At 37.6% G+C, this 144179-nt stretch overlaps 1 protein-coding gene across 4 annotated transcripts; it reads right to left on the bottom strand.

Moving 5' to 3' along the window:
- Nucleotides 1–5934: 5934 nt before the first annotated feature.
- LOC150076880 (retinol dehydrogenase 12-like) lies at nucleotides 5935–86776 on the bottom strand. 4 transcript variants are annotated; one of them, XM_090385661.1, is made up of 7 exons: nucleotides 86695–86776; nucleotides 54348–54546; nucleotides 46812–47051; nucleotides 46625–46717; nucleotides 38730–38915; nucleotides 25203–25312; nucleotides 5935–6237 (listed from the first exon to the last, which is right to left on the bottom strand). In XM_090385661.1, the coding sequence occupies exons 2-7, from the start codon at nucleotides 54541–54543 to the stop codon at nucleotides 6049–6051; spliced, it is 1014 nt and encodes a 337-aa protein (XP_090241787.1). In that variant the 5' UTR covers nucleotides 54544–54546; nucleotides 86695–86776; the 3' UTR covers nucleotides 5935–6048. The 4 variants fall into 4 exon arrangements, with proteins under 4 accessions (XP_090241787.1, XP_090241788.1, XP_090241785.1 ...); XM_090385662.1 differs by having other exon boundaries at nucleotides 86675–86776; XM_090385659.1 differs by lacking the exon at nucleotides 86695–86776 and adding an exon at nucleotides 86496–86598.
- Between the last annotated feature and the right edge of the window lie 57403 nt (nucleotides 86777–144179).

The following is a 144179-nucleotide window of genomic DNA, read 5'->3' on the forward strand; positions in this document are numbered from 1 at the left end:
AGTGTTTTTTTTTTTTTTTTTTTTTGGCTGATGCTGCATAAGCTTGCTTTCTTGCATCATATGCCTCTACTAATGCTAATATATTTTCAAGGCAGGAAGTGAATTGGATAGCATAGTGTGAGTTCTGTAATGACATAAGGGCCAAATTCATGTCTCAAATAATCGTTACAACTTTCCTTGTTCTCATATTACTGTCTACAAAACTGTCACTTTTCTATTTTTAAGTGATTATCATCACAGCAAGATAATACAAGGAAAGAAGGGGGCGGAACCGAGGTTAGGCATTACGAAGCTGCTCATGGCAAATGAAAATTTGTGGTTACTTTATTGGCAAAATATGTGCAGTGGAAGCAAATCCAAAAGGTTACTTCTTTTGATTAAATTCTTATCTCCTAACTCAAAGATACTCAAAGAACTGCTAGCAGGCCGGGTCTGGTTTAAATAGTGAAAGTTCTTTTTCTTTTATTAATATATTCATAATAAAATATAAATTTAAAAAAAAATATATATACACATGTATTAAGCTTAAATGCTGCATTTTAGTTATTTTTCTGGAGAGATAACAGTGTTTATCTCTTGTTTATCTCAATTATTCCTTACCTGGTGAGTGTAGTTGCAGAAAATTCTCAATGTGACCATTCGACATAAAAGATTGATGATTACTGATATTGGCATAACTCACAAAGAAAGAATTGAAGTGCGTGGAACCTAAATAAAGCAGTATAATACATCTCGAGAAATCGAGCGTGCAGATATTACAGGAAAAATAAGACTACACTGCTTGCATGATAGCCAGTCCTGGCAGAAAACTTGCTTTTTGTCCAAGTTACAGTCATGCTTTCTGTTTTCTTTCCAAAGTTATTGGCCTCAGAGGCAGACTGAGGCCAATAACTTATCAAAAGCCTTTCTAAGATCCAAATATATAATATCAAAGTTATTCCCTGCATCCAGTTCTTTTGTGACTACATCATAGTATCCAATCAAATTGGTCAGACAAGACCTGCCCTTAACAAACCCATGCTGTGTCTGAGCTATAACTGAATTCTTGTCCAGATGATCCTGCAGTGCTTCTTTAACCAGTGCCTCCATTAATTTTCCTGGAACCGAAGTTAAACTAACAGGTCTATAATTACTTGTGTCAGCCTTTGATCCTTCTTTGTGAATTGGGGTTACATTTGCACATCTCCAGTCCATGGGTACCTCCCCTGAGTCCAAAGAAGCTCTCATAATTATGGTTAGGGGTTTGCTTACTTCCTTTGCTGCCTCCTTTAATATAACTGGATAGATCCCATCCACCCCGGGTGCCTTTTTTATGTTTATCCTCAACAATTTCTCCTCCACTTTCCTCTCAGTTATTAGAAAATCATCTAGCTCACTGCCAATGTTTACTTCACCTACGACATTCCCCTTCCTGAATAACTCCTCATGTGTGAATGTAGATGCAAAATACTCGTTTAGATTGTTAGCCACCTGAGCTGGATCCTCAACTGTTGAACCATCAACATCCAGTGGACCAATCTGATTTATCCCTTTCCTTCTTGAGTTTAAATAGGTAAAGAACTCTTTTCTGTTTTTCTTTGCATCCTTTGCCAAGGATTTCTCATAATCTGCCTTTGCCTGCCTAATCTCCTTTGTGACTTGGTTACAGACCAACTTATAGCTATCATAGGCTTCCACGTCACCCATTAATTTGTATGTATCCCATGCATTTTTCTTCTCTGCCATATGTCTCATTAGTTCATCTGACAACCATTTAGGCCTGAACCTTGAACAATATTTCTTGGTTGGTATGTAAAGCCTGGTAGCTTCCAAGATTAGTTCCTTGAATGCTTCCCATTTTGAATTTGCTGTTGGTAACATCATCAGTTGGTCCCACTGTATAGAATTTAAATACTGTCTCAGACCATCATAGTCGCCTTTACGAAAGCAAAAACCCTTCCCTTTACCTCTGATGGTAGTTACCTCCTTGAGTAAATCCCACTTCAGCACACTGTGATCACTGCCACCCAGTGGTTCATTTATCTGCAGATTCCTAATGCATGAAGAATCACTACTGATAATCAGATCAAGAGTATTACTCCCTCTAGTTGCCTCCCGAACATGCTGGTGTAGAAAACAATCATCCAATAAATCCACAAAAGCCTTGCTAGTGTGTGAGTGACCAACCCACAAATTCCAGTCAATATCTGGGAAATTAAAATCCCCCATTATAAGACTCTCTGATTTACTGGCCCATTCTATTTCCCTGTACAGTATCTTATTATACTCATCAGAGTCATTAGGCCTATAGCACACTCCTACTCTCAATTTTGATTTACCTATGCTTATGTCACACCAAACTGACTCAACACTGCACTGTCCAGCGATGTCAACTGGCTTCACTTCCTTGGATTTTATGTGTTTTTTAACTAATAGCACAACCCCTCCTCCCTTCCTATCCTGTCTATCCTTTCTGTAGACGTTGTACTCCCCAAATTCCAGTTCTGCATTCCTTATATCTGTGTGACACCACGTCTCTGATATCCCAACAATATCTGCCTTTGATGTTTTGAGTAACATTTTTGCAGTTTACTCCAAATCTTTTCTAGAGTTGCCATAATTAATGGAGGGATCATCTGTAAAGCTATTAGTTTGGTATAATCAAAATTTATTGAGCGCTATTCATCCAATATTGGAAAACAACTGATGAAATAATGATTACATGTAAAAGTAAACTAGCCTTGGTTTATTTAAAGTAACTTCCTCCCACATCCACACACTGCATGCAATGATCACAAAGCAACTGGAATGACTGGTGGAAGGCAGTGACTGGTATATTGTTCAATGTTCTCGTCACAGCTCTATGAATGGTGTCGATGTCACGAAAATAACAGTTTCAGTGGTACCTTGAGCTTTGGGAACAAAAAGAAGTCGCATGGAGCTAAGTCTGGTGACTACGGTGAGTGAGTGAGACATTATGCAGACTTTTTTGCTAGCCAAAAACTCACAAAAAAATGAGAAAATTGCAATGCAAGAGGAACCAACTGCCGTCTTCTCCATACTGAGGCTGCACACAACAATGGATTCTCTGCAACAAAAGTTTCAAAACATCCGTATAGTAGGCAGTAGAAACACTTTGGCTATTGAGAATAAACTCTTTGTGCAGAATTTCCTTGCTATCGTAGAAAGTGATTAGCATGATTTTGATTTCTGACCTTTCTTGAAGAACTTATTTTTGGCTTTTGGAGAGTTTGCCGACTTCCACTCCACATTTTGTTGCTTTGTTGCGGAGGTGTACTGAAAACACATTTTGTCACCCCATAACAACTGAATTCAGGAAGTTGGAGTTGCTTTCAATGGCCTCAATGAGTTCTTTGCAGCGTTCAACTTACACCTGTTATTGACAGTTAACAAATGTGGACAAACCGTGCACATACCCACCTTCGTTTTCTTCAAATCCTAGGTTATTATTTGTTGAATGGTTTCTTTATTAGTGCACAGATCTTCTGAAATCGTTCGGCACATTGGTCATTGGTAATATTTTCCCACACCTTTTCAATCAGTTCTGGTGTTTGAACTATTTTTGCTGGGTCCTGATATTTGTTGTTTTCCAGCGATTCTCTTCCAAGAATGAAATGTTTATGCCCCTTGAACACACGTGCACGAAACAGACAATTCTCTCCATACACTTACTTCACTATTTGAAATGTCTTGTTTCTGTGGCACTTTTGACAAGTGGAACACAAAACTTGATGACTGCTCTTTGTTCCATTTTCCCTCCACAGCACAGACATAGGAGAGATGCACAGCTCACACCTATGTTCTGAAATGTGGCAATTTCAACTGACTTTGAGTGCAGTGCTTGAGAAACAACCACTCTCTCATTTCATGTTTACTTCTAATAGATGGCAGCAACAGAACTTGTCTCATAACATCAGTATCATTTTTCAACTGCTGCACTGTGTATTCCATACCAAGGGTCCAAGGACAGATCTTTGCATGCAGCCAAAGGTAACAAACAGATCTTAAGTTAGAATGAAATCTGATGGTAACAGTATTGCTTCTTCCAGAAAAATCAGAAAAGTTAGCTGTGTACAATGTGGAATAAATTATAAGGTGAATTTACAAAATAAAGATGACAGAACGGCTCTCCTACTGTAAGGAATCAAAACCATCCTCAAAGTGTATAAAGATGGTTATGGAATATTTGTAGTTAATTATTCAGAACGGAGTAGTAAGGGAAATGGTTTTATCCTTTGGAGGATGCTTCTCCTTCCCAGGGGTACTGTACTGTTTGTTAGAGGAATAACTGTAGCTTGAAAGAGGGCAGTAATTCTATGAGTAGGGAGTCTTTCTAAAAGGTTTGCTTAAATAGGCAAGTAAGGCCATCAATTAGTCCCACCGAACAGAATTTAAAAACTGTCTGAGACTACTGTAGTTATTTTTATGAAAGAAAAATTCCTTCCTTTTACTTTTGGCAATAGTTATATCTTTGAGTAGATCCCACATCAATACACTGTGATCACTGCCACCTAGTGTTTCCTTAATCTGGAGATTCCTAATGCACAGAGTTACTGCTCATAATCAGATAAAGCTTTCTCTTGTGAGAGAAGTCACGCTATTGTGTAAGTAGCAAGTTCTAGTCAATATCCAGAAAGTTAAAATACCATTATAAGATATTCTGATTTGCCAGCCTATTCTGTTTGTCTGCATAGTTGTACATTACATTCATCACAGTCATTTGGTCCATAACACACTCATGGTCTCATTTTTGTTTTCCCGGTGCTTATGTTACACCAAACTGAATCTACATTGCATTGGCCACATTTGTTGACTGGATTCACTGCCTTATATTCCCAGTACTTCTTAACCAAGAGCATAACACTTCCCCCCCCCACGTCCTGTCCTGCCTGTCTTTTCTGTATACCTTGTTTTCACTATATTCAAATTCTGCTTCCCTTATCTCAGAGTGTCATCATGTCTCTAATATCCCTACTTCTATATTTGATGACTCTTCACATTAGAGTACATGCAAGCTGGTGCAGCATAAGCCTCAGGCTTCTTTGCACTATATAGCTAATAATAATAATAATAATACATGTGCCTGTTTTTATTCTTAGTAACCCTAACACAGCCCACATATTTGCTTGACTTATGAGAACCCCTAGTAGACCATGTAATCTCTGGCACTTTGCTTTTCAGGCTGTTGCATGTCCCGATGATAATTAAACATAGGTCTATACATGTTGCTTTTAATCCTGTTTTTTTTTTTTTTTTGTTTGTTTAATATAAATTTCTTGCAAAAATTGAATTACATCACTAAATCAAGGGTGGAGTTGTTCCCTCTCCCTCCAAAAAAGTGGGTTGAATTTTATAATAAACACCTTTGTAGAAACAAAAACATAAAAAATATATAAAAGAAGAAAGCAAACAAAAATTTTAGTAGTTTGCCAATATATTTAAAACACGGCATATTTTAAGGTGATTTTAATCCTCCATCTGCTGTCACTGAACCAAAGTGTTTTGACCTGTTGATATTCTGATCTCTGGCATTTTCCATCTTTCGTATTTAAAACTTTATGTATTTTTATAGATTTTAAAAGAGTGGATATTTTTTATTTTTTTATTTATTTTTTAATTTTTAAAAACTGAAATTAAGTCATTGCCTAAATAAGCAATCAAAAAACATTTACCAATAAGCTTTTTTTACAGGTAAATTTATTTTTATTTAGATAATTAATTTGAGTTTCTGAATGACTAGAAAACAATCAAAATATCAAATGTAATTATGTTAATTAACTCAATTAATCATGATACTAAATGGATGCGATTTTTCTTTGGCAGAAAATTAAGTTAAAAATTTTCTTAAAAAACTCAGAAAATGAACCAACTGAAAGCATCTGTAATAATTAATATGTATATTCCATACACGTGTGTGTATGCAGGTATATAAATGAAAGGTAAATGTTAATTTTCACAGTATGAAATTATTGCTATGAGGTAATTCTATGAAAGCTTTTCCTTAAGCTCACAATTAAAAAAATATATCCTAATTATTTTTTGTTTTTCTTATATTGTTCCTAAAACTTGCTCAATCATTTTGTTGCTTGTATTCCAAAAATTCCTGGCAAGCCGCACCTCACCACAAGGGTATCCAACTTTTTCCTCTTTGCAGTCAGAGAAATATTTGCCATTGATGCCTTGAATAGTTTCAGAAACTGCCACATGGATTGTTGTCTGCGCACCCTGATGTGCATTCTACAGATAAACAGGAAATAATTTAAGTTGTGTTGACAAATCAAGGCTGAAGCTATGATAAAGTTTCATCATGAATGTTACCTCCTTAAGCTAGAAATGAACTTGTCCACAAGGTAACATTGCTCTATTTATTTTTTTAAAACATTTAAATTATTTCATTTAGTTCTTAAAAATAAATCTAATATTAAATCTATACACTGCAACATTTTTATTAAACTGAAATCTAAATCTCATGCTAGGAAATGGTGGAGGCCAGAAGTTTATCAAACTGTAATAGGGAACTAAATGATTCTGTAATAACTGAGAAAGCGGAGGAGAAATTGTTGAAGTTCAATATAAGAAAAGCACTTGGAGTGGATGGGATCTATCCAGTTATATTAAGGGAGGCAGCAAAGGAAGTAAGTAAACCCATAGCCATAATTATGAGAGCATCCTTGGATTCAGGAGAGGTCCCCACAGACTGAAAAATTGCAAATGTATCCCTAATTCACAAAGGAAGATCAAAGGGTGACATAAGTAATTACAGACCTGTTAAGTTAACTTCTGTTCCAGGGAACTCTTGCAAAAATTCTATCATATACTTGGAGCCATATAGCTAATAATAATAATAATTTCAGGAAAGCTTCTGATACTGTTGCACATAAAAAAGGCCGCTGTACAAATTGGAGCAGTAAGGCATTAAGGGAAAGTTGTTGCTATGGATAAAAGGATGGTTGAGTGGGAGAAAACAGAGAGTTAATCAATGGACACTGGTTGTCGTGAACTAATGTTATTAGTGGAGTCCCCCAGGGATTGGTGTTGGGACTACTGTTGTTTTCTATATTTATCAATGATACTGATGAAGGTATAACAGGCTTAATGTCCAATTTTGCAGATGATACAAATGTTGGCTGGGTTGTTAATGACAGTAACAACATTATGCTGCTGCAACAGGATTTGAAAAAAGTTCACAGATGGGCTTAGAGGTGGCAACCGAAGTTTAACATTGGCTTGTTTGTTTGTTTGTTATTTGGTTTTTAGGAGCATTAGCAACTAAGGCCATATTGCTCCGGGATATGCGGTGGTCACTCCCTGACCTTTCCGCATCCTCCGTATTTGGTGGTGACGGGCTCGAACCCCGGTCTAATCAAGAAGCGTGTGCTACGCACTGCTGCTCCTTCCCACCTGGCTACGGAGGCGCCTTAACATTGGCAAATGCAAAGTACTGCATATGGGTAGCAGCAACTCCAGAGTAATGTACCAACTGTGCAGTACTACACTCAGGGTAGTGGAGAATAAAAAAGACATGGGGATAATTGTGCCATTAGATATGAAGTTTTCAGAGCAGTGTAGACAGGCTGCCACAGCAGCTCAGTGTAGACAGGCTGCCACAGCAGCTAATAATAATAATAATTTCAGGAAAGCTTCTGATACTGTTGCACATAAAAAAGGCCGCTGTACAAATTGGAGCAGTAAGGCATTAAGGGAAAGTTGTTGCTATGGATAAAAGGATGGTTGAGTGGGAGAAAACAGAGAGTTAATCAATGGACACTGGTTGTCGTGAACTAATGTTATTAGTGGAGTCCCCCAGGGATTGGTGTTGGGACTACTGTTGTTTTCTATATTTATCAATGATACTGATGAAGGTATAACAGGCTTAATGTCCAATTTTGCAGATGATACAAATGTTGGCTGGGTTGTTAATGACAGTAACAACATTATGCTGCTGCAACAGGATTTGAAAAAAGTTCACAGATGGGCTTAGAGGTGGCAACCGAAGTTTAACATTGGCAAATGCAAAGTACTGCATATGGGTAGCAGCAACTCCAGAGTAATGTACCAACTGTGCAGTACTACACTCAGGGTAGTGGAGAATAAAAAAGACATGGGGATAATTGTGCCATTAGATATGAAGTTTTCAGAGCAGTGTAGACAGGCTGCCACAGCAGCTCATGTGGTCGTGTCAATGATATACAGGAACTTTGCTAGCAGCAGATAAGGAGGTGATTATCCCTTGTGGATAATAAGGCAGTGGTCAGGCCACACCTTGAGTACTGTATATAGGTCTGGAGGCCTAATTTTCAGAAGATGTAGAGCTGCTGGAATGAGTACAGAGAAGGGCTACGAGATTGGTAAGGGGAAAAGGGGTGCTTATACCAAGAAAGGCTTAAGCTTTGCAAATTGCAGAATCTGGAGATTAGGCACCTGCAAGGTGATCAGATTGAGGCTTTGAATGGTTTGAGCAAGCTCAAAACTGACAGCATTCTTTTTCTTGCTCAGATTATGCCCTTGAGGGGACATAAGTTTAAACTGATGAAAGACAGTTGCAGAATAGATGTGCAGAAATTTTCCTTTAGCCAGCGAGTGGCTGATTGCTGGAACAAACTTCTATCTGTCATTGTGGAAGTTGATAGCTTAAATAAATTCAAGAACTGGACAAACATTTGGAGTGAATGGATAGGTTAAATAGGTACAGTCAGTCCTCGTATAACACGTATTTACACTAGACGAATTTGATCATACACAATTTATAAATAGGGGAACGGTATCGTATATAACACAAACCAAATTCACTTATGCATGAGTTGCCTTTGTGTTTACAAGAAATGGCAGTTGAATGCGGAATCACCCCAACTGAATGTAACACGATAGCAATGAAGAGAAGATTCTGAAAATGTATTTATGTTTTTTTATATCAGTGAAGGGGAAAAGCTTATCACCATAATAACGTAAAAACCCACACAATTTCAGCTATCGGTATTATCGCAAATGCAATTAGATTGAGTTTACTACCAGTTTATAACAGATTCCACTAGCAGAAACGCAGCTGGAAATAGTTTTTATTGTTTTATGGTAGTAACCCCCAGAAATGTGCTTTAGTAAAATGTGAGCTAGTGAGGTGCTAGTGCGTGTGTCTGCCTTTACGGTGTTGTTTATTCCGTTGCTACACATGCACAGCTTTGTTTATGTGTATCAAGCGTGCCTCCTCATTTTGTAGTTGTGCTTTATTCCCTAAAAATGAGCAAAATACTTAAAAGGTGTGAAAAGGAAGCGTCCTGGTGAAGACACTACAGATTCAGAGAGAAAAAGAAAAGCACGATTACGGTATCGATAAACAGAGGCAGACTTGGTCAAAAATTCTTACCTGGGAAAATTTGTAGCGGCCTCATACTAGTGTTTATGGCCAAAATCACACCAGCCTCCATCCTCTTCTGGCCTCCGGCCCACCAGAGTTTCCCCGGTAAGGCTTATGGCCAGTCCGCCTCTGTTGATAGAGAAAAAATATGAAAATTTGAAACACTTTGTGCAAAATTAATTAAGACCATGTGATATTGCACATGCTACTGGCCTAAATGAGGCAATGCCGAGAATTAGAAAGAATGCAGAGAAAATAAAAACAACTTTCATAGCAGGAACAACTCAAAGTGTAATTAAAATCCATTAGATTAAGAAACAAAGAATTGGAAGAGATGGAACAGCTGTCATCTGTTTGGATAGAAAATCAAACAAAAAAACAAGTTTGCTTACGATAGAAGCAAAAGCATTAGCAATATTTTATTATGTAATAGTCGTAATAAAATACTTACGTATTTTATTATGATTATTTATTGTGTTTGGTAATGTTTTAGTTACAATGTGTGTTCAATCTTGGGTGGTCAGCACCTAACCCTATTTTTCCCATAGGGCCTGTTATTTATATTGCACGATTTTGCATTGCATGAGGATTTCTAGGAACACAACTATCGTGCTATACGAGTACTGACTGTATTTTTTTTTTTGGTCAATGCTGTATAAGCTTGCTTTCTTGCATTACATGCCACTACTAATGGTAATGCTAATTTGTTCTACAAAACTTAGCAACTGCTTTACACTTAAATCTAATATTTCAAGAACAATCCCTCACCTTCAAATGGAAATGTTTTCCTATCTGCTGTCTAAAAATATGTCAGGTACACATGCAGTGCTGTAGTCATAAAATTAGTAGAAAATATGCTCTATGAATGTTATGTATGCAGAGAGTATACTGTGCTTATTAATCGAATTCCAGAGGTAACCATATACCTTCCACTACAGCCCTGTACACATCCACTCCAGCATATTTTTGGCACTTAAGACTGGAGAACTTGCACATCTTCTTCTTCTTGAAGTAGTGGAAGAAATGTAATACATGGCAGCAAATGTGCTGAGAGGAGCATGTGCTTGTCTATCAAACAGCAACCAATGATAGTGGGAAGTGTTGCATGAACTGAAGAAAGATCGGGACTTGGTTATTCTCCATTCTGGTAAAGGAAGGTGTACTGTAGTTATAGTCAGTAGTGTGTATAGAAGATATTAAAAATGTTGATTAATTAACAGGTCTGTTGACTGATCAATCTGTGTACAAACACAGATAAACAAGTAAGGAATATTTTGCTAAAATGTACAAACAAGTAAGGAATATTTTGCTAAAATGTACAAACAAGTAAGGAATATTTTGCTAAAATGCAAGGAAAGTAAGGTTAATTCTATGTTAAAAAAGTGGTTAAGTAATAATAAGATTTTGGGTTTTTATATTGGAAGCTACATACTTTGAATGTTGTATACATCATTTATGGCCTAGCTATGAGTCATAAAGTGAAGATTCTGCAAAGATACACAGTAGCATTTAGAGGTTCACCTTTGCATGAGCTCTCCAAGTTCCTGGTAAATGAGGCGCCTCCATGGCAAGGTGGGAAGGAGCAGCAGTGTGTAGCACATGCTTCTTGATTAGACCGGGGTTCGAGCCCGTCACCACCAAATACGGAGGATGCGGAAAGGTCAGGGAATGACCACCGCATATCCTGGAGCAATATGGCCTTAGTTGCTAATGCTCCTAAAAACCAAATAACAAACAACAAACAAACCTGGTAAATGTATTAACCCTGTCGGCAGACAACGGTAATACCATTTGGAATAGCCAGGAATTTGTATGGTTTATGTGGAACTAGATTATGGGGAAAATGAAAAATGTCATATGATGTTGTGTCCCTCTTTAGATGTATTCCTATTCAGATTAAGGAAAGTTTCAAATAATGATGAGACATTAGCTAATAGAATAGGGTTGTCAGTAGAATAAACTGAAAAGACCTTAGAGTGGAATTAAAATTGTGTGTATATTATGTAGTCCCCCATCCTATCATATATGGATTGGCGCCTCCGTAGCCAGGTGGGAAGGAGCAGCAGTGCGTAGCACACGCTTCTTGATTAGACCGGGGTTCGAGCCCGTCACCACCAAATACGGAGGATGCGGAAAGGTCAGGGAATGACCACCGCATATCCCGGAGCAATATGGCCTTAGTTGCTAATGCTCCTAAAAACCAAATAACAAACAAACAAACAACAAACATCATATATGGAAACATTTTATGGATGATATTTTTGCAGTAATTCATAATAATTATTATGGTTTGTGAATACTTTATCGGTCAATATTAAGTTTACAATGGAATTGGAAAGAGATAATGTATTTCTTTCTTTCTTTCCTTGAAGGATTAGTAAAGAGCAAGTTCATTACAGTGTTAATACAGCAGTGTATCAGAAACATGTGTATGTGCTTCACAGTTAATGGGTTTTAATACAGCCCATGCTCCCACACATTAAGTGCAGCCCAGGTTCTTGTAGACAGAGCATATATTCATTGTTTGAACAAAAAAAGAGGAAAGAGTTAAATGGAACAGGGTGCCATATTGCTTTGCTCAACTATCCAGTCACTGAATAGCAAAAGAAAGCATATATATTCTGTTTTGTCCTCACATGTCAGAAAGTGTTGCTAGAATTCTTAGATTGTATCAAATTAAATGTGTATAGATTCCAGATAGGAAGTTGGGAATGCGAATATTGTATAATGATGAGTCAGGGCAGGAGGTCCAGAGGACAGGATACAAGAACACAACTATGTGACAGATCAGGCTATGTGTGATCTGCAGTTGCAGAATTAATATCCTGCAAGAGCTGACTCCCAGTGATGTTCAGATTTTAGGGAAGGAGTGTAGATGGCAACATCCCAAATGGTTAGAGGGTATGCTAATTAGAAATACAAGTACACTATGAACAGAGTAGAGGGAACTCCCATACATCCTACATGGGAAAACATAATATTATGACACTGTTGTTTATGGTAGAATGTTAGAAGTAGCATATACGGACAAGGAAGAGGAGGAGTGGGGATGGAGAGAGAGAGAGAGAAGTCGTGTGGCTGATGCTACAGTGGCATAGGGCAAAACAGAGGAGTAGTATTTACAGTTAAGTAAATAAAAGTACATCATACATTGATGACCTTCTTCCATTGATCAGAAATCCTATCCATAGTTTAGCTGATAATAGCAAATTGCATTCCACCGTCCAGTTTGAGAATCCTTGCCCTGCACAAACAGCTTCAACTTCTCTAATATCCACTACCAAATACACAAAATAACAATGGGCCCAGCACCGAACCCTAGGGAACTACACTCATAACATTAGTCCACACAGAGCAGTGTCCATTTATTACCATTCTCTGCCATCTCCCACTCAAACATCCCTTTATCCATTGCAGCAAATTGCCCTTAATGTCATACCGTTGCAATTTGTGCAGCAGTCTTCCATGTGCAACAGTATCAAAAGCATTCCTGAAATCCATATACTTGGATTTCACGATGGGTGCAATCAGAATGATGGGCACACTCTGCTTAGAGTGTGCCCGTCATTGTGTTCATGTTTGCAAACTGAATTTTAATTGTTTTAAACAGCTATTCTAATAAGCAAAAATAGGAGAAATATTATCCACAGGCTATAAAAGTAAAGATATAGAGCACAAATTTACACTTTACTCCCTCCAATTAACAAATTAAATGATGCATTAAAATCAGAAGAATATTTCCCACAAGTTAACAAAACAAAAATAAATTTACACTCACATGCATAGCTTAATTGATACGTACTGTAATATGTACATACTAACTAGTTGATGTCTCTGTTCACTGACATTTGTGGGGAGGGGGGGTTAAAATTTAAAACAGTAAAAAAGATATGCAATCAATAATAATAAAGAACATGCATGCACAAATTGCAATTAACACGATATGTTCAAGTGAGATACGGAGTAACAATTTTACCAAGCTCAAAAGATAGGAACGAAGAGAAGATTCTGAAAATTTGTTTTTTATATGACTGAAGATTTCCATGAAGGGGAAGCACATTCCACCATAATAACAAAATATTCCACAGAATTCCAGTGCCCGATTATAATATTCAAGCAGCATGCCATGCACAGTGGACAGAATTATGGCATAACCAAATGAATAACAAACTTTTCCAGCTGAAACAAGACCCAAAGTTCTGGCACTCGAGCAATCAGACAGTGCGGCGGGAAGAAGTGGTACTCACACGAATGAGAATAGGGCACACCCATCTGACTCACCTCCATCTACTAATGGGCGATGATCCTCCTCAGTGTCCACACTGCTTAGAACATCTAACAGTCAAACACATACTGATTGACTGTCCACAGTATGAACAACATCGAGCTGCAATACTTCAAAATCTGGCTAATCGTCGAGAACTATTGACATTACATCATATCATTGGAGAGGATGCAAATGTTAATGAACTTTTCTGTTTTTTAAAACAAATTGGAGTGTATTATCTTTTATGAATAGGTTTCAGAACTGAAACAAATTTAAACTGGCTTCATTATTAATTATTTTTTAATATTCCACACACACACACACACACACACACACACACACACACACACACACACACACACACACACACACACACACACACACACACACACACACAGAGAATTCCAGCTATCTGTATCATCGCAAATGCAATAAGATCGAGTTTACTACCCATTTTTAATAGATTGCACTAACAGAAAAGACCAATAAACTGGAACTGCTAATTGTTCTTATTGTTTTATGGTAGTGACCTCCAGAAATCTGCCTTAGAAAAATATCATGAAGGCGTTCAAAACTGATTCTTATAACCAAACATAGAAACAGCTTTGTGTTTTGTGCGTATCTGCGAGTTGTATGTAAGTAGAGGAGTGCCTGTATTTCCCAAAAATTAAAATCTAGAGAAATTCAAGTCTAATGTCAACAAGTATCTTCTTTCATCTTCTAAATCTTCAATTCATGCATGGTACAAAGTAATATAGGTTCCAATACTTCTTGTGCTTGGGGTTTCTCATTAAAAAAATTAAAATATAATAACCGAATGCACGCTACTGAAACATTAAATTCCTGTATAAACTCATATAACTTTCCAAGATATGTTCCAGAAGATTTATGAATAATTTGATATTTTAAAAAATGAAACATGAATAATTACAATTAGTGTATGTACCTGGTAAACCAATTCTGTTTGAAAAATTCATTCAAAGAAAGCTGATGAGTTGCCTCTTTTCATCATAAAGAATCTTATAATAAAGAGGAACATCACAAAGGCCTCTGACAGCATTAATGTTTCTTTCAATACTGGAACCAGAATCCTCTATGTCTTCTATTTCCTGTGTCAACATCAAGATCTCTTATCTTGATGATACTCATTCGCATCTTCGGTATCTGCTTTTAGCTTAGGTCTTTCGTCATATCTAAAATTGATATTTTATTGCGTTCTGTGGAAATCTTTATAGTCGTGGACAAACTGTGGCCAAGATTTCTCCAACAACCTTTCATAGTGAATTGCTCTATCTTTCCAGCTTGCATAAGAATTTTTCCAGCACTGACATAAGAAAGTTACACTCCTTCCAAAATTGTATGAGATTGTTGCTTTCCCATCAATAGCAAGAATAGTCTAAGCCATGGTTCTTCTCAAATAACACTGCTTAAAGTTGTAAATGACTCCTTGATCCACAGACCTTTCTTTTTCATCTCATCACTTCCAGCTGCACCTTCACTTTGTTATCTCTTTTCACTAATCTGAACCACATGGTAAAACGCAGTTCTGTAAGTTATTGTAGAAGTCCTTTTATAACTAAAACTATTAAAACTGAAAATGCGTAACCAGAGAAGAAATGTGCTTGAGACCGCTGAAACAAAATCAAAAGTAAAATCAAAACCTTTGTTTTACTTTTTCTTTTAGATTCATAAGACATTAGCATCTAAACTCATGATATTGCCATGGGGGATGTCTTTGTGTGTGCGCGCGATGCAAGGAGTGTAACGAAATCAGGCGACAACTCAGTGTTGTTATGGGCCTATATGAGAGCTTGAAGGACAGCGTGGATGCCCTCGAAGGATCTAGATTGAGGGGCCCATTGAAAAGAGACAACCCCCAAGGCAGAATGTTCTGGTCCCACAGGAACTAGTAGTTGTTGGTGACTATTGTCAGGGAAACGGGGAACATGCTTTGTAAAAAGGATAGGTGGAACAGGACAAGAGTATATCTGCCAGAGGCAAAGGTTGATGACGTTGTAGAGCAGATATCATCTTTAATGGGCACAAAAGGTGATATAGTTGTACACGTTGGCACTAATGATATTAAGAGTATGAGACCGGAAGAATTACTTAACAAGTACAGGTCACTGTTGAAAAAACAGCTGTGAATTAGGGTTGAATTTGAAAGCGTCTGCAATTCTGCCCAGACACGATAGGAGGGATTATATGATGAGAGACTTGTCGATCAATTCGGCGCTGGAAACACTGTGCAAGGCTCAAGGGGTAGAATTTTTTTCTGTCTGGTCTGTACTTGTTAACAGGAGAGACTGCTTCTACAGGGATGGGATACACTTAAATAGAAAGGGTGCAAGAATTTTTTCTGATGCTGTCGAGGCAGTGTTAGGTGGGTCGGAAAACTGCTAGTTGGGGGGGATACAAGGACTAATAGATTAACAGTAGCCACTGGCAGAGGTGAAAGTGATTCTTGCACTGCTTCTATTGGAATGAGCAGCAGCCTGGAAAACAAGATGCAGGATGTTTCAGAGACTGCTGGGAGTCATTGCGGTACAAGTAAACACATGGGTTGTGTTAGGGTAGCTAAGAATAGGAACAAGTGCATGTATACTTGCATGTACACCAATGCTAGGAGTTTTGTAAAACATTTGATGAATTTGAGGTATTGCTCAAAGCATCAAAGGCGGATATTGTTGAGATATCAGAGACGTGGTGTCACACAGATATAAGGAATGCAGAACTGGAATTTGGGGAGTACAACGTCTACAGAAAGGATAGACAGGATAGGAAGGGAGGAGGGGTTATGCTATTAGTTAAGAAACACATAAAATCCAAGGAAGTGAAGCCAATCGACATCGTTGGACAGTGGAGTGTCGAGTCAGTTTGGTGTGACAAAAGCATTAGGATATCAAAATTGAGAGTAGGAGTGTGCTATAGGCCTAATGACTCTGATGAGTATAATAAGAAAATGTACAGGAAAATAGAGTGGGCCAGTAAATTAGAGAGTCTTATAATGGGGGATTTTAATTTCCCAGATATTGACTGGAATTTGTGGGTTGGTCACTCACACACTAGCAAGGCTTTTATGGATTTATTGGATGATTCTACATCAGCATGTTTGGGAGGCAACTAGAGGGAGTAATACTCTTGATCTGATTTTCAGTAGTGATTCTTCGTGCATTAAGGATCTGCAGATAAAGGAACCACTAGGTGGCAGTGTTCACAGTGTGCTGAAGTGGGATTTACTCAAAGAGATAACTACTATCAGGGGGTAAAGGGAAAGGTTTTTGATTTCGTAAAGGTGGTGACTACGGTGGTCTGAGACAGTATTTAAATTCTATATTCTATATGGTGGGACCAACTGATGATGTTACCAACAGCAAATTCAAAATGGGAGGCATTCAAAGAATTAATCTTGGCTTCTACTAGGCTTTACATACCAACTAAGAAATATTGTTCAAGGTTTAGGCCTAAATGGATATCAGATGAACTAATCAGACATGTGGCAGAGAAGAAAAATGTATGTCATACATATAAATTAATGGGTGACATGCAAGCCTATGATAGACATAAGCTGGTCTGTAATGAAATCACAAAGGAGATTAGGCAGGAAAAGGCAAATTATGAGAAATCTTTGGCAAAGGATGCAAAGAAAAACAGCAAAGAATTCTTTACCTATGTAAACTCTAGAAGGAAATGGATGAATCAGATTGGTCCACTGAATATTAATGGTTCAACTGTTGATGATCCTGCTCAGGTGGCTAACAAACTAAATGAGTATTTTGCATCTACATTCACACATGAAGAGTTATTCAGGAAGGGAAATACCAGAGGTGAATTAAACTCTGGCAGTGAGCTAGATGATTTTGTAATAACTGAGAGGAAAGTGGAGGAGAAATTGTTGAATATGAACATAAAAAAAGCACCTGGGCTGGATGGGATCTATCCAGTTATATTAAAGGAGGCAGCAAAGGAAGTAAGCAAACCCTTAGCCATAATTATGAGAGCTTCCTTGAACTCAGGGGAGGTACCTGCGATGTGCAAATATGACCCCAATTCACAAAGGATATGTGAATTGAGGATGTGAATTGGGGATCACAACTACTGGAGATGTGCAAATATGACCCCAATTCACAAAGGAGGATCAAACAGTGACATAAGTAATTATAGACCTGTTAGTTTAACTTCTGTTCCAGGGAAATTAATGGAGGCACTGGTTAAAGAAGCACTGTAGGATCATCTAGACAAGACTTCAGTTATAGCTCGAACACAGAATGGTTTTGTTAAGAGGAAGTCTTGTCTGACCAATTTGATTGGATAATATGATGTGGTTACAAAGGAACTGAATGCAGGGAATAACTTTGATATCATATATTTGGATCTTAGAAAGGCTTTTCATACGGTTGCACATGGAAGACTGCTGCACTGCACAAATTGGAGCAGTGTAGCATAGGAGGCAAATTGCTGCTATGGATAAAGGGATGGTTGAGTGAGAGAAGACAGAAAGTGGTAATTAATGGACACTGCTCATCGTGGACTAATGTTATTAGTGGAGTCCCTCAGGGTTCAGTGTTGGGTCCATTGTTGTTTTCTGTATTTATAAATGATACTGATGATGGTATATCAGGTTTAATGTCCAAGTTTGCAGATGATACGAAGGTTGGCACGGTTTTTAAGGACACAAGTTGAGCAGATGGTTTGAGAGGTGGAAAATGAAGTTTAACATTGACAAATGTAAAGTACTACATATGGGAAGCAGTAACCCCAGAGTAACGTATCAACCCTGTGGTACTACACTGACAGTGGTAGAGAATGAAAAGGACCTGGGGGTAATTGTGCAGGCAGATATGAAGTTTTCTGAGCAGTGCAGACAGTCTGCAAGAGGAACTTATGGTGTCTTGTCAATGATATACAGGAAGTTTTCTAGCAGGGATAAGGAGGTGATTATCCCCTTGTATAAGGCAATGGTCAGGCCACACCTTGAGTACTGTATACAGGTCTGGAGGCCTCATTTTAAGAAGCATGTAGAGCTGTTGGAACGAGTACAGAGAAGGGCAACTAGATTAGTGAATGGAGGAAGGGTTGATCTTATGAAGAAAGGCTTAAGTTTTGCACATTACAGTGTCTGGAGACTAGGCACCTGCGAGGTGACCTGATTGAGGTGTATAAAGTCTTGAATGGTTTGAGCACGCTCAATGCTGATGGGATTCTTCCTCTTGCTCAGAATAATTACCTGAGAGGGCATAAATCTAAATCGAGGAAAAACAGTTGTAGGATAGATGTGCAGAAGTTTGCCTTTAGCAAGCGGGTAGTTGATTGGTGGAACAGACTTTCATCTTTTGTTGTGGAAGTTGATAGCCTAAATAAATTTAAGGCTGAGCTGGACAGGTATTTGGAATGAATGGAGGGGTGAAATGGGAGCAATTTTTTTTTTTTTTTCTTTTGGGTGATGCTGCATGCTTTCTTTTGGCTGATAAGCATGCTTTCTTGTATCATATACCTCTGCTAATGCTGATGCTAATTTCGGCCTAATCCTAGAGCAGTATTTCTTTGTTGGATCAAAAAGTTTAGTAGCTTCCAAAATTACTTCCTTGAATGCTTCCCATTTAGAATTTGCTGTTGGTAACATCATCATTTGGTCCCACTGCATAGAACCTAAAAATTCTCTGAGACCACCGTAGTAACCTTTATGAAAGCAAAAACCCTTCCCTTTATCCCTAACAGGTTAACACCTTTAAATAAATCCCACATCAGTACACTGTGATCACTGCCTCCTAGTGGTTCCTTTATATGTAAAATTTTAATGCATGAATAATCTTTGTTGATAATCAGATCAAGAGTGTTATTCCCTCTTGTTGCCTCTACAGAACACAATCATCCAAGAAATCCACGAAAGCCTTGCTAGTGTGCGAGTGACAAGTCCACAAGTTTCAGTCTATGTGTGGGAAGTTAAAATCTCCCATTATAGATATTCCGATTTACTGGCCCACTCTATTTCTCTGTATAATTGTTCATTGTACTCATCAGAGTCATTAGGCCTATAAGAAACTCCTACTCTCATTTTTGCTTTCCCAGTGTTTACGTCATGTCACACCAAACTTACTCAACATTGCACTGTCCATCTATATCAACTGGATGCGCTTCCTTAGATTTTGTGTTTCTTAACTAACAGCATAATCTCTTCTTCCTTCCTATCCTGTCTATCTTTTCTGTACATATTGTACTCCCCAAATTCTAATTCTGCATCCCTTATATCTGAGTGGCACTACGTCTCTGATATCCGAACAATATCCGCCTTGGATGTCTTAACCAGCAGTTCAAATTCATTAAATTTATTTACTATACTCCTAGCATTGGTGTACATGCACCTGTTCTTGCTCTTAGTTACTCTAACACAGCCCATGTATTTACTTGTTTCATGACTCTGAGCAGTTCCTGAAATCCCCAGAAACTGGCTTTTTTGTCTGCTGCTGATTCCAATAGAAGCAGTGCAAGAATCATTTCCACCTCTGCCTGCAGCTACTGTTAATCTATTAGTCTGTGAAGCTAGCAGTTTTCTGACTCAAACATTGCCTCAATAGCATCAGCAAATATTCTTGCACCCCTTCTATTTAAGTGTACCCCATCCCTGTAGAAGCAATCTCTCCTGTTAACAAGTACAGACCATGCTGAGAAAAATTCTGGAGAGACTGAGCCCTACACAATTTCTCTCCAGGGCTGAATTGATTGATAATGCTTTCATCATATACTCCCTCCTATCATGTCTGGGCAGGATTGCAGATACTTTCAAATTTAACCCTAACTCATGACTGTTTTTCAACATTGATCTGTACCACTGTACTAAAGTATCACTGTATCTGGAAAATACTTCTTACTGCAGGAACTATATAATTTTTTAACAATTCAATATGACTGACTACCCAGCAGCAGTATCACTGAATCTGTTAGGTCAGTTATTCCATGAGAGAAAAGAATCACATGCACACACTGATCCCATATTTCTAGCAGGTTAACATCTTTTTGTAAAGTGAGGTGAAGATTGTCAGTGGCCCAGTAAACACAATTGTGATGACTGAAATGACCATTTAATTTGAACGTCACTTCATCTGACCATGTGATTAACATCCTAAAATTCACCAACTTCACTCTTCTAATGGCACCAACACTCACAAAATTGTGCTTGATCAAAACCATCTTCCTGAATTGTGTGCAGTAGCTGAGGTATAAAAAGCTTGAATTTTACAGAGTGGACAAAAAATGAAAACACCTGTGATAAAGAGGTATGCACTAATATGTCGGGCTACACTTTGCTTTTAAAACAGCTTATGTTCTACATGAAATAGATTCAAATAAATCTTGAACTGTCTTAACAGGAATATCAGATCATTCTTCATGGAGGAAATGAATGTTTCAAGCGCCTTGAGTGATGAAGGTGGAGAAAATCTGCTTCTTACCCTTCTCTCCAAATATGCCCATGGTGGCTCAATAACATTAATAATAAGTCTGGTGATAATAAGTCTACATGAAATAGATTCAAATAAATCTTGAACTGTCTTAACAGGAATATCAGATCATTCTTCATGGAGGAAATGAATGTTTCAAGCGCCTTGAGTGATGAAGGTGGAGAAAATCTGCTTCTTACCCTTCTCTCCAAATATGCCCATGGTGGCTCAATAACATTAATAATAAGTCTGGTGATTGTGCAGACTGTGGGAGATGCATAGCCTCAGTTACATGCTGCTCAAACAAAGGCGCTCTCGCTCTCACTCACTCTCTCTCACACACACACACACACACACACACACACACACACACACACACACACACACACACACACACACACACACACACACACACACACACACACACACCTGGCTGTGTGTGTAATGGAGCATGAAATGTGGGAAACAATGTTTGCCTTATGGGATGAACTTGATCACTTGGAATATCAAGGTAATCAGTAAGCAGGGATTTGCCAGTTCAGGGTTATGAGAGGACCTAAAGAATACAAAGATTTTGCTGCCCAAACTACATTTGGCAGTTGGCAAAAGACAGTCAGGATGATGCAATTCCTTTGGCATTTTCCAAATGTAAACTCTCCCTGATGTTGGAAAAAGTGTGAATGATGATTCGTCTGAAAATATGTCATGTTTCCAATCATTAGGTGTCCAGTTTTTGTGTTTCTTACACCACTGCATCTGCTTTCTGGCATTCCATCAGTAATGAGTGGCTTGGAAATAGAGGCTCTGCCTTAAATGCCATATTTCAGCTTTGTGAAGTTCACATTGAACTATTTTTCTAGAAACTGGATTGATGAGACTCACCTTAAGTTTGCAGTTATTTCTGAGGCAGTAGTTTTATATTTTCGAGCCACAATGAATTATGTTCAATGTCTGGCAATCTCTTTCAGTCAGTTCTGATTTTTTTGCCGCAATTCATCCAATTAGATTTTGTTTTTCCGCACTTGGTGAATGTAGACATCACTTTTGATATATTTGCTCTGGATACATTAAACAATTTGACTTCTTTGGAATCCAGACAGGTCAGTCATTTTCTTTATAATATCATCTATAAATAAACAACAGCTTTTATCATCATTCCTTCACAGTACTACCTGCAAGAAACAAATAAGAAAATAATCACTGCATTTTCATAAATATGTCAAACTGCCATTACAAAAACTACTACTTTCATACTCAACTTTGTATTTCCATACATGAAATACTCCTTGTCCCCATTCTTTGCTCTCTTAGCCAGGAATTTACGATAATCTGGCTTTACAACCTAATCTTTTCTGTGGTACTATTACATATCATTATATAGTTGTTATATGCTTCAGTACTATTTATTGCTCTATAAATTTTTCATGCTATCTTTTTCTATTGTTATCAAACTGGCTAGTTAATTATTTATCCATCTCAGAATCCTTAATATGTATGCATATTGCTTTGTGGCTATAGCTTTAAAGATATACCATAAATCCTAATGTATCTGCACTCTGTGTGCGTCTCCCCCATAAATAGTGGCCACATAGCATCTTAAGTGTCATAATTTACTTTCCTTAAATTAAAACCGACTCCTTTGCTTTTAACAACTGCTAGACCCCTCATTCTCTATTTTCTCCCATAATCCAACTTAGAACTCCATGATCACTTCCTGCTAACGGTTCCTGTACTGTCTGTCCTGCGATGTCATCTGGTACATGGGTAATGATCAGGTCTAGAATATTCCAGCCTTTAGTACTTTTCCTAATGTGTTGATACAAAAAAGTCATCTAATTGATTAAAAATTTTTTTCCTCTGGTGAGTTTCTTTCCACTTGTTCTAATACTTAAACTTTCAAACAGAAAGGCAAGTAAGGCTCCTGGAGTTGATGGCATATACCCAGTAATTTTGAAGGAGGTAGCCAGGGAGTGTATTGAACCAGTGAAGTTAATTATGAGGGAATCTTTGGACTCAGGAGAGATTCCTTTGGATTGGAGAAGTAAGTATGTGTGTGTGTGTGTGTGTGTGTGTGTGTGTGTGTGTGTGTGTGTGTGTGTGTGTGTGTGTGTGTGTTATGGGGGTTTAATGGCACATGAGCTGCTGAGGCTATAGTGCACCTCATTGGAGAAGTGCCACCACATCACCAGTATATAAAAGTGGTTCTAAGAGCAAAGTTGATCACTACAGACCAGTTAGTCTTACTTCAGTGGTAGGTAAAATCTTGGAAGCAATGATTAAGAGTGCAACCCAGAGACATTTACACAGATATGACATTGTGAATAACACACAACATGGTTTTGTTAAGGGAAAATTATGTTTAACTAACTTAGTAAACTATTTTAACACAGTTACTCATGAGCTGAATGTAGGAAACAATTTCAACATAAATTTATTTGGATTCTAGCAAGCCATTTGATTCAGTTCCTTATGAGGAGTTATTGTATAAGCTGGAACATGTTGGGATTACTGGAAAAATTCTAAGATGGATTGCTGGGTTGCTGCAGGGCAGAAGGCTGAGGGTTGTGATTAACGAATATTCTTCGGATCAGTGTAAAGTCAGAAGTGGGGTTCCCCAAAGATTCGTTCTTTGACCACTGTTGTTTCACATTTTCAAAAACAACATCGATGATGGGATAGAAAGCTTGATGTCAAAATTTGCAGACAACATAAAGATTGGCAGAGTAGTTAATGATCAGTACCATGAAGCACTCCTTCAGAATACTTGAACAGGCTGCAAGAATGGTCAGAAAAGTGTATTCTGACCATTCTTGAAACTAATGTTTTAATGCAGAAAAATGCAAAGCCTTACACTTTGGGAATAGCAGCTTCAAAATAAATGATACACTTGATGGGGTTGACTTAAAAACAGTAGAGAAAGAAAGGGATCTGGGAGTTATAATATGGGCAGATATGAAATTTTCTGAGCATTGTAAACAGACAGCCAGGAAAGGCCATAGTGTCCTGTTGATAATTTATTGAACATTATTCTGTAGAGAAATGGAGGTCATAGTCCCACTATATAAGGCAATTTAAGACATTTGGAATACTGTGTTCAACATGGAGACCTCATCTGAAAAGAGACATTGAGCTTCTTGGGTCCAAATGCAGGCAACTTGCTTGTTGCGATCAGCAAAATGGCAACCATATAAGGAAAAGACTTCAAATATGTGGACTACAGAGCTTGTCAACCATGCATCTCAGAGGTGACCTTATAGAGGTTTATAAGGCTCTGAGAGGGATTAGTAAAATGAATGAAGGCAGAATTTTCACTGTTATAGAAAATTGCAGAACTTGGGAGCATAAGAATGTTTTCTTTTATCCAGTGAGTCATTGATTGCCGGAACAGGTTGCTTTCACAGGTAGTTGAGGCTGACAGTTTCAATAAATTAAAATGTCAACTAGATAGTTGCCTATGTGAGAAAGGAGGCAAATAATTTGTATTTTCTTATGTACTCGGTTTTTTTTTTTTTTTTTTGTCAGTGCAGCAAAAGCCTATAGCTTCCTTGCTATATGACTATTACTATTTACTATATCAGGTGTTTCCATTATTTTGTCCACCCCCTGTATGTTCTTTAAGATTCTCAAAATATTCTATTGGCTCAAATCAGGAACAGTCTTGTTAAATTATTTCATCATTGATCATTGTAATTCTAATGTCTTGGATGCTTTCAGACATCCTGATTTTTTTTTTTTTTTTCAACCACAACTCTCCTCATTAACATTGTGAACATTTCCATGTTCTTCAGACTTATCACAGAGGCAGATTATTGTTAGATGCACTGGTGACTTTGTTCCATATTGCACTTCCCACACTTTTTCAATATTTTCATAGTTCCAATACCATATCAGAATACAATTCTTTTCTTCAAATGTCAGTAGATTCTCCATATTCAAAGGATTATCAATTAACCTAAAACAATTAAAATTTATTAAATATTAATTGCTTATTTTAGTTTTAAAATGAACTTTTGATTCAAATGGTTACTCTGTCTACAAAACATAGTTATTTAAAGTGTCTATATGCAATTCTGACTTGCCCTATAATAACATACTGTTTACAAAAAAAGAAAGAAAGAAAAACTAATACACAGAAGTTAGCATTTACCTTGCCAAACAAAAAGAAGAATAGTTTGACTAATTTAGAAAACAGACCATGCTTATTTCGAAGAATTTCAGTCTGCACTAATCCAGGATGAACTGCATTTGCTGTTACTCCTAAGAAAATGAAAAATAAATTATCATTTTATATGAATATATATTTACTTACATAAGTAATAAAAATTTTACCATTTTAATATTTATATTTTTAAACATCAACAGCTATTGGATGTGTGACAAGCATGCGTCCACTGAATTAAGTGAAGAATTTTCTAAAGCTCTTTGATAATTAAGTGTAAAGGTTGAGAATATGATTATGAGTTGATTGCATAGCTACAGGGTGAGCCAAAAGTCAGGACAGATATTAAAAAAATATTACATTCAGAAAGTTAATTTTTTGTTTGATGCTGAAGTAAAGTTTTATGTGAATCATGGCTGAAATCCAAGTAGGTTTCTTGGAAAACAATTTTCAAGTGTGATGATTGTCTGAAAGGAATGGCCTATGGCCCTATGCTTTCCGACTCTCCACCATTTTCAAAACATGTTCTCCATAAAATAATTAAGCATTTTAAGGAGAAAGGGAGTGTTCATAAGCTCCTAGAGGCCAAAAGGAATGTTTGGGTTGAACAGAAGAAATGCTACATGTGTTAAACAAGTTTTAATGCTATATGTGCCAAGTAACCAGTTGTTGTAGGCGACTCTATTGTCAGGGAAACGGGGAACATATTGTGCAAAAAGGATAGATGGAACAGGACCAGGGTATATCTGCCAGGGGCAAAGGTTGATGACGTTGTAGGGCAGATATCATCCTTTAAGGGCACAGAGGGTGATATTGTTGTTCACGTTGGCACTAATGATATTAAGAGTAGGAGACCGGCAGAATTACTTAACAAGTACAAGACAATGCTGAAAAAAAGCTGTGAGTTAGGGTTGAATTTGAAAGTGTCTGCAATTCTGCCCAGACACGATAGGAGGGAGTATATAATGAGAGCCTTGTCAATCAATTCGGCCCTGGAGAGACTGTGCAAGGCTCGAGGGGTAGAATTTTTCTCAGCCTGGTCTGTGCTTGTTTAGAGGAGAGACTGCTTCTACAGGGATGGAATACACTTAAATAGAAAGGGTGCAAGAATATTTGCTGATGCTATCGAGGCAGAGTTAGGTGGGTCGAAAAACTGCTAGTTTGGGGGAATGTTGTTGTTGTTTGGTTTTTAGGAGCATTAGCAACTAAGGCCATATTGCTCTGGGGATATGCAGTGGTCATTCCCTGACCTTTCCGCATCTTCCATATTTGGTGGTCATGGACTTGAACCCTGGTCTAATCAGGAAGCATGTGCTATGCATTGCTGCTCTTGCCCACCTGGCCATGGAGGTGCCGCTTGGGGGGGGGGATACCCGGACTAATAGATTAACAGTAACCGCTGGCTGAGGTAAAAGTGATTCTTGCACTACTTCTATTGAAATGCAATTGAGCAGCAGCCTGGAAAGCAAGGCAATGGGAATTTCCAGGACTGCTGGGAGTCATAGTGGAACAAGTAAATACATGGGCTGTGTTTGGGTAACTAAGAGTAGAAACAGGTGCATGTATACTTGCATGTACATCAATGCTAGGAGTATAGTTAATAAATTCGATGAGCTTGAAGTGCTAGCCAAGACATCAAAGGCAGATATTGTTGGGATATCAGAGACATGGTGTCACACAGACATAAGCAGTGCAGAACTGGAATTTAGGGAATACAATGTGTACAGAAAGGATAGACAGAACAGGAAGGGAGGAGGGGTTATGCTGTTAGTTAAGAAACACATAAAATCTAAGGAAGTGCATCCAGTTGATGTTGGTGGACAATGCAATGTTGAGTCTGTTTGGTGTGACATAAGCACTGGGAAAGGAAAAATGAGAGTAGGTGTGTGTGTGTGTGTGTGTTATAGGCCTAATGAATCTGATGAGTATAATGAGCAATTGTGCAGAGAAATAAGAGTGGGCCAGTAAATTAGAGTGTCTTATAATGGGGGATTTTCATTTCCCGGATACTGACTGGAATTTGTGGGTTGGTCACTTACACACTAGCAAGGCTTTTGTGGATTTATTGGATGATTGTTTCTACAGTAGCAAGTTCAGGAGGCAACTAGAGGGATTAATACTCTTGATCTGATTATCAATAGTGATTCTTCATGCATCAAAATCTGCAGATAAAGGAACCACTAGGTGGCAGTGATCACAGTATGCTGAACTGGGATTTATTCAAAGAGGTAACTACCATCAAGGGTAAAGGGAAGGGTTTTTGCTTTTGTAAAGGGGACTACGGTGGTCTGAGACAGTATTTTATACGATGGAACCAACTGATGATGTTACCAACAGCAAATTTAAAATGGGAAGCATTCAAAGAATTAATCTTGGAAGCTACTAGGCTTTTCATACCAACAAAGAAATATTTTTCAAGATTTAAGCCTAAATGGATGTCAGATGAACTAATTAGACATGTGACAGAGAAGAAAAATGCATGGGATACATATAAATTAACATGTGACACAGAAGCCTATGATAGATATAAGCTGGTCTGTAACCAAGTTACAAAGGAGGTTAGGCAGGCGAAGGCATATTACGAGAAGTCTTTGGCAAAGGATGCAAAGAAAAATAGTAAAGAGTTCTTTACCTATGTAAACTCTAGAAGGAAGGGGATGAATCAGATTGGCCCACTTGATATCGATGGTTCCACTGTTGATGATCCTGCTCAGGTAGCTAAAAAACTAAATGAATATTTTGCATTGACATTGACACATGAGGAGTTATTCAGGGAGGGGAATGCCAGAGGTGTATTCAACTCCGGCAGTAAGCTAGATAATCTTGTAATAACTGAGAGTACAGTGGAGGAGAAATTGTTGAAGATAAACACAAGAAAGGCACCTGGGCTGGATGGAACCAATCCAGTTATATTAAAGGAGGCAGCAAAGGAAGTAGGCAAACCCTTAGCCATAATTATGAGAGTTTCCCTGGACTCAGGGGAGGTACCCATGGACTGGAGATGTGCAAATGTGACCCCAATCCACAAAGGAGGATCAAAGGCTGACACAAGTAATTATAAACCTGTGAATTTAACTTCTGTTCCAGGAAAATTAATGGAGGCGCTGGTTAAAGAAGCACTGCAGGATCATCTAGACAAGACTTCAGTTATAGCTCGGACACAGCATAGGTTTGTTAAGGATAAGTCTTATCTGACTAATTTGATTGGATACTATGATGTAGTCACAAAGGAACTGGATGCAAAGAATAACTTTGTTATCATATATTTGGATCTTAGAAAAGCCTTTGATACTGTTGCACATGGAAGACTGCTGCACAAATTGGAGGCAAATTGTTGCTATGGATAAAGGGATGGTTGAGTGAGAGAAGCAGAGAGTGGTAATCAATGGACACTGCTCTTTGTGGACTAATGCTATTAGCGGAGTCCCTCAGGGTTCAGTATTGTGTCCATTGTTTTCTGTATTTATAAATGATACTGATGATGGTATATCAGGCTTAATGACCAAATTTGCAGACGATCGAAGGTTGGCAGTGTTGTTAATGACACTAATGACAGTACACTGCTGCAACAGGATCTAGAAAAGTTGAGCAGATGGGCTGAGAGGTGGCAAATGAAGTTTAACATTGACAAATGTAAAGTACTACTACGTATGGGAAGCAGTAACTTCCATCTGTCATTGTAGAAGTTGATAGCTTAAATATATTCAAGGCTGAACTTGACAAACATTTGGAGCGAGTGGATGGGTGAAATAGGTTTTTTTTTTTTTTTTTGGCTAATGCTATATAAGCTTGCTTTCTTGCATCAAGTGCCTTTGCTAATGTTAATGCTAAGTAAAATGTTCAAATGAACTAAAAATACCACAAACTTCAGAAAGAATTTAAATTCAGGAAATAAGGCTTAGATTTCAAAAACTGGCATTATGCATTAAACAAGGATAATCCAGAGAGGGGAGATGAATTTTCCAAAAGTTTTCTCCATAATTAAAAAAAATAATGAAATTTTTCCAATGAAACTGTATTGTCTAATGGCGCAATTTTCAAGAATGATAAACATGTTAACTGACACAAGTATCTGTTTACTATGCCACTTAGAACCTTAAAATCCAAACTGAAAAGGAATTAAATTCCATAAATAGTAGCAGCAAATGATGCAAGAAAGCAAGCTTATATAGCATTAGCCAAAAAAAATAAAAATAAATAAATACACAGTTAACTCATCCATACCCTTCAAGAATTTATCTAGTTGTTCCTTGAATTTATTCAAACCATCCACTTCCACCACAACAGATGGAAGCCTAATATAGTTGGAGAAAGACATTACATGGTGGTTTTTCGTGGAATATTGATTTCTATAATGATTACTCTTATACCATGTGAATATTAAGATAGTTTATTTAGCTATTAAGGTTGTTGTTGTTTGGTTTTTAGGAGCATTAGCAACTAAGGCCATATTGCTCCGGGATATACGGTGGTCATTCCATGACCTTTCCGCATTCTCCATATTTGGTGGTGACGGGCTCGAACCCCGGTCTAATCAAGAAGCGTGTGCTACGCACTGCTGCTCCTTCCCACCTGGCTACGGAGGCGCCTATTTTTCTCTATTAACTAAATCACTATATATTAAGGTAATGTTTCGGGAACCTTGCCAGAACCCATTCTCAGACCATATAGGCTGTTGCCAGCCTCCTGCTTGCCAAATGTCTCAATTTTGACTGTACGTTATGCAGTTGGAATTGAAACATTTGGCAAGCAGGATGCTGGGAACAGCCTATGTATGGTCTGAGGATGGATTCCAGCAATGTTCCCAAAATGTCACCTTAATGTATAGTGATTTAGTTAACAGCACTACTTCTATTGAAATGCAATTGAGCAGCAGCCTGGAAATAAATTATCTTAAATTCATGTGGTATAAGTGTGGTCATTATAGAAATCTAGATAGAAGCCTGTTCCAACAATCAACCACCTGCTGGCTGAAGGCAAATTTGCACACATTTATCCTGCAACCATCCTTCCTCAACTTGAATTTATGTATTTGGATTGTTAGCCAGGGTTAGTATAAGAAGCCTATTTTCCCCATGTGACTGCAATATGTCACTCCTGCAGTAGTCAATATAATGTTAAATTTTTTTTTTTTTCGGGGAGGGGGGGAAAATCACAAACCTTTCTCCTCCTGAGATTGACTAACTAAAGCCTTGATTGAAGAAAAGACTTTAGATGATGATGTATCCTGCTAACTAAGCTACCATGGAGGACAACTGTATACATAGGAATAGAGAGCTCATAAATAGCAATTCAGTGTATATCTTCAAAAATGGTGTTCTGGAACAGGTAAGATACCATCACAGATCTTAACAGTTAAGGCAAATGCTAGCCTTGGGTGTTGGATCATCTCCATCTCTACCAACTGGCAACAGGTTAATTTTTCAGCACTTTGATCCATATCCTCAAACATCATTTTGATAAAGATCTTGTAGCACACAATTTAGCTACAGTATATACACTGCTACACTCTGGCTGCTTCTTTTGCACCAGCAACAGAGGCTGTTACATTTTCTCCTCCAACCACAAATAACCTTGCTAGGAAAGTGATGTGCAGTGACCTTCAAGTCATCTGGTAACCACACACACGCACGCACAACTAATTAATTTAGTATTCTAGCAAAATGAAGTAGTAAATTAACTACTAAATAGTGAAGAGAAAGTCACTAGGTAGTCTAATAAAAGATTCTAAACAGAATTTGAAACCTCATTATGGTTGTTGGGCATTGGTTATCTGTAAACCAGAAAACTTTTTCATAGTTGTTGGACACTGGTTATCTGTTAACATTTTCGCTGCTGGCTTTTCCAACAATCTTTTTAACCCAGGATTAAGTCAATCTGGATTAGAAAAGGTTGAGACATTTTTGGACTTGCTTCTCACTACAACCAAACTAATCAGCCTCCAGTGAAGGTTGCTTGACAAAAATATCTAGTTTTTCTTCTGCCAATCGAAAGAAAAAGTTCTGAAAGTAGGGTGGTTTTCCTTTCAAGTGGGTTAAAAATTCAGTGCTACATATTTGGCCCCTCCATAGCCAGGTGGGAAGGAGCAGCAGTGCGTAGCACACACTTCTTGATTAGACCTGGGTTCGAGTCCGTCACCACCAAATACGGAGGATGCGGAAAGGTCAGGGAATGACCACCGCACTGGAGCAATATGGCCTTAGTTGCTAATGCTCCTAAAAACCAAATAACAAAAAAAAGCTACATATTTGCATGAGAAAGCAGTGAATGTGTTAACTAGAAACTTTTTCACAGTTGTTGGAAACTGGTTATATGTTAACTGGAGGCTTTTTTTAATTAAGAATCAATAAATTGTATTTCTGCTTACAAAATGTGGGACTATTTTTTTTTTTTTTTTATAGTAAAACTTAATTAGTTTAGAAAACTAAATTAAGTTTTGCTTCTAGAATTTCTGTCACTATACATTTAGGTGCTGTAATTTTCAGTTTTTTTTTTTTTTTTTTTTTATCAGTGAACCTGCTGAGTATGCAACATGCTTTTAGAAAATCCTCAAGGGTATATGATGCCCCTAGGCCACAATGATTGATGGTGCCCTCTCCCACCGATGTGAAGATTTTAATTTTTTAGAATGATTAATTTTACATTTTATTTACTTACAAAAAGTAAATTATATGCAATATAATTATGTAAATGACACTGGTCAACACTTAAAATGTAATGAAAACAAAAATACCCAATCTTGACTAATTTCATGCTGCTGAACATGAAAATCACTTTAAAATTTGTCAATTGGCTCTTGTTTTTGAATTAGAGTTGGGGTCTCATATTAGCGAGTTACTCTAATATCAAGTATGGCTCTCAGCAAAATGCATGGCAACACTGCAGTTTCAAGTAGCACCACACTCTTACGACATGATCAGCAACTGTCGCCTCACTCTGCATCATGTGATAAGTTGTTGTCGTCTCAAATGCATTTTCAACTCTGTTGCAGTAATACTCAAATATGGCTAGGTACTGAGTGATTTGTTCTCAGTTAATGGTTGTTCTCTGTAAAATTCCTATTTTCACACAGTATTAGTGTCGTTTAAGATTAATGCCCCGTAATTGTGTGAATAGTCCAGATGACTTCTGTTACATATGTAAAGCAGTCACATTAGCTTCAAGCGTCCCTTAACTTGAGTCATAAAAAAAGCCTACTTCTTGTACTTTGGGTGTAAAGTAGGTGCACAGGACAAGAACTGGGCTTCACACATATGCTGCACTACCTGTTCATCAAAACTCAATACGTGGGTGAATTGAAAGGACATTTTTATGCCTTTTGCAGTGCCCATGATATGGAAGGAGCTGACAAATCACGTCACAGACTGTTACTTCTATATGGTGCCTTCTATTAGAAAAGGGATGACAATGATGGTAAAGTGGACAGTGACATACCCAAATATACCATCTGCAATTTGTCCCGTGCCTCAAGGTGAAACACTATCTCTTCCTGAACCACCTGACCATTTTTCTGTACACTTTCACGAAGATGAAGACACTGATGAACATAAACTTGATATACACGAAAAGTAAAGCAGCTATCTACATCAAGGGATCTACCATTTTGTCCAAACCTTTATCCTCCTGAACTACATAAGATCACAGAAAGTGATTTTAATGACTTCATCAGGGATCTCGAACTGCTAAAGAATAAGGCAGAGCTTTTGGCCTCGAGGCTATAACAGTGGAATCTTCTAGATCATTCTGTGAAAGTGACAATATTTCGTACTCAAAATAAAGACTATGATAAATTCTATCAAACAGAATGAGAATTCACTATTTGTAAGGATGCTGATGATCTAATAGCAGCAATGAACATGAGGCACATTCCAGAAGAATGGCGACTATTTATAGATGCTTCTAAGGCCTTATAGCCTTAAGGCTGTGTTATTACACAATGGAAATATGCTGACTTCAATACCTCTTGTATATGCTGTCCACAAAAAAGAAACATACACAAACAAGGAGCACGTCCTCTTAGGTGTACACTATCAAAAGTATGAGTGGCAGATTTAAAGGTAATCGCCATTTTATTAGGACTACAAAATGGTAACACTAAGTATTGTTGCTTTCTCTGCAAGTGAGATAGTCATGCCAAGGATATGCACTACAAGAAGAGGAGTTGGCCTCAACAAAAATCATTAACACCTGGAATGAAGAACATAGCATTTGAACCTCTGGTAGATCCAAATAAAGTTTTGCTTCCACTCCATGTCAAACTGGGGCTTGTGAAAAATTTTGTGAAGGATTTGGAAGTGAACAGTCCTGCATTCCCATTCTTGCAAGAGAAATTCCCAAGACTTAGTACAGAGAAGATTAAGGCAGGCATTTTCAATGGCCCACAAATAAGGCAACTTTTCAAAGATGAACAGTTAGAATGTGTCCTTAGTGATAGCAAGAAATGAGCATGGAAAGCCTTTCGAAATGTTTCGACTGGTTTTCTAGGAAATGTTAAAGCCAGCAACTGCAGGCAGCTTGTGCATGATCGTCTCATTACTTCTTTTGAAAAACTGGGGTGCAACATGTCATTAAAGATGCATTCCTTGCACTCGCACCTGGATTTTTTCTGGCCAAACTGTGGTGCTGTCAGAAACGAACATAATGAGTGCTTCCATCAAGACATTGCAGTGATGGAACAAGATATAAAAACAAATTGGATGCCATCATGTTAGCTGATTATTGTTGGATTGTGAAAAGGGGTGCTCCCAAAGCAGAATACAAGTGAAAGACAAAAAGATCCTGTGTTTGATACAGGTATGTTTATAGCTACATCTTACTGCCATATAAACAAAAATACCTTGTATAAATATAAAAAAACACTTTTTTCAAAAACAAGAACCAGTCTGCAATTTTAAGCACTATTTCTGTGTTTAGCACCCCAAAATCTATAAAGTAAACATATGGGAAGCAGTAATCCCAGAGTAACGTATCAACTCTGTAGTACCACACTGACAGTGGTATAGAATGAAAAGGACCTGGGGGTAATTGTGCAGGCAGATATGAAGTTCTCTGAGCAGTGCAGACGATCTGCAAGAGTAGCTCATGGTGTCTTGTCAATGATATATAGGAATTTTTCTAGCAGGGATAAGGAGGTGATTATTCCCTTGTCAGACCACACCTTGAGTACTGTATACAGGTCTGGAGGCCTCACTTTAAGAAGGATGTAGAGCTGTTGGAATGAGTAAAGAGAAGGACAACAAGATTAGTGAATGGAACAAAGGGATGCTCTTACGAAGAAAGGCTTAAGTTTTGCAAATTACAGTGTCTGGAGACTAGGCACCTGCGAGGTGATTTGATTGAGGTGTATAAAGCCTTGAATGGTTTGTGCATGCTCAATGCTGATGGGATTCTTCCTCTTGCTCAGAATAATCACCTGAGAGGGCATAAATTCAAATTGAGGAAAGACGGTTGTAGGATAGATGTGTGGAAGTTTGCCTTTAGCCAGCAGGTGGTTGATTGCTGGAACAAACTTCCATCTGTCGTTGTAGAAGTTGATAGCATAAATAGATTCAAGGTAGAACTTGCCAAACATTTGGAGCGAGTGGATGGGTGAAATAAGGGGTTTTTTTTTTTTTTTGGCTGATGCTATATAAGCTTGCTTGCTTGCATCATGTGCCTATGCTAAACTTACTTTCATGTCTGTAACAAGAAATAACCCAAAATTTGTTGTTCAGTGCAACAAATGGAAATTAGTTAGAAATTATAATTATGTAAATTAGTACATTATGAATTTAATATTGTTTGTTTTTAACATGTTAACATAAAATACACAAAATTTTTCTTGAGGGCTTCGTGTTTGGGAGGAGGGAGGCATCGGTGCCCCGAGGCCAGTGCCTACTCAGCCTTACCCTAAAGCCAGCCCTGAAACTCCTCATGAAAAATTTGTTCTTTACTTCTGCATTGATGAAGTGGAATCATCTCATTTGATTTTATGAAATATATGGCATGATTACTGCTGAGTGATCAGGCCTAGGAGCATCGGTGCCCCTAGGCCAGTGTCTACTCAGCCTTACCCTAAAGCCAGCCCTGAAAATCCTCATGAAAAATTTGTTCTTTACTTCTGCATTGATGAAGTGGAATCATCTCATTTGATTTTATGAAATATATGGCATGATTACTGCTGAGTGATCAGGCCTAGGAGCATCGGTGCCCCTAGGCCAGTGTCTACTCAGCCTTACCCTAAAGCCAGCCCTGAAAATCCTCATGAAAAATTTGTTCTTTACTTCTGCATTGATGAAGTGGAATCATCTCATTTGATCTTATGAAACATATGGCATGATTACTGCTGAGTGATAAGGTGAAAGTACAAATTCATGCCATGTGTTAGAATCCATGTGATATCACAAAATATAATATTTTTGTACTATTTATCTTGTAAACTCCTCTGATTCTATGTCCTATAATATAAATTTAAAATGTATTTATTTATTTAGCTTTAGCAGTGACAAATAATGCAAGAAAGCAAGCTTATAAAGCATCAGTAAAAAAAAAAAATAAAAAAAAAAATAATAACCCTAAACCTTCCCACATCACCTGACAATTTCCTGCTTGAATTTATTCACACTACCCACTTCCACAACAATAGATGGAAGTTTGTTCCAACAATCAACCACCCAGCTGAAAGTAAACTTTTGCACATCTATGCAGCAACCATCTTTCCTCAATTTTAATTTTGTCCCTTCATGTGTAGTCTAAGCAAGAGGAAGAATGTCATCAGCATTGAGCCTGTTCAATCTGTTCAAAGCCTTAAACACTTTAATTAGATCACCTTGCGGGTGTCAAGTCTCCAGACACTGTAATTTGCAGAAGTGCAGCCTTCTTGGTAGAACCACCCTTTCGTTCCCCTCACCAATCTCATTGCCTTTCTTTGCATCCATTCCAGCAGATCTGCATTCTTCCTAAAATAAGGCCTCTGGACCTGTGTGCAATATTCAAGATGCAGCCTTATCATAACCTTATATAAATGGATAATCACCTCCTTATCCCTGCTAGCAAAATTCCTGTATATCATTAACAAAACCCCATAAACTGTCATGGCAGCCTGACTGTATTGCTCAGAGAACTTCATATTTGACTGTATAATTACCACCCCCAGGTCTTTTTCATTTCCCCTACCCTGAGTGTAGTACCACACAGCTGGTATATTAATCTTGGATTACTGCTACTCATATGCAGTCATTGCATTTTTCAATGTTAAACTTCAACTGCTATTTCCCAGCGCATTTGCCTAATTTTTGTAGATCTTGTTGCAGTAGCTTACCTTGATTACTGTCATTAACCACCCTGCCAACCTTTTATCATCTGCAAATCTAGACATTAAGTCTGATATTCCTTTGTAAATATCATTGATAAATATAAAAAATAACTATGGGCCCAGCACTGAACCTTGAGGGACTCCACTCAATGACATCATTTATTTTTTTGATGACATCATTTATTTTTTGCTGTTTGTTATTAGTTTATTTAATAGACTGTTATGAATACTGCTGTAGCTAATATTCCTCTCAAGTTCTTTTATAAGAATTATCTTTGTTTCTTATATGAAAGTTTTCTGGAATTGTATGTTACTCCTAACTGTACTCTCACTCAACATTTGTTTCAGGAGATGTCAGTTCACATATCGTAACAGCAGGAGTGTTTCTTATGATATTTGAATAAATGCCTTATTCCGAACACCCTTGTATAGATATTACAGATTGGCACAACATGGCCCGTGATGTTATGATATAAAACTACCAATTCACAGTAGAAAAAAAATTCTGTTTACATATAGCAATGAATGCTTTATTTCCTTTAATCTCATCTCATGCTAATATGATGTACAGTGGCAGACAAAAAACTGCATCACTTAAAAAAAGTAATGTTTGTATTGAAACGTATAAGATATTGTTTGATTACAATATCTTATTTTGTTTGTCGCAAAGCAAAGGTATTGCACCAGATAATGTTTCTATTGCATCAGACAGTAATTGCAAAGTATTGTATCAGCTGTGTCTATAAATACAGCATTGGAAGGGTATACATGCTCATTAGTATCCTGTTTTGCAGAAGTGTAAGCATGGCTCCATATGTTCAGTTGACACTAAGAAAAAAAAGTGTAGCTGTTGCTCTGTCCCAGGAAGGGCTTTCTATGCGTGCTATTGCTGATAAAATAGGCTGCCACCAGGCAACCTATTTTATCCCAGGTGCTGTAATTAAAGCGTGAAATGATAGGCATGCAGACCACATTCCGAAAGCTGTCTTTGGAATGTGGTCTGCATGCCTATCGGCCCGAGAAGAAGCCTTTGTTGATCCAACAAACGAGGAAGAAGCGACTTGCTTGAGCTAAAACATCTTTCATAGACAAAAGAACAATGGGACACCGTTATCTTTTCTGATGAATAGAAATTCAACCTGCATGGCTCAGATGAGAAGTGATATGTTAGAAGACAAAAATCAGAGGCATACCATCCTGCCTGCATAAAAACAACTGTAAAGTTCCCAGCTAGTCAAATGGTCTGGGGATGCATAACAAGCAAAGGGGTGGGGCAAATTAAGTTTATTAGTAGAACAGTGAATGCAGAAACCTACACTGCTATCTTGGAGGAGTGCGTGAAACCCATTATTAGGGATCACCACACAGACGTCCAAAACTGCATTTTTCAACAGGACTCAGCACCTTGCCACCCAACAAAATTGGTAAGTTTTATGCTATTTAGATTTAATGATAGGTTTGTTTCCTTGTCTCACAAGGCTTAAAACATACTTACACCAATGTTTTCCCTTGTTTTTCTCCCTTAAGGTGCAGTCATAGCTCAGAAATGCTGGAATTACAATGTTGGACTGGTGCAGCAACAGTACAGATTTGAACCCTATTGAAAATTGCTGATATATAATGTTGTCTAAAATTGCTCAGAAGAAGCCAACAAGTAAGATTCAGCTGCAGGAGAGCACTGTAAGGGTGTGGTACCATGGGCAACTGTATATCCAGAAGTTAACTCTATGCCAGATCGTTGCAAGGCTGTAATTGCAGCTCGAGGAGGAACAATAAAATATTGAGGACTTATTTTGCTGATTTACAGTACATAATACTATTATGCTAACTTGTCATTTCAGTTTGTACATGTAAATGCATTAAAATGTATGTTTGGTTGTCATGATTGCCATTTGCATGATTTCTCATATTTCCATTAATTATGCATTTTACCCTTTGGGAAGATATTTATGGCAATTAGGTATATCAGTCTTTTTATTTTTATTTTTGTTTTTATTTTATTTTTATTTTTGGATTTCATTTACAGAGATATATATCCCATCTAACAAATGCATTTCGAACATTTCTGCAACCCACAATGCAGCGCAAAACACATTATTTGAAAAATTCAAAGTGATGTATTTTTTTTGTCTGCCACTGTAATTCTCAGCTCATATCATGTTAAACAATTTTAAAATTAATTTAATAAATAAATTTCATGAATAACTCAAGTTTTTTTTTACCTGTTCCTTTCACTCTCCTTGCAAGTTCTTCAGTAAATAAAATATTAGCAACTTTTGAGTTGCTATACACATAAAACTGAGAATATTCAATATCAGAATTCAGGTCAAAAATATCAAATCTATTCCAGTGATGAACATATGATGATACATTAACAATGCGACTTGGAGCACTTTTTAGAAGAAGGGCTGCAATACAAAAACAAGAATTGTCAAGAATTTTTCTTAATAAGCTTTTAAAGCATTTTCCTATAATCTGTTTTAATATATAAATAAAACTGTGCTACATTATTAAAGAAAAGTACAGTTCAACTGTTAAATATGGCAATAAATGCCAATTAAAAATGTATCAAAATTAGTTTTTAGATTGGTCACCACATTCTGATGATGAAAAAGTTAAATGAGATTCAGTGTTGGGTTCCTTATTATTGCTAATGTTTAATGACAGCGATACAAGTATTTCAAGTTTAAGTTTCCTGATATTAGAAAGGTGTGCAAGTAGTTAATAAAAATAATCATGGTTTGCAACTTAAACAACACTAGATCAAGTATTCAAATGAGCTGAAAATGGCAATGGAGGTGTAATATTGGCATATGTAAAGTAAATAATTTGGGTGGCAGTAATCCTAGAATAATGTTACCACCTTAGATAACAACACATTTCATTATCTTCGTCATTCATTATTTTTCGTTATCTGCTCAAGGCAGCTGATAATGAAAAAGAAGAATAATTATAAAGTCTGATGTAAGTTCTCTCGGCAGTGGAGACAGGCTCTAGGCCAGCTCTCCTGGGACTCTAATAATGATTGCCTGGAGAGACAAAGTGGTGATCATTCTAATATATAAAGAAGTGGTTGAGCCACATATTGAACACTGCATATATGTTTAAAAACTTCATTTTATGAAGAATATGAACCAGTTGGGCAGTACATGAATTAGAAATAACAACAACAGTAATGCTAATGTTTGACAGCAAAAACAAGATTAAACAAATTTTTGTTGAACATGCAAAACCATGTTTCAGTTATTATTTTTAACATTTTAATTTTTAACATTTCAGTTATCACGTTGACTAGAACTTGTGGGTTGGTCACTCAGAAGCAGAACATTCCTGGATTTAATGGATTGCTGCTTTTTACAGTGGCATGTTAGAAAGCAATACTCTTGATTTCATTATCAGCAGTGACTCTTCATGCATTAAGATTATTCAGATGAAGGAATCTCTAAGCAGCAGTGATCATAACATATTGACGTGGGATTTATTTAAATATATAATTAATGTAAAGTGCAAAGGTATACAATTTCACTTTTGAAAAAGTGGCTATAATGGTCTTCGACCATTATAGCCACTTTATCTTAGTGGGATAAACTGATATGTTTAACTAAAAATTCTAAAGTGGAAAGCATGTAGGGAATTAATCACAGAAGCTGTTCAACTTTTTATACAAAAAAAAAAGATACTGCTCAAGGTTCTGACCTAAATGGATATCAGATGAGACTAGTGGCAGAGAAGAAAACTGCATGGGATAGTTAAAAATCATGAGGGAACAAAGATGCCTACAGTAAGTATAAACCAGTCTGAAATGAAGTCACTGAGAGGAGGGAGAGTTAGGTATGCTAAGGAAGATTACAAGAAGATTTTGGCTAAGAATGTAAAGAAAAATAGCAAAATGCTTTGCTTATATTAATATACTAGTAGGAAAGGGATGAAACACATTGGTCCACTGGATATGAATGACATAACTACTGATAGTCCTGTTCAGTTTCTGACAAACTGAATAAATATTTTGCATCTACATTCAAGCAAAAAGAAGTTTTTAGGTATGGGGATACCAGTGTGTATAATTTTAACTGGTAACTACATGATTCTGTGAAAAGTGAGAGGAAAGTTGAAGAGAATTATTGAATGAGAATTATATTCAAAGCAAAAAGATCAAGCTAATGGGAGTGCTGTGGCTCAAGGGAGAACTGAGGGGGACAGTTGCCCTCTGAATCACAGCCTTTTAAAATGCACTGCTTGCATGATGTTTTTTTTTGGTAGTTGTTGGCCCATCGGCTTCTGTGGCCATAGTGCACCTCCCAAGGTTTTTGCAGTACTTTGATCCAAGCCAGAGGCGGGATTCGAACCCGCGACCTTTGGGTTGCCAGGCAGGCACTTTACCCACCTGGCTAGCCCGGCTGGTGCATGATGTTTGTGGAGCAATTGGGTATGGGACATAATATTGCCATGGGTGATGTATTTGTGTGTGCGCGTGATGCAAGGAGTGTAACGAAATCAGGCGACAACTCAGCGTTGTTATGGGCCTATATGAGAGCTTGAAGGACAGGGTGGATGCCCTTGAAGGATCTAAATTGAGGGGCCCATCAAGCTCTCAGCTGCCCACATCAATGCCAGAGCTTGCACTTGGTCATCGCACAACACACTTTCAAATTCAATCCTAATTCACGGCTTTTTTTCAACAGTGACCTGTACTTGTTAAGTAATTCTGGCGGTCACAGTAGCTGAATATCTGAGTATGTCCAATATTTTGCCAGTATTCAAAGAACTAGTGACAGTAGCAATGTAGGGGGGGGGAATGAGGCAACTAAGATATTAAGTAAACTTTCCGAAGGTGAAATGTTGGCAGATTTGGAAACTGCGTCGAAACTGTGAAGAAAATGCTCCAAAATATAATGGCATACAAGCAATAATTAAAAAAAAAAAAAAAAAAAAATTTATCACCAATCTCCCAAAGACCAGCGCGAGTTAAGGATGACTGCTAAGAACTTGATGTGGAAACTATAAAGATGGGTCATGTGTTCGTGCCACGACAGGCAGCTTGTAGCTTATGGACGGCAATGGAGGGTTGGAGGAATTATCCCGCTTTGTGCAAACATTTTGAATTAGATTGGTTGGTTGTTTGGGTTTTAATGATGCATCAGCAATTTTGAACCAGAAAGTTAATTAAATATTCTGGATTATTAAACCGACTTTTTAATCTGGAATTTCTTAACAATTTAGCATTAATGATCGACATCCTGCAAGAGCTCTCTTACCTTTCAGAAGCTTTACAGAATCACTATGGTAAAAGCAGATAAATTAATTATTCTAACTATCAATGCTATCGCTAATTTTTAAAATTCTGAAGGAAATTATGAAGCTAAAATTGAGAGCATGTTGAAGTTGAAAGAATCTGAAGGAATCGAAAGAACACATTTAAAAAATTACCTCATGACATGTTATTAAGGATATGTTATTAATGCAACAGAGTAATTTTAAATTAAATAAAGAAAATAATACTATTGACGTTGAGGAATTGGAAAGTTTTAAACATATGCTACCTGGAATCGTGGAATATGAAAGAACTTTCGTCTCAGTGGCAAGACGGTGAAAAACGAATAAGAAATTTATTAAGTTTTCTGATAAAATATGAAATAAAAATTAATGATTTTAGAGATTTTGTTGAAGACAGTTTATCTTTAAAATCAAGTGAAATTCCCTCTTCAATTAAGAAAGCCAGAAATATCTTTGAAACCATTGCAATTAGCAGTGCTTTCAGAGTAATGAATAATATTGTATAAATGAATGAATAATGTTGACAATTCAACACATTGCAGATTATGATGACCATACATCTAAATGGAAACCATTGCTTCAATTTGATCCAGATTGTTAAGTCAAATCATTCCTCTGTAATTATCACTCAGCTATTGAGCAAAGCAGAAGATTGATAACAAATATTAATAAAGAAGTAAATTGTATATGGAAATTTTTAGAATAAATTTTTATTGAATATTTGTATAATAATTTTTTTTATGTAATCTGTGATTATTGTGCACCTTTTCTAGAAGAGTGTTTTTTATGTAATATTTGTTTTTATATTGTAGTATGTTTTGTAATAGTTTTTGTGATATGAGAAATATTTCGTGTTATTTTTTATTTGCAATATTAAAATTTTATCATGAAAAAAAATGCATCATTATCTACCCCGAGCACACGGGGTAGATGGTTTTATGTGAATCCTTTGCATTTCTTTTAGGTATGTTTTATTTGTATATTGATTACGAAATAAAAGAGCTTTTGTATCGTAAATATTTTATTGAACATTCACAAATTTTTATAATTTCTGGAAGACAAGATACAATGGATTTATGATAACTAAAGTAATAGGCATCTCCGTAGCCAGGTGGGAAGGAGCAGCAGTGCGCAGCACACGTTTCTTGATTAGACCGGTGTTCGAGCCTGTCACCACCAAATACAGAGCATGCGGAAAGGTCAGGGAATGACCACTGCATATTCACAGAGCAATATGGCCTTAGTTGCTAATGCCCCTAAAAAAAAAAACCAAACCAACCAAACCAACTAAAGTAATTGATGTATACCTGTGATTGCAACGTATCTAAATGTCTCTAGAAAACAGCATCAATTGAAGTACCGACTGTGTAGCTGAAACGACATATGCCGCAGTTCGCGGCACCTAACAATGGAATGTTACAAAAATGCGAGACGAAAAAATAAATTGTTTAAAAATATTTGTATTGTTGCAGTCATATTTACTTCAGGAAGTATGATTGTGACATCATACTATTAAAAGGTTAGAACTCGAGATACTATCGTATCCAGGTGTCATCGTAAAGAGGGGGGGCACGAGCACCAGGTTGACTCAAGATATCACACCGGTCACGAAAAATGCGTCACGCGCTCTAATCACACTACTAGTGAGTGCTCGGCACAGACTATTAGGGTGAACATGATGGGAAGCGCCTCTGGTGGAAGCCTGTCGTGGATGACGTCATGAAAGTGACGTCATCTGCGGCAGGAATTCCCTAGGATGTTTCACATCAAAAAGTCGGCAAAACTACGAGCCCATTGTTAAAATATTCACAGCTCACCACTGTCTGGCACCATGCACATATCATAGCATTATTAAAACCTGGCAAAGAATCAATGGATCCATGTCACTATTGGCCTATTGTATGGGGAAAAATATGGAAAAAATGGTAAACTCTCACCTCACCTGGTCACTAATCAAATACAACCTTATCAGCTCATCACAACATGGATTTCATATTGGTCAATCAACTTTAGACCTCTATTCAAAGTTGTTGGAGTGGGATTTATTGGCGCAAGGGCTGCTATGACCATATTGCGCCTTCTCTATTCAAAGAGAAACCAGATTTGTAAGAAAGGAACATTTAGCTACAATTTCTTCAGACATTGTCATTATGGAATTCTGCAAGATCTATACACATTAGGTCTAAGCGGCAATCTCCTAAAGTTTATACAAACTTTCTGAACTCTGAATTTCTGAACTTTAATATCAAAAAAGGATGGACCAAATGCAGACCTGAAAGGTCTGCATTCATTCCATTTTTTTTTTGCAACTTCATCTAAGAAGGTTTACCACAGGGCTCAGTTTGAAGTGTCATCCACTTCATTTTAAAAATAAACTCAAACTGTTCTGACCACGGCTTTTACTATTTTATAGGCAGATGACTTTAGCATATCTTTCCACTCTCAAAACATGAGAACAATTGAGACAACTTGAGCTGCAGAAAATGGTTTTTGGTTAATCAACTGAAAAAACAGTTGCAGTTCATTTCTATAGAAGATGTAATCTCCATTCTGATTCAGTTCAAAAGTTGGGTGTCAATGTCATACCTGTTGTGCCTACTGTCCGATTTCTTAACTTAAACTCAGATAAAAAAAATTGACCTTTCTTGATCATATCAAACAGCTTAGAATCACCTGATTCCAAGAAATTAAAGACCATGGAGTATTATTAGCTACATCAATGGGTGCTGACCATCATGCTCTTCTTCATTTATATCATACTATAGCTTGAGCATGATTAGATTATGGATCTCCAGTTTACAACTCTGCTAAACCCAGCACCTTGAGATGGCTAAACCCTACTTAGCATGGTGGACTATGCATTGCCCTTGGAAACACCTGCTGCCTGAAGTATTTTTTGCTGAAGATCACAACCTCATGCTCTCTTTATGATAACAAATTTTATACTAAATTATGCTATCAAAATCAAAAGTCAGCCCATGCATCCAGTTTGGAGGTATTTATTTACTTCAGATTGGATGAACTTGTATGCCATTTATCCATCGATGAATCAGCCAGCTGACTTATGTCTTTGCATATTAGTTGACAATTGTCAGCTAGATCTTTCTAAAATAGCCATCACTAGTTCCACTGCTCCACCATCTGTCCCTTCAAGAATGGGGAAACTACTCTTTCTCAACAAAATATAAAACAGCTTTATAAATCACTAAAAATGCACATATGAATCTTATATTCATATATATATACACAAACTGCTCCAAAACTGACCATCCTGTTGGTGCTGCCATTGTTCTTTCATCCTCCATGATCTATAATCAGTTACCTTTAGATTGTAGCCTCTTTACTTCTAAACTGCATGCAAGTAAAAATGGTTTGGAATCTATAAAATCACACCAGTTTACTCATAATGTCATATTAACTGACTCTCTGTGCCATTCTCACTTTACAGCAGCCAAGGATACATCAACGACTACCTACTTGATCATATTCAAAACTTCCTGACTGCTCTATCTAAGCTGATGAAAGTAGTAAAAATTTTTTGGGCTCCTAACCATGTTGGCATACCTGGCAGTGAGAGTGCTGACCATGTAGCCAAATTCACTGTGGAACCAGCTGATACCTCTTTTAAAATTCCTTTCGCTGACTGCAAAAATCTTGTAATAAGTCCAAGTATAAACCACTGGAAAACCATCTGTAAAAACCAAGGAGGCAACAAACTCCTTCAGATTAAACTGAATCTCCAGCCTTGGCCATTCAGCTTCTGCTTGAATCACAGAGAAGTCACTCTTGCAAGGCTAAGAATAGGACACACACACCTTACCTTCATCTTCTTTCTGTCACACTCCAACATATCACAGTTGACTGTCTCTCTATAATGCAGCATGGCAACCCACGTTCTTTTCAAAGCATGTAGCCAAAATCACTCCTACTTTGAAATGAATTTTCGACAACAGAACTGATATCAGTGCAATTTTCACTTTCCTAAAAACAGATACAATGCTATGACAGATGCTATGCTATGCTTTTATGCTAAATCCTACATAATGCATATATCTGACCTTTAATGCTACCTGTTACTTTTGTATTTGTTTGGCACATAATGGCCTTTAGTTGTTGTTGCACCTTAAAACTTCCAAAAACAAAATTTTCTCTCATATCACGATGCTTCACAGTAATAACAACTACAATTTTTGCTTAACCAAGGAGGCAACAAACTCCTTCAGATTAAACTGAATCTCCAGCTTTGGCCATTCAGCTTCTGCTTGAATCACAGAGAAGTCACTCTTGCAAGGCTAAGGATAGGACACACGCACCTTACCTTCATCTTCTTTCTGTCACACTCCAACATATCACAGTTGACTGTCTCTCTATACTGCAAGTATAACATTTGTGACAAGTTGGCAACCTTTTCATAATAAGAGATTGTTAACCGACATTATGTTTTACTTGAACAAGTCTAGTGCCTCAGGTGTCATTTCTTCTAATGACTGTTAAATTTTAATCCTACTAATAAAACTATTAATGGCTACAAATTTAAATAAAAAAGTGAAATAAGAAGAGAAATAATAATGTAAATTATAACCAGCGGGTAGCTGGTTCAAGGAACAGACTTCCATCCCTTGTTGTGGAAGTTGCTAGCCTAAATAAATTTAAGGCTCAGCTAGACAGGTATTTCGAATGAACAGAGGGGTGAAATGGAAGTAGTTTTTTTTTGGCTGATGCTGCATAAGCTTGCTTTCTTGCAACATATGCCTCTACTAATGTTAATAACGTAGGTAGGATGGAAGAAATGAATAAAAACAAGAAATTTCTATATAAATGTGGTAAAATGTGATATACATACGGAGGAGATGGTTAGTGAGCAAAAAGTGCCCTAGGTGATTAGTCTGAAACACCAATTCATATCCATCTTCAGTAAGTTGCCTTTCTGGAGGGCCTAAAAAAAGGTGGGGAGGGAAATGATAAAAATTAGATAAGGATTTAGCACAAGTAATTACAATAAACAGTGACATAATTCTCAGGTGTTTTACCTGAAATTCCTGCATTGTTTATCAGGACATGAAGTTTACATTCAGTTGAAAGTATATCATTAGCAAATGAAAGAACAGATTTCAGTGAGGCAAGATCAATATGTTTTACTATGACATTTGGATTACTTGTGGCATCAATTATATCCTTAACAGCCTGCATTCCTTTATCCATATTTCGACATGCTATGATTACTCTTGCATTTCTACGAGCCATGTCCATTGCAGTTGCTTTTCCAATACCTATGGTGCAAAACAAAAATTTAAAGCCTAAAATTATGAAAGACTGAAAATCTATTTATAAGAGCGCTGATTTTTACACTTTTTAATTTTATCAACTTAATAATCAAGGCTCCTTAATTAACAGACTGGGTTAGATATACTGAAAATTTTCTAAGTAACTACCACAAAGATAACCAGTGCTTTTTTTCTAAAAAAATAGGTGCTGGTACTCATTCTTTGCTATCAGGAAAAATTGAAAATTAAAAGGATAAGAAAAGTACTCTAAAATATTTTTCCTGATATTGTTACTTTAGTAGTAATGTTTTTGAAATAAGAACAACAAATTAAGTATATTAACACACAGTTTATTAAACATAAATTTATTATTCAAGTATATAAAAAAATAAGTAAAATGTGAGTAAAATAAGTAATAAGTAAAAAATTATAAGTAAAAATAAATAAAATAAGTAATAATAATTTCATAATAAAGTTTTTGTAGAACATTCCAAATTTTTATTAAGTTCTCATCCTGACTATGCTGACTTCTTTTCTTACTGTTTATGTCCGTTGCTGAATGACGTTTCCAAAGCAGCCATGAATCGACATATTTCGCTGAATTGAAGCATGTTGGGCCTACAATCTTAAGAAATTGTTTTTGTCATCAACAAAGCTCTGGTTGGGCTGACGATCAGATTCATTTGTGAAAATCCTCATTCACTTTCACTCGATGAAATTGGTATCGTACTCAGGGCATTCATCAAATGCTTCAATTCTTCCAAAACCATCTTATCAATTAGGTATCCCTGAAATACCCAAATTGCATCTCTTTCAGTTAACTGTAACCTAATTGACAATTTTCTAATTTCATTTTCACCAGATTCCAACATTTCATGTTTAGAAGGTTTAAATTCTTCATTGTCCTCATTTTCCTTCTCTCATCATTGATATTGTCACTAGTTCTTAAATTTGAATTTTTTTCTTTTCTTTTTTTTGAAACTGCACAAAATGTTGGTGTCATTCGGATAATCAGGTACTGTGACCATGCAAACAGAGATAGGGAAAATTTAAGGACAAATGTGGATAATTCACTTCTGCAAAATAACAGATGATTATTTGTCGGGTTAAAAGAAAATTGCTCTCTCCTAACAAGGCACTTAAAGTTGAGTCACAGTGGTGTCCAACCTACGGCCCACGCGGAAAGTGAACTAAAACAGCATTTTATTATCAAATTTTATTTTATTATTTTATTTGTTAATTATCAAAAAAATTTTCTCATTAAATGTTCAGTAAATGCAATTGTGCATTGTACTTAATAAAATTTTGAATATTTTAAATTTTACTTTTACATGTAATAAGATATGTAAAATGTAATACACTAATTTTTCTCAAATAATTCAGTGCAGCCCGCGAAAGAAATCTAATTTTGAATTTTTTTGAATACAGCCCCTGTATGGGAAAAGGTTGGACACCATCTCTGAGCAGTGCAGACGAGCTGCAAGAGTAGCTCATGGTGTCTTGTCAATGATATACAGGAATTTTTCTAGCAGGGATAAGGAGGTGATTATTCCCTTGTATAAGGCAATGGTTAGGCCACATCTTGAGTACTGTATACAGGTCTGGAAGCCTCATTTCAAGAAGGATGTAGAGCTGCTGGAACGGGTACAGAGAAGGGCAACAAGATTAGTGAATGGAACAAAGGGTTGCTCTTACGAAGAAAGGCTTAAGTTTTGCAAATTACAGAGTCTGGAGACTAGGCACCGGCGAGGTGATCTGATAGAGGTGTATAAGGCTTTGAATGGTTTGAGCATGCTCAATGCCAATGGAATTCTTCATCTTGCTCAGAATAATCAGCTCAGAGGGCATAAATTCAAATTGAGGAAGGACGGATGTCGGATAGATGTGCGGAAATTTGCCTTTGGCCAGCGGGTGGTTGGTTAGTGGAACCGACTTCAATCATTTGTTGCTGAAGTTGATAGCCTAAACAAATTTAAGGCTCAACTGGACAGGTATTTCGAACGAACGGAGGGGTGAAATGGGAGTGGTGTGTTTTTTTTTGGCTGATGCTGAATAAGCTTGCTTTCTTGCATCATATGCCTCTACTAATGCTAGAAGGTTAACCAAAGCCCATTGTCGGCATCAGGAATACTTCTCTGTATGTGGAACAGGTGGTCGAATAGGTTTTACGAATACTGCTAAGTTGTAGAATGGTAATCCTGTTAGCTCTCTTAATTCATGCAGCAGCACTAATTGCTTAATTGCCTAAAGACCGGAAATGCGAACAGTGCATACCAAGTTAAGTCTGTCCTAATCTGTTCGTTATATGAAAATTTTCTTCGCTCAATGGAAACTACTGTATTTTAAATGTAACTTCCAAGGGGAACTCAAAAAAAATCGCTATAAAAGGAGTTCGTTAAACAGAGGTCCAACTGAGTAATTTAGAATTCTAAAAATGGTTATAAAGTTTTATATAGAAAATATCTAAACAATAGCCAGCAAAAAATGCAAATTTAGTTAAATAGCTTAAAGCTTATTTGAATATGCAGGTAAACGTGAAAAAAATTTATGGAATAATACAAATTTTGACGTGTACTGCATCCAAATGTCCCATGTCACTGTTAATAAAGGTGCTGGTACGCTGTACCGTTGAGTACCGTCCCAAAAAAAGCACTGAGGATAACCAATATCACAGTCTTTGTGGTTGGCTTATTGTATATTTTTCATGATATTTCACATTTTTTGGCCTTGGTGTCTTTCAGGGTGGGTGCCAATCTAAATTTTTTTATTTATTGGCTTATAATCTTGGCTACATTTGCCTTTTATTTAAAGGTTCTAAATTTTATATACATATTCCTTCTACTGTACATCTATTTTTTTTTTTACTTCTGCCTTAGTTTAATTCATTTCTTTGTTCTATTTCTTAATTCTTCTCTTTTCTGTTTGCTTTTCCATTCTGCCTACCTCCTTTTTTACTTTATATATGTTGCACGCACGCACGCACGCATGCACACAGTAAACTCTTTAAAATCTGGCACCTTCAGGGATTGAGAGGTGCCAGATTTCAAAATTTTCCAGACTTTAGAATATATCTAGGGGTTAAAAGTTTTAGAGGAGCACATTTCAATGAATATTAAGGACTAAAAACTGAATCCATTTACACCTGTAAATATTTTAAATCCTGCAGAGAGCAAAAATTAAACTGCATGGATAATGCAGTGGTCTTAATTCTCACAGCAGAACAAATGCCTATTGTAATGAGTTGCCTGGTATTGCACTACTTTCAACAGAAAGCTTCTACATTACAATTTTGAAAACATTTTATATAGAGTTTTATATACTGTACTCAAATCAAACAACTTTTTTACAACTGTTTTGTGTACAGTCAGTAGAGATCACCCTGCTATTTAATGAGAAATCAGTCTGTCCTAAAACAAGCTGTCATAACACTCTCATCTTTTAAACAAATATAGCTAATGAAAACAGTGCAATAAATACCAGGGCAACTTGCTTCAAAAGCAAATTTATTCTGCTAGGAAAATTAAGACCATTGCAGTATCATTTCAGTATAACTCCTGGCTACAAAAACAGATTAAAGTACAAGCCTATCCTTTAATCTGTCCTATAAGCATCTTAGAAAGAGAAAAATGTCACCCCTTTTTTTGCATGGATTCTTAAAGATAAAATGTGATCATTAATACAGGTGAATGTTTGCTTCCTTCATATTTCCAAATTGTGAAATGTGCCTGATTTTAAAGAATTCCAGATTAAATTGCTGGATTTTCAAGAGTTTACTGTGTATGTGTATGTGGTTTTTTTTCTTTTTCTTTTACAAATTCCCATCTACAAAATTCCTTCTACAAATTCCCATCTACAAAATTCCTTCTACAAATTCCCATCTACAAATATCCAAATCATTTATTAGTGAATACACACAACACGCAAAACAAAAAGAAATGATTGACACAAAAGCAAAGGTGTGATGCTGCCAGTTTATGCAAACTGATTTTAAATATTAACCTCCAATTTGCTACAACCAGGTGGTCTGAGATCTTCCAGGGAGTGGGTATCTCAAGTTTAGAAACTTACTCAAAATCTCAAAAATTTCAAAATCCAGAGATGTTCAATCTTAAGATAATGGTACTTTTACCTTATGTCAAAGGTGTTGGGTACAACTTAAAACCTGTTAATAATTGAAGACATGCATCTACAAAAAACTATGGGACAGTTGGAAAATGTGCAATGGGGCAGACTGGTCCAGTAGCCAAGTGGAGATCACCACTGGCATCAACAGAAAATTTGAGTCAGAGTCAAACTAACAGTCATGATACTACAAGTGATTCAGACAGGACTAATTTATTTGGAGCTGATATGCTCCAAATAATTTTCCTAATGCAAGGCTGCTAGCTCAGCCTTGCATTAGGAAAAGAGAACAAGGTTTGATACTAGACCTGAAGAGCCAAATAAACATGTAAAAAAAAAAAAAAAAAAAGTTAAAAATAAAATATCAGAAGCCTAGTACGAGTAGTTATGCAAAAAAAAAGCCACTTTTTGCTATTTTTTTCTTTCTTTTAAAATTCTTTAATTTTAATTTCTCTTTTTGCAAAATCCTGTTCACTTACAATAATCTTAAAACTTTTTTGCTGATTTTTTTTTTTTAGCTTAGTGATTTTTGATATTTTGTTTCGTTTCTCCAAGTTTTTTGTGCTCTTCAATATATTGATAAACCTGTGTCCTCTTTCCCTATACATTTGTAGTCACAATGATGCTGATCTGCATGCTGTCGTTGCTGATAACTGAGTATCTTTTTTCACTTTATATATCCCTTCTTGTATTGTTTGTTTGTTTGTTATTCGGTTTTTAGGAGCATTAGCAACTAAGGCCATATTGCTCTGGGAATATGCGGTGGTCATTCCCTGACCTTTCCGCATCCTCCGTATTTGGTGGTGACGGGCTCGAACCCTGGTCTAATCAAGAAATGTGTGCTACGCACTGCTGCTCCTTCCCACCTGGCTACGGAGGTGTCCCTTCTTGTATTGTATGACACTATGAAATCATAATGATGTGTCTTCATGTTGACACTACGAAAACACAAACATAGTTTGTTTAAATTCATACCGAGAAAAAAAAAAAAAACAGCAATGCAAAAAGTGGTTTCAGGCAGTCCAGCCATTTCAATACAAGCCATTTCAACTACTTGTTTTTGTTTGTTTTGAGGTTTTAGGCACATCAGCAATTAAGATAATATTGCACCGTATACACTCACAATGTCTGTAAATTGCATGAATTCTGTGGTCAATTTTCGTGTTGTCTGGATGAAAAAACCCAAGTTTCCATGAGAAAAACAATGCTACCCTTGCCCAAGAGACCAACTAACTTAGCCATGTTGTGAACAAGGTAAGGTAAATGAAAGCTGACTATGAGAAGCCACTAGCAAAAAGAGCTATAATGTAGGTAAAGAGTTCTTTTCATATGCAAATACAAAAAAACCAGAGTGAATCAGACAGGCCCCTTAATCAAAGAGGAAAAGTTACAGAATGTTCAGCAGATGGGGTAGATGAACTGAATAAGTACTTTGCAATGAGTCAAGGCTGCTGTAAATTAAGTAATATATCAATTTCAGCAAGAGTCTATGGAGAAAATTACAGAAGCTGAGTGAAGGTAAAGCACCAGCAGAAGACATTATTGCATCCTGTTGTACTAAAAAGAGTTGCGTGTGGGTGCATCATCCCACTTAGATCATTAAATTTTTGAATACTCCAGCTGGACTGGAGAAGCTAGTAGCTCTTCAATTCACAAATGAGGTGAGAGAGATGTGATGGACAACTATAGGCCAGCAAGTTTGACTACAGTGCTGGGTAAGATCATGCAGTCTCTGATTAAGGACACAATACAGGACCATCTCAATAGGAATGGTGTCCTTAATGGATCACAACACTGCTTCGTGAAGAGGAAGTCTCACCTGACCAATCTTGTTAATTATTATAATGAAGTCATAAAACAGTGGGATGCAAGAAACACTTTGACATTATTTACTTTGACTTCAGTAAAGCTTTTGATATGGCCTCATGAAAGGCTATTATATAAACTGGAGTAATTAGGATTAATGGCAAGAACCTTCATTGGTTCAAGGAGTGAATAAAACTTTTGGAGCCACTTTTGGTAGGAGACAGAGAGTAGTCATAAATGGACATACTTCAAGATGGATCAGTATAACAAATTAAATTTCTCAGGTATCAGCACTGGAGCCACTTTTGTTTCATGTCTTCCTTAATGACATTAATGGGGAAGTACAGGTTAAGTTTCCAAAGCCTGCTGATGATTTAAAGGTAGGAAGGGTGATTAACAATATGAACCAAGCCATTTTGCTTCAAAGTAACTGGGATGCCCAAATGATCTTAAAAATGGGAACTGGAAGCTAGGTTTTTACCAAGGAAACAAAAATCCAGGAGTTATTTATAAGCTTTGGGGGGAGGGGGGGTGTAGAAGCTGACTTAAAAGTGGCTCTTCTGTGTTCTAGTAGTTCTTCTATGGCTTAGAAGTTATGATTCAGTGAGACAGAAATTTTCCATGCCATATAAACTAGTGATTAGGAAGGCATATAGTCTCTGATATATAGACCTTCACAGTCCCTTTATATAAGATGATGGTGAGACTGCATTTAGAATATTATGTTCAGGTCTGAAGGCCACACTTGAAGAAAGAGATACAGAGCTTTTAGAAAAGGTTCATACAAAATTTCTCAAAGAAGGGCAAGAAAGTTTATTTCATGAAGTGCAGGAAAAAATTGACATTTGTCTTCTTGTGCAATGTCGCTCGCATGTTGTTCTCTCTTTCTCCAAATCTGGGATCTGTAGTTGATTATACATGCAGAGTATCACATAACTAACCTATTTCTAATTCTGATTGTAATCGGTTGTAAAAAGATATTTGAAACTCTAGAGGTATTATGATTTTTCAGCTGGACAATATCTCTTAATAAAGCAATCATGCTTTAAAACTTTGTGATTTGCTTTTTCCCTATCCTTCACAGTTATGGAGATAAGATTTGATATCATTTGAAAAGTGAAAGTGGGAGCCATTACAATTTTTAGGTGCTTCCATCAAATTATGACTCTGCATTTCCAGGACTAACCATGATTGTGATAATCTGGTTTTCACATATTTACTCATTCAAAGAATTTAGTTTTTATTTTATGTGGCATTGGTGGTGTGCATGTGTGTACTAAAATTATAGACTGCACACAGTATTTCCATTACGATAATCACTGCTGTCCATTGATAAAAAATGTAAATAAAGCATAAGAAATGTTACACACTTACCAGTATTTGCTCCAGTAATAATAACAGTTCTGTCTGACATGTCTTTGGTGCTAACACATACTGCTGATGTTTTCTGTGTGTAGATATGGCCAATAAGTGTAGCACTACCAACAGCTAATAAAAATACCCATGAAGGATGTTGTGCCACTTCTGTTAGAACATTTATCACAATTTCAAGAAGCACTGCAAGGACCATTATCTATTGAGATTCAATTAAAGAATATTGTTTTATTTAAACTAAATTAAATTAGAATTATTAATTTTAAATTAATTTAAAAATACTAGAAATAATTTTAAACCAAGTCTTTTCTGAAACCAAATTTAGCCATAATTATAAGCACATCCTTAGGAACCTGTGAGGTGATCTGATTGAGGTGTATAAGGCCTTGAATGGTTTGAGCAGCAAGTTCAATGGGATTCTTCCTCTTGCCCAGATTAATCACCTGAGGAGACATAAACTCAAATTGAGAAAAGACAATTGTAAAACAGATGTGCGGAAATTTGCATCTAGCTAGAAGGTAGTTGATTACTGGAACAAACTTCCATCTGTAATTGTGGAAGTTGACAACTTAAATAAATTCAAGGCAGAACTAGACAAACATTTAGAAAGAATGGATGGGTGAAATGGGAAGTTTTTTTTTTTTTTTGGCTGATACTGTATAAGCTTGTTTTCTTACATCATATGCCTCTACTAATGCTAATGCTAACTGAGGTCTAATATTGATAAATACAAGGTAGTGGTAACTATCTTGCTTTCTTGCATTATTTTCCACTACTAACACTAACTTGTTTGAATGATTAAAAAAACTTCCTATAACTTTTGCTCATTCTCTGATTTGCTAACCTGTAAATCCTTTGATACTATTTAGTGAAACTTTCGAAACTGATAATTAGGAAAATCAATAAAATCATCATACAATCACCTACCATATGCTTTGCTACTAACCGATTAAGGCGAGAACTAAACCATCCTAAATTGAGAAGTAGTATATACCGTTCAGTTATTTACATATTGATGAACCAATAACATGTAAATAAAAAAAAATTGACTATACATTCTCAAAGTCTTAAATTTTTTTTTCTGTTCTTAGCAACTTTGCTGATATCAATAATATCACAATTTGTCAAAAAATAATTATTCAGACTGAAATTCAATTTATAAAACTTTTGCAGAAAGCTGTGCAAGAATATATTTATAATATAATATTCATGTTTTTATGTCATTGTAACGTTCATGTCTTTATCCTTCATAAGACTTTTAGTTTAATAGTATCATACTGCAAGGAAGTAAACCCTATACAGCACCAACCAAAAAAAAAACAAAAAAGAAAATTTCAATTTCCCCACTTCTTTCATTAATTTGTCCAAACCTTCCTTAAATTTATTAAATAATCCACCTCCACAACATGTGGAAGTTAACTCCAACAACTGATTACTCTTTGGCTGAATGCAAATTTCCACACACATCTATTCTGCAACCGTCCTTTTCAAATTTAAATTTATGCCGCAAGTGTGTGTTTCATCAGAGAAAAGGTAAAGATGCTATCAGCATTTAGTTTACTTAATGGTGATGGCATCTTTCTCCATTTTAAAGCTGTTTTAACTTCAATTAGGTCACCACACAAATGCCTAGTTTCCAGAGACTGCAATTTAGAACTCCAGTTTTTCTTGGTAAGAATATCCTTTTGTGCTCTCAGATAATCTTTTTGCTCTTCTCCACACCCTTTCCAATAAGATTTGCTCTTCTCTAAGCAAAATAAGATTTTGCTCTTCTCCACACCCTTTCCAGATGTGGCCTAACCATTGATTTATGTAATGGGATAATCACCTCTTTATTCCTGCATATCATTGACAGAATCCCATGGACTGTTCTGGCAGCTTGTTTGCACTACATTGAGAATTTCATGTAAGACTGTGCAATTACTTTAGATATTTTCATCTCCACTACCTTGAGTTTGGTACTCCTCAAATAGAATGCTATCCTGGAATTACTGCTACCCAAATGCAGTACTCTTGTATTTACCAATGTTAACAGTTTTTAAATTGTGAGAAGTAGGACCAATTGATGATGTTACCAACAGCAAATTGTAAATGGGAAGTATTCAGGGAAGTATACAAAGAAGCTACTATGCTTTCAATACCAACAAAGAAATACTGTTCAAGGCTTAGACCTAAACGAATGTCAGATGAACTACTGAGACATGTGGCAGAGAATGCATATAAATTATCAGGTGATACAGGAAGATATAAATTAGTCTGTAATCAAGTCATAAAGGAGGTTAGCCAAGCTAAGGCAGATTATGGGAAGTCTCTGACAAAGAATGCAAAGAAAAACAGCAAAGCCTTCTATGCTTATATTAACAGTAGAAGGAAGGGGTAGAATCACATTGGGCCACTTGATGTCTATGGGTTAAGTGTTAATGACATTGCTCAGATTGCAGTCAAATGGAATAGGTATTTTGCAACTACATTCACACATGAGGAATTCTTTAGGGAAGGGGATGATAGAAGTTTATCAAACTCTAATAAGGAGCTAAATGATTTTGTGATAACTGAAAGGCAAATGGAGGATAAATTGTTCAACATGGACATAAAAAAGGCACCTGGGGGCAGATGTAATCTATCCAGTTATATTAAGGGAGGCAGCAAAGGAGGTAAGCAAACCCTTAGCCATAATTATGAGGGCATCTTTGGATTCAGGGGAGGTCTCTATGGACTGGAGAAGTGTGAATATATCGCCAATTCATAAGGGGGGATAAAAAGGTCATGAGTAATTATAGACCTGTTAGCTTAATGTCTGTTCCAGGGAAAATAATGGAATCACTGGTTAAAGAAGTATTGTAGGACCATTTGGACAGTCATGCAATTATACTGCAATCACAGCATGGATTTATCAAGAGGCGGTCTTATATAACCAATCTGATAGGTTACTATGATGCAATGACCAAGGAACTATATGCAAAAAAATAATTTTGACATCACATACTTGGATTTCGGTAAGGCTTTTGTTACTGTAGCACATAAAACACTGCTCTACAAACTGAAGCAATGTGGCATTAAGGGCAAGTTACTGTTATTGATAAAGGGATGGTTAAGTAGAAGAATCAGTGGGCACTGCTCTTCATGCAGTAATGTTATCAGTGGAATTTCCTAGGGTTCAGTTCAGTGCTGCATCCATTGTTGATTTCAATATTTATCAGTTATAATGATGACGGTATATTAGGCTTAATGTCTAAGTTTGCAGATGATACAAAGGTGTTCAGGGTGGTTAACGAGAGACATCGGGGTAAGCTACTAGAACAAGATCTAGGAAAATTGGGTTGATGGGCTGAAAAATGACAGTTAAAATTTAACATTGACAAATGCAAGGTACTGCATATGGGTAGAAGTAACCCCAGAGAAATGTACCAACTTTGTGATACTACACTCAAGGTAGTGGAGAATGAAAACACCTGGAGGTAATTGTGCAGTCTGATATGAAGTTCTATGACCAGTGTAGACAGGCTAGCAGGGCAGCTCATGGGGTTTTTTGTCAATGATATTCAGAAACTTTGCTAGCAGGGATTAGCATTAGAAGAGCCATATGATGCAAGAAAGCAAGCTTATGCAGCATCAGCCAAAAAAAAAAAAAAAAACCCTTCCACTTCACCCCTCCGTTCGTTCGAAATACCTGTCCAGCTGAGCCTTAAATTTATTTAGGCTATCAACTTCCAAAACAAGGAATGGAAGTCTGTTCCACCAATCAACTAGCCGCTGGCTAAAGGCAAATTTCCGCACATCTATCCTATATCTGTCTTTCCTCAATTTGAATTTATGCCCTCTCAGGTGATTATTTTGAGCAAGAGGCAGTATCCCATCAGCATTGAGCATGCTCAAACCATTCAAGGCTTTGTACATCTCTATCAGATCACCTTGCCGATAACTGTAATTTGCAAAACTTCAGCCTTTCTTTGTAAGAGCAACCATTCATTCCATTCACTAACCTTGTTGCCCTTCTCTGTACTCGTTCCACCAGCTCTACATCATTCTTGAAATGAGGCCTCCAGACCTGTATACAGTACTCAAGGTGCGGCCTGACCATTGCCTTATACAAGGGAATAATCACCTCCTTATCCCTGCTAGAAAAATTCCTGTATATCATTGATAAGACACCATGAGCTACTCTTGCAGCTCGTCTGCACTGCTCAGAGAACTTCATATCTGCCTGCACAATTACCCCCCAGGTCCTTTTCATTCTCTACCACTGTCAGTATAGTACCACAGAGTTGATACATTGCTCTGGGGTTGCTGTTTCCCATATGTAGTACTTTACATTTGTCAATGTTAAACTTCATTTGCCACCTCTCAGCCCATCTGCTCAACCTTTCCAGATCCTGTTGCAGCAGCATAGCGTCAGTAGCGCCCTTAACAACCCTGCCAACCTTTGTATCGTCTGCAAACTTCGACATTAAGCTTGATATACCATCATCAATATTATTTATAAATACAGAAAACAACAATGGACCCAACACTGAACCCTGAGGGACTCTACTAATAAAATAGTCCACGATGAGCAGTTTCCATTGATTACCACTCACTGTCTTCTGCCACTCAACCATCCCTTTATCCATAGCAACAATTTGCCACCATTGCCACACTGCTCCAATTTGTGCAGCAGTCTTCGATGTGCAACAGTATCAAAAGCCTTTCTAATATCCAAATATATAATATCAAAGTTATTCCCTGCATCCAATTCTTTTGTAATTACATCACAGTATCCAATCAAATTGGTCAGGCAAGACCTTCCCTTAACAAAACCATGCTGCGTCTGAGCTATAACTGAATTCTTGTCAAGATGATCCTGCAGTGCTTCTTTAACCAGTGCTTCCATTAATTTTCCTGGAACAGAAGTTAAACTCACAGGTCTATAATTACTTGTGTCAGCCTTTGATCCTCCTTTGTGAATTGGAGTTACATTTGCACATCTCCAGTCTGTGGATACCTCCCCTGAGTCCAAGGAAGCTCTCATAATTGTGGCTAATGGATTGCTTACTTCCTTTTCTGCCTCCTTTAATATAACTGGCTAGATGCCATCCACCCCCAGGTGCCTTTCTTGTATTTATCTTCAACAATTTCTCCTCCACTTTACTCTCAATTATTACAAGATCATCTAGCTCATTGCCAGTGTTTACTTCATCTATGGCATTCCCCTTCCTGAATAACTCCTCATGTGTGAATGTAGATGCAAAATATTGATTTAGTTTGTTAGCTGCCTGAGCAGGATCATGAACAGTTGAACCATCGATATCAAGTGGACCAATCTGATTCATCCCCTTCCTTCTAGAGTTTACATAAGTAAAGAACTCCTTGCTGTTTTTCTTTGCATCCCTTGCCAAAGATTTCTTGTAATCTGCCTTTTCCTGCCTAACCTCCTTTGTAACTTGGTTACAGATCAACTTATATCTATCGTAGGCTTCTGTGTCACATGTTAATTTGCATTTTAATTTGTATCCCATGTTAATTTGTATCCCATGCATTTTTCTTCTCTGCCATATGTCTCATTAGTTCACTTGACATCCATTTAGGCTTGAACCTTGAACAATATTTCTTAGTTGGTATGTAAAGCCTAGTAGCTTCCAAGATAAGTTCTTTGAATGCTTCCCATTTTGAGTTTGCTGTTGGTAACATCATCAGTTGGTCCCACTGTATAGAATTTAAATACTGTCTCAGACCATCGTAGTCGCCTGTACGAAAGCAATAACCTTTCCCTTTACCCCTGATGGTAGTTACCTCCTTGATTAAATACCACTTCAGCACACTGTGATCGCTGCCACCTAGTGGTTCCTGTATGTGCAGATTCTTAATGCATGAAGAATCACTACTGATAATCAAATCAAGAGTATTGTTCCCTCTATTTGCCTCCCGAACATGCTGATTTAGAAAACAATCATCCAATAAATCCACAAAAGCCTTGCTAGTGTGCAAGTGACCAACCCACAAATTCCAGTCAATATCTGGGAAATTAAAATCCCCCATTATAAGACTCTCTGATTTACTGGCCCACTCTATTTCCCTGTACAGTTTCTTATTAAACTCATCAGAGTCATTAGGCCTATAGCACACTCCTACTCTCAATGTCCTACTATTCTCCTACTGTCGACTGGCTTCACTTCCTTGGATTTTATGTGTTTCTTAAACTAATAACACAACCCCTCCTCCCTTCCTATCCTTTCTGTAGACGTTGTACTCCCCAAATTCCAGTTCTGCATTACTTATATCTGTGTGACACCATGTCTCTGATATCCCAACAATATCCACCTTTGATGCTTTGAGCAATACCTCAAATTCATCAAATTTATTTACCAAACTCCTAGCATTGGTGTACACGCAAGTATACATGCACCTGTTCTTTTTCTTAGCTACCTTAACACAACCCATGTGTTTACTTGTACCCCAATGACTCCCAGCAGTCTCTGAAATATCCTGCATCTTATTTTCCAGGCTGCTGCTCATTCCAATAGAAGCAGTGCAAGAATCACTTTCACCTCTGCCAGTGGCTAGTGTTAATCTATTAGTTCTTGTATCCCCCCAATCTAACAGTTTTCCGACCAACCTAATACTGCCTCGATAACATCAGCAAACATTCTTGCACCCTTTCTATTTAAGAAGGCACCTCCGTAGCCAGGTGGGAAGGAGCAGCAGTGCGCAGCACACGCTTCTTGATTAGACTGGGGTTCGAGCCCGTCACCAACAAATACGGAGGATGTGGAAAGGTCAGGGAATGACCACTGCATATTCACGGAGCAATATGGCCTTAGTTGCTAATGCCCCTAAAAACCAAATAACAACTATTTAAGTGTATCCCATCCCTGTAGAAGCAGTCTTTCCTGTTAACAAGTACAGACCAGGCTGAAAAAAATTCTACCCCTTGAGCCTTGCACAATCTTTCCAGGGCCGAATTGATCGACAGGGCTCTCATCATATACTCCCTCTTATCGTGTCTAGGCAGAATAGCAGTCACTTTCAAATTCAACCCTAATTCACGGCTTTTTTTCAACAGTGACCTGTACTTGTTAAGTAATTCCACCGGTCTCCTACTCTTAATATCATTAATGACGTGTAGAACTATATCACCTTTTGTGCCCTTAAAAGGTGATTTTCCTTTGTATAAGGCCATTATTATGCCACCCCTTGAGTACTGTATACAGTCTGGAGGCCTCACTTTCGGAAGGATGTAGATCTGCTAGAATGGGTGCAACTACATTGGTGAAGAGAACAAAAGGGTGCTCTTACCTAGAAAGGTTTCAATTCTGCAAACTGCAGTGTCTCGAGACGGGGCACCTGCGGGGTGATCTGATTGAGGTATTTTAAAGCCTTGAATGGATTAAGTAAGGACATGTGTGGACGTGTTTTTGTAAAGGGTGGCTCCTAGAACGTCAATCCAACTCTGCCTCATATTTCTGCGAAGAACAGTACCCACTGGAAAAGGGCCAGATGTGTGTAATGTAGATTTGTGTGTATTATGTGTATTTGTTGTTCTGTTCTGTTTTGGCCTCTTGGCTACCCAGAAGCATCAATCACCTGGAGAGATGATTCTGGATACTCGTCCACACTAGTAGGTGGGCCAGTTCCAACAGTGCTCATACTGTCTCAATTCGAGACACTGACCCACCTGATGTTGTCAAAAGGTGGGCCAGATCCCTCTGGGGGCCCACTCCAGAGGGGGGAAATTGTTCAATTATACGTTATTTACAAAATTAACATAAATTAGGTTACAATCAGTATCAAATGAGGTCTTAATTGAGGTCCCATTTCAAGACCACAAGAACAATTATGAGATAGAGATCCCAGTCTCAGATGATCCAGAAGAAGATGAAACTGTAGATGACAGCTGCTGTCTTTTCTCAAAAACTTCTCTGCAAAAGTTTGAAATGTTTGAAAACTCTCAACATTCCAGATAAGCAAAGATTTCTGGTCAGGCTGTAGAACACAATAATTTGTGAGAGTTCTCTGATCCTCGCAGTTAGTACATGAATATAGTATGTGATCCCAACTCTCTGTCTCACCACAAAGACAAATCTATGGTAGCCAAATTGAACCTGAAGAGTTGCTGATTTAATGATCCATGTCCTGTGGTCAAGTGAAATGTGTATAGTATTGATGGAAAGCCATGATTGTACTTTTTTATTGTGAAGGAAAGTTAGTTCTGGCAAGAAGTGCCTTGTCACTAATCCTAAAGAGGGATTTCTGAGCAGATCTGCCATTCAATCCAGATTCTCTTTTTTTTATGCTTGATATCCTACTGACAGTCAATAGTGATTCCCATAAACTCTGTTGGGATTAGCTTCTTTAACTTGTAAGACAATCCTTTAAAGATCAAATGTAGTTCTAAGGGCAAAACTGCAGCTAAGACTTGTAAGGCAGGGGTCGGCACTGTGCGACATACTCTAACTGTGGATAATAAAATTGTTCACTGCAAAGAATATAACTTGTTTCTAATTCTAACAATTAATGCCCCATGAAACCAGGCATCAATGGCGTAGGTGGCCACCGGGAAAATACTGCATTATAATAAATTTTTTAATATCCTTCTCGAGAGCCTCCACTCAGCTCCTGAAATTCTTGATTTTAACTGTAAATTTTATGACATGTGTCATAAAATTTAGTTTTTGGTCTATTGTTACTCCAAGGATTTTAGTTTCTATGACAAAAGGAAGATGAACATTATTGATTTTAACTTGGAAGACAAGAGATATTTAAATTTGCTCCGAATACCATCATCTTTGACTTCTGAGGGCTAACCTTTATTAAGAGGCCTTTGTTAAGAGGCCATTCATTTAGGTCCCGAAGTGTACTATTAGCAACAGATTCCAACTCAGACTAAGTACCGCTACTGATGAGGATAGTCAAATCATTGGTGTAGGCTATAATCTTAACATTTTCAAAGGGTCTAGAAATCCACTGCTGTAGGCCAATGTTCCAGACAAGGGGTCCCAAGGTAGATCCTGGGGAGACACCTTTGCAAGACTTGCCTAAAAACTTGATTGAACTTAAATTTTACATTTATTGCTCTGTTATCAAAATAGCTGCAGAAAAGGAAGTATAGTTGTAGAGGACACTTGACAATATGAAAACAACCAAGAGCACTTTCCAACCAGGTGCCTCCGTAGCCAGGTGGGCAGGAGCAGCACATGCTTCTTGATTAGACCAGGGTTCGAGCCCGTGACCACCAAATACGGAGGATGTAGAAAGGTCAGGGAATGACCACTGAATGTCCCCAGAGCAATATGGCCTTAGTTGCCAATGCTCCTAAAAACCAAATAACAAATAAATAACAAACTTTCCAACCAAAGGGAATCGAAAGAACCCTCAAAGTTAATATATATATGACTAAAACATATTTATAAGTTGAGTTTTCCAGATGAACAACCAGGACCACCAAAGCATCCTCACAGACCTGCCAGGACAAAAACCATATTGGTTTGGAGATATTAAACCATGTAGTTGTAATAGGTTGTGTAGACAGATAGCCATAAGAAGCTCCAGTAATTTTCCGAAGTTCGCCAAGAGCGCTATTGGTCTGCAAGGCCTTGGATGAAATGATGGTCTGCCAGGCATTTTTAATGAGTTTGACCAGTGAGATTTACCAAGCCTCTAGAAAAGTACCCCTCCGAAGGCATTCATTAAACAAAAACAGAAGTATTTCAGGTCTTAGTTTCAGTCTTAATATAAAGGTACTTTCAACAAGATCCATGCCTGGGCATTTAGCAATGTTAATTTTTTGGATAGCTGTGTTCAATTCAAGCAGATTAAAAGGCTCACTCTGGATGTAACACTATAACTGGAATTAGCAAGACGAGTCTGTGAATGATCTAAAGAATCGGAGGCCATGTCATCCACCAAAAACAGACCATCTAGTATAGCATTACAGTAAAATCTCGTTAATACAAACTTGGTTTATAAAAAGTACTCGTTTATATGAAGCACATACCATTCCTCTGCGAAAGGATAGGCTTTTCTATGTAAATACATTCGTTTATTAGAAAATTCAGTTAATATGTATTACAAAATTCTTTTTCACCCCATGAGAAATAAATATTGTCACTTTGTATGTTTAATACAAATCTTGGCAGAGTGATCCAATTATTGCCCCTGGCCACCTAGCTCCCTTCTTCCCGAAGGATGGCACTGACTTGTTAGAACTTAGTTTTATGTAAACAAAAGAAGTTTATGGTAGCTACAACATTAAGTGCACTCTGAAAAACATCTTTCTGAAGGATGAGTTGTTAAATTAACAAAAGAATAAAAAGTTTTTCTAAGTTGTTTACATGCATTCCCTCGCTCTCCACGGGAATAAAGTCAGTTGCAATCGTTACCCTAGTTCAGAGTCTTTTGCTATGGTATACAGCAATCTGTTTTTTTTGCCATTTTATCTGAGCTGACGTCTTTTTTGGAACTTGTGTCTTTAAATTAATTTAAAATTTGTTTATATTAAACCTTATCTAGCAGTGTTATGGCGACAAAATGTAGATGGACAGAATTAAGCCTGGAAATTAAACTAAAAATTATACAAGAAGCTGATAGGATGGAAAGAAGAAAAACAGACGTTGCAAAGGAATACAACATCCCTTTACCTACTTTATCTACAATACTGAAAAACCGAAAAAGACTTGAAGAAGTGCGTGACACTGGGGCAGCGATGAAAAACAGGAAACGAATTCATAGTGCAAAACACGATGAGCTTGAAACAAAACTTTTCAAGTGGTACCAACAAATGGATGCATCTAATTTGCCAATATCAGGTCCAATTTTGCAAGAAAAGACAAATTATCTAGCTCAGCAACATGGGATTAGTGACTTCAAATGCAGCAGTGGCTGGCTCCAAAGATTTAAAAACAGGAATAACTTGGTTTCGTGAAATGTTTGTGGTGAGTCTGGATTAGTTGACAAAGAAAAGGCTAGACTGGTTGTGTTCTGTATGGTCCATCCTTGAAAAATATGAGGCAAAGGATATTTTTAATCTTGACGAGATAGGTTTATTTTATAATTTGCTGCCAAACAAAAGATTTTCTGTTCGAGGAGAGTCTTGTCATGGTGGAAAATTAAGTAAACAAAGATTCACTGTTCTGTTATGCTGCAATTCTGATGGCAGTACAAAACTATGCTCAATTGTGATTGGTAAGTTTTCCAAGCCAAGATGTTTTAAAGCAATTAACCAACTTCCCTCTGATTATCAAGCCAATAGAAGTGCTTGGCTTATGGTCAAAATTTTTCAGTTTTGTTTATCAAAATTGGACAGAAGACTAGCTTCATTAAAAAGGAACATTTTGATGATTCTAGACCTTTATACAGCACATTCTGCCTGGACACTTAAGTTGATAAATATACGGCTGTTGTTTTTACCCCCCAATACCACCAGTTTAATGCAACCACTGGATCAAGGCATTATTTATAACCTCAAGAGAGCATATAGAGCCCGCCCAATAAAGTATTTGATCCGCAACATAGAAGGAGGCAACAATTTGCAGCCAAATTGGAATGTCTTGGATGCTATCCGTAATCTTGTTATTGCTTGGGAAAGTATTACATCAAGTGTTATAATCAACTGCTTCAGAAAGAGTGGCTTTGGACAAAACATCATCGAAAAACATGGTCCAGCAGACAAATGTGGTAGCAACAGTGAGGAATGGAGGAATTTGAAGGAGAATATGAATTTTGTTGGCAAATTTGAAGAGTTTGTGAAAGTGGATGATGAAGTTGCTACCACTGTAACGTCAACACCAGAAGAGCTGCTGGGTACCAAACAAAACAATGCTGTTTTAGTTACCAGCGACAGCGAAGACGCACCCACACTGACATCTAAAAAAGATGCCGAAATGCAGTGAACATAATAGAGAATGTCTTGGCCTGCAGTAATATTGATTAAAGAAACAACTATTGCATTTGATAACGTCTGTGCTGTAGTTAAAAATGCATATAGGACAAAAACTGTGCAAACAACATTGGATTCTTTCTTTAAATTAAATTAATTTATTAAAAAGTTAATGGTTTGTATGTCTCCTTTTATTAGTATTGTAATTATTTTTACATTTTAATTATTTTACTTTTATTAGTATTGTAATTATTTTTACTGTGATACTAAAATATTGTATATATCAAAATATATACTGTAAAATATTTTCATTTCCGTTAATTGCTTTTTTTTTTTTTTAGTTTATCTTAATAATAAAATAAAATCTTTAAAAAATATGTTATTCCTATTACTGTATTGTTAGACAAGGCTTTTGTTTTTATTTTATTTTTATTATTTTATTTTATTAATTCATTTTTGATATTATTATTCTTAGATATACAGTATATACCAAAAAAATAATAATAATAATAAATAATGGTAAAAGTTTGACACTTTTGGGGGACCTCGTTACTACAAACCTCGTTATTACAATACGTGAAAATTTAAGTCCCTTGAACTTTGTATTAACGAGATTCCACTGTAATACTATCTGTCCAAGTTAATGTCTCAGTTGAGTCTGCCAAAACAGATTCATATATATTTGGAGTAAAAATTTTCCCAAGCAAAAGCTTATATAACAAGCCCCAAGGATCAGCATTCCCAGAGAATTGCACAAAAGCCATCCAAGCTTCCTGTTTCTGAGTTGCAAGCCTATGACTGCTAAATATGATTAACATTTGTATTGATGATTTACTGTAAATTCTTCTGACCATGTGGTCATGCCAGAGTATAAACAAGATTTAAATCTCGATGTCTTTGAAAAAAACGGTATGCACTGTGAACTTGCTTTCTTAATCAGGATTGCTCCAGGGTCCACCATGGGCAAGTTCTAGAGATTATCCTTTTTTTTTTTTCCCTTGAAGATCAATAAGAAGCTTTAATTATCAAATTTTGTCAACAAGTTCCAGAATTGAAAGGGATGTCGATGATTTAGGTGATGTATCCAAGAAGTCTCGAAGAATAGAAGTATCAAAAGCAGGCCAGTCTATGTTTTTCAGAGAGAATTATTATTATATTGGTCATATACGGTGCAAGGAAGCCTGAGGCTTGTGCTGCGCCAGCCAAAAAAATTCCCGAGTTACCCTGAGAGAGAGAGAGAGAGAAGTAGAAAGGAATCACCAAGAAAGAGAAGAATGATGACATCCAGCTCAGGTGTGCCAAGCCCATACTCACCAGCTGTGAGCCCGTGGGGTTAAATCTTACTAGTTCCAGTTGCAGAGGCAAAAGGAGTTAGAAAAAGTAACGTAAGTTTGGATGAAACTGTTAAAAAGATCATATGATGATCACTTGTACACCAATCAGGCTTGATGCTGCAATCAGAAACTGTCAGATCAAAATGTGAATTCGTGAGAGTTAAGTCAATATTTGAATCACCAATGAAACTGCAGTAAGTAGTGAAAGTTTGGGCCTATTTAAAATAGCAAGATTGTAACTAATTATGAACTCCTCAAGGAGATGGCCACAAGAATCATTGTAGGAGCTAAATCAGAAATATGATTTGGCATTCATGTAAGATGAGATTAAAATATTGCAGGTATATCCGAGAAGATTAAAAGCATTCTCCAAGTAAACCAAAAATTGATCAAAACCAGCTGATGATGGGCAGCATAAAGATATAAGGTAGAATTCAATATTAGAATAGGAGATCATAACTCAGGTAGAAAATTGAGTACACAGGCTATTAATGACTCTAATGTCTAGATTCTCATTAAAAACAATCACAAAATATTTAGGATCCATATCCGCTGGCTGGATAACCCTAGTCCTTGAGGAAAAATCCAAAAATTTTAGAAGGGTGCCCTTCAAGTAGACCTGCACAAAAAGGTTCTTGAATAGCTGCTATGTCCACCGAATGAGTCTCTGCAGAAATCCTCAACTCATCAACAACTGCCTGGGAATGATGACCATTAATTTGTATAATCTTCAAATATATGGAGCCTGCAGAACTGAATGAAAGGTTCTCCCATTACTTGAGTAGACATCTGGCAAAACTGAATCAGAATTATTTACACCTTGATTACAATGTACAGTGTTTATATGGTTATTAGTTGTGTTACTCATAGGCGTGCCACTTCTAGTGTTTTTAAATATTCATGGTATGAACCATCTCTGACAGAATGTTGGTAGTTAGCTTTCGCCTTTTACAATTGACACAGCATACTTCTTCTCTGTGCAGACACTCTGCAAAAACATGCCCACTATGGGCACAATGGCCACAGGATGGGATTGATGTGAACAAAATTGTGCAGTATGACCATATCCTAAACAACTGTAGCACTTTGTAACAATAGTAAACGGACAAAATTTGTGTGAGGACCACGATAGAAAAATTCTGTCTTGAGACTTAAGTAAGCTGAATGTTAATGGTATTCTTCCGCTTGCTGAGACTACACACGAATGGAGTATAAACAGGGCCAATGCTATCGTTAGGCCAGCTAGGCAGCCACCTAGGGGTGACTGCCTAGCTGGCCTAATGTATCAAACCACCTACGGCACAGACCTCAGAGGGGGGGGGCAGTACTGACCTTTGAGGGGCACAGTTTTATACAGATTATTTTTTTAACCCATGTAAAAAAATGCAACTGACAATTTATATTGTCATTTGTGCTTTTCATTTTTTCTACAGGTCATCTGTTTTTGAAAATTGCAGTTGGCAATTTTTTTTGGGGATACAAGTAGTTAGCCTTGCTTAGGGTGCAAAATAGTCTGGCATCGTCACTGGGTATAAATTCAAGTTGAAAAAGGATGGTTGCAGGATAGAAGTGTGGAAGTTTGCCTTCAGCCAGCAGATGGTTGATTGTTGGAACAGGCTTCCATCTGTTGTTGTGGAAGTGGATGGGTTAAATAAATTCAAGGGAGAACTAGACAAATTCTTGGAGGTTATGGATGGGTGGACAAAGTTTTTTTTTTAGCTCATGCTATATAAGCTTGCTTTATTGCATCATTTGCCATTACTACTACTAATATAAACCACCATGCCCACCTTTGTATCATCAGCAAAACATCAAACTTAAAATAACTCATAAATATCATTAATAAGTATTAAAAATACTTAATACCGGCATCCCCCTCCCCCCATACTTCTCCTTCAACCCTAACCCAAGCACGGTACTAAGTACTATAGGTTCTAATACCTCTCGTGTTTGGGGTTCACATAAAAAAAAAAAAAAAAAAACTGTAAGAGGCCTAACATCAATCCTTGTGGAAGCCCACTCATCACATTAGCTCATAACAAGGAACAGTGTGGATCATTTATACCCACTCTTTGTCTCCTACCACTTAACCATCCCTTTATCCATAGTAGCAGTAACTTGCCACTAATGCCACATTGCTCGAATTTATACAGTTATCATACATAGTGTATCAAATTTGATATGATGTCAAAATTATTCTTTGCATTCCATTTCTTGGTAAAAACCTTATAACAGCCAATCAGATTGATGAGGCATGATCTTCCTTTAACAAACCCATGCTGTGATTGTCTTATAGTTCCACCTTATCAAGATGATCAATCTTGCTTTACTTCTTTTACTACTGACTCCATTATTTTCTCTGGCACAGAGGTCGAACTTACAAATCTGCAGATACCCACTTCATCCTTTGAATTCAAAGGATGAACTACTTCTAAACCTAAAGATGTGCTTATTATGATGGCTAAAGGTTTAACTACCTCTTTTGCAGCTTCTTTTAATACAACTAGGTAGAGTCTATCAACCGAAGCAAATGGAATCTATCCAATTATGTTCTCTGTCTTCTGCAGCTATTTTTCTTCCAAATTACTTTCTTTTGTTATAAAATCATTTAATTCCCAATCAGTATTAAAAAGACTTCTGATAACTCCATCTCTAAAAACTTCTTAGTGCGAATGTAGATGCAAAATACTTATTGAGTTCATCAGCAATCTGAATACAGAATCTGTGTATAGAATCATCAATCATTCATATCCAGGAACCATGTGATTCATCCCTTTCCTTCTAGTAAAGAATTCCTTGCTGCTTTTCTTTGCCCTCTTAGCTAGATTTCTCATAATCTGCCTTATCTGTCTAACTCCCTGTAGGACTTGGCATCCCCTGACAGTTTATAATCACCCCATGCATTTTTCTTCTGTGCCACTAAGTTCATCAGATATCCTTTTACCACTTTTGCCAATGTTCACAATGAATATTTTCTTACACTGTTCCTCATTCTAACATAAATTTATTTTAGTCTATGCAAGACTTTTTCTTCATGTTAGCTATAATTTCTGACTTCACCCCTATATTTTTTTAGCCCTTTTGCAGTCTAAAACTGCTCTGTCAGTATTATTAGCTGTATAGTACAAAAAAATCATGAGTTTTTGCTGTACCAGCCAATAAAAATAAACACTATCTTGTGTGTTTCCCTCTATATAAAAGCTAAAGGCCTGATGCATTGGTAGCCCTTTTTAAAGGGCTACCAATGCATCAGGCCTTTAGCTTTTATGCATCAGGCCTTTTTTAAAGGGCTACCAATGAATCAGGCCATTACTACTACTAGGGGAAATTCAGAGGCCTTTAAGCAGGCCTCTGAATTTCCCCAAGCCACTGGCCTCAAAACCCATCTATGAAGGCAACTTGCTAGAATGACTACAGGAAAGCTTCCTATAATGCATTTAAAATTCTTCCCTGCCCTATTAATTGCATTACTTGATTAAATTTATACTCACTGATTCTAGTGATATTTAATATGAAAATTTCATCTTCATTCATTTTATTATCCCCTTTCAGAACCTAAAAAAGCCTCCATTAGATTTTCCACCAGGTATCAAGTTACCAAGGTCTGTAGTCAAAATATTCAGTCTCCTCATATGGTGGGCACCTGTCAACTAATCTTACAAGGCATGTTTGCCTATCTAGACCTTTCAAGAAGTTTGATATTTTTTTTTTTTTTTAGTTGAGGCTTCTACAACTGGATAGAACATCATCCCAAAATTGCTTTATGCAGTGGAATTATATCCTATCACCATAAGCATTTATATGATAAATTATTGACAGAATACCATGGATCAACTTGCTGTATCTGCAACACAGAGAAAGTGATGATTGCCTGTATCACAACTCACAAATCCCTCTCTTCCAATATCATTTTTTTATCCAACCCCTCCAAGTGTAAAATTTGGTTGATGGGCTGAGAAAAGGCAATTGAAATTTAACATTGACAAATGCAAGGTACAGCATATGGGTAGTAGTAATCCTAGATTAATTTACCAACTGTGTGGTACTACACTCAGGGTAATGGAAAATGAAAAATACCTGGGGTAATTGTGCAGTCAGATATGAAGTTCTCTGAACAGTTTAGATAGGCTGTCAGGACAACTCATGGGGTTTTGCCAATGATATACAGAAGCTTTACTAGCAGGGATAAGGAGTAATTATCCCATTGTACAAGGAATGGTTAAACTTTTTTAAGTACTACATACAGGTCTGCAGGCCTCATTTCAGGAAGGATGTAGATTTGCTAGAACGAGTACAGAGAAGGGGTGCTCTTACCAAGAAAGGCTTCAACTTTGCAAATTGCAGCATTTGGAGACTAGGCAACTATGAGGCAATCTGACTGAGGTGTTTAAGGCTTTGAATGGATTGAGCAAGCTCAATGCTGATGACGTTCTTCCTCTTGCTCAGAGTACAAACAAGAGGGGGGGGGATAACTTCAAATTGAGGAAAGATAGTTGCACAGAAGTTTTCCTTAAGCCAGTGGGTAGTTGATTGTAAGAACAAACTTTTATCTGTTGTTGTGGAAGTGGGTAGTTTCAATAAATTCAAGGAAGACACTAACAAATTAGTGGAGGGGACGGGCAGGTGATGTGGGAAGTGTTTGTTTTTTCCCTTGCTGATGCTTTATAAGTTTGCTTTCTTATATCATTTGCCACTACTAAAACAATAACAATCTTTTGTGTGGGACTGAGTGAATTGCTAAATTTAGCTTTTGCTAAATCCAAATAAAAAACAGTTATTTTCTATTCCTAACTCACAAGTAACATTGTCATGTCTCAGGTTAGTTAAATAATCTTATCCTCTATATAACCATTCCATACTTCCTTAAGGTAACAATTTCTACCTAGCCTAGGTTACTCAGTATTCCATCCTTAATCAATGTCTCTATTATTTTCCCTGCTATGAAGTCAGATTAAATGATCTGTAGTTACCCACTTTGTTCTCCAAAGTGAATCACCTTTATAGACTGCAAATAAACTGGCACTTCTCCCACTCAGCGATCTCATCCTTGAGTCTAGTGAAACTGTCATGGTTAAATGCTTGACATATTCCTCACTGTTTCCTTAAAATTACTGTATACAGGGCTAGACTGTATGTATATATATATATATATATATATAAATATACACACAAACTAGCCCTGGTCCCTTACTCCCTTCAAACCTGAAAATTTTCTGAGTAGACAATCCTCTCTAAAATTTGGACTGTGCCAATGAACTTGAACACTGATTTTACAGTGTTCAGGTTCTCGAGCAGTTTCTCCTCACTGTAAGGGATGCTCATCTGTAAAGATCTATACAAAGTGCCCATTCAATAGATCGGCTGGGTTATCAATGACTTTCCCATATCCATTATGATGAAAGGGGTGAATTTGATTTGCACATTTCTTTTTTTTGTATTTGCATACATGTACCACTCCTTATCTCTTTCTCTACACTTTCAGTCAGTGATACAAATACCCAGCTGTTGCCCGAGCTAATCATTTCCATGGTTCTCTTATGAATCAACTTATTTATTACATATTTAACAGCTTTTTATTGCTCTATAACTGTCCCATTCATTTTTTTTTTCTGAATTCAGTTAGCCAGTTACTTTTTTATCCACTTTTGCACCCCACCTCAGTTGCATGTTTACTTAATAGTATTGTATATGTGCATGAGTTCTGTTTACAGTGACTTTAATTTTTTTCATAATTCACTGTATTTGCCCTCTCTATCTTCCAAAATGATAGAAGCCATGTAGATCTTAGACAGTCACAGTCCCCTTTCCTAAAATTAAAATCCTTACCTTTAACAAGTGAGAGCTCACACATCATTATCCACCTTAGCACTCCAAGATCACAGTTGATTATCAGGTTCAGAATACTCTTCCCTATCATTCATCATTCTAATATGGACAATCATCTAGTTGGTTTAAAAAACTTGACCCCATGGTCAGTTTCCCTTCCCAATTGTTTCCATAAGTAAGGGACAGACTCAAATCTCCCACAACAGGTTGCAATGCAGGATCCTTCCACTAAACCATTGCATGATCCCATCTTCAGCCAAAACTATCAAGACTAAAGTCTCAAATTATTCTAAAATTTGTGTACAACTAACATCAGCTAGCAACATGCTGATGATTATATTTTGATTGTTTTATTCCATTAATGATTTTAACCTAATACTTTGACATCAATGGTCATTACCTTTAATATTGAAAAATGTCAGTTTAGATAGCATGGCTACATCTAAAGATGTTACTTTAACCATCTATGCCAATATTTTTAGAATACATGAAAGATGCATGCACTACATGGGCTATGTCATTTATGTGATTTATTATCCCTAAGGGATTTTGCTCTTTAGTAAGAAATATAACTATAGACCTGTCAGTTTAACTTGTGTTCTGGGGAAAATAATGGAATCACTGGTTAAAGAAGCATTGCAGAATCATCTAGACAAGACTGCAGTAATATTTAAGACACAGCATGGGTTTGTTAAAATGAGATCTTGTCTGACCAATTTCATTGGATACTATGATGTAGTCACAAAGGAACTGAATGCCAAAAATAATTTTGATATCATACACTTGGATTTCAGGAAAGCTTTTGATACTGTTGCACATGGAAGACTGCTGTACAAATTGGATACATATGGCATTAAGGGTAAGTTGCTACAATGGATAAAGGGATGGTTGAGTGGGAGATGACAGAGAGTGGTAATCAATGGACACTGCTCTTTTGGACAAATGTTATTAGTGGAGTTCCCCAGGGTTCGGTGTTGGGTCCATTGTTGTTTTGTATATTTATCAATGATATTGATGAAGGTATATCAGGTTTAATGTCCAAGTTTGCAGATGATATAAAGTTGCCAGGGTTGTTGACGACAGTAAAGAGTATGCTACTCCAACTGGATCTAGATAAGTTGGGGAAATGGGTTGAAAAGTGGCAACTGAAGTTTAACATTGACAAATGCAAAGTACTGCATATGGGTAGCAATAACCAAAGAGAAACGTACAACTGCGTGGTACTACACTCAGGGAAGTGGAAAGTGAAAAAGACCTGGGTGTAATTGTGCAGTCAAATATGAAGTTTGCTGAGCAGTGCAGAGGGGCTGCCAGGGCAGGTCATGGAGTCTTGTCAATGTTATATAGGAATTTTGCTAGCAGGGACAGGGAGGTGATTATCCTTATACAAGGCAATGGTCAGGCCACATCTAGAGTACTGTGTACAGGTCTGGAGGCCTCATTTTAGGAAGGATGTAGAGTTGCTAGAACGAGTACAAGAAAGGGCAACAAGATTGGTGAGGGGAACAAAGGGGGTGCTCTTACCAAGAAAGGCTTAAGTACTACAAATTGCAGCAGATGGAGAGTAGGCACCTGCAAGGTGATGTGATTGAGGTGTATAAGGCCTTGAATGGGTTGAGCAAGCTGAATGTTGATGGGATTCTTCCTCTTGCTCAGACTAAGAACCTGAGGGGGCACAGTTTCAAATTGAGGAAAGATAGTTGTAGAATAGATGTGCAGAATTTGCCTTTAGCCAGCAGGTAGTTGATTGGTGGAACAGGCTTCCAACTTTTGTTGTGGAAGCTAATAGCCTAAATAAATTTAAGGCTGAGCTGGACAGGAATTTTGAACGAATGGATGGGTGAAATGGAGGGTTTTTTTTTTTTTTTTTGGCTGATGCTGCATAAGCTCGCTTTCTTGCATTGTATGCTAATGCTACATGGTATAGTGTGAGGGCTGGATTTACATATAAGCTAAACAAGCTACAGCTTAGGACCTCACAGTACAAGGGACCTCGCTCTACCTTAAAAAATCCTTTTTTACTATTGTCACAGGTGAACTGTAAGAGAGAACAGAGTTAAATCCGACCCTGTATAGCATTTATGAGTTTCCTATTCCCTTATTATTAAGAAAGCAATTCAGTACCCATATCAACAATTGCATCAGTCTTTAAGAATCCATGCTAAAAAGAGTAATATTTCTTTCTAAGATGCTTGCAGACTATCATGTTTTTAATCTGTTTTTGCAGCTAGCAGGATTTAAACTTTCCTTTTCAATGAGTTGTCTTGGTATTGCACTACTTTCAAACAGATAGCCTTGCCAAAAAGCTAACTGGCCATCAATGCCGGATTAAGTCACAGGCTAGCAGGACCCTTGCCTTCGGCAAGGGTCCTGCTAGTCTTTAAGGGGCACCAAATTTTACAAATCCTGAAAAAAAAAAAATATATATATATATATATATATATATATATATATAAGATAAAATATAGAAAATAAAATAAAAATAGATGGAGAAGTTATTAAACACAGAATGCCGAACCTAGTTGAAGAAAAAAAAGAGAAAAAGAATGTTAAGATCCTATAAAAAAAAAAAAAAAAAAAAAAATAAAATAAAATAAAATAAAAAATAATAATAATTATTAAGTAGAATTAAATCCGAATTAATGCCGAATTAACAGGCCAATTATATGTACAAAAGCTGAAAGAAAAAGAGGGAGGGTGATAGAGATAAAAATTATAAAATAAAAATTAAAAATTAAAAATTAAAAATTAAAAATTGGTACATAGATCAGGTATTTCATCAGGGGGCTACACCTGATCATGTACCAAACACTGTGTTTCTATGCAAACTCATGCTGATGGAGAAGCTGAAGAAATGAAAAGGAAATAAAAAAAAAAATAAATAAAAAAAAAAAAAAAAAATAAAAATAAATAAAAAAATAAGAAATTTTTTATATATCTCCATAAACATGAGTGAGGTAGCCCCAACGCAGTGTATTTAGATTAATAAATTAAGTAACGTAGTGTAACCGCAAATGCAGTGTATTTAGATTAATAAATTAAGTAACGTAGTGTAACCGCAGTGTATTTAGATTAAAAATTAAGAAAATTGAGTAACGCAAACGCAGTGTATTTAGATTAAAAAATTAAAAAATTACGTAACGCAGTGTATTTGGAAATAAATTGAGTCGATAGTATGTAATAAATAAATAAATAACAAGGTAGCGGTATAGAAAAAGGAAGCAATGCAAGGTAGGGGAGGGAAAAGAAGTTAAAAATACAGAGGCGAAGATAGTGAGAATGAGGAAAGTGAGAATGTCCGAATCACCCTCGTATTACACTAATAGTTCAACGGACGGAAAGACGAAGAGTAGAAAGTAGAAAGAAGTAAAGCGAAGGAAAAGAGTTTAAAGGATACTAGGCAAGCTGGGGATGTAAGTACCCAACCTCATAGAGAGGGCCTTGGCTGTGAGAGTGTTAGTAGAAGTGGAAATTAATACCGCTAGCTTGTATTGTATATTTTACGAAATAAAATAAAATAAAAAATATGAAAAGGAAGAAAATTAAATACCTATGATAGTTGGCAGAAACGAGTTGAGTGAAATATAATTAAGAAATGACAATAAAATATGCGATCATGATTAATAAGGTACAATTACGCGAATATGATTAATAAGAATGGAATGCAAACAGAGGGAAAACTATGACAACGATGGTGGAGTTGCTCAGAAGAGAAGAACTATGGGAGCCCTCTGTGGTCAAAATAAAATAGAGAAAATAAGATTGGACATAAGTAATTATTGATATTAAATTACGAAAATGAAAAGAAAACTTAGGAAGTGAAAGAACACGAACATCGTTCTAATAGAAGTTATAATAGAAGTCATTATGTGTGATCACTTTCCAAGTGGTGGAAATACCACCATTCAAATGTACAACTATACAACTATACAAGTATCGAATTAACCCTAATCAAGGTGGAACATGGTGAAACCGAATTTTTCTTTAATGAAATCAGAGAGATTTTTTATAATAAAATTTAAGAAATTAATAGGAATGTCATTATTGCGAAGTTTGGTATAGAGATCATTCAAAGCACCAGCGAAAAGTGATTGATTGCTACTAATATTAGCTAAACGGATAATTTGTGTGTAGATTATATTTTTATGAACCTTAATCGAAATATTCGAGTTCCAATTTGTTAAATAGATAATATTAAAATTAAATTCGCTTCTTTTGTCAAATAGTTCTAAATTATGACGAAGAGGAGGTCTATTTAAAGTAATACTTAAATCCAAAAAATTTGCATGCTGGTTGCCAAAGTTTTCTTTATTGAGAGTGAGTTCAGTTGGATATATGGATTTAGCAATATTTTCAAAATGAATGTTGAGAATAAGAATGTCATCAACATAGCGGAATGCATAAAAATTAAGGTTCGGGTTGTTATCAATAAATAGATGTTCGTAGTAATGGAGAAATAGATTAGATACTATGCTAGAAATTTGTGAACCCATGGGAACTCCTATGGATTGTTTATAAGCATATTTACCATCGTGGATGTAATTGTTTAGGATACAGAGGTTGATGTAGTTATTCCAAGTAACCTCATCTGTTGATATAACGTTTTTGTATTTGAGGAACAATTGATGAAGTACATTAACAATTAGGTGATGCGGTAAGGAGGTAAATAAGTTGGTGAAGTCATATGTTTCAATACTAAATATGCTGGAATATGCATTGGAATTAAAAATTTTAATAATACTGTGGTTGTTGTTAATGATCCAAGTGGTAGGGATATTAATAAGGATAGTAGTTAACAATTTGAAAAATTGTTTACCTGGATGATAACAGCCACTTTTTTTGGCACTAGTGATGAATCTGAAGCCAACTGGATGTTTATGGAATTTGGCTATCATATACAAGAAAGGCAAAGTAGAATTGCGAATTTTGGTATGCAATTTTTTATGCAAAGCTATAATTTTTTTGATGATGGTATTAATGCCGAGATTACAGCGTGAAAAGGTGGAACTACTTTCTACTTCATTTTTGAGGGTGGTGTAATAAAATTGCTTGCAGAAGATAGCAAAGTTATTAGAAGCCTTATCTACCGGAGTGATGATAAATTTTTGTTGTAAATCTGAGATGGCTTTTTTCAGGTTAAAATACTTGGTATGCGAATTATTATAAAGGTAGTAAGTTTTAGAAATAATTTTTTTAATGTCTTGAAATGTGACATTTATCCAATTATAGAAAGCTTCGTGTGGTATTGTATATTTATATGCTAACTTGTTGCAAAAATTCAAGATATTCAGATAAATATCTTTATATATATTATTGAGGTTGGCCTTATGGACTGGTCTGAATTTAAAACCTTTTTCCATAGCGGACTTTAGTGGAATGTTGTTAATAATGTCCAGGTTACCAGTAATAATATGTTTATGATATTGATCAACGTAAGGAGCATATATGGGATCATCACAGTGACATGGAAGATCTAAAGCATGTAAGTTGCCTAAATTAGTAGCTAGAGTTTTATAATTACAAATTTTAAGTCCAATAGGAGATTCATAGTTGAAGCAGTGATGGATCTTGAACTTGAAATTATTATAAAATGGGAGAAAATTATTATGATTATTAAGTAAATAATGCCAAGGAATTTTATCGAACCAACTATGAGTAAATTTAATAGTACAGTATTCATTACTGTATGTAGTAATGCGACCTAGTCTAAAGAGAGAGATGTCTAAAATAATATGCTTAAGTTGAATATTTTTACATTTAAAATTGCTAATAAATAAAGTTAAGGCTTTTAGTATAGAGTTTTTAATATTAAAGAGAAAAAGAGAAATGTTGTGTACGTCAAGAATGGTATTGTCCCAGGAGCTAATAATATTACGAAAATTGTGCCGAATATGCCTATGATGACGATTTGATTTATTTCCACGTTTGTATCTACGCTTATTGTTATTGAAGAAATGACTAAGATGGAATAAATTGTAAATGCAGTGGCTGGTGTTTAAACAACCATTGCTTAAAAGAGTTTTGTTAAAAAATCTATTGTTTAGGCCGTAGGGATATAAAGATTTATAAGTGCACATAAATAGATTCTCATAATAATCACGAAGAACGTTGTCATTGATAATGGCAAGTATTTTAATTTTAACGTTGTTGAAGCCATGGTGGTGAAAATGGAAAAGTTCTATTTCAGTATCTAAAATGTTATCAAGTAAAAGATTTTTACTTTTGGATCTGTGCCCATTGATTCTAATATTAAGAGAATTTGTGGTTTGTCCTACGTATTTAACATTGCAAATATTGCATGTGAGCAAATATATGACATTTTTAGTTTTACAAAAAGGAGGATAAACAGAGTTAGATTTGGATTCGGAGTTATCCATCATGGGACAAGTGAGACATCGTTTATCTAAACATTTTTGAAAAAATAAATTTTGGTTTAAAATATGTGTAATGTACTCAGGTTGGTTAGGGTTAGGGGAACGATTCTCCTGTTTAATATTTAACACTACATCCTCAGGAGTGGGATGTAGCGCAACACGTTTTCTAGCTGAACTAGGGGCAACACAGTGCTGACTCGCCGTATTGTTTAAAGAGACGTAGTGCATGACAAGTGGGGTAAAAATTAAATACGGCAAATTGTGTTAGCAACGAATCCATCTAAAGGGAAGGAGTGGGGGTTGCATTTAAAAGTAAGGAGTGGGGGTTGCATTTAAAAGTTACTTTTAAATGCAACTCCTTACTTTTAAATGCAACCCCCACTCCTTCCCTTTAGATGGATGTGGGGTAAAAATTAAATACGGCAAATTGTGTTAGCAACGAATCCATCTAAAGGGAAGGAGTGGGGGTTGCATTTAAAAGTAAGGAGTGGGGGTTGCATTTAAAAGTTACTTTTAAATGCAACTCCTTACTTTTAAATGCAACCCCCACTCCTTCCCTTTAGATGGATTCGTTGCTAACACAATTTGCCGTATTTAATTTTTACCCCACTTGTCATGCACTACGTCTCTTTAAACAATACGGCGAGTCAGCACTGTGTTGCCCCTAGTTCAGCTAGAAAACGTGTTGCGCTACATCCCACTCCTGAGGATGTAGTGTTAAATATTAAACAGGAGAATCGTTCCCCTAACCCTAACCAACCTGAGTACATTACACATATTTTAAACCAAAATTTATTTTTTCAAAAATGTTTAGATAAACGATGTCTCACTTGTCCCATGATGGATAACTCCGAATCCAAATCTAACTCTGTTTATCCTCCTTTTTGTAAAACTAAAAATGTCATATATTTGCTCACATGCAATATTTGCAATGTTAAATACGTAGGACAAACCACAAATTCTCTTAATATTAGAATCAATGGGCACAGATCCAAAAGTAAAAATCTTTTACTTGATAACATTTTAGATACTGAAATAGAACTTTTCCATTTTCACCACCATGGCTTCAACAACGTTAAAATTAAAATACTTGCCATTATCAATGACAACGTTCTTCGTGATTATTATGAGAATCTATTTATGTGCACTTATAAATCTTTATATCCCTACGGCCTAAACAATAGATTTTTTAACAAAACTCTTTTAAGCAATGGTTGTTTAAACACCAGCCACTGCATTTACAATTTATTCCATCTTAGTCATTTCTTCAATAACAATAAGCGTAGATACAAACGTGGAAATAAATCAAATCGTCATCATAGGCATATTCGGCACAATTTTCGTAATATTATTAGCTCCTGGGACAATACCATTCTTGACGTACACAACATTTCTCTTTTTCTCTTTAATATTAAAAACTCTATACTAAAAGCCTTAACTTTATTTATTAGCAATTTTAAATGTAAAAATATTCAACTTAAGCATATTATTTTAGACATCTCTCTCTTTAGACTAGGTCGCATTACTACATACAGTAATGAATACTGTACTATTAAATTTACTCATAGTTGGTTCGATAAAATTCCTTGGCATTATTTACTTAATAATCATAATAATTTTCTCCCATTTTATAATAATTTCAAGTTCAAGATCCATCACTGCTTCAACTATGAATCTCCTATTGGACTTAAAATTTGTAATTATAAAACTCTAGCTACTAATTTAGGCAACTTACATGCTTTAGATCTTCCATGTCACTGTGATGATCCCATATATGCTCCTTACGTTGATCAATATCATAAACATATTATTACTGGTAACCTGGACATTATTAACAACATTCCACTAAAGTCCGCTATGGAAAAAGGTTTTAAATTCAGACCAGTCCATAAGGCCAACCTCAATAATATATATAAAGATATTTATCTGAATATCTTGAATTTTTGCAACAAGTTAGCATATAAATATACAATACCACACGAAGCTTTCTATAATTGGATAAATGTCACATTTCAAGACATTAAAAAAATTATTTCTAAAACTTACTACCTTTATAATAATTCGCATACCAAGTATTTTAACCTGAAAAAAGCCATCTCAGATTTACAACAAAAATTTATCATCACTCCGGTAGATAAGGCTTCTAATAACTTTGCTATCTTCTGCAAGCAATTTTATTACACCACCCTCAAAAATGAAGTAGAAAGTAGTTCCACCTTTTCACGCTGTAATCTCGGCATTAATACCATCATCAAAAAAATTATAGCTTTGCATAAAAAATTGCATACCAAAATTCGCAATTCTACTTTGCCTTTCTTGTATATGATAGCCAAATTCCATAAACATCCAGTTGGCTTCAGATTCATCACTAGTGCCAAAAAAAGTGGCTGTTATCATCCAGGTAAACAATTTTTCAAATTGTTAACTACTATCCTTATTAATATCCCTACCACTTGGATCATTAACAACAACCACAGTATTATTAAAATTTTTAATTCCAATGCATATTCCAGCATATTTAGTATTGAAACATATGACTTCACCAACTTATTTACCTCCTTACCGCATCACCTAATTGTTAATGTACTTCATCAATTGTTCCTCAAATACAAAAACGTTATATCAACAGATGAGGTTACTTGGAATAACTACATCAACCTCTGTATCCTAAACAATTACATCCACGATGGTAAATATGCTTATAAACAATCCATAGGAGTTCCCATGGGTTCACAAATTTCTAGCATAGTATCTAATCTATTTCTCCATTATTACGAACATCTATTTATTGATAACAACCCGAACCTTAATTTTTATGCATTCCGCTATGTTGATGACATTCTTATTCTCAACATTCATTTTGAAAATATTGCTAAATCCATATATCCAACTGAACTCACTCTCAATAAAGAAAACTTTGGCAACCAGCATGCAAATTTTTTGGATTTAAGTATTACTTTAAATAGACCTCCTCTTCGTCATAATTTAGAACTATTTGACAAAAGAAGCGAATTTAATTTTAATATTATCTATTTAACAAATTGGAACTCGAATATTTCGATTAAGGTTCATAAAAATATAATCTACACACAAATTATCCGTTTAGCTAATATTAGTAGCAATCAATCACTTTTCGCTGGTGCTTTGAATGATCTCTATACCAAACTTCGCAATAATGACATTCCTATTAATTTCTTAAATTTTATTATAAAAAATCTCTCTGATTTCATTAAAGAAAAATTCGGTTTCACCATGTTCCACCTTGATTAGGGTTAATTCGATACTTGTATAGTTGTATAGTTGTACATTTGAATGGTGGTATTTCCACCACTTGGAAAGTGATCACACATAATGACTTCTATTATAACTTCTATTAGAACGATGTTCGTGTTCTTTCACTTCCTAAGTTTTCTTTTCATTTTCGTAATTTAATATCAATAATTACTTATGTCCAATCTTATTTTCTCTATTTTATTTTGACCACAGAGGGCTCCCATAGTTCTTCTCTTCTGAGCAACTCCACCATCGTTGTCATAGTTTTCCCTCTGTTTGCATTCCATTCTTATTAATCATATTCGCGTAATTGTACCTTATTAATCATGATCGCATATTTTATTGTCATTTCTTAATTATATTTCACTCAACTCGTTTCTGCCAACTATCATAGGTATTTAATTTTCTTCCTTTTCATATTTTTTATTTTATTTTATTTCGTAAAATATACAATACAAGCTAGCGGTATTAATTTCCACTTCTACTAACACTCTCACAGCCAAGGCCCTCTCTATGAGGTTGGGTACTTACATCCCCAGCTTGCCTAGTATCCTTTAAACTCTTTTCCTTCGCTTTACTTCTTTCTACTTTCTACTCTTCGTCTTTCCGTCCGTTGAACTATTAGTGTAATACGAGGGTGATTCGGACATTCTCACTTTCCTCATTCTCACTATCTTCGCCTCTGTATTTTTAACTTCTTTTCCCTCCCCTACCTTGCATTGCTTCCTTTTTCTATACCGCTACCTTGTTATTTATTTATTTATTACATACTATCGACTCAATTTATTTCCAAATACACTGCGTTACGTAATTTTTTAATCTAAATACACTGCGTTTGCGTTACTCAATTTTCTTAATTTTTAATCTAAATACACTGCGGTTACACTACGTTACTTAATTTATTAATCTAAATACACTGCATTTGCGGTTACACTACGTTACTTAATTTATTAATCTAAATACACTGCGTTGGGGCTACCTCACTCATGTTTATGGAGATATATAAAAAATTTCTTATTTTTTTATTTATTTATTTTTTTTTTTTTTTTTTTTTTTATTTATTTTTTTTTATTTCCTTTTCATTTCTTCAGCTTCTCCATCAGCATGAGTTTGCATAGAAACACAGTGTTTGGTACATGATCAGGTGTAGCCCCCTGATGAAATACCTGATCTATGTACCAATTTTTAATTTTTAATTTTTAATTTTTAATTTTTAATTTTTATTTTATAATTTTTATCTCTATCACCCTCCCTCTTTTTCTTTCAGCTTTTGTACATATAATTGGCCTGTTAATTCGGCATTAATTCGGATTTAATTCTACTTAATAATTATTATTATTTTTTATTTTATTTTATTTTATTTTATTTTTTTTTTTTTTTATAGGATCTTAACATTCTTTTTCTCTTTTTTTTCTTCAACTAGGTTCGGCATTCTGTGTTTAATAACTTCTCCATCTATTTTTATTTTATTTTCTATATTTTATCTTATTTATATACATGTATCCTGTTTTGCTGCTTTGCGCATTCAGGTGTACGTACTGTTTTTTCCTTGTTTTTCCTTATTTTTCCTGTTTTTCCACATCTTTGTTTTCATATTCCACATATATATATATATATATATATATCCTTAGTAAAGGAGGCGGCAAAAATCTTTCTGTCTGGGGGGCAAAAATACCTTAGTTTAGCACTGTTGGCCATTCATTAAAAAATGAGACTATTACTATAATAGCCTATTTCTGGACTTATTGATCTCTCATCAGATAGCAGGTGGTCTCTAGTGATGACAAACTGACAAAAACAGTTGTAGAGAAGTTGTTCAACGTGAGCTGACATACAGTATATAAAATTAATTTTTAAAGTTTAAAGATAAAATTAATTTATCTGTTGATAGTAGTGCAATACTAGGGCAACTCATTACAAAAGTTTGGCTGCTGTGAGAAATAAGACCATTGCATTATCCACGCAGTTTAACTCCTGCTGACCCCTAAATCAGATGCAAGGTCAAGGTGGTCATTATAAATCTTTACAGATGAAAAGAAGTTTTGCTTAATATTCATTAACATGTTCCACTCTAAAACTGCTCAACCACTAGATATACTTCTCTAAAATCCAGCACCTCTCAATCCACAATGGTGCTGGATTTTAAAGTGTATATACAATACCTCGCTTGGCACAGCTACAAACAGCATGGGTTTCACTATAACACGGTTTTCAATTAAGTTTAAGTCAAACATTTACTGTACATATTAAAACAAATTCAATAGCCTACACATGTACTCTAGTACATATATCCTGTGGTGCCTACTCTATTGTCTTACATGCACCAATAGCTCCCTCTCTAGGCAGTCAGAGGCAACGTGACAACAGTGTTCAGTATTCTTAATTCCATCCTGACGTGATAGCTTTCAAACTTTTGATTCCAAAATTTATTTTTTTCCCTTTAAATACGATCGAAAACATATCTGCATCTTGGCTAGAAATCGCTGCCAACAACTTGTGTTCTGTTTGGCAGCATGTTTCGCCCCATTTTGCTTACTGGTTTTGAATTGCAAGTTCAGACAACTGCCAAAGACATTGTGAAGATTGGAAAAGACTTGCAATTCGAAAATTTGGAAACTGCCAACGTACGTGACTGCAGTGACTCACATGCAAGTGACTTAGATGATGCAACTCCTTGAAATTGATGAGCAAACTGCATATGACGAAGAAGAAAACAATTCTGAATTGGATAACACTGAAGTGACACCAAAGAATTTTCAACAGAAGAACTGGAGAAAGTTTTTCAGGGTGGCGGTTTGACATGGCCTGCGAGGCGATTGTGAATGGCGATCCGAATGCTGAACATCAAGTAGCATCAAGATATAGCAAATTTTACAAGATGGGATTTGATGCTACAAAGACTTGTACACTGAGGAAAAAGGGAGACAACTTCACCAGACTTTATTATTGAAATACCTAAATAAACAATAAAGCTTTTTTCTCATCTCTCATGATTTTACCATTTCATTAATAAATTTTTGCAAATTTTTTTTTTTTCAAATCCTTTTAGCTATCAAGTGTAAATTGTTTATATATTTATTATAATTTGTTTCTCTGGTACGCATTCAATTAAAACCCATTATAATTATACCTCAATCAGCACGGTTTCGTATAACACGGAACAGTTTCGGTACCAATTATCGGTGCTATGCGGGGTACTGCTGTATTTATTTATTCAGGGCTCAGAATGGACGTTAGATTCGTCAAACGCATCGGTGATGCCATACTTGGTTATTGAAAATAAGATATTTATTGCGCGTTCTATTTTTACAAAACATAAAAAAATTTGCATTTCGAAAGCAAAGGAATACGTTATTCTCGCAAGTGTAGCAGCAAAACCCATGCAACTGTTAACGCCTCAGTCATTCAGGAAACCCGTTTTCAAAATGCATATCTATAATTCAAATCATGTTAACAAAAATAAATTGTTACTAATCCGACCACTACATACGATCTCAAAGCGGGCACTGTTAGAATAGGAAAAACGCATCCCATTTTGTTTGCTGACGTAACCATAGTAACCGTTACCAGTCAAATAATAATTCCCGAAACCCAAAATACACTCCGTTTATTTAATATCACGTTGTGTTATATTACTATGTGTTATTTTACTAAACAAATGATTCACACGTCAGATATCTTTGAACAACCTTGAATAAATACTGCACGACGTTCAGAAATAAGACATTCAGAATCTGCTGACAGCCCTTATTCGGAGATAGCAAACACTTCAGCCAAGCACCTTAACATTCCTTTCAATACTTATACAGTAAGCACTCGCTAATCCGAATTAATTGGGGGAAAGGTCATCAGGATTAGTGAAGCAGAAGATAGCCTTAAAAGAACAAAAACTTAGAACACAAATAAATGGAAAATTTAATAAATAAAATATAGGTAGTGCTGATGAAAATAAATAAAAAAATATCACCGTAGAGCCTTTATAAAAACTATAAAAAGACAATACATTTATGTGTTATCATTTTATACATTTATCAGGTGGCGCTGGCGCCACCTGATAAATGTATAAAATGTATATACATAAAATAAATGTATAAAATTCACAGCAACACCCCTTGATCGTTGCTGTGAATACCACTTAAATACTGCTTCTTCCACCAACACTTCTTTTGGCTTTTTTTTTTTAATGTCTGTCTATTTGATACACTGCTTTTATCACTTCCCACATCGAATTTTGCCAGAAACGACTTTATAGATATTTTATGTTTTTTAATATCTGACACAGTCTATTGGCCAATACCAAATTATTCAGCAATTTTTTTCTTCTAGGAACACCATTTTCGAGTTGTTCTATCACTTTGAGCTTGTTAATAATAATTAAAGTAACATGTTTTCTTTTTATTCCACTTTTCAATTCTTAAGAACTCATAATTACACTGTAAGGACAGAATTCCAGGAATACCTGGCTCCGGGGCAACGTGACGCTGCCACCCCTCTCGCTTTTGGATGAACCCGCTGCTTGGCAGGCATATAGGTACACTGCATTTACGTAGACGGTAATTCGATGTCAGTATGGATAAACGTCATGAGTTAACCTACTTTGAAAGATGGATGATAGTGGGTGCCCGACGCATGGGTTACTCTATCGCGGAGGCGATACAGAAATTGCACTGTCCCCGTTCGGCGGTATCAAGAGTGTATCCGGGATAACATCTCATCGTGGATATCACTGTGGGGGGAGAAAGCTGGTGGATTAACGTGGCCGTCTACGTCTGTCTCGCATTGTTTCAGCCAACTGGAGAGTGACAGTGGTACAAATCGCCGCTCACTTCAACGAGGGAGGTGCCACAAACATCTCCACCAAGACCATCAGGTGATCATTAGCTGCAATAGGTGGGAGCCGCCGACCCACCCGAGTCCCATTGCTAACACTACTACACAGAACTCTATGCCTCAAATAGGCGAAATAACATCGGCACTGGACTTTGGATGATTGAAAACTGGTCTTCTGGTCCGATGAGTCCCGTTTTCAGTTATTTCGAACAGACTGTAGGGTACGTATCTGGCGGAAACCACACGAAGCTATGCACCCGTCATGTCAACAAGGAACTGTTCAGGCAGGTGGAGGGTCGGTAATTATTATTATTATTATTATTATTAGCTATATGGTGCAAGGAAGCCTGAGGCTTATGCTGCACCAACCAAAAAAAAAAAAAAATTCTGAGCCACCCTGAGAGAGAGAGAGAGAGAGAGAGAGAGAGAGAGAGAGAGAGAGAGAGAGAGAGAGAGAGAGAGAGAGAAAAGGGAATCACCAAGAAAGAGAAGAATGATGATATACAGCTCAGGACCCTGGGTGTGCCATTCCCATACTCACCAGATGTGATCCCCTGGGGTGATGGTCTGGAGCATGTTCAACTGGCACACGTTGGGACCTCTGGTACATCTAGATGCATCTCTGAACAGTTCAGGTTACATGTCAATCCTTGCAGACCATCTGCATCCTTTCATGGCCAACGTGCACCCACAGGGCAATGGACTTTTCCAGCAAGACAAGGCACCTCCCCACAGAGTTGTGGTGACTAGAACGTGGTTCAAAGAGCATTCTGCAGATTTTACCACCATAGAATGTCCTCCCCGTTCACCAGACATGAACCCTGTGGAGCATGTTTAGAACGTTGCGGAAAGGTCCGTTCAAGCTTTGGATCCCCCACCCAGGAATGCGATGGAATTATGGACAGCAGTGCAGCAAGCATGGATGGAAATACCTGTGGAACGCGTTCGTGAACTAATGGACTCGATGCCTTGCTGTGTGAGTGCCTTTATCCGGGCGAAAGGTGGGCTTACCCGTTACTAGGTAGGCATCCCATGATTTCTGTCCACTCAGTGTATATAAAATATGTTAACTTATGTGCATATATACGTATAAAAAAGTACGCACATGAAGCGATGTAAGCAATAACATCCGTCCTACTCGGACAGAATCAACAACGATACTGAAGAACACGCAAGACAATGTAATGTATGTTTCATCTCTCTCTCTCTCTCTCTCTCTCTCTCTCTCTCTCTCTCTCTCTCTCTCTCTGCGCAGTCAGAGTGACTCATCTGCCTTCCTAAATTCCGTGTCTTTCAAATTACTCAACTGTGAACAGAATTTTTTATATTTCGATCAGGATTAACTGTAACCGGATTAGCGAGGGTTTACTGCATATTTAATTTTCCACTCTAAGAGTAGCATAACCTGCTAAAATTGAATATGTTTTAATTTTATACTTTAGAAATATTTATATCCATATCTTTTAAGTCTTTTCGTATCTTTTTTAGAGTAACTTATTTTTTTTTAATAAACATAATATCTTGGCAACAAAAAGCCCCCTTGCTACTTTTACGTCTTTTCGACTACAAATACCTGTGTGGTCAAATATTATATGTCAGTGGTTCCAAAACTGCGCGCCGCGGCGCTCCAGGACGTAGCAATGAACTCGCAGGGGCACCGCGGGATATTTGAAAATTTCGAGGGAAACACAGTGATACTCGACATCTGTCAGACACCGGGCGAACTACTAGCTCGAGGTAGTTCACAGTTTCAACATTGTTTATTAAGTTGTTTGGACCTAACTACTTAATAAACGGAACTGTTAGGTATTTCTTTTGGCCTAGGAGCGCCGTGAAAAAATTACTAAGACACTTCATTTTCATCTGCATCTTTGTTTCTGTTCTATGGTGGCCCCAAGACTCTCGTCCAAATCCACCTAGAACTATAATTAAACATGTACTCTATGAATATTACAGGTTGCTTGAACATTATATTCAGGCCACCTCACCACCAGGAAGCAATTACCCCTGGGCAACTGCTTCCTGACGCCCGTCCCAGGCACGTTTCCAACCTGGGTCTACTAAAACTCTCATTGTGCGAATTGGCACCAATCCCACACCCACCTGAGGTAGTGCTATACAGGTGGATGCCAATACCCCGCACCCAGGTCGCCCAATCCCGAGGGCCAGAAAAAAAATAAAATAATAAAATAAAATAATAAATAAATAAAATTAAAAACAACAAAAAAAAAAAAATAAATAAAGATAAATAAAAATAAAATAAAAAAATAAACAAAAATAAAATAAATAAATAAAAATAAAATTTTAAAAAATATATAAAATAATTAAAATAAATAAATAAAAATAAAATTTTAAAAAATATATAAAATAATTAAAATAAATAATTAAAATTAAAAAATAATAATAATAAATAAATAAATAAATAAAAATAATAAAAAAATAAAAAAATAAATAAATAATAAATAAATAGATAAATAAAAATAATAAATAAAATAAAATAAAAATAATAAAATAAAATTAGAAATAATAATAATAATAAATAAATAATTATAAATAAAAATAAAATAAAATAAACTACTAAGACACTACGGGCGCCGTGAACAGAGAAAGTTTGGGAACCTCTGGTATATGTGGTTGTACCGTATACACCAAGTGACCAAAATGATTCGCGCACACACACACAGGTAGATGCAAAAAGGGCTTTTAATTCCATTCCATTATATCTTTCTACCACCTTCTGTTGGTACAAGCTTTAATGGAATCCAATAGTGGCTGACAAAATTGACATTCATTATTCCTGCAAAAGGCCTCTGTAGCCGAGTGGTCAGGAGTGGGAGTGCAGTAGCACACGCTCTTTGAGTAGATCGGGGTTCAAGAACCTGACTGCTAAATACGGTCGATCTGCCAACCCGCACTGGACCAACGTGGCAGATTATGATCCATTTCCCTCAGCGTGAATTGTTGAGGAGGCTTCCATCCTGCAGTGGGTTGATAATGGCTGCAGTTTACCTTTATTTTTTTATTCCTGCAAAGAAGTTTCCAGAGCCAATTTGGAAGAACACGCTTTTGGCCACAAGCGCCTACTCCAGCGCCTCAATTCGTCCCACAGGGACGACACCGTTCCAAACGTTTCGCACTAGCGAATGTGCTTATCTGTAGCTGCTCTACCACTGAATCCAAGGCTAGGCAGGCTCCTGAAGGTGATTGACATACTGACGAATATTTCTCTGGAATCTAGACCCAGTCTGCGTGGGTAGCACAGTGGTATCGTCATAGTCCTCCACGCACCGGGTGGAAAAGGCCCGGATTCGAATCCTGTCGATGACGCGAGGAACTTTAAGTGGCTCAGTTAGTCGGTCTCAGGCGCAGATAGCAAAGTTTTTCGTAAAGCAAAACAGACAAATGGACCATAGAACACACACAATTAACAGACGTATGACACATAGCACAGCAAGATAAATTTAATTATTCCTGTGGCCTAAAATAATATTTTTTTTTTTTTTTTTTTGTGGCTTCTAGACCTGCTCTATGTATGTATGTATGTATTTGTGTAGGTCGGCACCTGGAACGTTATTCAACTCTGCCTCGTTTCACTGTGAAGATACGGGATTCTGTAGAAATGGCTAGATATATGTGTTGAGTGTTATGTTGAATTGGTCGGTTGGTTACCCGGAATCAGCAAACTGGAAACATGTCCACCACCATGGGAAGGTAGAGCAGGGGCTACCAACCAGCAGCAGCAGAAGAGAGGGATGCCAAGAGCCAAATAAAGTTCGAGTCCTAATCACGATCATTATTTTTTATTTTTAATTTAGCTAGAAATTTTGCGGTTACAATAAAATCTACGTTGTTTCGTTCGAACCTTGACCCAATTGTTATAGTATAGAGTGAGTGGTAGGAGAATTCAAATTTTTAATTGTGGTAAAGTGGTAACCCTAAGTTTAATCAATTAGGTTGGCGATAGTGGGATAATTTTGTTATGTATTATAATTAACTTATAACTCCAAATCACTTGTTGCGGATATATCTGTGTTTAGCTAAGAATATAACTAATTTAACATTGTGATAATTACTATAAGCTTAACAACGGAAACAAAGTAGCAGGAGTGCTGCTCGTGAAAGAACCTAAGGGGGCGATTCTCCAATGCATAAGAGCCTAAAAAAAATGAGCAACTTGTAAAATGTTTGGGAATATTTCTGGACCATTACGTGATCTAGCTAAGAAGAATGTCTTTGTGTGTGCTAGGTGCAGAGAGTGTCAAGAAATTAGAAGCCAACTCAGCGTTCTGATGGGCGACTATGAGAGTTTGAAGAGTCGAGTAGCTGACCTGGAAGGAATTAAATAGGGGACCCATCAAGCTCTCAGCTGCCCAACTCAACGCCAGAGTTTACTCTTGTGCATCACGCAACACTGCAGCAATCTTCAAGGCAGAATACACTGGTTCAACAGGAGCTAGTTATTGTCAGTGACTCTATTGTCTGGGAGACGGGTATACATTTTGCAAGAAGGATAAGGCCCGTGTTCGACAAACAGGCAAATCGACTAGAAAACACACGCAATTTACAGACAAAATAAATATATGGGTAGATGTAATCATTTACAGGGGACTCTAATACCATATTTATTATTTTTTTTTTGTGCAAGATAGGTGGAATAGGACTAGGGTATGTCTGCAATGGGCAAAATTTGATGACGTTGTAGAGCAGATATCATCTTTTAACAGCACAAAAGGTAATATTGTTGTTCACGTTGGCCATAATAATATTAAGAGTAGGAGTTCTGCAGATTTACTTAACAAGTAAACTTTATGAAGTTAAACATAAGGAAGGCATCTGGGATCGATGGGATCTATCCAGTTATATTAAACGAGGCAGCAAAGGAATTAAGCAGGCCCTGAGCCATGGTTATGAGGGCATCCATGGACTCAGGAGAAATTCACATGGAGATGTGCAAGTGTATCCCCAATTTCCAAAGGCGGATCGAAGGGTGACATGAATAATTACAGACCTGTTAGTTTAACTTCAGTTCGCGAAAATAATGGTGTCACTGGTTAAATAAGCACTGCAGGATCATCTAGATAAGACTGCAGTTATAGTTCAGACACAACATGGGTTTGTTAAGGGGAAGTCTTGTCTGACCAATTTGATTAGCTACTGTGATACGGTCACAAAGGAACTGGATGCAAAAAATAATTTTGATATCATATACATACTTGGATTTTAGGAAAGCTTTTGATATTGTTGCACATGCAAGACTACTGTACCGACTGGGCTAGCCAGGTGGGTAAAGTGCCTGCCTAGCAACCCAAAGGTCGCGGGTTCGATTTCCGCCTAGGGCTTGGATCAAAGTACTGCAAAAACCTTTGGAGGTGCATTATGGCCACAGAAGCCTATGCGCCAACAACTACAAAAAAAAAAAAAAAAAAAAAAAAGGAAGATTACTGTATAAGTTGGAGCAGCATGGAATTAAGGGCGAGTTCTTACAATGGATGAAAGGATGGTTGAGTAGGAGAAGACAGAGTAATAATCAATGGACACTGCCCTTCATGGACCAATGTTATTAGTGGAGTTCCCCAGGGATCCATATTGGCCCATTGTTGTTTTCTGTATTTATCAGTGATATTGATGAAGGTATATCAGGCTTAACTTCCAAGTTTGCTGCGATACAAAGGTTGGTAGGCTTATTAATGACAGTAAGGACGGTACACTATTGCAACAGGATCTAAAAAAGTTGGGCAGATGGAATGAGAAGTGGCAACTGAAGTTTAACATTGACAAATGCAAAGTACTGCATATGGGCAGCAGTAACCCCAGAGTAATATGCCAACTGTCCAGTACTACACTTACTGTTTACAGAGAAATGAATTAGCAATAGTACCAAAGAATGAATGGCTCAGTTACATAATCAAAGCCTCATACATAATCGCTTTAATGAGCGATGTCAATTTATTTATTTATTTACAAACTTCTAACCAGACCCTAGATAATGGTGAGAAAGATGAGAATTACAGGGATTCAAAACAAAGCAGTCAGTAGTATTAAAATATATACAAATTAGGTTTAACGAAACAGAGTAAAGAGCAATTTCTTATACATAGACGATTTAAGTGTAAAATCAATAATCAATATTGTGATTATTCAATAACTGAAGGAAACGGAACAGAGGATTAACGACTAAATGTTGAGTGCTAGGGACAGGCAGTGAGAATTTAGTTTTATAACAAGAATTCAAGCTGGGTGTATTGAAAGGTATTTGTTCAAGAAGAGATATAGAGAATCGATAATAAAGTTTATGATATTGTAGAGAAAAAGCGACCCATGGAGTTGTCGTCTGAAGAGAAAAGGAACGATTCTGAAGCCACAACAAAGAGTTCCATAGCTTCGACGGTGAAAGGCGAGGTGATTTTGAAAGCATAATAATGTAATGAATTTGATTTGAATTCGCTCAAGTCTAAGAGAAAGATATTCCTGTTGCGGGGACTAAATAATATCATAGTAATCATAAATGGAAAGTATAAGCTGCTTGTAGAGAAGAATTTTAACTTTGTCACTCTCAAAAATCGAGGAAGAACGCTTAATTAAGCCAAGAAGTTTGGAAGCCTGAGATATTAAGTGATCGACATGGCAAGAAGGATGAAGGTCGGATCTGAATAGAAAAGTTTATGTCCTTGAATGTATCAGTACTTGCAGTTAGACAGTTTCTAATATAATAATCACTTAAGACAAAGGGTATAATTGCACGATTCGAGAGAAAGCGACATAATTTACATTTTAATGGGTTTAGAAAGAAGTTTTTTTTTTTTTTTATTAAGCCAGAATGAGAGGGAGTCAAGACAGGACTGGAGTTCATCGCTGTCATTTGAAGAATAGATAACTTTGTAAAGTTTAATATCATCCATAGAGTGGCCGCTCAACGTTAACAGACTGAAATAAAGTTGACAGATCATTAATGTAAACAATTAAGAAAAGCGGACCCAAGGGTGAGCCTTGAGGAACACACTGCGAAACAATAAACGGAGTTGATAAAGTACCATCGATTATTACGATAGTTTACGATTTATAAGCAGTGAATCAAGCAAATCCAATAAAGGTGGGGGGAAGTCGTTAACCATATGATGAAAGCTTGAAGAGTCAAGTCGTTAGCTATGGTCTCTAGGTTTGCTTTCAAGACTTGCTACATAAGAAAGTATTGTCTTTCTTTACAGTTTAGTATAACATACTAAATTTTAGTTATAATTTATGCTAAATTATAGCATACGACATTTTAGTATAGCATACTAAAATATCGCAATATAAACTTAAAAAAAAAAAAAAGTGCGATATACTGAATTATAAGGTGGACATTCTTTCGCATTAAAGGATGAATGAAAAAGGGATGACGGATGAATGAAAAAAGGGAGTCGATTTATATGGAGAATATATGACTAAGGGCGCATTTGCAAGCTAAAAGCTAAGGGTCAACTTATACTCAGCAATATACGGTACCGGTAGCACAAAAAGGAGTGGTGGAACACCACATGTAGTGACTATTTTAGAAAGAACTAGCTTTCATGTAGTAAATGAAGGCACAAGCCATTGCTCATTCATTGATGAATAGCTGGCTTACAAGTTCTCCTCATCTAGAGTAAACAGATACCCCCACCCCCAAGCTGGATGCACGGGCTGACTTTTGATTCTGATAGCATTATTCAGTAATTGAGTTTGCAGTCACTGAAAATGTACAAATAGAATATAAATATCCAAAAAACAATGCCTCTAAAGGCATTGACAATGAGGCTTTGTTGGAACAGGGTTCCATCTGTTGTTGTGGAAATGGATGAGTTAATTAAATTCAAGGGAGAACTAGACAAATTCTTGGAGGATGGATGAAGTGGTTTTTTTTTTTTTTTTTTGACTGATGCTATATAACTATATAAGCTTGCTTTCTTTCTTCAATTGCCATTATTACTACAACTACTACTACTATTACTTCACAACAGATGGCACCACCAGAGAGAGAGAGAGAGAGAGAGAGAGAGAGAGAGAGAGAGAGAGAGCATCTAGACTTCAATGTCTCTGCTTTTACAAAAGTGATGCGATAGCTTAAATTACGTTGGAGAGAAAATTAAAACCGACGATAAAATGTAGTAAGCCATAGCACCTGGAATAGAATTATTCTACGATGAAGAGGTGCTGATGTCTACAATCGGGACAAATATCAGTTTTCTTTTTTTCTTTTTTTTTTGTAATCGCTAACTACAACAAATTAGCCTTATCAGACCGATTTTTGTCCAATCAAATGCCAACAAGGCTATAGAGTATTGGTGGTGACTTCCTGAAATTCGTGACCAATAAGAATTATAGAAGGAACCTACTTCTAACGTAGTATAAAAAAAAATTATGATATTAGAGTCAACCGTAAAAGATTACATCTAGCCATATACTGTATTTATTTTGTCTGTAAATTGCGCTTGTTCTCTGGTCGATTTGCTTCTTTTGCTGGACGAAAAAAACCCCAGTTTCTTGGGGGAAAGTTTGCTATCTAGGCTTGAGACCGACTAACTCAGCCACGGAGAGAAAAAAGCCCATTAAAGTTACTTGCAACATCGACGGGATTCGAACCCGTCACCGTCATCCCAATCGGGGGATGACGGTGACGATAACATTGTGCTATGCGCAGAAGACTGTAAGGTGGTATAAAATTATGATATTAGGGTCACCCGTAAATGATTACATCTACCCATATATGTGTGTTGTATTTGTAAATTGCATGTGTTCTCTGGTCGATTTGCCTGTTTTGCTGGACAAAAAAAAAAACCAGTTTCTGAGGAAAAATACATTGCTATCTATGCCTGAAACCGACTAACTCAGCCACGGAATGAAAAATGCCCATTAAAGTTACTTGCGTCGTCGACGGGATTCGAACCCTAAGTCTTTTTCACTTCGTGTGGGGAGGACGGTGACGATACCACTGTGCTACCGCGCAGACGCTAAGATAGTATAGAAGCAGTTTGCTTCTATAATGCCTGAATTACATCGGCATATTACATGAAAATGACACTCGTGTGTAGCGCAGTTGGTAGAACAGATGTCCTCCTTCCTCCCCCCCCCACCGGGTGGAAAAAACTTGAGTTTGAATCCCGACGATGACGGGAGGAGTTTTTATGGGTCTTTTTCACAACATGACTGAGTTGTCCGACCAATCCCCAAAACACAAGGAGCGACTTCAGTTTCACAATTCAGGCAATAATGAATGCCTCCTGTCTCCTCAAAGTCATGGAGAAGTGCCTTCTTCCAATCCTAACCAAACAGATTCAGCCATGTGAGTCACCATCTATTCACTATGCCTTGAAACGCAGGTCCACCATTACCAACACCATTGTGAGGGCTCTGCAAGATAGGGCTGAGATGGCAATTGTTTATTTGGATATCCAGTTTGCATTCAACAGCATAGACGTCTGGCCCCTCCTGCGACTTTGCGAGGAAGGATACCCGATCAAAGGCAATACACTAGAATTCTTGAAGTCGCTACTAATTACCAGGGTCCTTCACCTGACTGTGAATAAAAAATCATTCACAAGGAAAGTCTGCATGTGTTCCTCAAGGTGGAGTTCTTTTTGGGCTCCTCTTTACGGCTGCAATCCACCCATTCCTGTGCTAGCAAACGGAATTTATCAGTTATGCAGACGATTTGAAGCTGCTCTATCGGATCCACAGAACCGCCCGACCCGATTCTGCTTCCGAAACCATCATTAACAGCCTTAAGAATCTTATTACATACCTAGCTCAGTTTTCTCTTGAGGTAAATCCTAATAAATCAGCACAAATGGTGTTTTCACTTAAATCAAACCCAATGCAACTAAACCTGGAAATCAATGGAACCTTCATCGCCCCAGTAACCAAGCACAGAGATCTCGGAGTTGTATTCGACCCCAAACTCAACTTCAAACACCATGTTGCACACATTCACAACAAAGTCTGCAGATCCAGATGGCTTGCCAAACAAGGTGCAATATGGCCAAAGTAGCTCTTGCGCCAAAAAAACCCAACAACAACAACAGCTTGCCAAACACTTCCTTCATGTCACATAGCACGAGTACACGCTCCAATACATATATAGGTATCTGCAGCCAGTCATCACCTACGAATCAGAAATGTGGACGTCGGCAACAAAAAACCATACTAAAAACCATTGCATCTGATGAGTACTGGCTTCTTCGGTGGGTTCTCTACAAGCATAAACTGCCACCCCACACACACACACACTTCAGAAATGACCAAACTTCTAAAATACAGAAAAGTCTCCGAACGCTTATTCACCCTCCGCTTGCCCATGTCAATTAAAATTATAGCGGGTGAAATCAATACGCCAAGTTTTTGGCAGAGGTGCATTTGGAGGCCTCCCCCGAAACCCTTAAGAGTCTTCCCCCTCTCTGCAGCCCGTGGCGTGGAGGCTCAGGATAGGCGACAGATTCCTGCCCATGGATTCCTTCCACAACGTCCAGGAGGTGGATGTGGACTACAAAAAGTTCATAGAGGACAAATCGTACAGAAGACGCATCATGAGGGGAACAGTTTTCGTCTTCCGGTGAGTGACTGCCATCATTTTTTCATCGCGCTGTGTGTAGCATGAAAAAAGAAAAAAAAAAAAGTTCTTTCATTTCCCATATTAATATATAATTTTTATATGTAATATATATAATTATTCGTTTTCTGTTTTTATATGTTTTTTGCAATTTTTCTTGTATTGGTCAATTTTATGTTAAACCCTAGAATTGTCGCTGTTATGAGCATTGCATCAGACATCCATGTAACTAGTCGCTGAATGCATCAAAGATAGAGATAGTTAGTCGGTCCCAGGCGAGGGCAGCATGGTTTTTTCTAACGGAAAATTCGGTTCTGCGCGTGTTCTGCTAGTCAGGTTTTTCGACCAGCAGAACACGCGCAATTTACAAATAATATGCACGGAGCAACATGGCCTTAGTCGCTGATGCTCCTAAAAAAAAAAAAAAAAAAAAAAAAAACTGCACTACTGTATTCGGATTGCCACGGACTCTGAAGAGTCCGTCGCAATCCGAATGAAATTAGTGCAGTTTTCCCATGTTCCATGTATAGTATACACTTGTTCCAAATTTATTTATTGAATCATTGAATTCCTATCTATACAAAATTAAATCATACACTAAATTCTACATATTTATATTAACCATATTTATTCTAACTTGATCCTTATTTTTACCTAAATAAATTACACTGCTTCGGAACTACCTTGTCCATTCTGTATTAGAATGTGTTAATTTTCGTTGCTTTTTGGCCTTTAACTTCTCTGCTACTACTATGGGCAAGTATAGAAACGCAATTCCTGATACAAGGTCAGGTGTAGTCCCCTGATGAAATACCTGTCATGTATCAATATTTATTTCAGCTGACATCAGATCAAGCATATTTGCCTTACCTATATTCGACCATTTTCTAAATATATTTCCCCCCCATATCTGATGACAGCTATACCACTTTAATTTTTTTTTTTTTCATTTTATTTGCATTTTATTTTTTATTTTATTAGTATTTTGATGTACTAATTTTACTTTACAGTTCTTCCATTTTCTACTGGCTTGGTAATTCAGCCCATAATTTTCTTAATTCATCATAAACTTTAGGATATTAACATTCTTTCACCTTTCACAAATCTACTGCACTTCTTTTTCTACTTTCCTCACCCTTCTAGTCACTGGCACTTTGTGTAACTTTTACATCCATTTATGCATACTTTATTCAATGTATTAATACAAACTTATATACAGTATACTCTTGTATCCTTTAATGCTGGTTTGCGCTTTTAGTGAATCTGTCATACCTGATTTATTAATTTTTCATTCACTGAAACCATTTCATCAACTGAATATCTCTTTATCCTATGTAACCTTTTAAACATTTCCTTTAATAGTTTTTATATATATTTGTATTTAATTTATTATGAAATAATGGAAAGGTAGTAAAACTAAGAGTGTAAAATGTATAGCAGATCAGATTACTGCCATCAAATTGATAATTAAACATTACATCAGTCTGTATTCTAATCTACTACTGTAATAGTGTATATGTACAAAATAAGTGCTCAAAGTAAGTCTACAGACCAAAAGAGCAGATGTGTGATAAAACTTAATAGTATAAGAGTACTAAGCGAGTCATTAGGAAAAAATAACCTATAAATGCTAAGATAGCCTGTGCTGATTTACTTCATTATACCCTACAAATAAACATATCATTAGCAATAAAAAAATATAAAATAAAATAAAATAATGTTTATGAGGCTAATTATAGATAATAGGATACCAAAGCTATCTGTCGAGCTAGATGTTATTTTGCCTGTTTGCTGTTAATTTAAATATAGATTAATAATTTGGACCTAGTTAAACAGGCAGATAACAAACAGAAATAAGATAGTCTTCCTAATTATTGGTTGGATATATTGAATGGTGCTAGCCCTCAAAAACATACCATTCAAAGTATCCTATTATCAATAATTTCATAATCATTATTTTATTTTATATGTTTATTATTTTATTGCTAATTATATGTTTATTTGTAAGGTATAACGAAGTAAATCAGCACAGGCTATCTTAGCCTTTATAGGTTCTTTTTGCCTAATGGCTCGCTTAGTACTCTAATACTATTAAAAGTGTGCCCAATGGAAGAACAGCGAATTAAAGTGAGAAACTACAAGCAAAAGACATGAAAAGCAATCTCTAATGTGACAGGAGGGGCTAACAGATGCAATGGTCATGAAATAAATAAATAAACAATATAGTAACTCATAATAAACAAGCAACAGTTAAAGAATAAGATGAATTTATATCAGCAATCTAACAGAAACAAGCTAATAGAAAAACAATATTATAAGTATTCAATTAGCATTAGTAGTCGGTCGATCCCTTCTAATAATTAGTTTAATTCTTTCTTAAATTTATTCAAATAACCACTTCCACGACACCAGATAGAAGTTTATTCCAATTCGATTACTTTCCTGCTGAAAGTAAATTTTCACACATCTATCTTTTTTTTCAGTTTAAATATATGTCCACCTATCATCCGAGAAAGAGTAAAGATGCCATGAGCATTTTGTTTACTCAATCCATTTAAAGCCTTAAAGACTTCAATCGGGTGTCTTTGCAGTCGAAAGAAGCTGCAATTTTCAGAACTGAAGTTTTGAAGGATCTACATCCTTCTTAAAATGAGGCTTCCGGACTGGGATGCAGCACTCGGCAACAATATCTATGCTTAACCGTCCGTGTTTAAGTTAATGGTATTAATTAATACTATTTCTTAACATTAATTTAGCATTCAACAGAATCGGTATGCGAGGGGGTATCAGAAAGTTAGTACCCTGACCTAGACAAAACATTAGTTGGAAGATGCCGTTTTTAATATAGGTTGTCTACATAATCAATAACTAACATGTGAAATTTTATTCCAGTAGGGGATCGTATACTAGAGGTCGAGTCCGGAATCTGAGGAAGGACGCTATGGTTGACAAAGTGGAGTATCGGGCAGTGATCAGGTTTCTGCATTTGCAGGGCAAGAAAGTTCAGGAAATTGACGAAGAACACCATCCACAGATAGTGAGACGGTTGCAAAGTTTGAGCAGTGACGTGCTGAGTGACAGACGTGTGGCAATTCATTTCATCGCAATGCAGTGGGAATTAGTTATGGGTCTGCCCACAGTATTTTACATGACCATCTGCACATGTCTAAGGTCTCCGTACGATGGGTTGCAAGATTTCTGCAAGTTGCCATTGCTACAAGTTGCCCGCACCAACTTTGTTGCCTACTGCAGCGCCTACCTTATTCTTCTGACCTAGCACCGAAAGATTTCTTTTTGTTTCGAGAAATGAAGAAACCGCTTTGATTCGTCTCAGGAAGTCATCAATGAAGTGGAATCGTGGTTTCAGGCAAAAAGTGCGGACTTCTATGATCAAGGCATAAAACAACTGATCCATAGATGGGAGAAATGTGTTACTATACACGGAGAGTACATAGAAAAGGATTAAAGGTCCTGTGAAGTTTCACCTTTCTAGGGCTATTATTTCTATATATATTTTTATTTTAAAATTTATTGTCAGTGACTCTATTGTCTGGGAGACGGGTAATATATTTTGCAAGAAGGATAAGGTCCGGGTTCGAATGCCGTCGATGACGCATTCGAATTGATTGTTATTCCCTGTTTATGGTATTAATTACTGAAATTCCTGCAGGATGTAAATTTTCATTTAGGGTTCTCAGGAAATTTTATATAAAAATAGTAAAAAACTATTCCCTGATAAAAAAAAAAAAAAAAAAAAAAAAAGAACAATTGGTTATTGTATCAAATCAACATTCTTATGTCACGACTGCTGAGACTCCATGAAAAATGATATATTCTTTTAACCACATTACATTGAATTTTTTAGAAAGCGATTTCATGATATATATACTGTACTTAACTTAGTAATAAAATTACTAAGTCAAGTATATATGTATTGTACATATACTTGACTTAGGTGGCACCCAGGCTAATGCCTATATCGACCAATGTTATTATTATTAGCCATTTGGTGCAAGGAAGCCTGAGGCTTATGCTGCACCATGCAAAAAAAAAAAATAAATAATAATAAATAATAAAATAAAAAAACTCCCGAGAGAGAGAGATCACCAAGAAAGAAGAATGATGATATCCAGCTCAGGACTCTGGGTTTGCCAAGCCCATACTCACCAGATGTGAGCCCTTGGGGTTATAATCTGCATTCACGTAGAACTTCTACAAATAGGCCTCCAGTGCAATATGTAGGTTTGTGTTGTCAAACAGTCTACTTTACCACCAGGGAGCTGATATCACATGACATCAGCTTCCTCGTGCACACCCCCTGGTATGTGGAGCCGATCCAGGGTCTACTCTTCTGTCTGCGCATCACACACCTTTATCCCGCACCCACCAGAAGTAGTGCAATACTGGTGGGTGCCAGCAATCATGCTCCCAGGCTGCCCACACCTGAGAGGTTAAAAAAATACACATAAATAAATAAATAAATAATAATAATAATAATAATACAATACAATAAAATTTTATTTATCAAGAGAATTCGTTTACAATAAATAATAAATAAATTCTCTTGATAAATAAAATTGTATTATATTGTATTGTATAATAAAATTAATTATTCCTCCCCCACCGTCAGAATCTCAGACAGAAACGAAAAAGGTAACAACAAATAACACTAAATTTAATTAAACAAACAAAAAAAAAAAAAAAAAATTAAGCCATTAACAAAACCTAACGTGTAAAATCAAATACTCCCCACAAATAATAAAATAAATAAAAATAAAATTAATAATAACTAGGGAGCTTTTCCTCCTGCGTTCGCTTCTTTTTATAAAACAAAATACTTACGGAAGTTTTCGACTCTGTGTGTCTCTTCCTTAGCTATGAATACATAAACACGTCACTATATTTATATAATATCGATGTAGATACATCATAGACAACTCTTAAAGAAAAACTACGATCGTAGTACGAGAGGCATCATTTCATCTGTACCTCATATTGAGCTCATCCTTCACAACGAGTTACCATGAATTGCACTACCTCGAATAAGTAACGCTTCACTAATAGAGAAGACTATTGTTACTTATTCTGGATGGGCACCATCACCTAGATGACACCGTTTCGAAGCTAGTTGGCTTTTAAAATACGTAACAGAAGCTTGTTACGTATTTTAGTATTTATTACGTATTACCACGTAACCAGCATCCCTCTTCTCCCATTGGCTGAATAAATATCACTAGGAGGAAAATAATTTTAATGTATAGAAAGATAATAAAATAAAAATAAAAATTTTCCTTCCCGTCCCGTCCGAACCACAGATAGCAAGGAGAAGGAAAGAACAAATATAACACTAAATTTAATAAAAAAAAATAATAATAATAAAATAAAATAAAATAGGAGTGAAGCGTTCCATTTCTTCTCCCCTCCGACAAAAATCACAGGGAAAGAAAACACAACCCAAACCTCAACCTATTCTAAAACATACAAAACCAAATTAACTCAACAACAAAAATAAATAAATAAAATAACAATAATAACAATAATAATGAAGGATTACGTCTAGAAACACACAGCAGCACTCCACCAGGCCACAAGGAAGATAGACAAGCGGCATACCCCACTCAATCTAAGCGAGGAGTACATCCCAAGCATGCGGCACAAACAAAGCTAGAAAGATGGGCAGAAAAGACACTCCATGGCAGACACTACAATGATCTCTATCAAGATCACATAGATAAAATTGCTTCCAATGCATGGCTCACGAGCGGGTACGCTCTTCCCCGAGACTGAAGGATTCATGCTCGCCATCCAAGACCAGGTAATCAACACCAGAAACTATAGAAAATACATCGCCAAGGAGCCCGGAGTGTCCGAGGACACATGTCGACGATGTCACCTGGCCTCAGAAACGATCCAACACATCACCGCAGGATGCAAGGTCATCACCTAGCTTGAGTACACTCATAGACACGACCAGGTAGCCAGGATAGCAAGATAGAAGATAGCATCAGATAACAGAAAGGAAATACCAGTTGATCGAAGAAAGTATACCGTACTACAAGTACTAACCCCAGGCAGTACTAGAGACCCCAACCCACAAGCTGCACTGGGACCGCGCCATAATAACGGATAAGACAATCCCGCACAACAGACCGGACATAATCCTTGTGGACAAGAAGGAAAAGGCTACCTATCTGATTGACATAGCGGTATCCAACATTGGCAACCTGCAGAAAATCCATGGGGAGAAAATCAGGAAGTACACGAACCTAAGACAGGAGATCAAAGAGATGTGGCATATGCAACAAATTACGACCATCCCGATTATTGTGTCAACCACTGGTATGGGCCAAAGCCCCTACATAACAGCCTAGCAGCAATAAGTTTCCCAGCGAACACCTACAAGGAACTCCAGAAAATCGCAATCCTGAAAACCTGTAGGATAGTCAGAGTAACAGCACACATAACAACAACCACCCTATGTGCTTGGTAGCAATACCCGTCACGAGGTGGAACCCCCAATCAGGGATTAATAATAATAATAATAATAATAATAATAATAATAATAAAAAGAAAAAGAAATTATTTAATGGATGGGAGCAATTTATTCTTAGCTTATTTGTTTATTTGGTGCATGAGATTAATGTTTTTTCTACGAGCAAGTATTCCCTGAAATTAAATATCGCCTCTATAGTTTTTGTATACTTCATTATGATTCATATGGTGGAATTCAAAATAAAACCGCGGTTCTAATTTAGTCTAGAAAAAAAAAAAAAAAGCAATCTGAATAATGCATTAATGTTTTGTTTTTGACTGAAGGACAGAAGTTTTGAAAATATTTCTTTCTTTATCTTATATTTTCAAGCTAAAATATCTCTCTGTTTGCTTGCAAAGATAATTTATTTTATGCTAAATCAATTAATTTTTTGATACAGCCTCTACTGGCAACAGAAATTATACTGATGTTCGTTTAGGACTGATGGAAGAACGACTGGGATAATGGGGGGTTCTTCTTTCCCCCATTCCCATGCCTTTCGTATTCTGATGGCCTTGCTCTCAAATTTATATTTATGATTCTGTTTTACGACTCTGATTTTTTCAAAGGCTGCGATTTGTTTGTAAGAACTTATCACAAACACATTAATTAAATAAATATTGAGCTGATAACGTAGCAGTTTGACAACAGCATGCTACTAGCCTTTGTAACCGCAAGCTAGAAACTTGCTAGGAAAAGAAAGAAAGTATGTTAACTAAAATAAAAATAGCAATAATTTGATTGGAAAAATTTGCTGTTTGTAAATAAAGAGTCATTTTTTAAACTGAAATAATCTGAATAAAATATGCCATAAATATGCCGAATATGATAAAGAAATGATAAAGAAACCGTTTGGTCGTTTGTATTCAATATTGCATTTGCTTCACGACCAAAGAGCAGATAGATTGAGAAGGTTCAGAAGTTGGACGGCAAAAGAGCAAATTCAACCGTAGATATCCAACTAAAAGAGGTAAACATCATTTTTTAATATATTTAACTTATATTTATCTGAAATATTTCAGCTGCACTTGAGAGCCAAAGAATCAGTCTTTAGAATGAGATTTCCAGGACAAAGTGTGACTGCGGTCAACCATAATGTAGCTCGGTGAAATATTTAATTTCTGCTTACAGTTCTTTAGCAGTTACTAGCTAACGGTAAGTAAAGGATATAAATAAATTAATGGAACACTTTAAGGAAACGTCAGAATCATGGGTGCCGGAAGGATGTTTTGCAAGGCGGTGAATGTGGGAATAATTTTTTTGTTCACCAAATTTTCGAATACATGCAATTTCTCATGTTTCAATAAATTAATGAAAATATTAAAAATTGTGTATTACTTCGAAATCCAAAGGTGGTGCATTTACACCACCTTGCCCGATGCTGCTGGCGCTCATGGTCAGGATCTCATCGGCTATTAGTAGAAGGATCACACAGCATTAGAGTCGCAACTTGTCGAGAATGACAAAAATTGACAACAGTTTCTTTTTGATTTAATTAAAAATGTGTGGGGAGTGGAATTCGTGTGGTGTTATGTTGTCCTTCTTGCCATTTAGCCGTTGCCCCCCCCCCCATAGTGGGACCCACTGTTTCCTACACTTTGCCAAGAGAAGGCAGGTCAGGCACCCAGTAGATTTTTTAAGTATTCTGGTAGGTCCTGCCATCTAGTTTCCAAAGATTTCAGTGGCAAGAACCTATATATATATATATATATATATATATATATATATATATATATATAGGTCCTTGCCACTATATATATATATATATAGAAAAATGGGGTATAGGTTTAAGTGAGAGGGGTTAAATTTTGCACTAGTTCAATTAAATTACTTTATGGGCATACTCGGTAAGTTAAGTTTGAGAAGGACGGATAAGACTGAAAGCTGGAGAGAACAGATAGAGGTAAGCGGACGATAGTGAAGGCGTCCCCGTGAAGATTGGTGGGGTTGTCCTCAAAGGAACTTGTCTCCCCCCCTGCCAGGGGATGGGGATTTAATGAAACCTGGTTAGGGCACCCGGCGATCTAAACAGGAATAGGGCACCTGATTTAGATCGCCAAATGACGGAAGGTCAGATTCAGGATGTGGTCCCAACACCCCAGCTGAGGGACTAGAAGGTCATTCTATACGTTGGTATTTGTCGTCCTTCAGTTGTATATCCAGTTCTTCCATTTGCTAGTTTCGGTTTTGGTGGGGAATCTTGTACTACTACTACTCGGCGCATTGTGGGTAGTCAGTTCCGGTCCATCAGACATGAGGCTGATTTGGGACATATTCGTCATCAGTGTCGGGTCATCATAGGCATCCTCCTCTTTGTTCATTGCCTTCTCTATTTAGTAGCATCAAGTTTAGGTAAGTCAATTCTAGGTGTTCAGTCAGCAAGGATTTATTGATACGGGCACCATTCCTTTACTTAGGTTCCTTGCTGCTCTTTTCTTGTTCTTTTGGTGTGGGTCTACGGTCTGCTTTGTTAATCTCCTGCGTTATTATGCAGCGCGATTAATGTCCTCCTCCTTGCGAAAACATCCTGCGCAAACTTACTGAACGCTTTGTATTCTTCTTTCGTATTCAGTAAAAGGTGTTCCTAGTTACTAGGAAGGTACATAGTCTTGGTTATCAGGATGCTATGGAGATCCTCGTAGTATTCACATTCATACAATATGTGTTGCCAAGTCTCTAACTCTCCACATCCACAGTTTGGGTCGTCTCTACAATTCTCATATTGTTTAGCTTAGCATTTATGGCACCATGGTCCATTAGTAGATATGTAGTGTGTAATCCTGGGAAGAACCAATGTGGGGACCTGAGGTAGACTTTGCTGACTTGGGGTATGAATTTTCTTGTGATTTCTCCTGTATAGGAATTGGGATATAGTCCTGCTTCCCGGAGCCTGCCGAGGACGCTCGGCTACCAAAGGGAGTCGAACGCCCGGCAAAGTCAGTGAAAAGCACCAGAAAGTACTTCTTGGAACACTGTTTTGCTGCTTGGATAAGGTTTTGGAGTGCATCTACTGTTGATGAGCCTGGTTTTGAAACCACATTGTCTGCTAGAGGCGAGATTTACTGAGTTGTAGTGGCTTGTAATTCTTATGTATAGGAGCTTTCAAACAGTTTGCTCACCATGGAGAGCGTTTTTCATTTTTTTAGTGCATTTGTGTAAAATTCTTTGCAAGACATATTGTGATTGGTTTTCAGCAACAGTTCTCCTTCAATATTCTTATTAAATACTCGCTCATACATTGCATTTTAGTGAGGCAAAGCAAAAACAAAATTAATATTTTTTTTCTGTATTACGTACTTCGTACGCATTTAAAATTTTTATCGAAACATCTGTGGTATTTTTGAGGTCTTTTGTCTCAATATTTTTGTGGAGTGATTTCAACAGAACATATTCTTCATACAGCAAATCGATATTGATATTGGGAATTTTAAATAAAAAAATTTTCTTGCTTGAGCCTTAAACCATTACAATAAAATAAAAAGCAAGTCAAGTAAAAGGTTACAAAGTAAGCATAATATGAATATTCTGTAACCCCCTTTGTAAATAGGATAGAATGTTGTTTTTTGAGTCTTTAAGGGTGCATTTCAACAACTTTATCGTCAGTTAATTCTTTCTTCCTAAATAATCATGTCAACGGGTTGTTTTATAGGTTCTGCTTTTTTCAAATTCCCCATTTCAAACGTTAAAAAAGGTGTATCTTGGAAATTTTATTATAATTCCAAAAGGGATACGTCTGGTAACCTTAACGTTGTATATGTACCATTCTCTTTGAGAAAAGCTGAAGTGAAATGAAATTGCCACAGTTCATCCTCCTCTTCAGATTTTGAAGAAGATTTAGAAAATGCATGCGATTTTCCTATAGCCGAGAAAACCAAAGAGTACGCAATGGATACACAACATCAACTGGAAGAGAACAGAAAAACGCGGATTCCATCATTTACTGCAGGACTTAGAAGAAGAAGAAGATGAAAATCGTTTCACGATGTACTTACGGATGAATAAAGAAGAATTTAATTTCCTATATAATCCAATTAAGGATGACATTCAAGGGCAAAATACGCAATTTCGGAATTCACTCAGCGCTAAGGAAAAATTAGTTATATGTTTAAGGAAAGTTGAAATACTGCAAGTTTAATTTTGAATAAGGATTTATTCTGTCAAAATACGAAACAAAAATTTTTAATGAAATTTAATTACAACGAAAAACTTCTCAACCCTAAAAATTGAACTTGTAAAAAATCGTTATGTATGAGTTGTTCAAATTGAAATGATGGACTTGTTCGTTCTCTCAATTTGTTAATTGGAATTCTGTTGATCTATTTTCCTCCTTTGACCATTTCTGAGCGTCCCTGTGACTGGAGATTTGTAGTAAGTATGCCGAGTAGCTGGTCAAAGTGGATGGTGCTTCGGAATAGGCACAGGTGCAACGTCCTTGATGTTGTTGTTATTTGTTTTCGGATATTCTTACTTGTGCGCTCAAAACAGATTATTTACTTCTAATTTAATTTTCTATTAGCATTTCCTCCATTTTTCTCTTGTCACACGGTCACGCCTAACGAAATGTCTGTTCGAACAGAAAAATCTGACTCCCTGACAATGTCATTCGGCCTTGAGGCCGGACGTGTTATCTTGTGAATTCAACCAATCACAACGGTGCTCCCCGAGCAATACGCTAATTGTTAAATATAGCTCCCCCACATTTAACGTTAGATATGTGGCCTCCGTAGCCGAGTGGTCAGGAGCGGGAGTGCAGTAGCGCACGCTCTTTGAGTAGACCGGGGTTCAAACCCTCGACTGCTGAATACGGTCGATCTCCCAACCTGCACTGGACCAGCGTGGCAGATTATGGTCCATTTCCCTCAGCATGAATTGTTGAGGAGGCTTCCATCCTGCAGTGGGTTGATAATGGCTGCACTTTACCTTTATGTATACGAGTGAAGTCGCCTGAAGTGACAATAGTGTGTTTCCGCCCTAACTGTCCTCGGATCCGCTATGTCTTTTGTAATTTTTTACTCATTAATTGTTTTACTATAGCATCTTTGTGTTCTCATATTTAATTTTGCAGAAAATGAGCAGCACACAGGATTCAAGTGAATTAAACAAGGCAAACAACATTCCTTTGTTGCCTTGTTTAATTCACTTGAATTAATTCGCAGGGACATGACGAGATTCACGTGACGTGATAATAGGGATAACCGACTGGACGAGTAGTGCATGGCAGCCCAACCCATATGTATATGACATCATATGCTGCATTTGCTATTTTTTTTCTTGCGTAAATGTTTGTACTGTATTTTATTAGAAATCTGTGCAGAGCCACATGAAAAAAAAAAAAAATAATAATAATAAAGAAAATAAATTAATTAAAAAAAATAATAAAAATAGAAACTGCTAATAACCTGACTGTTCTCTGGCCAAATTGATGTAGATGTTGTCACGTTGTGCGGCTGTCAGCTTAATTATACTAGTTATCAGCGAAATTTTATAACTTTGCTCAGGACACCAAAGTGTCATTTATAACAATATCTATGGCTTTGAATTATTGTAGTTATAAATTCCTCTTTAATTTCATACCTCAATTTCGTTAGGTATGAAAGTTCTAGTTTATCTGGTAGATTTAAAGTATTTTAATAGCAACCATCAGTGATAAACTCTGATAGTTGAAGCTATAAGATAAACTGATCGTGGTCACTAATTTTCGCTGTTAAAAGATAATACATAATTCTACTGTTACATGGGGGATAAAGTCTTTGTTACTTCTTTCGTATAATTCTTAAGTTTTTTTAATCGACACCAGCTCTCTCAGGGTAATTCAGAAATTTTTTTTTTTTTTTGTCTAGTGCAGCATAAGCGTCAGGCTTCCTTGCACCATATGGCTAATAATAATAATAATAATAAGATTATCTTCTATGTTTTGGTCATGTGTAGAGATATTTTGATTTCTTTTATGTGATCATATTTGTGGGTTTTGTTGATCTTTTCATTTCGATGTGGGAACAGGTGAGCCAGTAAATCAAAGGCTTGTCAGAAATTGCTACAATTTAAATTGGCGTTCTTTGGTCAAGTAATAAGAAACGTTCACGGAGTAGCGTGCATACAAACCCCCATAGTGTGACAGTTCAGTTGTTTTTTCGCTAGAAGTTGGGTAGCATCAACTTCCCATACTTTGCTTTTTCACTGTTGGTAAGTTCTTTGTTTTCTTAGAACATTTTAAATTCAAATATTATGAAATACCATTGGACTACGTTACTTTATAACATTCAGCATGAAGCACCAAATTTTTATAGCATAAGATTCTAATTTTTTCCTGGAAAATGTAGCCTAAATTTCCACTGCGTCTTAGGGGTACATCCAGACGTGGTTACATTGTTTTGGAAACATTACATTGAAACAGTTGAACTATATTGTTCGAAACAGTTGAGATACAATCGCTCAACATGCTTCAGACACTGGTTTGTTTTCAACCGGTACTTTAAGTCAGAATCTGGTTGTTGGATTGATTGTTAAATTGGTCCTGTAAAAGGGAATTTTTCTAATGTTATTTAAAACTATGTGGGATTTTAAAAAAAATCTTAATTACTTTGGTTAATTTAAATTTGTTCATTCAGATTTTTTTCAACCTTCGGTTTTGGTTTCGGACTTTTCATTACGCAAAGATACAACGTTAGGTTTAGTGCCATTGATTCAGTGCGCGGATGCTAATTTTTTAAAACTGTTTAAACTTTTTTTGGGTGGTAGCACAATCAGTGCTTCTGTCAAAGGTGAACTTTTCATCGATAACGAATTTCTTCCACTTAAGCAAAAAGATTAAAAACTGTGTAGAAATGAACTCCAGTATAAAAATGAATATTAAATAAGTTAAGTGTCAGACATCTCAGATTTCTCACTAGTGAAAGAGTTGGAATCGAAACAACTAAGGCTGTGGGAATTAAATTCATTGTCTGCAAAATTAATGCATTCTGGTTCATTTTTTGGAATGAAAAATCAGCGACACTCGAGGAAAACCACCCCTGCTTTTCGTCCGAGCAATGATATCCATCACACTAGTCGCCAGGACCCACTTATACTAATAACACAAACGAATACGAGTAGTATTAATATTAATATAATTATTTTGAATTTTGTTATTCAATATACACTGAGCGATCACTGAATTATGACAACCCCTATGAAAACTGAATGCGACCCATTGACCACGTGAGGTACGAGAGTGCAGAGTAAGTTGACCTATGTAGCATAGATAAGGTGTCAGTTCAGTAGGTGATGGTTAAAATGAAGGATTGTCGGACCCATAAAAGGACAGATTGTGGGTGCTCGACGAGCTGGTGCCTCGACTTCCCAAACGGCTGAACCGGTGGGGTGTTCGATAGCCCCCATAGTTAAAGTGTAGCAGGACTGGCGTCAAAATGGTCAAACAACGACCCGACGGCAAAACTGCAAAGGTCAGCGAAAGGTTGATGTTAGAGGTTAGCGCTGGGTCTGACGACTCGTACAGGCGAACAGGTGCAGCACTTTTGAAGAGTTAGCTACCCAATACAACATGGGCCAACCCGGAACAATATCTGGCATGACCATGCGTCGCACGCTCGCATGTATGGGCTATACCAGCAGACGACCCCTACGGCATCATCTCCTGACCAAGGTTCATCGGCGTAAAAGACTCGCCTGGTGCAAAGAGCATGCAAGTGGGACGTTAGAAGACTGGAAGAAGGAGGTAGTCGGATGAGTCACGTTATTTACTCCACACCGTGGATAGTCATGTACGGATTTGGTGTCAACAACATGAGGCTCTTGATACATCATGCATGGTATCAAAAGTGCAGGCTGGTGGAGGCGGTTGCATGGTGTGGGGCATGTTTCACTGGCAGGAACTTGGACCCCTGGTGCATATGGAATAACGTATCAATGGTCTCCGCTGTGGTCAACTGCTTGCTGACTGTGTACACCCCACTATGTTACACTTTTTCCCGAATGGCGATGGTGTCTTCCAAGATGACAATGCGCCGAGCCAGTGCATTTGTTAGCAGGAATGGTTTGAGGAAAACAGTTCAGGCTCCCAGCATATCGATTGGCCAGGTGGCGCTGACCAAGTACTGGCCAGACGCACGTTTTTTCAGTGCTCTTCAAAATGTTAAAATTTAGTGGCGTATTTGGATATTTCTGTTAAAATATCAAGTCTACTGGATTTCTATTGGGTTGGCGAATTGACTGATGTTATTTTTGTGACAAACTTCTAAGGCAAAGCTAAATTACGGACGTTCATAAATTTCAGCTTGACCACGTTGTTACACCGTACGTTAAGGAAATATGGCCGCCGAACCAGCGTGGACGTCTGTCGCAACGCTCCGTAAAAGTTCTGTTTAAATATGTGGTTAAACCATAGTTTAAGTTTTAAATTGTGGTCTCCTTCAAAGATGCTGTTTAGAGGATCCCCCTGGTAAGAAAATTTGAACATTCTATTGGGAATTTAGCAGATTACTAGCGTTAGTATCTATATCCTTTGTTTGCCAGACTGCACTGGTCACCATGTGGCTGGCAGCAAGGCTATAGAAAGGCGCCGATATAACGCGGTGGCCACGCTAGTACGCTGCAATTGACTGGGAAGGGTGCCCCACCAGTGTAAACCCGAGCTGGAAGACTGTTCCAACAAACTGTACCCTCAATTGTTTAAAATGAACTTAAAAACATGTATTTCGTGACTCCCCCCCCACCATAGACTCTACATGGTTTTTGTCTTCAAATTGTAAAGTATTTAAGTTATGCAAATATAAGTGTCGCTAACGCCTCCAGCTCCCTGAAATACCCCCACAGAAATCTGCTCCGTTCTGGGAACATCTCTTAATTTGACTGTTTCCCCCCCCACATCTGTATCAGTGGGGGATAGCCCAAATCTGCTGCCAGCTGTAACTCAGCTACTATTATAGCTACGGACTTGTGGCAACTTCCATTCATCATCAACTTGGCAGTCCTTTCTAGCTGCTTTCCATCATCAACTTGGCAGTCCTTTCTAGTCCTTTCTACCCAGTACCCGCTAATCCGAAGTTTTTCCGATTATCCGTAAAACCCGAGAACTATAGAAGGAAAAATGGAAAAAACACCTACAGATGCCCAAATGGGACCGGGAATCGACCCAGCCAGCGTGGACTTGCAGGAAAGCCCAGACAAGGTGAGGAACACCCCAGCACCAAAACGCAAGAACAAGAGGGAGACGCGTAGCCAGACAGAGCAAAAAGAGCAACAAGACCCTGCAATACCACAGATAGACCTGGCAGGTGATAGTAAAAAACAGGACAAACATGTCCTGGACCCTAACATCCCTGAGGGCCCTGTTCTCCAACAAATACTTGTGCTCCGAACGGCACTCGAAACACTCTTTAAAGAACAAACAAATAGAATAACAACAGTGCTTCGGGCCGACATAGTCACCATATGGAGCAAACTAGAGACCATACTTCTTGACACTCAATCAAAGTATGAAATCGCAAACGCCAAACTGGAAGTCTATCAGGAAGGAAGGGCGAAAGAAATGCCACAGCGCGCCCCGTCCTACTCCGACGTGCTGAGGATCAAAACACAAGAACCGCAAGTGTTAACCGCAGAAAACATACCCAAACGAAAGACTCTCCTGCCAACACCACATTTGGTCATCCTCCGACCAACCTCCACAGAGGAACATCCCACAAGCGAAGAGGTAAAAAACACTGTCATTACAAACCTCGCAGGCGATCTAAAAACGACTAAAATAAAGTCAGTCCGCAAAACGCGTAACATAGGTGTGATAATTGAGACACAGACAGCAGAGCATGCTAAAAAGATAATTACAAATCCAAAGATTCAAACCCTTGGCCTGGAAGCAGCGCCACCAAAAAGAAGAGGATCGAGTATTGTAATCTACGACACCGACAAGGATCTGACCCCAGAAATGTTGCAGGATGAACTCTATACAAGAAACCTCCAGCGAGATCACCCAGACATGGAACCCACAAGCCTAATAACACCAAAACATCAAACGAGATCCAGATCAGGCATGGTCACAAATTAGGTCGTGGAACTATCGCCAGCTGCGTGGAAAACCATCAGCCAGCAAAACAGAGTATTTATAAACTGGGGCAGCCACCGCTACAGGGAGCATGTGTCTGTACCCAAATGCTTCAGATGTGGCCGCTTTGGGCACACAACACATACCTGTGCCCAAACCCAGCCTACATGTGGCCATTGCGCTGAACGAGGCCACGAATTTAAATCATGCCCAAAAAAGGACAAACCACCTATGTGTGCAAACTGCAAGTCACAAAAGCTGCAGGCGGATCACTCTATCAGGGACAATAAGTGCCCTATATACCAAAAAGCAAGGAGTACATACCAACTGAGACTCGATTATGGGTACACATCTTAGACCATATAATAACAACAGGGTACTATTTGCACAATTAAACGCCCAGAGGTCCAAGGCAGTTGCCGCGCAGCTGACCAGGACAGCAAACGAGGAAAACCTGGATATCTTGCTCATCCAGGAACCATATACGCACAGTAAGAAGGTCAAGGGATATCCCCTGAAGTATAAAATCGTGCAAACTGATGATGAAACGCCATGGGCCGCCATTCTAATCAGAAATCCAGACTACACAGTCACCAAAATCACAAATTACTGTCTCTCGTGGGCTGTATGTGCCCACGTCATCACTGCACTGGGTGAATTTTATGCAGTATCGCTTTACTGTCGGCCAGGAGAAGATATCCTCCCAGCTATAACTTACCTGCAAAATGTTCTGGAGGAATTCCCGAACGCTAAAATCGTAGTGGGCGCTGATGCAAACTGCCGTTCGCCGGCGTGGTTTAGTGAAACCCCGGAGCGACGTGGCGCGGTAAATGGACAACACCTGGAGGAGTATCTGGCAAAAAGTTGCTATATAATCCTTAACAAACCAAACAACCTACCAACATTTTCAAACACGATGTGGGAGGCCACGATTGATGTTACTTTGGCTACCAGATCTCTAGCGGACCACATTGCATTCTGGACTGTCAGAGAAGACTGGACCTCATCTGATCACCGAACAATTACCTTTCAACTAAACCGGAAACTAAATAGACAAATGGTACATAGACAAATGCAACACAGATATGCTGTTGAGAAGGCAGACTGGCCTCTCTTCCAGGAGTCATTACGTACAGCTGCTCAAGCACTTGACACAGAAGGACTAGACCCAGATAGACACCAAGCTGAAATTGTCAAGCTTATCACAGATGCAGCAAACAATTCCATAAAGCGGAAAAAACCTACTCCGAGAGCTGTTCCCTGGTGGTCCCCAGAATTACAACAACTCAGACGTGTGGCAAACACCTGCCGAAAAACTTTTCAACGTGCCAGGCGTAGCTGGCCTGCAGTAGAGGTGGAAGCACTACGACAACAGTACCGAACGGCCAGGAATCAATATACAGCAAAGATCCGTGAACGAAAACAACGCTCCTGGGAGCACCTAGTATCCACAGTTGGAAACGACAACCCCTGGGGAGTGGTCTACAGAGTGACCACAAATAAACTCCCCAGAGGCGAAGTCATCCCCACAACCAAGAAGCCACAAGGGGAGTACACCAAAACGTGGCAGGAATCCATCAATAATATCCTAGATGCCATGTTCCAGAAACACCTGGATCCAACCACCCCAGAACAAACATCGCTCTGCCTAAGAAATAGTACCTACACAACAATCGAAGAGGAGGAGCCCTTTACTAGGATCGAACTGGACATTGCAGCCGCCAAACTAAGAAACAGGAAATCACCAGGTGCAGACTTATTAGAGCCAGAAATCGTAAAAAAGGCAGTTGAGACTATCCCAGAAAAAATACTAAATTTATTTAACCAGTGCCTAAAAGAAGGCTATTTCCCACACACCTGGAAAACGGCAACGCTTCGGCTCATCCTCAAAAATCCAACAAAGCAGCAGGATCTCCCAGGGTCCTACAGACCCATAGCCTTACTGTCTGTACTGAGCAAACTGATGGAACACCTTCTACGAAATCGGATAGAAACTCACTACTCAAACGCAGGCCTTCAATCCCGAAATCAGTTCGGGTTCAGAAAAGGATACTCCACCGTAGATGCATTGGAAAATATTGTTAACGCCGCAACCACAACCAACCGAAAGTACTTCCTCGTCATCGCAATAGATTTTGCTGGGGCGTTTGACACTCTCTGGTGGCCAAGTGTCCTCGGCAGGCTCCGGGAGGCTAACCTGCCAGCAAATCTATACAAATGCATCAGTACATACCTCTCAGACAGATCAGTCACAGTCACTACTCCGTATTGCTCCGTATCACGGCTGATACACAGAGGATGCCCACAGGGTTCCGTTCTGGGCCCTCTTCTTTGGAATGTCGTCCTAGACGGCTTCCTAAATCTCAACCTTGGAAACGTCACATCCCAGGCTTATGCAGACGATCTTATTCTGATGCTTGCTGAGGACTCCAGAGCACAATTAGAGAACTCCGCAAATAGAGCAGTCACTATCCTGCAAGACTGGGCTGACAACAACAAACTCACAATTTCTCCAACCAAGACATGTTCAGTCCTACTCAGGGGGAACCTAGATATTAGGAGGCCTCCCCAAATCAAAGTCCAGGGGAAAACCGTCAAACTCGCAACGGAATTATAACATTTGGGAGTCATGCTCGATAGGAATCTATCCTTCACACCACATCTGACATGCATCAGGAATAAAATCAGAAACTATTCTGCACTCTTTGCAAGAGTCACCCGTAAGGACTGGGGCTTGAGGAAAAGGACCCTCGCCCTCTTCTATACGACAGTATTCCTGCCAGCCATTTCATATGCCTCCGGAGTCTGGTACCACAAAGCGACCACCGCGGTCAACAGGAGAAAACTCGAGACGATACAAAGATATACCCTGCTAACGATCTCCAGAGCCTGCAGGACGGTGAGTACTCACGCGCTGGAGGTCCTTATGGGTGCCCTCCCCCTGGACCTGGAGATCGTTCGTCGCGGAATCCTACACCACCTCAGCAAAGGAAAAACGTCCACCTGCCTGAACTACACGATTGACTTAGCCAATGACCCTAAAATGGAAAAGAAGCGACTCACACTGCATCTCCAACAGACTTGGCAAACCCGCTGGGAAAATTCAATCAAAGGTGAAATCACTCGGAAATTCGTGCCGACAATTCAGACGGTATATCCAAAATATCCCCACTGGCTGTCTCCAGGACTCCTCGTCACATACCTACTCACCGGACACGGTGCATTCAGACACAAGTTATCAGGCTTCCGACTCAGTGACACTCCTCTCTGCCACTGTGGCCAAACAGAAACATGGGAACACCTCATGTATCACTGTCACCTGTATCAAGATCTACGCTGCCGGCTCATCACTGAAATTCGATTCACACTGCAAAACCAGGAACACCTCATCCTGGAAGAAGAAGACAGCTACAAAGTGCTAACAAAATTCGCCCAGGGCCTCTTCAGCAGAAGACGGACCTTCCCCCAGCCGCAACCACTGCAATGAAGAGAATGCAAGTACCCATCAAAGCTGCCCATAATCAGAAAAACAATTCGACACCACTAAGGACCACCAGAACAAATCAAACCCCCAGGGATTCGACTTCATAACAGAAGAAACAAAATGAAATCGCAAATGCACATCCAAGCTGACTGGACTAAATAACCTCGGATGGGATCTTAACCAATGAATGGCTACAAAATAAACTGGACTTTGTAAACCTCGGATGGGACAATGTCCCAAAAATGACATTCCACCGACTGAAGAAACTGCAGAGCCTCTCTGCACACTAGCCTTATTGGCGATCTGACCCGGCGCCCTTGCCTGGTCCACTTTTCTCCCCTTTCCCTGGCCGGGGGGGAGGTGATGGTCCCTCTATCTCCTTCCCTCCTTGCCACCCACACTTTCCCTTCTGGTGGGGCATGGGCATGCCCCACCAAATTTTGGAGTCACCCTCCCTATCGACTCCATTTTTCTGTCTGTCGCCCCCCCCAGCCTTCAGTCTCCCTCCCACTCTACCTGCACGCAAGCGAAAGCCCCACACATCCAAACTTAATTACAGCCAAATTTGATTCGCCCACAATTTTCGGCCTCACAATTCTAGCACAACCACCACGCGATAACCTCTCAATTTTTTTTTTTATTTATTTATTTTATTATTTTATTTATTTTATTTTATTTTATTTTTTTTTTTTAGGTCCTAGCCACTGAAATCTCAGGAAACTAGGTGGCAGGACCTGCCAGAGTACTTATTTAAAATATTGGTGTACCTGGTCTGCCTCCACGGGGCAAAGTGTGGGCAACGTCTGGCCTCAGCAGAGGCCTGGCGGCTAAATGGCCAGAAGAACAACGGTACACAACACTACTCATCTACAATATCCATACACTTTTAAATCTCTGGCCTTTACAGTGTACTGTATCACACGACAATGTAAACTACGCGGAGATGGGGGAAACCCCTGGTGCCGCTTGACCCCAAACACACTTTACACTTTACACTTTACAAATCGATTGGCCTCTGAACTCCACCAATACCAATCCCATATAGCACTTGTAGGACACTATGGAAAGGCCTATCAGGCGTCTGGATACACCAATCACCTTTATACCTGCATTGCTGATCACATTACACACATCTTGGCTGGCCCCGCCTCCCGAACCCTTCTGACATCTTGTTGAATCAGTTCCACTTTGGATAGCTGTGTACTGAGGGCAAAAGGAGGACCTACGAAGTATTAGGTAGGTGGTCATAATTCAGTGATCACTCAATGTATGTGTATGTTCCGGGAAAAATAATGGAGTCACTGGTTAAAGAACCATTGCAGGATCATCTAGACAAGAGTGCAGTAGTCGTTAAGACACAGCATGGGCTTGTTAAAGGGAGGTCTTGTCTGACCAATTTGATTGGATACTACGATGTGGTTACAAAGAAACTGGATGCAAAAAATAATTTTGATATCATATATTTCGATTTCAGGAAAGCTTTTGACACTGTTGCACATGGAAGATTGCTGCACAGATTGGAGTGGTAAGGCATTAAGGGCAAATTGCTACAATGAATTAAGGGATGGTTGAGTGGGCGACGACAGAGAGTGGTAATCAGTGGACACTGCTCTTCGTGGATTAATGTTATTAGTGAAGTTCCCCAGGGTTCGGTGCTGGGCCCATTGTTATTTTGTGTATTCAATAATGATATTGATGAGGGTATATCAGGCTTAATGTCCAAATTTGCAGATGATACAAAGGTTGATAGGGATATTAATGACAGTAAAGACAGTATACTACTGCAAATAGATCTAGATAAGTTAGGCAAATGGGTTGAGAAATGGCAACTGAAGTGTAACACTGACAAATGCAAAGTACTGCATATGAATAGAAGTAACCCAAGAGAAACGGGCCAACTGTGTGGGCTCACATCTTAACCCCGGGGGCTCACATCTGGTGAGTACGGACTTGGCAAACCCAGGGTCCTGAGCTGGATATCATCATTCTTCTCTTTCTTGGTGATTCCTTTCTACTTCTCTCTCTCTCTCTCTCTCTCTCTCTCTCTCTCTCTCTCTCTCTCTCTCTCTCTCTCTCTCTCTCAGGGGGTAACTTGGGAATTTTTTTTTTTGGCTGGTGCAGCATAAGCCTTAGGCTTCCTTGTACCATATGGCCATTAATAATAATAATAATAATAATAATAATAATAATAATAATAATAATAATAATAACATTCAGGGAAGTGGAGTGAAAAAAGCCCTGGGGTAATTGTGCAGTCAGATATGAAGTTCGTTGAGCAGTGCAGACGGGCTGCCAGAGCAGGTCATGGAGTCTTGCCAATCTTATACAGAGGAATTTTGCTAGTAGAGACAAGGGGGGTAATTATACCGTTGTACAAGGCAATGGTCGAAACAACTAAGGCTGTGGCCACACCTTGAATACTATGTACAGGTCTGGAGGTCTCATTTTTGGAAGGATGTAGAGTTGCTAGTACGAGTACAAAGAAGGGAAACAAGATTGGTGAGGGGTGCCCTTACCAAGATAGGCTTAAGTTATGCAAATTGCAGCTTCTGGATACTAGGCGTATGCGGTCTTTAAGGCCTTGAACGGGTTGAGCAAGCTCAATGATGAGATTCTTCCTCTTGCTAAGATTAAGAACCTGAGGGGGCATAGATTTCAAACTGAGGAAAGACAGTTGTAGAATATATGTGTGGAAATTTGTCTTTAGCCAGCAGGTAGTTGATTGCTGGAACAGTCTTCCATCTCTTGTTGTGGAAGTTGATAGCTTAAATAAATTTAAGGCTCTGCTGGATAGACATTTGGAGTAAATAGATGAGTGTGATTGGAGGTTTTTTTTTTTTTTTTTTTGTTTGGCTGATGCTGCATAAGCTTTCTTGCTTTCTTATATCGTATGCCTCTGCTAATGCTAATATACTACACTTTAGTTAGTTAAAGTTAATCAGTATATGCTACCTTCTTTAGTGTGGTTCTGTATTTGTGCAAGAGCTCAAAAAAACAAGGGAGGATCTGCACACCAATGCAAAAGTTCTATTTCATCGATTTAAAACTTAGAAGCGTAGTTGTAGATAGCTAGGGCATATCCTCCGTAACAATATAGTGGATTTTGCCACTTTTCACATTCTTAGAGAGGTGTGGGTTCGAATCCAATCTCAAGCCGAAGAAGAAGAAGTACAGACAGAGACCTGAATGTTATGTTTCTGCCCTTTTGAATTATCACGAAATGTACTTCAGGATCGACTACACCACTCTTTCTATGTTTAAATATAATGAAATAGACTTTTTATTGTCACGCATGTCTAGCTCATGGAAACTAATACCCTTCCCCAACTATATACCCTGGTCTCCAAGTTCAGATGCTTGCCGAAAATTTGTCGGTGGACCGATTTCGGGCTGGCATTTAGTATTACACAGATTACTTTGGAAAAACGAGAACCCAAATGATCCATGCATTATTTTTCAATCTTTTCTTGTAATTTTCGTTATTTGACAAAATTTATTGAAGATTAATGAAATAGCACCTTGTTTATACTATTACACTATTACATTAGGGTCACGCGGAAAGTTATTTCATACACCTATATATATATCTGTAAATTGCACGTGTTCTCGGGTAGATTTGCCTGTTTTGCTAGACGAAAAATCCCAGTTTCTAGGGGAAAACTTGCTATCTACGCCGGAGAGCGACTAACTCAGCCACGGAGTGAAAAATAGCCCATTAAAGTTCCTCGCGTCATCGACGGGATTCGAACCTGAGCCTTTTCCACACGGTGACGATACCACTGTACAACAGCGCAGACCACGCTGTTTATAAGCTTATGAAGTAGGTTTTCACCTCTCCAGGGTTTCCGCAAGTGGGCAAGCAAGGTAGGCGTCGCCTAAGGACAGTAGTTAAGGAGGGCACCAAATTTTTTTTACATTGCTTTCTGATTGGTTAACGTTTATCAGTATTCAGCATTTATTTAGTCTGCGCGGGTTACACAGTGGTATCATCACCGTCCTCTCCATACCGGGTGGAAAAGGCCCGGGTTCGAATTCACTCGATGACAAAAGGAACTTGTATGGGCTTTTTCGCTCCGTGGCTGAGTTAGTCGGTGTCAGGTGTAGATAGCAAGATTTTCCCCCTGAAAAATTGGGGTTTTTCTTCCAGAAAAAGCGAGAAAATCGACCAGAAAACACACGCAATTTACAGACACAATACACGTGGGTAGTTAGCATTAGCATTAGCATTAGTAGAGGCATATGATGCAAGAAAGCAAGCTTATTCAGCATCAGCCAAAAAAAAAAAAAAAAAAACCACTCCCATTTCACCCCTCCGTTCGTTCGAAATACCTGTCCAGTTGAGCTTTAAATTTGTTTAGGCTATCAACTTCAACAACAAGTGATGGAAGTCGGTTCCACCAACCAACCACCCGCTGGCCAAAGGCAAATTTCCGCACATCTATCCGACATCCGTCCTTCCTCAATTTGAATTCATGCCCTCTGAGGTGATTATTCTGAGCAAGATGAAGAATCCCATTGGCATTGAGCATGCTCAAACCATTCAAAGCCTTATACACCTCTATCAGATCACCTCGCCGATGCCTAGTCTCCAGACTCTGCAATTTGCAAAACTTAAGCCTTTCTTCGTAAGAGCAACCATTTGTTCCATTTACTAATCTTGTTGCCCTTCTCTGTACCCGTTCCAGCAGCTCTACATCCTTCTTGAAATGAGGCCTCCAGACCTGTATACAGTACTCAAGATGTGGCCTAACCATTGCCTTATACAAGGGAATAATCACCTCCTTATCCCTGCTAGAAAAATTCCTGTATATCATTGACAAGACACCATGAGCTACTCTTGCAGCTCGTCTGCACTGCTCAGAGAACTTCATATCTGCCTGCACAATTACCCCCAGGTCCTTTTCATTCTCCACCACTGTCAGTGTAGTACCGCAGAGTTGATACGTTGCTCTGGGGTTACTGTTTCCCATATGTAGTACTTTACATTTGTCAATGTTAAACTTCATTTGCCACCTCTCAGCCCATCTGTTCAATCTTTCCAGATCCTGTTGCAGCAGCATAGCGTCAGTAGTGTCCTTAACGACCCTGCCAACCTTTGTATCATCTGCAAACTTGGACATTAAACTTGATATCCCATCATCAATATCATTCATAAACACCGAAAACAACAACGGACCCAACACTGAACCTTGAGGAACTCCACTAATAACATTAGTCCACGTTGAGCAGTGTCCATTGATTACCACTCTCTGTCTTCTGCCACTCAACCATCCCCTTATCCATAGCAGCAATTTGCCTCCAATGCCACACTGCTCCAATTTGTGCAGCAGTCTTCGATGTGCAACAGTATCAAAAGCCTTTCTAATATCCAAATATATAATATCAAAGTTATTCCCTGCATCCAGTTCTTTTGTGACTACATCATAGTATCCAATCAAATTGGTCAGGCAAGACCTGCCCTTAACAAAACCATGCTGCGTCTGAGCAATAACGGAATTCTTGTCTAGATGATCCTGCAGTGCTTCTTTAACCAGTGCCTCCATTAATTTACCTGGAACAGAAGTTAAACTAACAGGTCTATAATTACTTGTGTCAGCCTTTGATCCTCCTTTGTGAATTGGGATTTACATTTGCACATCTCCAGTCTATGGGTACCTCCCCTGAGTCCAAAGAAGCTCTCGTAATTATGGCTAGGGGTTTGCATACTTCCTTTGCTGCCTCCTTTAATATAACTGGATAGATCCCATCCACCCCAGGTGCCTTTTTTATGTTTATCCTCAACAATCTCTCCTCCACTTTCCTCTCAGTTATTACAAAATCATCCAGCTCATTGCCACTGTTTACTTTACCTACATCATTCTCCTTCCTGAATAACTCCTCATGCGTGAATGTAGATGCAAAATACTCGTTTAGATTGTTAGCCACCTGAGCAGGATCCTAAACTGTTGAACCATCAATATCCAGTGGACCAATCTGATTCATCCCTTTCCTTCTCAAGTTCAAGTATGTAAAGAACTCTTTTCTGTTTTTCTTTGCATCCTTTGCCAAGGATTTTTCGTTGTCTGCCTTTGCCTGCCTAATCTCCTTTGTGACTTGGTTACAGACCAACTTATATCTATCATAGGCTTCCATGTCACCCATTAATTTGTATGTATCCCATGCATTTTTCTTCTCTGCCACATGTCTCATTAGTTCATCTGACAACCATTTAGGCCTAAAACTTGAACAATATTTCTTAGTTGGTATGTAAAGCCTGGTAGCCTCCAAGATTAGTTCCTTGAATGCTTCCCATTTTGAGTTTGCTGTTGGTAACATCATCAGTTGGTCCCACTGTACAGAATTTAAATACTGTCTCAGACCATCATAGTCAGACCATCATAGTTAAAAGTGTTACTCTCCAGGTGACCCTAATATAATTGTTTAGTATTCAACATGCTGCAAATTTTGTTTCGCCTACTAGCAGCGCCAACTTAAGAACTTTTACTGTAAAACTATGGTGTAACCAGTCCGTGAAAATTGGCTCTCTTCGGCCGAAGAGTACCAATGTAAGTAAGGGTAGCCGAGTGGTCAGGAGCGCGATTGCAGTAGCACACGCTCTTTGGGTCGACCATGGTTCAAGCCCGTGACTGCTAAATACGATTAACGTTTGTATCAATTAATTTAATTTTTTTAAACTTCATTGACCTGGTGGTCATGCCAGAGTATAAACAAGAAAATTATAACTAGAGGACCAATATGGTCCATTTTGGTTGAAGAAGAAGACCAATATTTCCTTCCGATCACTAAGAATGGAACGAATAATTTTCGGTGCAGGAAAGCTCATATGCGCACTTTGCCCTCTTTTTGGCTGATGTTTTTATTCTCTGGAACATAGTGATAGCACTACAGCTCGTGTCCGTGATGATCTGTAGAAGTTTTTGCCCTCCTTTGTATGGTTCTCCAAATCGCCGAGTGCACTAATCTGGGGCTGTCTGAAAAGTTCGGGAGAGCTGACAATTGGTTTAATTATGGTTGTTAAACAGCAGAGAGAGAGAGAGAAGGGCCCAGAAATTGAAGTTTTGACTCAATCTATGTGTTGTTTGTCACTCAAGCATTTTGTTATTCTTAGGTCATACAATCTTTACTTTAATGCAGATGATAATAAATTATCGAATTATTATGGACTTTTTCTTAATGGCGATGTCCAGGAGACTATGATAGATTGCTTTTGCCAGCAAAATTGCACAACGAGACACAGAAGTCTGAAGTTGCAGGTAATTTTGCTGAAAATATTATAATAATAATTATTATTATAATTAGTGATATGGTGCAAGGAAGCCTGAGGCTTTTGCTACACCAGCCAAAAAAAAAAAAAAAAAATCGTGAGTTACCCCTGAGAGAGAGAGAGAGAGAGAAATATAGAAAGAATCACCAAGAAAGAGAAGAATGAAAAAATCCAGCTCAGGAACATGGTTGTGCCAATCCCATACTCACCAGATGTGAACCCCTGGGGGTGTTAGGCCGAGTTCGAATCCTATGAATAACACGAGGAACTTTGTTAGGCTTTTATTCACTCCCTTGGCTGAGTCGTCTCAGACGAGGACAGCAAAGTCCCCATTCCCTCGTAAACTCTGGTGTTTCATTCAGCAGAACAGGCGACTCGACCTGAGATACACACAGTTTATTGATATTATACACGCAGGCAGATGAGCTCGTTCTGAAGTGGCCCTAATGTGGCAGGTTTTTTTTTTTTTTTAAATTTGTGCATAATAGGTGAATTCTATGATCTATCTGCGTATTTCTGAATTAAAAATTAGACTTTGAGGAGGGAGAGTAGTGTGGTATCTAAGTGTCCCTTTGTCCTGGTTTTGCGAAAGTATCCCCAACTTCCGCAAAAATGGGATCAGACTCATGCCGAATCTACTTGTGTGTGTGTGTGTGTGTGTGTGTAAGAGAGCGAGAGCGAGAGCGAGCGCCACACTATTCCTGAGTTACTCGCAAATGAGAATTGTCTATAGTTTCAGCTAATGCTTGAAAAAAAAACGTAATCACCTGCCTTTGAAATCAGATTATGCACAATAGGTGGCACTGTATAGCCGTAGCTACAACTAGTACATTTTAACTAAATGATTTTAATAATTTAAATTGTCGATAAAAAAATTTTATTATAGAAAAATGGCATTTTGAATTACTGCACTCGGCTACTCATTTTTGGTATAATAATTTAAGCGGAACACGTGAAAAATATTAATCCTATTTGTAAAACAAAATGTCAGTAGCGTTCTTTAATAGTCACGGTGAGGAATTAATATTGGATAAAAAAAATAATAAAAAAAAACATATATATGTGCTTTTAGTAGAGAAATTAAGTATATAAATCTTTTGTCACGCAATTTCTTTTTTAAAGTGGAATTTATAGTAATACTATAGTATGTTGATAGTATGTGGTCACCAGCATTTTTAATAAATTATTTAATGAGCTGATGTGAAATTTTTTTTCTAATATCTGTAGGAATTTTTATTATATTTTCTTTAAATAAACATTCTTCAACAATATAAATTAATTTTGATCTACTGTTGATACTTTTGTGTGCTGTAAAATGAAAGGACTGTTAGTGGCATTATCATCACCAGCTTAGGTCCTGATGCAATGCAATTTATTTTTTATCATTTTTCTGTTTCCTTCTGGGCAGTTCAGGGCTCTGGTGTGGTGGTACCAACTGTGGGGCAAGTCCAAGATTTCAGGAGGATCTAGGCAATACCGTTCAAAGGTACTTGGCAGCCCTTATGTGAAAGGGGGTTAAGGGTCTTCATTTATTTATGAAGAGACTTTGGTGGCTCCCTTGATTGGGGTTCCTAGTGCGGTACATTCAATACGTCTCCCATTTGCACTGCCCTGGATACAGGTGAAAGAACATTGGTATTTCTCCTTTATTCAGATGTGGGCTATTTTCAATTGGGAGAAGCACCTGCCTTTCCAAGAATATTGGTACTGCCTATCTGCATAATAAGACAGTATGCCTCTGAGTGTTATGTGCAGGGCTGGAGTGTATACGTGGGTATATTCTGTTTACCCTCTATTTTTTTAGGTAAATAGCATATACCTTCTGGTTTTTGAAAGACTGGAAAACACAAATATTAAAATATTTACTTAGGCGAGTTACTGCTATGGATAAAGGGATGGTTAAGTGGGAGAAGACAGAGAGTGGTAATCAATGGACACTGCTCTTTGTAGATTAATGTTATTAGTGGAGTTCCACAGGGTTTGGCATTGGGCCCATTTTTGGTTCTGTATTTATTAATGGTATCGATGAAGGCATAATGGTTAATGTTCATGTTTGCAGATGATACAAAGGTTGACAGGATGGTTAATGACAGTAATGACGGTTTTTTTCTGTAACAGGATCTAGAAAAGTTAAGCAAATGTGCTGAAATGGTAAAATTGAAGTTTAACGTTGGAAAATGCAAAGGACTGCTTATAGTAGTAGTAGTGGCACATGATGCAAGAAAGCAAGTGTAGGAGCTTATGCAGCATCAGCCAAAAAAAAAAAAAAAAAAAAAAATCACACCATTCCCTCCAAATGCTTGTCCAGTTCCTCCTTAAATTTATTTAACCTATCAACTTCCACAACGACAGATGGAAGTTTGTTCCAGCAATTAACCACCCGCTGGCTAAAGGCAAATTTCCGCACATCTATTCTACATCTGTCCTTTCTTAATTTGAACTTATGTCCCCGTAGGTTCGTAATCTGAACAAGTGGAAGGATCCCATCAGAATTCAGCGTGCTCAACCCATTCAAGGCCTTATAGACCTCAATCAGATCACCGCGCAGGTGCCTAGTCTCCAGCCACTGCAATTTGCAGAACTTAAGCCTCTCTTGGTAAGAGAATCCCTTCATTCCCCTCACAAATCATGTTGCTCTTCTCTGTACACGCTCAAGCAAATCTACATCCTTCCTAAAATGAGGCCTCCAGACCTGTACGCAGTACTCAAGGCGTGGCCTGACCATTGCCTTATACAGAGGGACAATCACCTCCTTTTCCCTGCTAGCAAAATTCCTATATATCATTGACAAAACCCCATGACCCGCCCTAGCAGCCTGTCTGCACTGCTCAGAAAACTTCATATCTGACTGCACAATTACTCCCAGGTCTTTTTCATTTTCTACCACCTTTAGTGTAGTACCACACAGTTGGTACGTTTCTCTGAGGTTACTTCTACCCATATGCAGTACTTTGCATTTATCAAGGTTGAACTTCAGTTGCCACTTCTTAGCCCATCTGCCCAAATTATCTAGATCCTGTTGCAGTAGCACACTGCCATTACTGTCATTAACAACCCTGCCAACCTTTGTGTCATCTGCAAACTTCGACATTAAGCCTGATATACCTTCATCAATATCATTGATAAATACACAAAAAAACAGTGGACCCAACACCGAACCCTGTGGGACTCCACTAATAACATTAGTCCACGAAGAGCAGCACCCATTGATTACCACCCTCTGTCTTCTCCCACTTAACCATCCTTTTATCCATTGTAGCAACTTACCCTTAATACCATTCTGCTCCAATTTGTACAGTAGTCTTCCATGCGCAACAGTGTCAAAAGCTTTCCTGAAATCCAAGTATATGATATCAAAATTATTGGTATATCAAAATTATGGGTAGGAATAATTCCTAGAGTAACATCAACTGTGTGATACTACATTCAGGGTAGTGAAAAATGAAAAGGATGGGGGGAGGGAATTGTGTAGTAAGATATGAAGTTGTTTGAGCAAGTGTAGACAGGCAGCCATGAGAGCTCATGAGATTTTGTCAATGATATATTAGAATTTTGCTAGCAAGAATAAAGAGATAATTAACCCATTGTATAAGACAATGGTCAGGTACATCTTGAGTACTGCATGCAGCTCTAGAGGTCTCATTTTTGGAAGAATGTAGAGCTGCTGGAACAAGTACAGAAAAGGGCAATGAGGTTGGTGAGGGGAACCGAGGGGGATCTCTCACCAAGAAAGGCTTCAATTCTTTAAATTGCAGCATATGGAGACTAGTCAATCTGATTGAGGTGTTTAAGGCATTGAATGGCTTGAGCAAGCTCAGTGCTGATGGGATTCTGCCTAGATTTTATCAAACTCTAATAGGGAGGTAAATAACTTTGTAATGACTGAGAGGAAAGTGGAGTTGAAATTGTTGACATCAAATATAAAAAAGGCACATGAGGTAGATGGGATCTATTTAGTAATATTAAGGGAGGCAGCAAAGGAAGTAAGCAAACCCTTGGCCATAATTATGCAAGCATCTTTGGATTTAGGGGAGGTCCCCCACAAAAGTGCAAATGTATCCCCAATTCACAAAGGGATATCAAAGGGAAACACAAGTAATTACAGACCTGTTATTTTAACTTCTTTAAGGAGTTATGGAGTCTATAAAAGACTGCAGTTGTAGTTCAGATACAGCATGGGTTTGTTAAAGGAAAACTTGCCTGACCAGTTTGATTGCAGACTATAATGTGATCACAAAGGAACTGGATGCAGGGAATAACTTTGATATCATATATTTGGATCTTAGAAAGGCTTTTGATACTGCTGCATATAAAAAGCTTCTGTACCAATAGAAGCAGTATGGCATTAAGGGAAAGTCGCTGCTATGGGTAAAAGGATTGTTGAGTTGGAGAAGACAGAGAATGGTGATCAATGGACACCTGCTTGTCGTGGATTAATGTTATTAGCGGAGTCTCCCAGGGTTCGGCGTTGGGACCATTGTAGTTTTCTATATTTATCATTGATATTGATGAAGGTATAACAGACTTAATGTCCAAGTTTGCAGATGATACAAAGATTGGCAGGGTTGTTAATGACAATAACAACAGTACACTGCTGCAACAGGATCTGGAAAAATTGGGCAGATGTGCTGAGAGATGGCAACTGAATTTTAACGTTGACAAATGCAAAGTACTGCATATGGGTAGAGGTAACCCCAGAGAAATGTACCAACTGGGTGGTGTTACACTCAGGATAGTGGAGAATGAAAGAGACCTGGGGTTAAATTTTGCAGTCAGATACGAAGTTTTCTGACAGTGCAGACAGGCTGCCAGAGTAGGTCATGGGGTCTTGTCAATGATATACAGGAATTTTGTGAGCAGGAATAAGGAGGTGATTATCCCCTTGTGTAAGGCAGTGGTCAGGCCACACCATAAGTACTGCATACAGGTCTGAAAGCCTCATTTTAGGAAGGATGTAGAGTTGCTAGAATGAGTACAGAGAAGGGCAACAAGGCTGGTGAGGGGAACAAAGGAGTGCTCTTACAAAAAAAGGCTTAAGTACTGCAAATTGCAACTTCTGGAGACTAGGCACCTGCGAGTCTATCTGATTGAGGTGTATAAGGCCTTGAATGGATTAAGCAGGCTCAATGCTGATGGATTCTTCCTCTTACTCAGATTACAAATCTGAGGGACATAGATTCAAACCGAGGAAAGACAGTTGTAGAATAGATGTTCTGAATAGTTGTAATTGTAAATGTGGCTGAGCTAATCAATCTCAGGCGAGGGTGGCATGGTTTCAGCAAGCAGAAAATCAACCGCAGAACACATGCAGTTTACAGACAATATACACTGAGCAACATGGCCTTAGTTTCCGATGCTCCTAAAACCCAAACAACAATGACAATAACAACAACCATACTTATGAAAGGGTGAGACATTTGCACTTCACCAGTCCAAAGGAATTGCACCAGAGTCTGGTGATGACTTCAAAAGCTATCCTAAAGTTAAATATTCAAAATAAGAATAATAAAGATGAAGAGAAAAGAGATATGTCAGTTTTATTTATGCGAGTGATACAGTGAAAATTGTTTGATGTTATTTACACAGCTGGAGATTAACTGCAAATACTTTTCCAAGCCCTTCTTTCACTACTAAAAATTTTTTTTTTAATGTCCCCTAAACTGTTTTTTTGCATATATTTTTTGAGGTGTGTGTGTGTTGGTAACTATTGTTCTATTTTCTCAAAGATTTTATTTACTGATAAGTCTTCATAATTTTCCTTGAAAATAATTAGAGAAAGATAAACTAAAAGTAAAAAAAAAAAAAAAAAAAACCCAAACATAACATAAAACTTGATTTAAATGAGGAATCCTTTTTCAGTAATATATATTAATCTAGAATAGAATTCTCAATTGCATAACTTTTTGAATCATTCCAGATGTCTTCCATACCAGATGCCAATAAAGAAAACAAGGATGAATCGCCAAGATTTTCTAAAAAGTCCAGAACTTCAGAGGATATTAAAAAACGTTCTGAACAAGTGCACGGTTGCAAAGATCGGTAAGGCATGTAAAATTGTAGGTTTTTTCTTTTGTCGTATTAAATATTAAATAATTAAATTTGATATTAAAAAGTGTTGTGTATAACTTAACTCTTGTGAGGGTTCAGTTAGTTGTAAGGAAATTAAGAATAACTGTTATGTATAAAGGTTGTTTCATAACACATGAGCTGTACTTTCAGTATTGATTCAAAACCTGAAAACAGTGAAAAAAGTTCATATAAACATATCTTAACACTAATGGTAACAGCAAAATTTTTTGGTGCAAAATTTTTAAGCATCAGTCAAAAAATAATAAACAATAAAAAAATAATAATGCACATAAGAAAATAAAATATATAAATACATAAAAAAATTAAAAAGGAAAATAAACTACTAACGTATTCCCTTCCTGAGGAGTGTTTAATGAAAAACAAGATCACAACATTGTAGAACCTGCCTTATTTTTCAGATCTCGCACCATTAGACTTTTTACTTTTCACAAAAATTAAAATCCACATCAAAGGAAAATAATTTGAGAACTTATCAGACATTCAGAAGAGCAGAATGTGGTAATTAAAGGGGGTATCTTCTGAGAACTTCTGCTGTTTTAGATCTTGGCAATTGTGAATGGAGTGCTGCATAGGCACTGCTAGAGAGTACTTTGAAAGGGATAAACATTGAAATTGTATTTAAAATAATAAATGATTGAACAAGTTAGTGCATCATGTTAGTTTGTAGTAAATCACCGAAGTAGGTGAAATGGCATTGTTTTTGTTATATCTCATATTGTGAATGCCTTCACAAAAAAGTTGCCCTGATATTGCACTACCTCAAATAAACAACGCTTCTCCACTGGTCAAGCATTGCTTATTCGAGGTAGTGCAGTATTGACGAGGTAGTGGAAGATTTTACGGCTCCAGCAAACAGATAAGTTTTTCTTAAAAATTTTCCGTTTTATTGACTAAAATGGCATATTAATTTATTTTCTAGAAGTAACTTTATAGTCCTAGTTGCACTGCTTAGTTTAGTTTTAATTTAAATAGAGATTTTGTAGGTTACTACTTAGTATCCGTAGAACCTTGCACCATTTGAAACTTGCTACCATTGTTGTAGTATATTAGATCGATGCAGAATACCATAACATATATATCAAACTTGATAGCGTAAGGTACAACGTAAAATGATATTGACAATACTATAAGTTATTATAGTATTGTCAATCAATCAATTAAATTTATAAATCTTAATAATTTTCATTTTTGTGGCTCGTGGGAAAACTGAAAGGGGTGATTCTCCAATGCATCACAGTCTAAAAAAATGTGCAAAATGTGAAATATTTGCTGCCTTCCTGGAACAGGACATGATCTAGCCTAAGAGGATGTCTTTGTGTGTGCTAGGTGCAGAGAGTATCAAGAAATTAGAGGCCAACTCAGCATTCTGATGGGTGTCCATGAGAATTTGAAGAGTAGGGTAGATACCTTTGAAGGAATTAAAATGGGGGACCCATCAATCTCTCAGGTGCCAAACAATGCCAGAGCTCACTCTTGTGCACACCAGACAACACAGCGGCAATCTTCAGGGCAGAATGCACTGGTCCCACAGGCACTAGTTATTGTCGGTGACTCAAATGTCAGGGAAACGGGCAATATATTGTGCAAAAAAAGGATAGGTAGAATATAACCAGAGTATGTCTGCCAGGAACAAAAGTTGATGACACTGTAGAGCAGACATCATCTTTTAAGGGCAGAAAAGGTGATATTGTTGTGCATGTTGGCACTAATACATTAAGTTTAGGAGATCTGGGGATTTACTTAACAAGCACAGGTAAATGTTGAAAAAAAGTAATAGTAGTAGTAGTGGTGGTGGTGGCAGCATGTGATGCAAGAAAGTCACGAGTTAGGGTTAAATTTGAAAGTGTCTGCAATTTTGCAGAGACATGATAGGAGGAGTATATGATGAGAGCCTTGTTAATCAATTTGGCCCTGGAGAGATTGTGCAAAGCTCATCATATAGGATTTTTTTCAGCATGGTCTATGCTTGCTAACAGGAGAGACTGCTTCTATAGGGATATACTTAAATAAAAAGAATGCTATTGAGGTAATGGCAGGTGGATTGCAAAACTGCTAGCTTGAGAGAATTCACAGACTAATAGTTTAATAGTATCTGCAGGCAGAGGTTGAAGTGATTCATGCACTGCTTCTATTGGAATGAGCAGCAGCTTGGAAAGAAAGTTGCCGGGGATTTCAGGAACTGTTGGGAGTCATCATGAAACAAGTAAATACATGGGCTGTGATAGGGGTATGATATATAGGAATTTTTCTAGCAGGGATAAGGAGATGATTATCCACTTGTATAAGGCAGTGATCAGGCCAAACCTTTAGTACTGTGTGCAGGTTTGGAGTCTTGAGTTTAGGAAGGATGTAGAGTTGCTAGAATGAATACAGAGAAGGGCAACAAGGCTTGTAAGGGGAACAAAGAGGGTGCTCTTACAAAGAAAGGCTTAAGTTCTGCAAATTACAGCATTTGGATACTAGGCACCTGCGAGGTGATCTGACTCAATCCATTCATAAGGCCTTGAATGGATTGAGCAAGCTCAATTCTGATTGGATTCTTCCTCTTGCTCAGAGTACAAACCTGGGGAAGCATAAACTCAAATTGAGGGAATAGTTGTCGAATAGATGTGTGGAAGTTTGCCTTTAGCCAGCAAGTGGTTGATTGCTAGAACAAACTTCCATCTGTTGTTGTGAAAGTTAATAGCTTAAATAAATTCAAGGAAGAAGAGGACAAACTTTTGAAACGAATGTATGTATGAAATGGGAAGGTTTTTTTTTGGTGCTTGCTTTCTTGCATCATGTGCCTCTGGTAATGCTAATATCAGGACAACTCGTTGTGAAGGTATTCACAATATGAGATATAAAGTATATAAGCTACTAGGCTTCACATACCAACTGAGAAATATTGTTCAAAATTTAACATAAATGGATGTCAGATGAACTAATGAGACATATGGCAGAGAAGAAAAATGCATGGAATACATATAAATTAATGGGTGACATGGAAACCTATAATAGATATAAGCTGGTCTGTAACCAAATCACAAAGGAGAGTGGGCAGGCAAAGGCAGATTATGAGAAATCTTTGGAAAAGAATGCAAAGAAAAATAGCAAAGAGTTCTTTACCTATGTAAACTCTAGAAGGAAAGGGATGAATCAGATTGGTCCACCGGATATTGATGGTTCAACTGTTGATGATTCTGTTCAGGTGGCTAACAAACTAAATGAGTATTTTGCATCTACATTCACACATGAGGAGTTATTGACGGAGGTGAATTAAACTCTGGCAGTGAGCTAGATGATTTTGTAATAACTGAGAGGAAAGTGGAGGAGAAATTGTTGAAGATAAACATAGAAAAGGCACCCAGGGTGGATGGGATTTATCCAGTTATATTAAAGCAGGCAGCATAGGAAGTAAGCAAACCTTAGCCATAATTATGAGTGCTTCCTTGGACTCAGGGGAGGTACCCATGGACTGGAGATATGCAAATGTGACCCCAATTCACAAAGGAGGATCAAAGGCTGACACAAGTAATTATAGACCTGTTAGTTTAACTTCTGATCCAGGAAAATTAATGAAGGCACTGGTTAAAGAAGCACTGCAGGATCATCTAGACAAGACTTCAGTTATAGCTCGGACACAGCATAGTTTTGTTAAGGGGAAATCTTGTCTGACCAATTTGATTGGATACTATGATGTGGTCACAAAGGAACTGGATGCAAAGAATAACTTTGATATCATATATTTGGATCTTATAAAGGCTTTTGATACTGTTGCACATGGAAGATTGCTGCACAAATTGGAGCAGTGTGGCATTGGAGGCAAATTGCTGCTATGGATAAAGGGATGGTTGGGTGGGAGAAGACAGAGAATAGTAATCAATGGCCAATGCTCATTGTGGACTAATGTTATTAGTTGAGTCCCTCAGCATTCGGTATTGGGTCCATTATTGTTTTCTGTATTTATAAGTGATATTGATGATGGTATATCAATAGCTTAATGTCCAAGTTTGCAGATGATTCAAAGGTTGGCAGGGTTGTTAAGGACACTAATGATAGTATGCTGCTGCAACAGGATCTGGAAAAGTTGAGCAGATGGGCTGAGGGGTGGCAAATGAAGTTTAACATTGACAAATGTAAAGTACTACATATGGGAAGCAGTAACCCTAGAGTAATGTATCAACTCTGTGGTACTACACTGACAGTGGTAGAGAATGAAAAGGACCAGGGGGTAATTGTGAAGCAGATATGAAGTTTTCTGAGCAGTGCAGACAGTCTGCAAGAATAGCTCATGGTGTCTTGTCAATGATATACAGGAATTTTTCTAGCAGGGATAAGGAGGTGATTATCCTCTTGTATAAGGCAATGGTCAGACTACACCTTGAGTACTGTATACAGGTCTGGAGGCCTTATTTTAAGAATGATGTAGAGCTGCTGGAACGAGTACAGAGAAGGGCAACAATATTAGTAAATGGAAGAAAGGGTTGCTCTTACGAAGAAAGGCTTAAGTTTTGCAAATTACAGTGTCTGGAGAGTAGGCACCTGCGAGGTGATCTAAAGCCTTGAATGGTTTGTTCATGCTAAATGCTGATGGGATTCTTCCTCTTGCCGAGAATAATCACGTTAGAGATGATAAATTCAAATTGAGGAAAGACAGTTGTAGGATAGATGTGCAGAAATTTGCCTTTAGCCAGCGGGTTGTTGTTTGGTGGAACAGACTTCCATCCTTTGTTGTAGAAATTGGTAGCCTAAATAAATTTAAGGCTGACCTGGATAGGTATTTGGAACGAACAGAGGGGTGAAATGGGAGTGTTTTTTTTTCTTGGCTGATTCTGCATAAGCTTGGTTTCTTGTATCATATGCCTCTACTAATGCTAATGCTAATAACAAAAACTCTGCCATTTCACTAGCTTCGCTGATTTGCTACGCACTAACATGATGTTATGCACTAACTTGTTTCATTAGTAAATTTGCCGTTGTCTGAGGCTTGCAGCCCTAAAACCTTTTTAAATATTGAATGATATAAAAAATATTTCTGATTTCCTTTTAGCTGCACTGTGTAGTTTGCGAGTAGGGGTTTCTAGTACAGTCTGAGGTTTATACTTGCAATATGGTACGCATTCTTTCATCAAATTTTTTGCTAACTTCTGATGTATTATCCTGGCGACCTGGTCACGTCTATGAGTTTTATCCATCTGGAGGATTACCCAGCATCTTGTGATGTGCTAGATTGTTTCTAGGGCAGATGGCATCATCAACATGTGTCATCTGTCTCTCTGGGGATCCTTGGTTATGTATTTCTAGTAGTTGATTACCTGGTTATGGATGGTGAGCATGAATCCTATTGTCTTGGGGCAGAGCCATTCTTTGGAAGCCATCTTATCTATGTAGCCTTGATAGAGATCATTTTAGTGTCTGTCATGGAATTCTTCTTTACCCATCTTTCTGTCTGTTTCTGCTGTCTATGTGAGTTGGACCTTGTTAAGGTTCAGCTGTGCATGCAATAGATTAGTACTATATTTTCTAGGAATTAATTCTGCAGGTTCTTAATCACCTTCAATGAGGTCATTGTTCAATGACCAGTCGATCTCATAATGTCCTTCAGCTTGGTGTTGGACCAAACTGTGATTCTGATGGAGCACAATAGTACCGAGACTGCAAAGGTGTTTATGGCTCTGACCATGTTCTTGCATTCAGTTTTCATTTTAGCAGGCTCCTCAATGTATGATGGTATTTCTCAGTTAGGTGGGCCTTGATCTTGAGTTATAACTGGTTAGCCTGCATCATCCCCAGATATTTGCAGGTCTCTTCCTCTGTCATGGCTTCAATCTCCTCACCTTTCTTCAGCTGGTAGTCGTGACCAACTGTATTTCTCAGATGCAGTCCATGTGTCTTGCATTTGTCTAGACCCAATTGCATCCTGATGTCAGTGCTGAACTCTTCGGTGATCTGGAATAGCTGTTGGAGTTGTTTCTCAGTGTGGCATAGAGTTTGATGTCATTCGTGTACATCAGGTCAGAGAGGGTGTATAAGTTCTTCCTCCTTTCTTTTACGATATATCCATACTTGCTGTTATCGGGCATGGTGGATAGTGGGTTTATTGATAGACAGAACCATAGTGGGCTCAGGGTAGGGTAGGGTAGGGTATCTCCCTGGAAGATTCCTCTTCTGGTGAGTATCGGTCTGGTTGTGATAATCTCAACCTTGATGGAGGTCCTCCATTTTGTTGCTTCTAGGAAATGTGTCAGTGTCAGGTTGACTTTTTTGTAGATCTTCAGTGTGTCTCTATCAGCCAGCTATGGGGAATGAAGTCTAATGAAGTCCTTGTGGTAGTCAGTATAAGCTGTTGTACAGGTTGCGGTGCTTCTTGTAGGTTTGCCCCATAACTGCTGTGCCAATGGTCAATTGCTCCTTGCTTCCTTTTCTCATCTACGTACATCCCTTTTGCTGCTCTCCAAGTGGTCTGATATTGTCTTAGTTATGTAGCTTGACAGGATCTTGTACATTGTTGGGAGGTAAAATTGGTCTGTACTTCACTGGATTGGTGATGTTTTTTCTTTAGCCTTCAGATAGACAATTCCTTGAAACAGAGATTCTGGGATTGTGTCATGGTGCCATATCATCTGGGTGAATTGCTCTGCTATGTACCTGTGTGTGCAGCTAAGCTTCTTGTACCAGTAGTTGCAGATGTTATCTATTCCCGGAGTTTGCCAGTTTTGGGACTTCCTGATAGACTGTTGTAACTTGTTCCTAAATTTCCCAATCTGTCATCTTTTGCTTTTCTTCCATTTTAGGTCTATCAAGTGGGCATAGCCATTATTAGCATTAGCATTAGCAGAGGCATTTGATGCAAGAAAGCAAGCTTATGCAGCATCAGCCAAAAAAAAAAAAAAAAAGAAACCACTTCCACTTCACCCCTCTGTTCGTTCAAAATACCTGTCCAGCTGAGCCTTAAACTTATTTAGGCTATCAACTTCCACGACAAGGGATGGAAGTCTGTTCCACCAACCAACCACCCGCTGGCTAAAGGCAAATTTCCGCACGTCTATCCTACATCTATCTTTCCTCAATTTGAATTTATGCCCTCTCAGGTGATTATTCTGAGCGGGAGGAAGTATCCCATCAGCATTGAGCATGCTCAAACCATTCAAGGCTTTATACACCTCTATCAGATCACCTCGCTGGTGCCTAGTCTCCAGACACTGTAATTTGCAAAACTTAAGCCTTTCTTCGTAAGAGCACCCCTTTGTTCCATTCACTAATCTTGTTGCCCTTCTCTGTACTCGTTCCAGCAGCTCTACATCTTTCTTGAAATGAGGCCTCCAGACCTGTATACAGTACTCTAGGTGTGGCCTCACCATTGCCTTATACAAGGGAATAATCACCTCCTTATCCCTGCTAGAAAAATTCCTATATATCATTGACAATACACCATGAGCTACTCTTGCAGCCTGTGTGCACTGCTCAGAGAACTTCATATCTGCCTGCACAACCACCCCCAGGTCCCTTTCATTCTCTACCACTGTCAGTGTAGTACCACAGAGTTGATACGTTGCTCTGGGGTTGCTGTTTCCCATGTGTAGTACTTTACATTTGTCAATGTTAAACTTCATTTGCCACCTCTCAGCCCATCTGCTCAACCTTTCCAGATCCTGTTGCAGCAGCATAGTGTCAGTAGTGTCCTTGACAACCCTGCCAACCTTTGTATCGTCTGCAAACTTCGACATTAAGCTTGATATACCATCATCAATATCATTTATGAATACAGAAAACAATAATGGACCCAACACTGAGCCCTGAGGGACTCCACTAATAACATTAGTCCACGACGAGCAGTGTCCATTGATTACCACTCTCTGTCTTCTCCCCCTCAGCCACCCCTTTATCCACAGCAGCAATTTGCCTCCTATGTCACACTGCTCCAATTTGTTCAGCAGTCTTCCATGTGCAACAGTGTCAAAAGTCTTTCTAAGATCCAAGTATATAATATCAAAGTTATTCCCTGCATCCAGTTCCTTTGTGACTACATCATAGTATCCAATCAAATTGGTCAGGCAAGACTTCCCCTTAACAAAACCATGCTGTGTCCGAGCTATAACTGAAATCTTGTCTAAATGATCCTGCAGTGCTTCTTTAACTAGTGCCTCCATTAATTTTCCTGGAACAGAAGTTAAACTCACAGGTCTATAATTACTTGTGTCAGCCTTTGATCCTCCTTTGTGAATTGGGGTCACATTTGCACATCCCCAGTCTGTGGGTACCTCCCCTGAGTCCAAGGAAGCTCTCATAATTATGGCTAAGGGTTTGCTTACTTCCTCTGCTGCCTCCTTTAATATAACTGGATAGATCCCATCCACCCCGGGTGCCTTTCTTGTGTTTATCTTCAACAATTTCTCCTCCACTTTACTCTCAGTTATTACAAGATTCTCTAGCTTACTGCTAGAGTTGAATACACCTCTGGCTTTCCCCTCACTAAATAACTCCTCATGTGTGAATGTCGATGCAAAATATTCATTTAGTTTGTTAGCTACCTGAGCAGGATCATCAACAGTTGACCCATCGATATGAAGTGGACCAATCTGATTCATCCCCTTCCTTCTAGAGTTTACATAAGTAAAGAACTCTTTGCTGTTTTTCTTTGCATCCCTTGCCAAAGATTTCTCGTAATCTGCCTTCGCCTGCCTAATCTCCTTTGTAACTTGGTTACAGATCAACTTGTATCTATCATAGGCTTCTGTGTCATGTGTTAATTTGTATGTATCCCATGCATGTTTCTTCTCTGCCATATGCCTCATCAGTTCATCCGACATCCATTTAGGCCTAAACCTTGAACAATATTTCTTAGTTGGTATGTAAAGCCTAGTAGCTTCCAAGATAAGTTCTTTGAATGCTTCCCATTTTGCATTTGCTGTTGGTAACATCATCAGGTGGTCCCACTGTATAGAATTTAAATACTGTCTCAGTCCATCGTAGTCGCCTTTACGAAAGCAATAACCCTTCCCTTTACCCCTAATGGTAGTTACCTCTTTGAGTAAATCCCACTTCAGCACACTGTGATCACTGCCACCTAGTGGTTCATTTTTCTGCAGATTCTTAATGCATGAAGAATCAATGCTGATAATCAAATCAAGAGTATTCCTCCCTCTAGTTGCCTCCTGAACATGCTGATGTAGAAAACAATCATCCAATAAATCCACAAAAGCCTTGCTAGTGTGTGAGTGACCTGCCCCCAAATTTCAGTCAATATCTGGGAAATTAAAATCTCCCATTATAAGACTCTCTGATTTACTGGCCCACTCTATTTCCCTGTACAGTTTCTTATTATACTCATCAGAGTCATTAGGCCTATAGCACACTCCTACTCTCAATTTTGATCTCCCAATGCTTATGTCACACCAAACTGACTCGACACTGCACTGTCCAGCGATGTCAACTGGCTTCACTTCCTTGGATTTTATGTATTTCTTAACTAATAGCATAACCCCTCCTCCCTTCCTATCCAGTCTGTCCTTTCTGTAGACATTGTACTCCCTGCAACGGCTGTAGACATTGTATTATGGCTAACACTGCTTCTCCACAGGTTATTCCAGAACTCCTTGAGTGCATTCTCGTCATGGGGTCCAATTTTCCCGTAGAAGGCTCTCTGGTTTTCATCAAATATTTGGTTGTCTGTTTTATCTGTGCATTCTCCCTATATCGGTGAAGTCTCTTATTGAGTGCAAGGAGGTTCTGCTTGAGGGTGCCCAGGCATACTTTGATCTTGTGATTATAGGTCTTGTGTTTTCTGTGGATGTTGTCTTTCTTGAGGGTGAACTTCACTTTTCTGATCAGCATCTTACATCTGTTACCTCTTTGGTGCTGGGTCAGTTGGCCTGTCTTTGTTCTTAGCTCTTCTGTCTTCTGTAGCCCTCTTTCCCAGGCTGGTGGGTCCTTGTCTTTACATTTTGTTTACGTAGTTCTCTGGTTTCCCTTCCATTTATCCTGCTGGCTGCTACAATGGCATAGTAAATGGCTGTGTGGATGGTGTCTAGTGTATTGATGCTGTTACTTAATTGGTGTTGAGATAATCATGTGTTATTCACGCATTGAGGTGATCTGTGACTTTTCAAAGGATTCTATTGGGTCGTTGCTTCGGTATGGTGTGGGTCTTTGTGGGATCCATTCCCTCAAATTCTGCTAGCATATTCTTCCACTCTTCTTCTATTCTGAATATTGTGATCTTGTCGTTTGTACTTCAGCTGTTCTGAGTTGTAGTTCTTGTACTTGCTGTTCCTCCTCCAGTTCTGGTTTGGTTGTGTCTGTATTCTTTGTTTTATGTAGTTGGTTACCCACATCCTGCTTGATTTTTTTTTCGGAGATTGCAGGAACTATTAGGTTTTTTGTGGCGATGGTCCGTCTCTAGTCTGCTATTTGCTGTTTGGGGAAACTAAACAGTTGGGAACTATTCTGACCACTTGGTATATAGTTTCTTCTTGTACATTGCCTTGTCAGTGTCTAGCTTCATGTTACTTTATAGTATATTCACATGATGAATGTACTATGAGGTGGTATTAGTGTGGCTGTGTATTTCTGAAGCTCTTCATAGCAAGCTAGTTTTTGAAATTAATTATGAGGGTTTTTTTTAGTTAATATACTAAACCATAGTTAATATGTAGTTTGAATTCCTGGGATCACGTAGGTTCTTTTATTTTTGTATTTAGATAAGTATTTGGAAAAATTATAACTTAATATTCAGATAGCCTTTGTTATCGATATTTTGGCTGGGACTTCTTAACTTCTGTTCGGTAGCTTAAATTTAACTTCACTAGTATTTAGAAAGTTTTGTCAGCAGTTTAATTTCTGTAATACATCTACTTTATTAATTTAAATTCAATAGTACAGCTGAATCTCATTAATACAAAGTTCAAGGAACCTAAATTTTCATGTTTTGTAATAATGAGGTCCCCAAAGTGTCAAAATTTTACTGTTTTTTATTTGGTACATAATATACAGTATATCTTATTTATTATTATATACACTATATAATAATAAATAATAATAATATCAAAAATAAATGAAAAAATATATTAGTTTAAATTAATAAAATAAAAAATAATAAAAACAAAAGCCTTGTCTAACAATACTGTAATAGGAATAACACATTTTTTAAAGATTTTATTTTATTTGTAAGATAAACTAAGAGAAAAGCAATTAATGGAAAAAAATATTGTAAACTATATATTTTACATAGTTTACAGTAATACTTTTTACTGTGCTACTAAAATATTTTAGTATCACAGTAAAAAGAATTAATATAAAAGGAGCCATACAAACCATTAACTTTTTAATAAATTAATCTGATTTAAAGAAGGAATCCAACACAGTTTTTGTTCTATATCCATTTTTAACTACAGCGCAGACATTATCAAAAACAATGGTTGTTTCTTTATCTGTTGTTTATAGTTGTTTTTTTTACTGCAGGCCAACACATTCTCTATTATTCTCAATGCATTTGGGCATCTTTTTTTTCAGATGGCAGTATGAGTGCTTTTCACTTTCACTGTTGCTGGTAACAAAAGCATCATTGGTTTGATTGGTGCTCAGTAGCTCTTCTGGTGTTGGTTGGCATTGCTGTGGTGGCAACTTCATCATCCACCTTCAAAAACTCTTCACATTCAACAACAAAATTCTGTGAATGTGATAGCAACTCAGTGTTGCTATTACATTCGTCTGCTGGACTATTTTTTGGATGATATTCTCTCCAAAGCCACTCTTTCTGAAGCAGTTGATTATTACACTTGATGCAATACTGTCCCAAATAATAAGAATATTACGGATAATATCCAAGACATTCTAGTTTGGCAAATTGTTCCCTCATTCTATGTTGCAGATCAAGTACCTTACCAGGCAGGCTGGTAAGGCTGCCTGGTAAGGTAGGCTTAAGGCTATGCTTTCTTGAGGTTATAAATAATGCCTTGATCCAGCGGCTGCATAAAACTGGTGGTATTGAGAGGTAAAAACAACAGCCATATATTTGTCAACTTAAGTGTCTCAGCAGAATGTGCTGTACAACGATCTAGAACCATAAAAATGTTTCTTTTTTCTGAAGCCATTCGTCTGTCCATTTTTGATAACCAAGACCAAAAAATTTTGACCATAACCCAAGCACTTCTAAGCCTCATAATCACAGGGAAGTTGGGTAACTTCTTTAAAACATCTTAGCTTGGAAAACTTACCAATCACAAGTGGACATAGTTTTGTGCTGCCATCTGAATTGCAGCATAACAGAACAGCGAGTCTTTGTTTACTTAATTTTTCACCATGACAAGGCGCTCCTTGAACAGCAAATGTTTTGTTTGGTAGAAAATTATAAAACGAACCTGTCTCGTCAAGATTAAAAATATCTTTTG

This window comes from Mastigoproctus giganteus, chromosome 12, assembly GCF_048544385.1.
Source record: "Mastigoproctus giganteus isolate SK-2022 chromosome 12, ASM4854438v1, whole genome shotgun sequence".
In the NCBI taxonomy this organism is placed as follows: domain Eukaryota; kingdom Metazoa; phylum Arthropoda; class Arachnida; order Uropygi; family Thelyphonidae; genus Mastigoproctus; species Mastigoproctus giganteus.

Bases quoted from the DNA above. Each gene is read 5' to 3' on its own strand.
- LOC150076880 (XM_090385659.1), bottom strand. From the start codon at position 86,534: ATGCGTTTTTCCTATTCTAACAGTGCCCGCTTTGAGATC. The intron at 47,052-54,347 runs GTAAGTGTGTAA...TTTGCACCATAG, and splicing joins TATTACTGGAGCAAATACTG to GTATTGGAAAAGCAACTGCA. The intron at 38,916-46,624 runs GTATGTATATCA...TTTGTATTGCAG, and splicing joins GCTCACTAACCATCTCCTCC to CCCTTCTTCTAAAAAGTGCT.